The 143,092-nt window shown below is 40.4% G+C and overlaps 1 protein-coding gene and 1 pseudogene across 1 annotated transcript; one reads left to right on the top strand and one right to left on the bottom strand.

The window, feature by feature from the left end:
* The first annotated feature begins 54,926 nt into the window (after positions 1 to 54,926).
* On the top strand, positions 54,927 to 124,415 carry LOC110288221 (murinoglobulin-1-like). The gene is given in 35 exon segments (XM_085839974.1): positions 54,927 to 55,012; positions 56,387 to 56,570; positions 57,354 to 57,513; positions 57,618 to 57,670; positions 66,608 to 66,628; positions 66,886 to 67,054; positions 67,436 to 67,520; positions 81,193 to 81,280; positions 88,628 to 88,745; positions 88,890 to 88,999; positions 89,689 to 89,850; positions 93,035 to 93,262; positions 93,499 to 93,562; positions 95,757 to 95,905; positions 97,756 to 97,905; positions 99,070 to 99,228; positions 99,917 to 99,998; positions 109,398 to 109,575; positions 110,177 to 110,405; positions 111,159 to 111,285; positions 111,536 to 111,657; positions 112,142 to 112,193; positions 114,226 to 114,309; positions 114,574 to 114,747; positions 114,962 to 115,049; positions 116,090 to 116,246; positions 116,573 to 116,647; positions 117,412 to 117,592; positions 118,329 to 118,552; positions 119,938 to 120,156; positions 120,317 to 120,444; positions 121,473 to 121,563; positions 122,215 to 122,283; positions 123,061 to 123,163; positions 124,263 to 124,415. Coding segments are annotated over 35 exon segments (4,449 nt in total). The 3' UTR covers positions 124,343 to 124,415.
* On the bottom strand, positions 87,156 to 87,289 carry LOC147003836 (thymosin beta-10 pseudogene; annotated as a pseudogene).
* Positions 124,416 to 143,092: the final 18,677 nt, after the last annotated feature.

Raw genomic sequence — 143,092 nt, 5'->3', positions numbered from 1 at the left:
GACCACCAGGTACCTGCTACAAATGTGGCCGGCAAGGTCACTGGGCAAAAGCCTGCCCTAACCCCTGCAAACCAAGGGGGGCATAGCCTAGGTGCCATCAAGAGGGCTGTCGATTGCCCTCATGTTATATAGAACAGAGGGACATCACCCCCAGACAACCCTCTAACTGATCTCCTAGGCTTTGCTATGGCCGATTGACGAGGCCTGAGCTCCTGACCCAACCACTGCCATCACTAGGAGGGAGCCCCGAGTAGATACTGTGGTATGTGGGCGGCCCATCTCCTTCCTTTTGAACGCTGGAGCCACTTACTCGGTACTGACCGAGTTTTGGGGACCCACTTCCTATTGTGTCAGGGTAGGAGGACAGGCTTACTTCCCTCACCAGACCGACCCAACCACTTAGTTGCATTTTTAGGGGTGTACCTTTCACCCATTCCTTTTTGGTAGTGCCAACATGTCCTGTCCCATTATTGGGGCAGGATCTTCTACCTCGGCTGGGAGCCTCTATTTCCTTTGCTCCCCCCCCCATTCACCTACACCCAAGCTTGGCAGCATTTCCTTTGCTCTTTCTTCTAGTCAGCCAACCTACTAACACTACCATGTTATTTCCTTTACCAGCTTCTTAGGTAGATCCCCGAGTCTGGGAAGGCTAGAACCGCTCTGTTGCTAAACACCATTCTCCTGTTATCATCCAATTACTGGACTCTACTGCCGCAGACCGGCCCCAGTCAGCCTCCCTCAATCCTCAGAAGAAATTAGGGTTCCAGACAGGCAGGCAAGGTGTTGGCATGGATGACAAACAAATATGGACACAAGGGAGTGTGGTATCTGAATGTAATTTGTCTCAAAGTGAGCACTAGTCTTATTTTTTTTTTAATATTTTTATTACATATTTTCCTCAATTACGTTTCCAATGCTATCCCAAAAGTCCCCCATAGCGCCCCCCCACTTCCCTATCCACCCATTCCCATTCTTTTGGCCCTGGCATTCCCCTATATTGGGGCATATAAAGTTTGCAAGTCCAATGGGCCTCTCTTTCCATTGATGGCTGACTAGGCCATCTTTCGATACATATGCAGCTAGAGACAAGAGCTCCGGGGTTCTAGTTAGTACATCATGTTGTTCCAACAATAGGGTTGCAGATCCCTTTAGCTCCTTGGGTACTTACTCTAGCTTCTCCATTGGGAGCCCTGTGATACATCCAATAGCTGACTGTGGAGCACTAGTCTTATAAGTGAACTTTTCGCCTCAGGATTGCGTCCAGGTTTCTAGGCCTGTCACTCGGGTCAATACTGGAGTGGATGTAGCAGTTGTGGTCTAAGGAGGAACCAGAAGAGATACTTAGAAGTATAGATAATGCTGGGTGTGGTGGTGCACGCCTTTAATCCCAGCACTTGGGAGACAGAGGCAGGCAGATTTCTGAGTTCGAGGCCAGCCTGGTCTACAAAGTGAGTTCCAGGACAGCCAAAGCTACACAGAGAAACCCTGTCTCGAAAAACCAAAAAAACAAAAACAAAAACAAAAACAAACAAACAAACCTATAGATAGCTGAGTTACACCTATACACAGGAATTTACAATGGCTTAGGGGGAAGGTGGACTATACAATAGACGAGAATTGGAACTATGGCAAGGGCAAGATTAAATCGACCTTAGGTGGGGATGCTTTTCATCCCAATTGTTAACATTGATTTTATCCCAGTTGGTTCTTTTTAGCTTTTAAGTACACATTCCTGTTTTGTTGTAAAAGTAATTTTGCATCAGATAACTTCAACGTACCTTGAATGGCCTTAATGTGTCACTTAATTTCTTTGTTTCCTACAATATAAAAGACTGTTGCTCACTTTGACATAAGTACATTCAGATACCATACTCCCTTGTGTCCATATTTGTTTGTCATCCGTGCCAACTCCTTGCCACCTGTCCAGAATCCTAATTTCTTCCACGGATTGAGGGAAGCTGACTGGAGCCAGTCTGCAGCACTCTACCAGGTACATAACCCAAGTTCAATACCCTCTCTCTCTCCAGAGCCTCAGGGAACTTAAGCCTATCATTTCTGACCTCTTGAGAAAAAAAATCTTTGCCCTACCTCTTCCCTCTTTAACACCCCATACTAGCAATTAAGACACCTAATGGTATCTATCTCTTAGTTCAAGATCTCAGGCACATTAATTCTGCAGTGGTGCCTCTCCATCCTGTTGTGGCTAACCCTTACACACTTCTTTCCACTATCCCCTTGGGGACTTCACATTTCTCAGTTCTAGATCTCAAGGATGCATTTTTCTCTATCCCTCTAGATGCTCAGTCACAGAACATATTTGCCTTTACCTGGACAGATCCTGTTACCCACTTTTTTACCCAACTAACCTAGACTGTTCTACCTCAGGGATTCTGGGACAGCCCACACCTTTTGGTCAGGCCCTGGCTTCTGACTTATTATTTCTGTCTCTCCCTAAATCTAAGATCATACTATATGTAGATGATGTCCTTCTATGCAGACCTTCTCTAGAAATTAGCCAAGCTGACACCTCTGCCTGCTCTTCTAAATTTCCTCTCCAGTTGAGGCTACAAGGTCTCACCTTCTAAAGTCCAACTTCCACCCCTCGGGTCACTTATTTGGGATTAACAATTACCCTATCCCACAAGGCTAGAAAGAATCTGATCTGTCCTGTCCAGCAGGACTCAGTTATTTGTGGGTGTGAGGGGGACTGCAAACCTGGGAGAAAATGGGAGGGAGAGAAAGAAGGAGCGAAGACCAAGTAGAGTGTTCCTATCAAGGTCTCCATTTATTAGGCTGAAACTCCGGATTTTAAAGCATACATCGAGGGGAATAGAGAGGGGTTGAGGGGGAATTAACAAAGAACAAAGAAGTGGGCATCAGGGGACATGAGGACTGAAGTCAGGCTCCAGGCGGTGGGCACTCTGCGCCTTATCTCCAGAATTCGGATCCTCCTTAACAGCCTTGGATGTCAGGCTGGGCTCAGCATGTAACTCATGTCCTTGGATGTCATGGGAGTCAGGAAGAGATAAGGAAGAGGGGACTATAATTCAGCTTTTACAGCCTCAGGTGCCAGGAAGGGAACAGGGAGAAGGGAGTGACGACCGCTCCTTAGCACAAAGCCATTTGGCTTGTCAGGGTGGGAGACCGTGAAAGGCTTGCTTTTTCATGGTATGGTCTCCAACATCTCCCCCTTTTCAATTAAATTTAATAAGTCCACACTTAACTGAGGTGATCAAATGATCTTCTCATCCTTGGATGAGTGGGCATTAACCATGGCTGGGAGAGCATTGACCCGATTCCTTCCATGGGTGCTGTCATGACCCACACTCATGGCTCTTGGTATCTTTTAGGGAGAGGAGGCAAGGCCTTAGAAAGATTCTTTGGTTGTAACTGAAACTAGATACCAACCTCCATGCAAACTGGGTGTGTCTCTCAGGGAACTCAGAAACGGTCTAACTGGACCTTCCCCTGCAATGCTTAGCCTCGTACCCATGCTGGTGCCCATACTGAATTCATATTGTCACAAACCAGCATGCACAGTTCTGAGTTCTGTGCAGCTCCTAAAGGAGAATTGTCAACCTCAGATTCAGCAAGGCCTCTACAAGAATTATGTAATTGTAACACCACAATTTGTGGCTCTTAGGCTATCTTAGGACCTGGAGGTCACCCTTCCTCGTCGCTATTGTCTCCAAAGCCTGAGGAACCAAGGGGAACCTGCATTAGAAGCAAGGGTGGAAAACTGGAGACTAGCAGTTGCTCTTTCTGCATCGATGGGAGGAAGATCTTCTTGTCTGAGTCTCAGATATCCAGTTGATGGTAGTGAACTGCAACCGGCTTGCTTAAAGCAGCTTCAATCTGTGACTTAGCAAAACTGGTTAATCTATTAAAGGCCCAAGGGCCAAAAGACAAAAGCAGTAAAATACCCACAAAAGGTCACAAAAAGCTGGGAAGTAGGGTAGTAAGCCAAGGAGAAGTAGAAAACCAATTTTTATACCAATATTCTAGTTTCTCTCTGTTGCGTTTTCTTTCTTCTAAACTAGTTCTAACTTTGTCTATGCTATCTTGAACTAAGCCAGTCTTATCAGAATAAAACCAACATTCTTCTAATATCTGAAATTTCTGTCTTTGTAGCCTTAATATTTGTTATATCCTGCCTTATTGTTGAGACCATTACGTCTAAGACCTTTGCCTCCAATTTTTTATCTACAATAAATTGATAATATTCTTATGCATATCATTAGCAAAATGAGCAGTATGCAGCCGTTGATCTAATGCTGTGGCAGATATTAAAGTTAAAATTGCAATTAAGCAGTAAATCTTAAAATTGCTCATTTGACCTTTTCCAAGTTTGCATTCCTGGATTTTTAAACCAAGGATCATTTACTAACTCTAACAGGCAGCAAAACATAAGTAGGTCTCTTTAACAAAATCATAACAGCATATTCCTTATCTAAATTAGGATCTACACAATTAGTTAATTGGCAACAATTACAATGAATATGAAAAGACTTGTCAAGATTGGTGATCTTAACTCTTAAAATTACCTAACAATATAGCATATAGGCAAGGTACAAAAGCTTTCACAGCTATAGGGGAGTTGGCCTGAATGGCCAAAAACAGTGTCTCTGATGAAATCTTGTTAAATACACTGTAGCAGTCCATCTGCCTCAAGGGTCATCATTTATAGTTGTCCTCAAATTGACACCAGGTCGGCTCTCCTTGCCCATGGCAGAGATAGGAAGTTTCTTCATCTTGTTTGCAAGTGGCTGCTCTCCCTGATTCCTCTTTCTCTGTGCACTCAACACAGTTTTCTTGTCATCACTGCCAGGGCACTCATGAACTCACAGGTCAGTCAGTCACACGAATCATTCTGGAAGCTAGCATTCTTCTGTAGCATTCTGTGGAAAAAACAGAAACACTGCCCCCTTTTCCCCATATTAACTTTCTGTTCAGGATCATGCCATGTGTCAATAAGTGGATTCTTTTCATCTCACCTAGACATAATTATGTCTAGTTGTAAGATACTATAAGGCATTTATTAAGTTCTTTGACATCCAAATTTCAAAATTCTTAAAAATAAAAGTATGGTTTAAATAATGTGCACAGGGGTATAATTTCTCCCTTTTTGTTTTTTAAAAGATAGAGTTTTAAAGTTCCACAATACCTTGTCTTTGAGAATTATTAAATTGTTGACAAAACATCTCAAATAATTGACTGTTATAGTCAGTTTTAATATAACATGGGCAGTGACTAATTACACTTTCAATTATTTCTCTTGAAGAGCAGTTGTAACTAGAATGCTTAAAAAGTTATTATAGTCACATGTGTATTATTTATTTATTAATCAGAAACAAGAGCATTCATTTGCAGCAATTGATTAAGTATAGGTTCTCAACAATTAATACCATTATGTGGAAACAGGTAGGAACTGAGGACACCAGAGCAAAAAAAAAATTTTTTTTACAATTTGACATGCACATTTTATAAAAATACCAAAATATTATCTTAAACCATTACTAATTGAATATATAAAGAATGAGATTATATAGCCAAATTTTTAAAGTACAATGAGCACGTTCAACTATTCTTTGTCCCATGGGATTATAAGGAATTCCAGTTTTATGTCTGATGCCAAATTCTTTACAAAATGAAGTAAAATTCTTGTTAAAATAGGATGCCCCATTATCTGTCTTAATAAATTTAGGCAACCACATGGCATTAAGCGTTTGTAGGCAATGATCAGTTACATTTTTAGAGGCTTCTCCTGTATGCAGAGAAGCAAAAGTAAATCCTGAACACGTGTCAATACAAACATGTTTATACTCTAATTTTCCAGATTCTGCATAATCAGTTACAACCATTTGCCACATATGATTAGGCAAAAGACTTCGTGGATTAACTCCTAAATGTGGCACTGGAGATAATGTAATACATTTAGGACATTGTTTCACAATATCTGGCTCTTTGCCAAAATAAGTTAGTGCCTGCTTCTTTCCAAGGATAACCGTCTGAGCTACTGCTTCATAATATGGCAAGATATTATGTTTAGGAGAAATCCTCAAATGTATCCACATTAGAGGAGACTTTTGCAATAACAACCCTGTAGGCATATGAATATATTAAAAATTAACAGGTGTAAAGGCAAAGAGTAATCTATATAAGTGACAAATTGCTCTTCAATAGCTTTTTCCACTTGTTGTAAGGCCAGCAATCCTTCTGAGAATAAAGATCTAGGGGAGGTTGGATCAGAACTCCCTTTAAGACTATCAAACAAAGGTTTTAGCTCCCTTGTAGTACACTTTAAGTCGGTGCAAAACCAATTAATATCACCTAACAATTTTTGAAAATCATTCAAAGTCCTTAAGTTGTCTCTGCGAATGACTATCTTCTAGGGAAAAACAGCTTGTTTTAGTAAGTCTAAAACCCAAATAATTATAAGGATCCTGAGTTTATATCCTTTCAGGAGCTATATGTAATCCTTACCAGTTAATGCTTTATGTAAACCTCTATAACACAAAAGCAAATCCTGGGGGTCTTTTCCAGGCAAACCAGGACAGTTTCTTGACTGACCAAAAGCAGTCTTCTTAAAGGAACAGTATTTTTTTCTTGTAAGTTGCATAAGCAATTGCAAGCTTGAGAATTAATAGCATCTGAGGGATGAACAATTTTAAGCAATTGTAAGCTTTGAGATATAATATTGACTATTAATATACAACTTAAAGTTTGATTGTTCAATATTTTAAAACACCATCTACAGCACACAATTTAATTATCTGTGCTGAAACAGGAGAAAACTCAAAAGAATAGGTGTGTGATCCAATTCACATATACTTTCTCCCATAGAAAGGCTGTTTTTAAACACAGTAAATGGGATGCATGCATGTATGCATGAATTTATAGAAGATATAGAAGCATGCATAAAAACAATTTTTAACTATCTTAGGATAAGGATTATCAATTTTATTCAAAATGATGGTATGCAGTAGATCAAACATCAATATTCTGTAATAACCAAATCAATGGCTGTTTGGAACAAGGAACAGACATTTAGTCAGGTTCTTAAGACACAATTTTTGTAATAGTTTTTCAAAAATATATGAATTTATCTTACAATTCTTTATTAGCACCACCGTGGCTTTATAGGGTGTTAATACTTTACTTTGAGGTGAAGAAGGATGATTTTTTACAACAATGTTTTCTCTTGCCAAAGATTTGTTGTGAGCACATAAATAAAATGAGCAGGTAATATTTAATTACCATTGATTATAATTGATAACAATTGATCACAGAAGTTTCCTCTGCTTTTTGTGAAACCCTTTTGTTTCTCACCAGTAATTTTGAATCTCACTAAATAACACCTAACAAAGGTTTAAGTTGCTTTAAGGCCTCAAGGTGAGGTCTTAGCCAATTAACATCTCCTGGAAGCTTTTGAAAACAAAATTTTGAAGCAAATCAAATTTTCCTTCTTAGATTTTCTGTACCACGATTTTCTAATATAGCTAAAACCCCTAAGTATTAAAAGATATTGCCTCTGAATCTTATCTGGAGTTATAGCTACTCCCCAGAACTTAAAAGCTCATTGTGTGAGAGCAAGGATTTAAAGTTAATTTCCCCTTAAAAACATTAGTAACTAAAATACTTTTCACTTCGGAAACAATATACATATACATATAAGCAAACTCTGTACACTATAACTTTATATAAAGTAGACAAGTCAAATCACAATGTCTTGATAAATTCCACAGCCTGATTGACCTTTTATAAACTTTGATTTTAAACTTTATTTAGAACAACATCTGGCTAGGTCTGCAACAAGGCTCTTTTAGCTAATAGGATGGGAAGGAGAGTTGAAGTCCCAGGAATTTCCCTAGTCACCCTTTGCAAAACAAAAGAAGAGCCACACAAGCCTTGCTGAGGCTGCTCCCCTCCTCATCGTCAACCCAAAGGCAAACTTTTCTCAATCTGAGCACTCTGCCAGGGTCCTGGCCCTAAGATTATCCCTATTTTGAAGTATCCTTAAAGACCAGTTTTCCTGGGTTCGTTCATGTTGTTTAGAATGACTTCAACCCTGAGTTCCCAATTTTAAGCTAACTTTATGTTACAAGCAAAAGTCTGTCTGCCCCCTTAAGAGCTCTGTTTGCAATTGGCTCTCAGCAGGGCTTTTCCAGCTGTACTTGACTCCCAGTCACAGTGCAGTGTAACTTATGAGTTTCTGCTGTGCAAATTTAGACTGCTTTTTAAACAAGTTAAACTAAATCAAAGGACAGACAGCCAGCAGATAAAGTTTTAACCATTTTTTTCCACATGAAACACAGAACAACAATCATTCAAACAACAAAACAAAAGCAAACATAAATAGACAGACATATGGACAAATGGTGCACCAAGGAGAGACAATAGACAGAGAGGGAATAGAACTTAATGTCTCAAAGGGACCCAGATATCCTAACCAGAACTAAGAATATCTCCATAGGAGCCAGAGAGGAAGCAGGACATCTCCCGTTTTCCTTCTGTCCCTAAGAGAGCTCTGAAGTAGCTTATTTTCATTTTCCCTCTTTTTTGCTAAAAGGTCCCAAGCAGGGGTTAACTGCTTTCCTGAAACTTATTTTCTCTCTCTCATGTTCAGACTCTATTTCTTTATCTCCTTCTTCTGGGTGTTCTGCCAGAGAAGGGAGAGGAGACACAGTGGCAGCTTCTGATAGTTACTCCTGAATAAGAAAAGATGGTTGCAGGGACTGCATCGGGACCCTCATTAGCTAGTTTATCATTTAAATCTCTACCTACCTTTCACCATTTTTTCAGTGTATCTCTGTTCCATCTATAATAAACCATGGCCATGCCTATGGAAATAAAAAAGTTTTCAAATCTTTCTTTTTAACTCTAACTCTTCCTTCCCTGAGAGCTATCTTTAAGCCTTTAATGAAGGCTGCCTCTTAAGAAAGCTTATTTCCCATTTTCTGAGTGGAGATGAATCGCTCACCAAGGACTTCTTTCTCCCATGAGTGGTGGAAGCAGTCCTTCACTGCTTCTAATTTCTTGGGGTCACGACAAACTTCTCTGGGACCTCCACTGAAGGCAATATGATCTGAACCCTGAGCCACACAATAGGCACCACTTGTCCCTTCCAGTAGGACTCAGTTATTCGTGGGTGTGAGAGGGACTGCAAAGAACAAAAAAGTGGACATCAGAGGACACAAAGTCAGGCTCCAGGTGGCGGGCACTCTGTGTCTTATCTCTGGAATTTGGATTCTCCTTAACAGCCTTGGTTGTCAGGCAGGGCTCAGCACATAACTCATGTCCTTGGATGTCATGGGAGTCAGGAAGAGATAAGGAAGAGGGGACTATAATTCAGTTTTTACAGCCTCAGGTGCCAGGAAGGGAACAGGGAGAAGGGAGTGTCAACCTGCTCCTTAGTACAAGGCCATTTGGCTTGTCAGGGTGGGAGACTGTGAAAGGCTCGCTTGCTCATGGTATGGTCTCCAACACTGTTCCAGTTTCTAACTGTTCCTTCTACAAAAGAAGAGATTCTATCATTCTGAGGAATAGCCAGTGTTTTACGTTTGTGGGTTCCTTCTTTTTCCCTCCTTTCTTGTCCTTTACATGAAGGAGCATTAGGCCCCACCCACGAACCTCTTCTTAAACCTATTACCAAGCCTTTTCAAAGGCTCCAACAGGCTCTCCTTATGGCCCCAGCTTTACATCTCCCTGATCTGACTCGTCCTTTTTCTTTATATATAACTCAAAAAGGGGGATTTGCCCTTGGAGTCTTAGGTCACCAACCTTCTTTTGCACCCGAAGTATACTTGTTGAAAAAACTAGATCTAACCATCCAGGGATGGGCACCTTGTATCCGTACCTTAGTAGCCACTGAACTCCTTATTCAAGAGTCAAAAAACCTAACCTTTGGGTTGCCTATAACTGTCTTCTCTTCTTATAACTTGTCACAGCTCCTAATGTAAAAAGGCTTACAGACTCTACCTCCCTCCAGGGTTCCTGCTCTTCAGATAGCTCTAATAGAAGACCCCACACTCACTTTCCAATCATGCCCACCTCTTAATATTTCCAGTCTTCTTCCTCGACCAAACACTAACCACTCCATATCTCACTCCTACACTGAAACTTTAGAGTAACTATTACCCCATCCTTCACACATACTGGAGGGCACATTGCCTCAGTCCATCTATACCTGGTATACAGATGGCAGCTCCTTTATACATGAAGGAGCCAGAAGAGCTGGCTATGCCATAGTACCAGACACCGAGGTGGTGGAGGCACAGGCCCTTCCGGCTAGTACCACCAATCAACAGGCTAAAGTAATAGCTCTTACCCATGCCTTTCAACTGGCACAGGGACAATCTCTCAACATCTACACAGATTCCAAATATGCTTTTCATATCCTCCTGTCCCACACTGCTATTTGGAAGGAGTGTGGGTTACTTACGACAAAAGGAGAATCAGTAACTAATGCAAACCAAATTATGGCCATGCTAATGGCCTCCCATCTCCCCACAGCTATTGGGATTGTCCACTGCAGATCTAACCAGATGGATGACTCTATTGTCTCCAAAGGAAACAATCGAGTTGACAAGGCAGCTAGAGCTGTGGCCTTTAGGGGCTGTCTTAGTTATGGTTTCACTGCTGTGCACAGACACCATGACCAAGGCAAGTCTTATGAAAAACAACATTTAATTGTGGCTGGTTTACAGGTTCAGAGGTTCAGTCCATTATCATCAAGGTGGGAGCATGGCAGTACCCAGGCAGGCATAGCCCAGGTAGAGCTGAGAGTTCTACATCTTCATCCAAAGGCTGCTAGTGGAAGACTGACTTCCAGGCAGCTAGGGTGAGGATCTTATGCTCACACCCACAGTGATACACCTTCTCCAACCAGGTCACACCTATTACAACAAGGCCACACCTCCAAATGGTGCCACTCCCTGGTCCAAGAATATACAAACCATCACACTCCACTCCCTGGCTCCCATAGACTTGTTCAAACACATGAGTCTATGGGGGGGTATACTTAAACATAGCATAATGCAAAATGTATTTAGTCCTACTTTCAAAGTCCTCATAGTCTATAGCAGTCTCAACAGTGTTAAAAGTCCAAAGTTCAAGGTCTCTTCTGAAATTCATCTAATCACTTAACTGTAATCCCCAAAGAAAGACAGGAAACCAGCTGGACAAACTCCAAACTCTACATCTCCGTGGCTGATGTCAAAGCAGTCTTCAGATCTTCAGTCCTTTTTCGTCTTTGTTGACTGCAACAAACTGATTTCTCCTGAGCTGGTTCCACTCCCCGTTGGCAGCTTTCCTCAGCATGTATCCCATGGCTTTGTCATCTTTAACATCTTTGAGTCTCCAAGGCAATTTCAATGTTACAGCTTTTTGTTTCAGTGTCTGGGATTTCACTTATCTTTGGGCTCCTTCTAAGGGCTGGCCTCACTTCTCCAGCTCCCCCCTCTGTAGCACTCTAAGCTCAGGTTGTCCCACTCCACTACAGCTGCTGTCCTTGGTGATCATCCCATGGTACTGACATCTCCAATACACTGGGGTGTTCTACTCCAACTAAGCTTCACCAATAGCCTCTCATAGGCTCTCTTCATGGTGCCAAGCCTCAAATCTGTTGCACTTCAGTCCTGGGCCATCAACTTCAGCTGAGGCTGCACCTGCACCAATGGCCTTCCATGACCTCTCCCAGTGCCAAGCCTCAGCTCTTTTTCATTACACCTTCCAGCCTTCAAAACCAGTACCACCTGAGTAACTCTTGCACATTACCAAGTCCAGCTGCAACATGAGGTACAACCTTGGCTATCTCTGGAACACAGTTTCTTTGTGCTCCCAGAAAATAATTCCCAGAAGATTTCACCTCAGTTATGCTGGTCTCTTCTTAATCATTGCTAATTTCTTAGCTCCAGCTAACAAGCATCAATTATCCCAGTAATTCCTTCCATTCTTAACTCTAGAGCCAGATCCACATGGCTGAAGCTGCTGAATTCTGCTGATTGTCATTGTCATTGGCTTTCTGTTTTCCAACTCCTTCACTTCCTAAGCTTGGCTGTCCTGGATCTTGCTCTGTAGATTGACCTTGAATGCAGAGATCAGCAACCTGTCTCCTGGGATGAATAGTGTGTACCACCATGCCTGGATCTAAATTTAACTGGGTAGGATCTTGCCCCAAGGTCCCCTCTCTTAATCTGTTATCTCCTAGAATGCAGGATTTTGCTCCATTTCACTTCCTGGTACCCCTTTAATACTCAAACCATATATTTTATATTTTTCCTTTCTAAGCTTGCTGTGCTTGTTCAAGCTTCTCCTCATAAGACTTAACCAGAGAACAAAGTCTCTGCTGGGCTTTTTTGAAACTTCCTTTGTCAATGCAATTAATCTGAGTCTCTTCACCTTAGTCTCAGGCAGACTTTTCAGACAAGGGCAAAAAGTAGCCACATTCTTCCCCCCAAATACCACAAAAATAGTTGTTATGCCACATTCTGAAATTCTTCTCCTTTGCAATCTCTTGGGCCAGGTCAACACAGTTCAAATTACTCCTAGCAACAAAGTCTTCCATATCCCTACTATGATGACCCATTAAGCCCCACTTAAAGCATTCCACTGCATTCCAAATCCAAAGTCCCAAAATCCACATTCTTTCAAATAAAAACATGGTCAGGCCTATCACAGCAATACCCCAGTCCCTGGTACCAACTTTTGTCTTAGTCAGGGTTTTACTACTGTGAACTGACACCATGACCAAGGCAAGTCTTATAAAAACCAGCATTTAATTGGGGCAGGTTTACAGGTTCAGAGGTTCAGTCCATTATTATCAAGTTGGAAGCATGGCAGTATCCAGGCAGGCATGGCACAGGAAGAGCTGAAAGTTCTACTGACTTCCAGGTAACTAGGGTGAGGATCTTAAGCCCACACCCACAGTGACACACCTACTCCAACTAGGTGACACCTATTCCAACAAGGCCACTCCTCCAAATGGTGCCACTCCCTGGTCCAAGAATATACAAACCATCACAGGGGCCTAGAATTGTCTTATCCTCCCCAGGACATTTTTACACTACAACCTACATCTCTACCTTCACCCCCTGATACCTGCCAAACTGTCCTATCTTCATCAACTCTTTCATCCTAACAGCCAAGCATTGTCTTCTTTTGTTAAGACTCACCTACAGCCTACTCCTGAAGACTTATGCTTTTTAAGATCTATCACTGCATCTTGAAAATTCTGTCAGATTTCTAACTCCTATTCAAGGTCCTGTAACATCCCTTTTCCCACCCATCACTCTAGAGGTTCCCTTCCTGGAACTGACTGGAAACTTGACTTTACCCACATGCCCACCGTCAGATGTGCTAAGTACCTCTTGGTCTTGGTGGACACCTTCTTGGGGTGAGTAGAGGCATTTCTCACAACTAACAAAAGATCTCAGACAGTCTCTGGTCTCTTCCTCTGAGAGATAATCTCCCAGTTTGGTGTCCTAGCCTCTCTCCAATCATACAATGGTCCCGAATTTACTTCCCAAGTTTCTCAAATCCTATCCAAGGCCTTAGATATCCCCTGGCATTTTCATGTTCCCTACCACCCTCAATCTTCAGGTAAGGTAGAAAGAACTAACCGCTCTTTAAAAACCACTCTGTTAAGCTGTCACAAGAACTTCACCTTGATTGGGTAAAGCTCCTACCTCTTGCTTTTTTCAGGCTATGAGCTCTCCCCAAACGACCTCTCCTCATCTCACCCTTTGAACTCATGTATGGACATCCAGCCCTAACTCCTGGTCTTTCACCTAAGTGCTCTCCCCTCCCAAACAATTTACTTACCCCATTACTTTGCCATCTACCTTGGCCTACCTTGGCCACAATCTATCTCCTGTCCACTGCCTGTTAACATTGGAGACCAAGTCCTTTGATCTCCTCCAGATCATTGGCCCTCACCCCTCTCTTCCAAATGACAGGACCATTTTAAGGTAATCCACATGATTCCTACAGCTGCTAAACTCTAGGGACTCTCTCATTGGGTCCATCTGTCTCACCTTAAAACTTTCATTCCTCCACCTAAAGATGACCCTTCTTCATAAACATCGACTCTAACAGGACAGTGCTCTGTTAAGTTCAGGAAGATGTCGAGACCACCCATCTTGTCCCTATCCCAGAAAATGAGACTCCACTCGGACAGATGAGCTTGACCTCACTGGATTAGGCATAGGTTTCTTGTCTTCCCCTTGCTGTTCATTTCCATCCAGGGCATCCCTTATATCTGGAGATTCAAAGTCCAAGAAACCCCCACAGATAAGGTCAGGAAACTGTTCCATAGCTGGATGCCAGGAATTGATTCAAATTGCTATCATCCCTATATCTGTTATCTCATCTAAATATGATCTCAATACTTGCTTTTTCTTTGACCAGACAAAAGATTATTGTAGAAAATTGCTCCCTAGACTGCAATAAAACCATAACCCTTGATATATCATCTTTGCCACAATGCCCCACAGTCCAGAACACGTCAATTCTCTGTGACACTCAGGCATATCATCGCCTACCGGCCAGCTGGTCAGGAGTTTGCATGTTGGTACTCCTTTCCCTGAACTGGGAGTCATCCAAGGAAATGAACCCCTGCCAATCCCAGTTGTAGATATGATAGCTATTCATCATAAGAAGGCGATTCAAGTTGTGCCACTTCTGGTCACTACAGGAATAGCCATAGGTGCTGGTACTGGAATTGCAAGGATAACAACTTCTATGACTCAATAGAATTCATTCACTTCTCAGTTTAAAAGTGATCTTCAAGAAATGACTGAAACTGTGCTTAGTATGCAGAAACAGATTCTTTGGCAGCCGTGGTGCTTCAAAACTGATGGGGGGTAGATGTCCTGACAGCTAAATAAGGTGGTCTTTGCCTGTTCCTCCAAGAAAAATCTGTTTCTATGCCAGCCAATCCGGGATAGTGAGAAATAAAATCCAGAAGCTACAGTCAGACATCAAGAACTTCAGAGATGGTAAGACCTCCAGTTATGGGATTTTTGAAAATCCTATATGGAATTGGATACTCCCTTTCATAACAGCTTTCCTAGTCATCTTCCTGGCATTATTTGCTCCTTGCCTCATTAATTGTTTCTACATTTCTTCAATGACAAATACAACAAATTTCTAACCAAACTATTTATCAGCTCCTGTTACAGGATTACCATCCACTGTCGACAGAGGAACCTGATATGAACATTTATCAAGTGAGTGCTGATGGTGGAAGACAACTACACCCCCAAATTGACGATGTCCCTAGACAGCAGGAAGCAGCTTAAGAGACACGATGCCCTTGTTTATTTTTCACCATTGGCTTCCCCCTGCCTTTTCCTTCCCTTCACTTTATAATAACAAGAAGAGAGGTATGTTGGCACCAGGATATTCCAAACCTATGACATCACATAGGCAACAGCTTGGCCTGTGACCTGCAGACTGGTTGCCAAGACAATAGGCACCATATTCCCAGCATTCACTTGGCTCACCTCCCACCTTTACTTGTGTTATGTCACTTTCCATATAAAAAGAATAATGTCCCTTCCTTATTCTCTCTCCCCCCTTCTCTCTCTGCCACTACCTTGTTTCTCCCTTCCAATAAATCCTCTTCCACATGGAACTGTTTTCACCTAGTATGCTGCTGAGACGTGACCCACCATTCTAACACATCAGATGCTTTAAGAAAGAGCCAAAGAGTGAAGGTTGATGAGCTAATAAAAGGCTGACTTGACCAGAAACACAAAGTTGGTTATGTTGATATTAGAAAATAGCCTTACCACTTGGGATTTACATGTTTCATTCGAGGATAAAATCTCCCAAGGAGTAGTAAGAGTGACCCACCTACCACCCTTGACTCCCAGGTTTCATAGTGGATGGAAGACTAAAGTTGTAAAAACATGTAAATGCAAGTATTCTCCAAAGGAAGACTACCTAGGACTCAAGCACAAATGGGAGGGCTGACAGATGCCTGCATCTCCGGGGTCATTGAGTTGGGGTGAAAGGATAGCGACAAATTCAAGGGGCATCAGACACAGAAACCAGCCCTTGCTCATGCTCATGAGTCTCATGTGTCCCACCCTTTTCCATCCTTATTTTATTTTTCTTGCATTCAATACTCAAATCATTCATTATAGGAAGTGATACATGGAAGCTTCCAGAGATTTGTAGAGAAAAAGCAGAAAGGAAATGAAGACAGAAGAATTCAGAATTAAGGCTATCTGAAGGCAATCCTGTCTACTTGGCCTTAATTTGCCATGAAAAGAAGACAGTGTTTTCTTTGGCAGAAGACAAGTGGAGGTGGAATAAACCAACGCCATAACCAGACTTTGAGATTTAATCAGCCCTTAAATGCAACCAACCATGTTTTGTGATAGATTATGCTGTAAGCATCTCACAAGTCTAGGCCCTTTATCTTTGTCTGTGTGGGAATCATAACTGAAAATATTTTCAGAAAGCAAATCATTTAGCTGTCATGCCTAGTCCAAAAAGGCTCATTTGTGAAATACCAACTATTTGCCTCTTATCTGGAAAGCACAGGACTATTTGATATAATGTTGAATAAAACAGTGCTGCAGTAAACATGGCTGTAAATGTTTCTCTAAGCCAGACTCAGACAGACTAATATCACACAGTGAAGGAGGGAGGTCTTCTCTATCTTCTATGCCCATGATTTGCTCTGATCTTCTGTCTTCCATTTAAGCCATTTTATTGGTGGCGCTTAATACTAAGATTTCTTTTTGTTTAATTGCACTCCTCTTCATATACTATACTGTCTTCCTTATTTTATTTATCTGTTATTGCACTCAGAAGGCAGAAGTGAGGGAGACCACCAGCCTTAGGCCAATCTGTGCCATAGGACAAGAACTTGGAGAAAGAGAAGGGAGGAGGCAGGAAGGGTGAGTGAGTGAGAAAGCAAATAGCTTGCAGTTAGTCTCAAGGAACAAAAACAGCAAGACAGAAGAGGGCAGAGGCTCATCACCAAGTTGATCTGTATACAAGCAGGGGTTCTGGGGTTCCCCTAGCATACAGCTGTGGTAAAATCCTCCCTTCTCTTGTCTTCCACCAGACTTCTGCAGAAAGCCATTTTGAAGAAGTCACTACTACTTGATAACCCTACATTTCTAGAGTTAAAGGGACTTCTCCTTTCCCTGCACTGCCTGCTCTGGAGAGCTAGTGCAAAGACAGGCTTTGAACTTCTGTGCAAAGATTAACGATCCTCAAAGGTTCTATTATCCCACAATGAACGAGATACACAATCTGTTCAACAGTCCCACCGCTGGTAGAGTTAGTTATAGCCCACGTGGCCTCCTTCTGTGTCTTAAAGTCTGCCTTAGAGAGGACACCAACAAGAAAGGGGACTAGGCCATGATTCACAACTTGCTGTATCTGGTCCTGGAGTCCAGCTGTAATGTTCGACATTGTCCATGTGGCCTCCTTCTGAATATTAGTTTTGGGGTTTGTTAGCAGGCTGGGAAAGACTGCAAGTGCTCCTGCATCTATCACTTTCTGAGTCTGTTCACCTGTTCCAGTGACAATATTCCCTATGGCTCTTAGTGTGGGAGTCACAGTGGGCAGTTCAGTAGCTCCTAGAAGCTTCACAAGTTAGGGAACAACTCCTTTCTTCACATCAGGGCCATGAAAATGAGTCTGTATACAAGGCCTCATTGAACTTAATTGAGAAGTACTTCTCAGTGGAGGAAGAGGAAGATCGACCAGAAGCTACCTCTGAAGGCTTTGCCTTCCAAATTCAGGATGGAGCTCCCGGGACCTTTAACATCTAATGTCCAGCCAAGGCACAAAGTTGTTAGCTATGTGCTGTGATATTCTGTGTTCTCATAGATGTCTTACTGTTTCTCTACTAAAAACTCTTTTTAAACGTGGTTTGTTATTGTAGCACTTTTTACAAAAGAAACCATACTTAAACAGTTATAAATTGTACATACTCTATGAAGCTGTCCTCTGAATTTATTTCTATGTGGAATTTCGTACCCTCTCATGTCCTGTAAATAAAGATTAAAGTTCCATTCTTAAAAAAAAAGAAAAAAAAAGATTAACGATCCTGTCAGATGGAAAACGAGTCCTGTTTTATATTGTTATTTTTTATTAATGTTTTCATTTATCCTTTGACAGAAACATGTATACAATGTTTCTGATTCTATCCACTTACAACTCCCTTTCTCCTGTCTCTTCCTATCTTTCCAAAAAATCTACACCCAATCTTCCTGTTCTTTTCCCTGAGTCTAATTAATGCACATGTGCACTTAGATATGGAATCTTCTGAATGAACAAAGGCAATCTACCTCGGATTTCTACTTGAGCAAAACCTACATTCCCAAAGAAAAATGACTTCTTATCCCCAGTAGCCATCAACCATGAATAGCTCCTCATCTAGAGCAGAGCCTCATAAGCCCCTCCCCCATCCACACTGAAATGTTGCCTAGCTTGACCTTTATGAAGTTCCTGTGTAGATAACCACAGCTACTGTGAGTTCTTGCATGCAGTGTGCATGTCATGCCCAGAAGACAATATTTCTCAGTACTCCTTGGCCCCTGGCTCTCACACACTCTCTCTCCCCTTTTACCATCCTCTTCCATGATGTTTCCAAGCCTTGGAGGTAGGGAGTCCATATTGGTGACCTATTTTGGGGCTAAGCACTCGACTGTCATTTATTCTCTACACATTGCCCACTCATGAGTATCTTGCAATAACCACTGATTACTTCGAAGAAGAATGAGGAGGAGGGGAGGAGGGGGAGAAGAAGAAGAAGGAGAAGAAGGAGAGAAGGAGGAGAAGATTCTCCAGAAAAGGTTGACAGGAGCAATAATATATGGGCGTAAACATTAATTTTTAGAAGAGAGTTTGACAACAATATTCATCAAAAATAAAACAAACAAAAACCAAACAAAACATCAGTATTAGTAGGCTCCCCTCTAGGACCCATGATCTTCCCAGCCACATCAAACATGAGTTTCCTCCTGTGGAGCAGTTCTTAACAACAGCCAGAAAGTATTTGGTAACACCCATAATATGAAAGCATCATTGTACCAGTGGGTACATCTTACCTGGAAGATCAATATTATAGGAAACCTGATCCATAGCTAGGTAATACTACTGATCACTTTCTCCTGCAGGGACCTACATAGCTTTCTGGCACTGACAGATAAGTAACCCTGAGTCATGATGCTGCCCTGTGGGCAGTCAGTCCATTCTGGGAGAGGAGGGAAGCATGACATCCACCCGTACACAAGGAGAGCACATCGTGTTCTGATGATTATTTCCAAACTCACTCTGTGAGACACAATAAGGACGGCAAACCCTGGTAAAGAGGAGAGATTTGTAGGGATGGGGGCCACTTTGGGGTGGAAAGGAATTGAGAGGCCAAAATACAGAGCACACAAATTGTGAAAGAATAAAATTTACTAGTTAAATAAAAAAAGGAAAATGATATGCAAAAAAGGTCACACAACTGAAGTGTCACTCACTATGAACACAGAATAAGAGTAAAAAAGCAATCACCACTTAAATTCTAATCCTAGCAGAAAGTATAAGAACACTGATATGAGGTAGTATGAATTAAGACAATGTGTACATGATTGAAAAGGAAAAGAGATGAATGACAATTATTGGATTGATAAGAAAATATAGGACAGAGAAGTAAATAGAAGATAGGGACACATGAGGTGAGACAATTTGTATAAAGATACAATAAAAGGAGAGATAAGAAATACAATCAAAAACTATAAAAAAGTCCCAGGCCTTAAGAAGCATTAACTCTTAGTGTCCTTCCAACCTCCTACCGTGGTTGGTTAAATCACCTGTGTTCCATTATTTTCTCTTATTATATACATTTTAATTGGGTTGCAAGATTGTGGGTTCTCACATAGCTTTCAAACATTCTTTATTTTGATTAACTCTGACATTTATAACACACTGTTAGAAGTTACAATTTTAACCTGAAATGCCTCTCAGATTCCATGATTCCACACGCTCAAGGTTCGGCCAGCAGCCAGTGATGCAAGTGAGAGGAGGTGGAACTTCTGGGGCGTCAGACCTAATGGAGGGAAGTGATGGATTGAAGCTGTTATGCCCAAGTCAAAGGGACCCAAAGACTACCAAGGAGCCAATTCTGATGCAAACACATAAGGGTCTTTATTATGAGCTCAAGCAGGTTTCTTACTATCCCCCATCACAGCAGGTCAGAGTAAGAGCCCTGAGTCTAGGGTTACAGGGTATTTATTGTAGTTATAGCAAGCTTGGGGAATTCCCGTACGGGTCAGCAATTTAATATTTTTAAAACTGCATTTCTGGAATAATCTGCAGGAACTAAAAACAGGGCCAAAATCACCAGACAAACAGGATGGCTAAGTTGCCTATTCTTTGCAGGATGTCTTCAGTTACCTATATGTACCTTGATCTTGCTATTGTAGCCTGACTCGCTGTTGCCAGGAGAGGTGTGGGTGGCAGGGATGGAGTGGCAACTGTCATAGGATGTTTGCTCAGGTGGACTTTGTGATTTTCTTCCTTGAATTGGAGTTCAACTCAATTCCACAAAATGGAGTTCCTTCAAAAACTGAGTTGGTTAGGCTTTACAAAGCTAGGATATTGAACAGGATATTGGAAACCCTCCCTCAGCCCTCCTACAATCCACAAACTCTCCCATTAAAAGCTGCAATCATGTTTCTAAGCCTCATTACAAAACCCAAAGCAGCCAAACCTTTTCTCCTTTTAAGCTGTTTCATGATGAATTATTTCTCCACAGGTGAAAAGAGCCAACTCAAGCCAGATTAAAATATATAAAGGCAAGTTTATTGCCAGGGGAGGAGAAAGAAAGATGGGAAAAGCATGCACGGGGAGGAGGGGACAGCATGAGGGGGATCAAGGAGAGAAAGAAGACCAAAATGTCTGGATTATATAGGGAGAAGCCTCTGGGGGAAGGGCAGCCCAGCCCCTGGGCTGGAAAGTTCAGGGCTGGAGGCAGGGTATACAAGGTCTACTTTGGTATATAAAATATGCACCTCAACCCCTTGTCCCAGGGTCTGAGACCAAACATCTCTCGGGTATTTTGCTATAGAAACTAAATGCTAACTAGCACAGTAGGCTCTACAGTCACCTCACATCCAAACCTCACCCATAATTTTACACATGATGCACATGCTCATACATTCTTTGCTTTCAGTCAGCAAGCACATCACAATCTACAAAAAAGAAGCAGAGATTTGCTGGGTGATGCACACTTCTCTCCTCCCTTTCCATCTGGGGCATATGATTCACCAGATGGTCGCCGTCATTTTCCTCTAATTATAAAATAGATTCTTTATCTTCTCAGCCTTCCAAACGCTTTATCCATTGAAGTTTTAATACAGCCTATGGATCTTTATCAGGTTCATCTTCACTGCCAATGAAAGAATTAAAAGGTAGGAAAATCCCAGAGCATAACAGATAACAGGGAGCAGCAGAGAAATCTTAAACACCTCAGACAGCAGGAGACAGAACCAGCAGTTGAAGAAAGTCATTCATTGGGTATGGGGAAACACACACATACAGAAGAGACACAGAGAAAAATATGGTGCAAAGGACCTTAAAGTCTCTGAAGAGTCTTCCTCCCCTAACTTAGGATTTGTTGGTTCAAAGAAAAATAGGAAGGTTGACTGGTCCACAATGGTTGTATCACATGACCTGATCTGATCTACCTTGAGCTTTGGATCCAGTCCATTAGCCGGGGGGCTGCTGGTAGGAGACAAAAGCCCACAAGACCTTTGTTTTATGCTGCCAGGCTTATGTCTCAGATCAGGAGGGAAAATGTCTTAGTCACTGTTCTATAGCTAGGAAGAGACACCAGGTCCAGTGTCTTGTTAGGGTGACATTGTTGTGAAGAGGCACCATGACCATAGTAAATCTTATAAAGGACAACATTTATAAAGGGCTTGCTCACAGGTTCAGAGGCTCGGTCCATTGTGAAGGGAAGTATGACAATGCCTAGGCAGGCATGGTGCAGGAGGAGCTGAGAGTTCTACATCTTTATCTGAAGGTGGCTAAGAGAAGACTGGCACCCATGTGGTTGGGAGGAAGGTCTCATTGCCCTTTCTCAGAGTAACACACTTCCTCCAACAAGGTCATACCTACTGCAACAAGGCCACACCTCCAAATAGTGCCACTCTCTGAGCCAAGCATATACAAACCAACACAACAAGGCAACTCTTACAAAAGAAACCACTTAATTGGGGCTTGTTTAAAGTTTCAGATTTAGTTCTCTACAATCCTGGCAAGGACCATGGCCGCTTATAGACAGACATGGTGTCGGAGAGTAGCTGAGAGCTACATCATGATCCACTGGGAAGTGGAGCACACAGAGAGAAGGGAGAGGAGGGAGGGAGGGAGGAAGAAAGAAAGAAGGGGAGGAAAAGAGGTATAGAGGGACAGAGGTAGAGAGGACCCAAGCTGCCTGGATCCAGCCTCTGCCCACAGTTCTGAAGTGCAAACATAGTCCAAATTTCCTGAGTGCATGCAGTACAGCTGCAAATGAAGCCAAGCACACACTGATAACACCTCTCTGGAAGGTTCTGTGTCAAACAAAACACAGTTTATAAGTTTTGGTGATTTGATTGCTTGTGAGGTTTTTCAGATTTTAACAGAGAAACCTCTACTTTTTCTTTGTTCCAGAAACACGTTTTATGCTGAAGGAGACAATCAAATGTTTGTATGATTACATTCCTCCACTTCATTGATTTGCTCATTCATTTGTGACTGGCTGTCAGGCTCCTTAATGCACTATATCCTGTAGGAACATTGTACCATCCCACTATACATGCATATATGCATGTATATATATATGCATATATATATATGTATATATGCAGCTGCCTATCACACTTGTGTAGCTCTCAAGTGAGCAGAAAGAATAAACCTGTGTATTCTATATGAATATTTGAAAGGAAATTGTGGGAAATCATTCCTGGGTATGGAGAAGACACAACGGACATTCACTTTTCGTTTAACCTATTGTCTGCAGGCAGTCAGGCTGTGACTAGTTGAGAAAATCCTAATGTTGTTTCCCTCTGCCTCGAATGTCTAGGGGCTTTGTCCTGTGCTTCTCTTCCTGTTCACTCCAATGAGAGCTTGATTAAATAGAGAGGTAAAATGGTTTATTGAAGAGCCCAGTTATTATGTGGTAGGCATGGCTTCAAACTCTAGATTCCCACTTTTTAAAGTATACCCTAGTCTGAATCATTAGCTTTCAGATGGGTGGAAGAGGAGAGAGAGAGTGGCCATGGAGTCTTGCCAATGTCTCCAAGTGCTCTCTGTGCTCAAAACAGTTCTATCTGACCATGTTCAGAAAGCAGCCTTAGAAGCACACTACAAGCCTGCTGAAATGGCGCTTCCCTTGAGGAGGGAGTATGGAGGGTATACACTGGACTTTCCAGGATCTTGTGGAGTGAATTAGACAGGGACACATGGGTACCTGGGAGAAACAGGAAGATTCTATCAAGAAAGAGGCTTTCAAGCAAAAAGTGGGTCATGGTTGTGAGAAAAGCTTAGAAGTCCAGGGGCTCAGATGTGGCTCAGTTGGCATTGTAGTTACTTTTAAGGGCTGTGTCCAGAGACCATGATGGAGGCAACTTATAGAAGAAAAAGTTTATTGGGACTTACAGTTCCAGAGGGTAAGTCCTCCACCACCATGACAGGGAGCATGGCAGCATGAGGGCACCTTAAGTGACAGATACTAGACTTTTAGATTGTTGCTTATCCTTTGGCAATCCATCTATTTACTAGGTCAGGGTCCAGCCTTCCCTGAGCCCAGAAAGTCATTCTGGGATTGATGTTCAACTTTGGACCTAACTGTAAGATGGGTGCATGCTGGCAAGTCTGATGACCCAAGCTAAATCTCTGGGATCCACATTACTGGGGGCACAAAGATTCTTGCATCCAAAAATCACTAGGGAAACCAGGAAAGCTATTCATGCATCAGTGTTCCCTCAAAGGAAGAAATGTTTGTTTTCTACTCAGAAGCCTAGAAGTGGTCACCTAATGACACGATGACCTTTGCTATCTGCAGAGACAGACCTCAACTAAATGACTAGAATGTCTATCTTCGACTCTACCCCTCTAAACCTTTATCTTTAGTTCTCAGTTAATAGAACCCATCTTTAGGGAGAAGTACTTGATAGCCTCCTGACCTCTTTGCCATTGCAGTGAGAGACCATACAAGACTCTAGGCCTTCAGCTATAGAACCCACCTTCATGGTCACATGTATTTTGTAAAGAAGTTTCTATGTAGTCACATTGTATGCTTTCTTGTGCCCTTGGAATTGGAATAATTATTGTCTGGAATCCTAGGATGGGAATCATTGTTGCCTGGAAACGTGGCTCCAAATGGTACAGTGTTTAAATATGCTGGCAGTAAACCACGTGGCATCAGACTCCTGGAATTTGATCTAGCCTAATGAAGTCAAGCTGAACCAAGTTTTCATTCTAACCTCTTGGCCACAGTTCATTTCCTTGCCTGCCATGACACTTGCAGGGACCATTCTAAATCACAAAGAGAGAAAACTGACTCCTGCAAGCTTTCCTCTGACATATATATATATATATATATATATATATATATATATATATATATATATCTCCATAAATTCATATCATATATGTGTATGTATACATGTATATATATATACATATATATGTATATACATGTACACATATATGTGTGTGTGTGTATGTATGTATACATATACATATACCATAGTGTGATTTCACAAGTAAATGTAAAACACAAACCCAAATCAAAAGGGAAGAAAGCCACATTTGGTCAAGGCTGCATGTTCCACATGAAATAGCTCTTGGCATGCCAACTGTGGCTCAGCTGTAGTCAGGAACATCCTTCCTGCTATGTCTCTCACTAGAATATGCATTAAGTATTGTTCCCTGGTGAGAAGCAAGGGGAGGTGGGAGAAGTGCCCTGTGTAGCCTGTATACATCTCAGGAGTCACATCATTAAGCACAAATCTAGGTGGTATTGTAAAGGGAATTTGCAAAGTAAATTTACTGATCATTTCCCTAAAGAGTGACCCAAAAAGACACAGTGTGGGTGGACCTGACTCTACCACTTGGAAAGCCCATTAATTAAATGAAAGTTTGGATTTTTCTGATTCAAAGCAATGAAGTCTGAAACTGCCCTTTTCTTTTTCATTCTCTTTGAATTTTTGTGTGGCCATGTTAAGTTCATGCCTGTTGCTGACAGTCCCTCCCTAATTTCTTTGCTGCTTAGCTCAACCTCATAGGCACAGAAATTAGTGCCTGTTACAAGTGTGATTATTCAGCACATTTGGTTCCATTTTATCTTGTGTGGGTCCACAAATGAACATATAACATACATTGCTTTTTTATGTAGAGAAGGCATGCATGCATTTACTGTTTCCTGACTATGGATGTCATTTTAACCTATCCTAAATTTCTAAAAGATGAACTCCTGGAAACTCTGATTCCTTGCCGTCCTCCCCAAACTTGTAAAACTGCTGAGATAACTAACCACTTGCTTTGTTTTTTAAACCCACATATTGCTGTGTACCAGGAAGTGAGACAACTGCTCTATCAGTGGTACAAGGGGAGAGAGACAGATCCTTACAGCTGAGAGGAATAAAAGCAGTTTCTCACCCAGCTTCTCATCTCTCATAAATGAGATGCCTGCCTTTAAAAACCTTTCCTCTAACTAGTTCTACATAACACACCTTCTATTTGGCTTTAAGTCTGTTGGCCTGCTAGCAGTAACTAATAAATTCATTTAATGGTGATTTGAGTTAAATCTGTGGTCTTCTTCTCCGTAGATTTGTTCTCTGTAACAGGTGTCTGTAGAAATCCAGGCTTTACCTTCACAGCCTCATGCAATGGTCTCTCTGAGCCTCCTCACAGCACCACCCCTTACACACGCTTAGGAACAGAGGCTTTTCTTAGCTGCAGCAGAAGATTCTACAAACCCTTTCTTGTATCCTAGATTCTAAAGGCAAAGCCATGTACTCAAGCTGCCAAATTATGCTGCTTAATAGGGCTAGAACCTGACCCCCTTTTAAATTACATTTGTATCAGCTTTCTGTTGCTGATGCTTTCCTTCACTGCTTAAGCTTGTCTACATTACCTTTCACAAGTTGGAAGCTTTGCTTGGTGGGGGTCTTGCCCTGAAGCCACTATTCCATTTAGCACTGGGAACTTCTTGACACTTTTTAATCTCTTTGAACACTGGACTTCGCTCCATTGCATTTACTATTTCCTTTTTCCCCTCAAACTCTACATTCTGTATTTCTCTCCACCCTACTTGTCTCTCCTTATCATATATCTACATGAGAGTATCAGCTAAGAACCATGTGGTAGTCAGTATTAGGCTCTCTTGAAATCTCCACAGCCAGGGCCATTCATCCTAAAATCTTCAATTCACCCTCAGGCAGATTTTTAGGACAAGGCCAGAAAGCAGCCACATTCTTCACTAAAGTATCACAGGAACACTCTCTGGGGCTCTTACTAATATTACCATTCTGAAACTTCTTGAGCTGGGACACCATAGGTCAAATCACCCTCAGGACTCTCTCCTTTGTTCTTTTAGGATGGCCCCACTTAAATCATCTGACTGGTTTTCTAGTCCATAGTCCCTAAATCTTCCATATCTGTCCAACAAACAGCATTGTCAGGCTTGTCACAGTGATATCCTCTCTCTGGTACCAATTTCTGTCTTAGTCAGTGTCTATTCACTGTGAGGAGGTACCATGATTAAGACAACTCTTATAAAAGAAGGCTTTTGACTAGGGGCTTGCTTATAGTTTCAGAGGCTTAGCCCTTTATTAATGTGGTAGGATTATGGAAAGACGCAGGCAAGTTCTGGAGCAGTAGTAGAGAGCTACATCCTGATTCACAGGCAACAAGAGGGAAAAATCTTGACCTGGAGAGCTCTTTCCACCTCAAAACCCACCCTTCATGACACACTTGCTCTAACAAGACCACAGCTCTTAATCCTAATCCTTTCAAAAAGTGCCACTCCCTGGTGATGGCGCATTTAAATATATGAGCCTATGGAGAGGGAGGTATTCTTATTCAAACCACCACAAGTAGTAAAAGGCATAAAATGGCCCAAGATGATTTTGGTTCTCCACCACCCATATCTTGTGTGGCAAGAAGACCATGCCACCATACAGAAGAACTGGTAAGGTTGAGACTGCCTAATGGGACAGTTCCCTACCAAACTACCTGATCTGGAACACGTAACCATGACACACCACTGAGAGGACCATGACATTCAGTTACATATCACGAAAGCCTGGAGTTCTCCATGCTAATGAAGTATCTAGATGTCAATGAGCTTCCCTTCCTGGGCATTCCTTCCTGCAAAAGATATTTAATCTCTGGTTCACCCTGAGTAATATGTATGCATTCACACCTGCCATAAAGCAAATAAAGTAGTTTGGACAAGCAAGAACTGTCTTCTTCATCAAGGATCACTGCAGGGGAGGGGCCTTCACAGTAAAGAGCTGTGCCTAAATCTAGAGAAGGCCTTCTCTCTTCTCTCTGTATGCTCGGCACTCACTCAGAATCAAACCAGATTCCACCCAGTCCCAGGCTCAGCCATCCCCTTCCTACCTGGCAAGTAGGCGGGGTACAGACCTTCAGGCCCATTCTCAACTCCCCATGGTATCCCAGTGGTGTCTGGGCACATAGAAGACTGAGAACTGCAGCATCTATCCTAGACCTTGCTGTTTCTCATCTAGTGAGGCACAGGCTGGCACCTCTACCATGGGCTGTGTTCTGCCATCCCTAAACAGCTTGCAGACAACACTCAGGCACCCCAGCAGCAAAGCAGAAATGCAGCCTGACAACATCCTATCTCTCCCAAGACTGCCAACAATCAACAATGAAGCACCTTGACTTCAGACTTGACATCCTTGGAGAACCACAGCCCAGCTATCAGGTCAGTCATGTGAAACTGAGGACAGATGGGAACAAACCATTTCTAAACTTATCCTGAGGTCCTCAGGGCTCTGGGCCATGTTAGTGGCTCATCCTACTGGCCATGCAGGATCGTGTCCCCTTACAATCCCAGGTTTCTGCCCTTCCCAACCTATTTCTCTTCTCAAGGATTGCTTCAAAGAAGCAATCTCAGCTTCTAAGGCTCTTCCTCCACGGTTTCCCTTTGATTAGTTACTCATAATTAAAACTAAATTTATTTGTGTTGTATACACAAGCTACTTGGCTCTCAAGCATCCAGGGATCCTCTTGTCTCAATCTCCTAATTTGATGTAAGAAAGCTGGGATTATAAACAGGTGGAATCATGTGTCTGGCTTTATCTGGGTCTTGGAATTCACAACTCTTGGCCCCATGCTTGCATGAAAAGTGATTTAAAAACTGAGGAATCTCTCCATGTCCTATCAAGACAATAATTAATAATTAATAATCTTTTTAAAAAAGAAAATAAAAAATTCTTTTCAAGACAATTTCAATGGTGAGATCTTCTAAACATTAAAGAGGAAATAACATCAACTTTCTATTATCTCTTTTAGAAAACAGATGTATAGTTAATGCTTTATAATTCATGCCATTATTTTAACATTGATATGATATAAAAATTAGGTAAATAAGTAATATGGAAGAAAAACTAATCCATGGAATGAACACAGATGATGTTTGTATCATCAACAAAATATGAGCAAACCAAATCCAACATAAGGCTCATTCATCAAGATCAGGATGGATATGTTGAGGGTGAGTAAGCTTCTTTTATCTGTTTATAACAAATCCTCTTGTTCAAAAGCCATGGCTTGGCAGTAAAGAGCAGGAGTTGCCTTTTCAGAGGACAGTGGCATATATCTTAGAGTTTTATTGCTGTGAAGAGATACCATGACCAATGCAACTCTTATAAAGGCAAACATTTAATTTGCGCTGACTTAGGGTTTCAGAGGTGTAAGTCCATTATCATCTATGTGGGAAACATGGCAGCATGCAGGAAGACATTGTGCTGGAGGAGCCAGGAGTTCTACATCTTGAACTGGAGGCAGCCAGAAGACTGCCACACTGAGCAGAGTTTGAGCATAGGAGACTTCAAATCCCACTCTACAGTGACTCACTCCAACAAGTTCACACCTACTCCAACAAGACCACACCCACTCCAACATGGCCACATCTAATAGTGCCACTCCCCATGGGCCAAGCATTCAAATACATGAGTCTATGGAGGCTATACCTATTCAAACTACCACACTATGGTTCTCAGCATCTATATACAACCACTCTAACTCCAGGGGATCTGATGACCTCTCCTGAGTTCCATAAGCACTACACACACACACACACACACACACACACACACACACACACACACATCAAAATATGCATAAATATGGACAAAATAAGGGACTCATAATGGTTCAGAGTTAAGAGCACTTATGGCTCTTACAAAGACATGGGTTCAGTCCCAGCACCCATGTGGTCACTCACAATCATCTATAATTCCAATTCCTCAGAGGCCACCAAGCATGCAGGTAGTACAAATTTGTAATTCAGAGCACACACACACAAATAAAAATCAACAAATCTTTGAAAAGATAAAGTGAAACAAAGTAAATCTAAAGTCAATTCATTTAGTCAACTATATAGATGGAATAAAAAGAAGTTGGTTATAAGAACTGGTGCAGAAAATTTTTGAAAAAACCTGAATGTCAGTTTGTTGCACAAACTCTCAACAAGCTAGAACTAGACATTCACAACATGACAAATATCCTAAAGCAAATCATATTTAGTGAGAGAAACTCAGAGCTTTCTCTGAAAGACTGAGAACAGACAAATATCTTTTTTCTGCACTCATACTCAATCTCCCATTAGAAGACTTAGGTAGGAAGCAAGGTAGGAAGAGAAGAGAAGGCATGAACCTTGGGAAGGAGAAGCATTCTCCTCAGATGGCAAGCTCATTTATGTTATCAGTCTCCTGGATTTAACAGAGATGTTTATGGAGTAGTTAAGCGATCTAAAAAGGTTGTGGAATATATGGCCAATATTTTAAAATATTTGTTCATATATACAATGAGTATCTGAAACGAATTTTTATTTAAAAATTATTATATTTTATGGACTTAATTACTATATTCCAAAAATCAGAAAAATATGGTACAGTAGGTGCTACACACACTCCAGTGAAGTTGGCTTGGTAGGCCAAGAGGCCTGGGAGCACTCACAGGGCAAAGAGTTTCACAGAAACTCACCTCCTGGAACTTTGGCATTCTCATAACCCGTATACTCATGCCCTATCCCCAAGTTAGTCTGGCGTATAGATCCACATGCTCTCTTTTAGTATTATTTTATTACAAGTGCCTTTGAAGATTGAATTCTGACATAGCTAAGCCTTCGCCAGTGTTCCAACATCCTAGAAAATGCTTGAAGCCTAGGAGCTTGGAATGGCTCAGGGCTACTCTGCAGAGTGATTACTTAGGGCAGTAGCCAGTCTTATCCAAACACGATGGCCTAGCTAATAGGTGGGTTTACCATGAAAGAGTTAGGAAATCCCACGGAGACAGAGATCTTCACTACAGCCAGGTATAGGAGGCTACATTGCATATTAGAAGCAAGTTGGTGAATTCTTCTGACAAATGGAGATTCTTCACAGATACTTAAAAGTTACACTCATACAAGAATTTATCAGGGCCCAGGAAATATGGGGGTTGTGGTATTGCATTATCCATGAGAAGGTCTGCTAGAGCAGAACCCCCTGGTGCTAGCTTTCACAAGGCTCAAAGACGTAGCACTAATTGTAACTAGGGTGTGAAATCCTTACCTGGCAATAAGCTGACCCTAGGCAGGACTGCTTTATCTTTACTGTAAATATTTACCTGGTTCCTGTAAGTCCTTTTGAAGTCATTCCTTTGTTTTGGGTCAGGTAACTTCAATGTACTTTGCCTGCTGTGACATCATACCCCCTTTATTTTCTGTATTATATAAGACTGGTGTTCACTTTGTGACAATACATTCAGATTCTACACAATCTCCTGTATGCATTTGTCTGTCATTTGCTGACCTCTTGCCCATCTGCACCCAGAGACCCGTCCTATGCAGAAAAGGGACCCAAGAGGGTCTGCGGCAAATAGGTAAGGTGTTATGTACAGCAAATATAAAATTATTGTGACTGAAGTGAAGGAAAGTCTAAATAAATAGAAAGATAATATATAATAAAAGCTAGATTTAACTGAGATATTTAGATCTATCATAAGGGCTGAGCCTCTATGAATGGATCAATGCTGGGGAAAGTTCAGTCTTGGATATAATGCTGTCTAGATGTAATGCTGTCTTAAGCAATTAGTGCAAATCCTGGGCCCCTCTGAAAGACCATTTGGAGATAGAGGGTAGCAAGCAGCTGCCTACCAAGGCTCAGCTCTTGTGTGTGGAAGGTGCTTCTAGGCAGTTACACCTAAAGAGAGGGCATGTTCTGAGAACACTATGTCCTGAACAGAAAAGAGCATTTGTGTCTTTCCACATTATTGAGACTAACTTAACAAATTCACAAGGTGTGGAGGTGTCAAAAGCAGGAAATGGCCAGACATTCTTTCCTTGTCAACCTCTGCTGAGGTGAACAGCTTTGGCTAATCACACAATTTTAGTTAGGAATATAAGCACTCAATCACATATTACACAGTAAATCTGTATCTTCCTTCCATCCTCTCTCTTTCTTTCTTTCTTTCTTTCTTTCTTTCTTTCTTTCTTTCTTTCTTTCTTTCTTTCTTTCTTCCTTCCTTCCTTCCTTCCTTCCTTCCTTCCTTCCTTCCTTCCTTCTTTCTTTCTTCCTTCCTTCCTTCCTTTCTTCCTTTCTTCCTTTCTTCCTTTCTTCCTTTCTTCCTTTCTTCCTTTCTTCCTTTCTTCCTTTCTTCCTTCCTTCCTTCCTTCCTTCCTTCCTTCCTTCCTTCCTTCCTCCCTCCCTCCCTCCCTCCCTCCCTCTCTCTCTCTCTCTCTCTCTCTCTCTCTCTCTCTCCCTCCCTCCCTCCCTCCCTCCCTCCCTCCCTCCCTTCCTTCCTTTCTCCATTCATTTCTTTCCTTCCTTCTTTCTTTCCTTTCTTTCTTTATCTCTCTTTCTTCCTTCCTTTCTTTCCTTCCTCTTTCTTTCTTTCTTTCTTTCTTTCTTTCTTTCTTTCTTTCTTTCTTTCTTTCTTCCTTTCTTTCTTTCTTTCATTTTTTCTTATCACTTCTTCCTTGCTTGCTTGCTAGCTGTCCATAGGTTTTATAATCACTTTAAGGACATAAGAGGCCACAGATGCCTTGAGGTTTCAGAAGCAGGAAAACAGAAATTTGAACAAGTCTACAGTGATAACAGAAGAAACAGAAGACACTCCCCCACCCTCTTTTCTCTGGGTAGGTTGGTCTTGACTTCACAATTGCCAATAAAACAAGAAATTTATTTCCACAGTTTAATAATAACCCAAACTGAGGCATTTGTTGGAGGGCAAGGACAACATGACTCCAACTTCCATGGACAAAGAAATAAAACATTTTTTCTGCATATTATTCTAGAATGATAACTTTCTCAGTAATACTGAACCCATCAACTACTGTCTTTTGAGATCTAGAGTTTCTCATGAGAAATCAGATGAGGGTTGCATAGTGTAGTTGGGATGAAGCTTCTTCTTCTAAGACTCATGGATGTTTCTCACATATCTTGGGCTGCCTTGGAAGCAGGGCATCTTACAGCATCTCCATGTAAGTGAGGGAACACTTTTTAAAACCCATCTGTCTAAGTTTAAAGCAAAGGAATTGAACAGCTGAGTACAGAGATGCTGAGTCTGTAAAAGCCAAGTCACAAAGCATTAAAGAACTCTTCCTAACTTCACAAGTAGTAAAAGCCAGTGTCCATAACCAGGGAAGCACAACGCTTCCTGGGTCTAAAATTATCTGTGTTGTTATTAATCATTATTATTAAGAGCAAAAGGCTTTTTTACATATGATATGTCTTGTGCTATCTGTTGTTGGGACCATTTGTCTTGCGCACACCCAACTCACCAGCAAGAACGATGCTGCAACAGGATCCTTCTGCACACGTTTATTGGGAGAGCTTGATTGCAGAGGCGAAGAGACCCCAAGCCCAGAACTGGTGCTGCTTATATAGGCCTAGGAGAGGCGTGTCTCACACCCGGATTGGTTGTGCTTGGGTTATGCTTATGACCTCATTTGCATGCCTACATCTGATTGGTTAACTTCTCTCTCATCTGATTGGTTAACTTCTCTCTCATCTGATTGGTTAATTTTGGTTAATTCACAAAACCTCATCTTGGCAAAAGAACTTTTACTGCCTATGTATGCATGGTGGCCAGCAGTAGCCAACTGCCACTCTGCAACGGCACATGTGGCTTCCCACATCTCCCCCTTTTTGTTTTAATAAAATGAGGCTGGTCTAGGCCTGTGCAAATATGTCCATCCGCTGTGGCTCCTGTTTTAGGTCGTTCCTCTAATGTCACAGCCTTACCCATCATAGGGTAACCCTATTGCCACTGGGCCCCATGTCTTAGGTTGGTCTGTGCATGAGGAAAGTTGCCCGTCTCTGGATACTGCAGTGCTGTGTGACAGTAACTGATAAATGACCTAGGGCAAACTCTACAAAAGAGGCCAGCCAAGTTTTAAAAATGAATTAGTGGGGAAATCATGATCACCCTATCGCGTGCAATGAGGAAACCTCAGCGATGTGCAAGGGCTGATCAATGATTGTTGAGTCTCTCTCATCCCAGTGCAATGGATCCATAAATCCGTGGGGTGCAAGAGCAGAGAACTCAGATGCTGACTAATTCTTGAACATAGATAACCAAACTTCAGAGGAGGCGCCGTTTTCAATAGCAAAAAGTGCCTGAGTTATAATCACCTTGTCACGTTTTTTGTTGGGTTCTGAATTTGCATACCAACCAGAGCATGAACACCAGTCCACAGCATATGGCAGCACTAAACAAAATCACTCCCATCCATTCCTTAAAGTAAGAAAAAGCAGAGGTAAGCCAAGAGGTAAAGTCTCCAAAGGTCACTAATTCCACTTTGGTTCCATTAAGGTTCGGGATCTGTATCTGAAGCCTCGTCTGCAACCTTTCCAGCTCCTGCGACCAGTTCCCCTTCAGATAATTCGATAGGTCTGTACTTCTAATAAAAGAATCATTAATATACCTAATGGGAGTAATGCACACATTCGGAGTGGATGGCACACAACTCATTTGTATGACATCCATCATCCGTTCCATGTTATTTTGTAAAATATCCACTCTCTGATTCACTAACATTAGTCCTGAGGCGATATGAGAATCCACCCTTTGCAGGGTAAGCAATGCCTCAGACGTTTTTTCTGCTATCTGACTTATAGTGTCAGCAGTGTTAATTTGATCTGCCCAATTAGAGATAATCTTTTTCTTTTAAAAATATACAGGGTGTAAAAGGTTTATCCACATTATGCACAAAGCATAGTGTATAATTTAAATGAAAACTAGTACTCTTATACATCTGTGGCTCTTGAGGAGTTTGTCGTGCATAAGGCACATCCAAAAAACATTCCTTTGCAAAAAACAAAGGCTAGGTAGAAGAATTGGAATGTACCAGTAAAGGTACTGGCCATGATCTTACTGTGGCCCACAAAGGTATACTTATCCCGGTCTCAATCATCAGGAGTAAGAATAGCAGGATCATATTGGGATTCATCTTGATCTTTCATGGTCCTTGTCAGTCACGTCGGAACCCAAAGTGGATTTTCTACAGGGTGAAGACCCTGTAGAAAAACACAAATAGCTCCCTGGGATCTAACTAATATAGGATCCGGGCCATACCATTTATTATCAAGGACATTTTTCCATTTGACCATTTCATTATGCGATTGAGGCCATTGTCCGTGCCTTTCGGCTGGTGATCTTCCAGCATCATCCAATTTTTAAAAATTAAGAGTAAATATTGTAAGGGATAGAGCCATCTTTGGCGTCATAGCCTCTATCCCCCCTTTTTGTTTTTGCATATATTGTTTCAAAGTACGATGGGCTCTCTCAATGATGCCTTGGCCCTGTGGATTATAGGGCAACCCAGTAATATGTTTCACTTGCATTTGTTTGCAAAATTGGCTAAATTTAGAAGAGGTATACACAGGACCATTATCTGTCTTTAGCACTAAGGGCTTGCCCCATGCAGCCCAAGCCTCCAAGCAGTGAGATATGACATGAACTGCTTTTTCCCCTGTCAATGGAGAGGCATGTTGGGCATCAGAACTGGAATTGATGGACACATGTACATATTGTAATTTCCCAAAAGCTGGGATATGCGTGACGTCCATTTGCCAAACATCTAGGGGTCACAATCCGTGAGGATTAATGCCCACGGAAGGTGAATTAATATATTCTACACATTTACCACACTGTAGAACAATATCTCAAGCTTCTGTTCGTGTGAGCTTAAACTTTTGTCATAATGTAGAAGCAGGGACATGATAAAGTTGATGAAAATTCTTTGCACTTTCTATAGAACTTTGTGTTAGGAAAACCATGTCTCTGGTGGCTGAGTCAGCAATTGCATTTCCCTTAACCATAGGTCCAGGTAATGATGTATATGCTCTAGTATGTTGAATATAAAAGGGGTGCTCACGCATCAAAATACAATCTTGTATTTTCATCAAAATTTCAAATACTGGACTAGACTGCTTAAAATTTCCGGCAGTCTCTAATGCTAGTACAGCATTAACCACATAAACAGAATCAGAGATAATATTTATGTGCATAAGAAATCTTTTAAAGACTTCTAAAACCACCAAACATTCTACTAATTGAGGGGCTCCTGGTGTAAATTGCAACCTTACAGCTTTTTCATTTATCACATAACTTCCAATTCCTGTTTTGGATCCATCGGTATAAATATCAATGGCTCCCTTTATAGGAGTATTAGCCATTACCTTTGGAAATATCACTGGATACAATAACAGAAAATGTAATAAAGGATGTTTAGGATAATGATTATCAATTAAACCAGAATAACTGCATCTAAGAATGGCCCATTCATCTATAGTCACACACAATGTTTGCATTTGTGCGGCAGTATAAGGAACAATTATGCTATCAGGCATTTTTCCAAAGAGAGTAATTGAACTTTTTATACCTTTATGGGCCATATTTGCCACCATGGTGGGATAATGCTCTATAGTCTTATTAGGGGATATATGTGGATGTATCCATACTAAAGGACCATCTTGACACAGCACAGCAGTTGGCAAACTTATGGTTCGTAATATGCACAGGCAAAAAGGTTCTTGCTCATTTATACGATTTATCCGTGCTGTTTGGATTGCTTTTTCTACCTTCCTAAGAACATCAGAAGCCTCAGGTGTTAATTGTCTCAATGAGCTAATATGTAATTCTCCTTCTAAAATTTGAAATAAAGGTTTTAATTCCGAAGTAGGGATCCTTAAATAAGGTCTAATCCAATTTATATCTCCTAATAATTTTTGAAAATCATTTAATGTCTTTAGATGATCTTTTCTTATACTAATCTTTTGTGGGGTGACACACCGTAGAGTAATAGTGGCTCCTAAAAAATGACTAACATTAGACTGCTGTACCTTTTCTGGTGCAATAATCAAGCCATTATTCTTTAAATTTTCATTAAGCAAGCCATAAGCCTGCTGTATACTTTCTTCTTCAGGTCCACAAATCACAATATCATCCATGTAATGACAAATTTTAAGGAGGGGAAACTATCTCTAACTGGTTGCAAAGCTTTTCCTATGTATAACTGACATATGGTAGGGCTATTTGCCATTCCTTAGGGCAATACCCACCATTGATACCTTTTATCAGGCTCCATATGATTAATAGAAGGCAGGGTAAATGCAAATCTAGGTTGATCTTTCTTATTCAATGGAATGGAAAAGAAACAATCTTTAATATCTACTACTATAATTCTCCAATCCTTAGGTAGAGCCGAGAGTAGGGGCTCTACCTCTTTGTACAGGACCCATAACTTGCATTTGTGCATTAATGGCTCTTAGGTCATGTAACAATCTCCATTTACCTGATTTCTTCTTTACAACAAAAATAGGGGTATTCCAGGGTGATTGTGTGGGTTCCACATGTCCCAGGTCTAATTGTTCTTGTACTAATTCTTTAGCTGCTTTTAACTTCTCAGAGGGTTAAGGCCACTGAGGAACTTACACCATGTCCTCCATACACCACGGAATGGGCAAAGGCTCCTCAGTGGCCCCTAGAAAAAACCCAGCCCTTTCTTGTCTGCTTTTTCTGTGGCTTTAACTGGTGAAATTCTACCTTGTAAATTTTTTCCAATACCTAGTCCAGATATATATCCCATTCCTTTCATCATTTCCTTGCTTTTCTGAGAATAATTTGCTGGATAGAATGTTTTTATCCACTCCTGTATCCATTATACCTTGAAAGGTTTTTCCTTCTATTTGTAAAGATATGTACTTTCTTTTCAAACCTACTCTTTCTACCCTTTGTACACTGCTTTTGCATATGACCTGTTTTCTTAGGTTCATTCATGTTTTTTAGAATGACTCCAACCTTGAGTTTCCAATTTTAAGCTAACTTTCTGTTACAAGCAAAAGGCTGCCTGCCCCTTTAAGAGCTCCATTTGCAATTGGCCCTCAGCAGGGCTTTTTCAGCTGTACTTGACTCCCAGCCATGGTGCAGCTAACTCATCAGTTTCTGCTGTGCAGACTGAGACTGCTTTTTATATTTTTCAACATGAAACAGAGAACAACAATCATTCAATCATCCAAACAAAAACAAATATGAATTGACAGACATATAGACAATTTGGTGCACCAAAAACAGACAATAGACGGGAATAGACTTGATGTCTCAAAGGGACACAGATATCCTATTCGGAGCTAAAAATATCTCCATAGGAGCCAGAGAGGAAGCAGGACATCTCCCGTTTTCTTTCTGTCCCTAAGAGGGCTCTGAAATAGCTTATTTTCATTTTTTTCTCCTTCTTCTAGGAGTTCTGCACAGTGGCTGCTTCTAATAGTTACTCCTCTTTCCCTGAGAGCTACCTTTAAGCCTTTGATGAAGGCTGCCTCTTTAGTCAAAGTCCTTGAGAGGAGGGTAAATTGACTTAATTTTTTATTCTTCATTTTTTATATTATCCTTTGTATCTTTATATTTTATATTATCCTCTGTATCTTTATATTTTATATTCCTTTCTTTTTCTCTCTTTATATTTCTTAAGTTACTTATTTTTCTGCGCGTGTCTTCTTTTTCATTTCTCTCTGTTTCTGATATGCTTTCTTGGTACTCCTGCAAAAGTCGCTGCCCTTACCAGACCTACTGCGTAGGAAAGCATACCTCTCAGAGACTCACCTTAATTTCTTTATACTTACCGGTACCACCATTCCCCAGCTGAAGAGTTCTGAATCCACTCCGGATCCTTCTCAGCAGTCTGTTTTATGGGAACACTTTATTAACAGTTCCTTCCCCACGATGCAGTTCTGAATCCTCCCTGTAGCAGGGGGTCTTCGCTCGTGCCTGAAGATGTTTCTTTTCTTGGGTTTTCGGCACCACTTCTTGCATGCACCCGACTCGCCAGCAAGAACGATGCTGCAACAGGATCCTTCTGCACACGTTTATTGGGAGAGCTTGATTGCAGAGGCGAAGAGACCCCAAGCCCAGAACTGGTGCTGCTTATATAGGCCTAGGAGAGGCATCACTCACACCCAGATTGGTTGTGCTTGGGTTATGCTTATGACCTCATTTGCATACCTACATCTGATTGGTTAACTTCTCTCTCATCTGATTGGTTAACTTCTCTCTCATCTGATTGGTTAACTTGTCTCTCAACTGATTGGTTAACTTCTCTCTCATCTGATTGGTTAATTTTGGTTAATTCTCAAAACCTCATCTTGGCAAAAGAACCTTTACTGCCTATGTATGCGTGGTGGCCAGCAGTAGCCAACTGCCACTCTGCAACGGCACATGTGGCTTCCCACACATTTGTTGTCTTAGGCAGCATCATTTGGGAAGTTAAGATGTGTGGTCTGGTTGTAGGCAGAATGGGTCCTTTGGAGATCTGGGAGATTGTCAGTGCAGTGACACAATGGAAACAGTTGAGCCCAACCCTCACGCTGTGCCTAGACCTATGAAAGCCTGTACAGGATGGTTTTGTGTGTCAACTTGACACAAGTTGGAGCCAACAGAGAGGAAGGAGATTCTGTTGAGAAAATGACTCTGTGAGATCCAGCCATTGGACATATCCTCAATTAGTGATCAATGTTGGAGGGCCCAGCTCATTGTGGGTGCCACCATCCCTGATCTGGTAGTCTTGGGTTCTACAAGAACGCAAACTGAGCAAGCCATGGGGAGCAAGTCAGTGATCAGCACCCTCCCCACTTCCATGGCCTCTGCATCAACTTCTGCCTCCAGATTGCAGCCCTGCTTGGGTTCCTGCCCTGACTTCCTCCAATGATGGACTATAATCTGGATTGTGTAAGCTAAATAAATCCTTTCCTGTCCAACTTGCTTTTTGGTCATGGTGTTTTGTCACAGGAAGAGAAAACCGTGACTAAGTCAAAGCCTGAGCCAAAATGGTCTCCACCTCTCTTTAAAAGAACTAGAGAATGATAATGGGTTTTGGTGAGCTGCAATTGGCACATGTATCCCATGACCCCAAAGCTGCTATTGTGAGAAATGATAGTAGCCTGCTCACAGAAGGCACCAGCTGGATGTGGATCTTGTGCACATACTGCAGAAAGGCAGTTAATTGGGTACAGAGCAGTTGGACTCAGACTTTTGTTCTCAGAGAATTTTATTTTTTATCGTCTCTTTTAGTGAACATCTGTGATCCCCACTGACCAGAACATAATGAGTATGATTCCTGATGAGTTGGGGTTATTTTTGTTGTTGTTGGTTTTTTTTTTTTTTTTTTTTTTTTTTTTTTTTTTTTTTTTTTTTTTTTTTTTGGTGCCTGAATTTTCAGTTACTGTTTATTGTTTTGAATTTAGTTTGTGCATTTGATTCAGGTGTTTTTAAAATTATTAGTATCACCCATTTTTCCATTGTTATCTATGCATTTATCTTTGACACTTTGTGTGTTGACTTATTCTTTAATGTAAAGCTCTTGTTAGTATATAATAGCTGAAAAGATAAAGACTTCAATTATGCCTTGCACTTGGGTCATAACAACTGTCCCTGTAGTGATTAATCTTCCTATCATGTTAAGAGCCCCCCCCCCATTTTGCTACTCAGGAGAAAAATATACCCTTGGGGGTCTTGAGGGACAGCACATTTCCTTATGGCATCACATTGTCACAAACAGGCTACCATTTTTTTGATGTCTGTAACTAAGAGGTTAAGAAAAAGGAAATAGGTCTCACGCCTATAGGTAGAGAATAGGAGTCTTCAGTAGTTTGTCATTGGAGAATCTGAGGGTTTGAGCCAAAGTGATCTTTGCCTCTATTGAAAAGAACTAGAGAAAAGGGCCTTAAAGGAGCTGTGTTCACTCTTGAACCACATCTCAAATCCAAATCAGCACAGAGCTCACCATTCTTGTTACTGCTGCTTTTATTAAGGTCAAAATGTCCTCCTCAAGGTTTTAATGTGAGAGGTCACACCACCTCCAGTCTCTGAATTGCTTGTCTCTTGCAGGTGTGTGCTTGGAGAAGTTATTAAACACCAGGACAATGGAACCTAACAGGAGGAACTGGGTCATTAGAGGCAATGGGTCTTGTCAAACCCATCTAAGCAGCTGCTTCAGACCCATCTTCCCAAGTATCCAGCTATACCTTCCCTGTTCGCTGAGAGCCTGAGCCAAAATAAAACCTGTGTACTATATGTTGCTTCTTCTCAGGGATTTGGTCATGGTAATAAAAGTAATGAGTTGCTCAGAGACAGAAAGTGAATACATCCCTTTTTGGATGTGAAGAGCCATGATGATTGACCTATTTCTGGCTAGAACCTCATTGGTGACATTGTGAGAAAGTGCAGACCCCTCCCATTGAAGACCAGAAAGGGGTCAGGTGAGGAGATGCTGGATTTTTCCTTATGCTACAGAGAACTTGCTGTTTGGTTAGTTGCAGAGAGCTTGGATTCAGACATTGGTTCTTGTAGACTTTGGTATTATTGAACTCTTGCAAACAGACATTGTTGATCTGACTTATGGTTATCGTTGAGTTTCCTGTTTTCTAGACCCATAAATCTATTCTTTGTGTGTGTTTGTGTGTGTAGAATCTGAATGTATTTTCAAAAAGTGAACACCAGTCGTTTATAATACAGAAAATAAAGGGATAGGATATCACAGCAAGCAAAGTACATTGAAGTTACCGGACACAAAACAAAGGAATGACTTCAAAAGGACTTACAGGAACCAAGTAATATTTACAGAAAATATAAAACAGCTCTGCTTAGGGTCAGCTAATGACAGGTAAGGATTTCATATCCTAGTCCCAATTTTTGCTACTCCTTTGAGCCTTGTGAAATCTATTATTAAATAAGCATGATTCTTTGATATTTTTCAATTTAATTTTTCTGATCTAAAATGCCTCATTAGTGTGAATAAGAAGTAGACAATAAGGTAACTCATTACAGCATGCACTGGGATACACCCCCTGTACTTTTATATCCCCTGAGGCTTGATGACCTTACAGTTTGCCTGTCTTGATAACTATCTAGCCATGACCCCTCCTTGAAAAAAAAAAACAAATAATGCCAGCTGGACCCTAGAATTGGCCCTGATAAACTTTGGCTTTCTTAATAGCTTGTACCTTGATAAGGGAAGGTTTCCTCTTGGTGTGGTTTTTGTGGTCTGTGTTTCATTTTGAGTCACACACTCCATTCTTTTGCTTGAAGCATTGATTTCTGCTTGTGTGTTAAATTTTCTTATTTGTTCCTTTTTCAACAGTTTGAGACTTCCATGTTTCCTTTTGTTTTCATTTTCTTATTTGAAACCTGTAAAGTAAAGAAATTTCCCTATGACTCTTATATACATTTACATAGTGAACTTGGACCATATTCTGCTCTATAACATTACAGAAGGCCCTGGAATGGGCCTGAAAGCCTCTCCTTTTTGTTAAGGTTCCAGCCATATATACAGGGCTTTACTTAGGCTCACCTTATCTCTGGAACTGGTTTGTTGTAGATGAACAACACTAAGTTCATTTTACATTTCAGAAAAGACAAATGTTCATTCTTCATGGCTGAGCATGGGTCTCTTCCCTTGACCTCCTTATATGCTTAATGTTGGCCACTTTGTGTGTGGCATTATCCTAAGATTCCATGCTGAACCCAACATGAGCATGATACACTATCTCTATCATGTGTTGAACTTACCAAGTAATCTCATAACAGATGGACATGTGAATATTCAAGGATATTGGCATGTGCATATGTGTGTGTGTGTGTGTGTGTGTGTGTGTGTGTGTGTGTGTGTGCATGTGTTGTTATGGTTCCTACACGAAAGCAATATTGACTTTGTAGGTTGTTTAGAATTATCTTTCCTTCTTTTTTTTTTCCACTGTTTTTTTTATTACATATTTTCCTCACTTACATTTCCAATGCTATCCCAAAAGTCCCCCATACCGCCCCCCACTTCCCTACCCTCCCATTCCCATTCTTTTGGCCCTGGCATTCCCCTATATTGGGGCATATAAAGTTTGCAAGTCCAATGGGCCTCTCTTTCCAGTGATCGCCGACTAGACCATCTTTCTATACATATGCAGCTAGAGACAAGAGCTCTGGGGTACTGGTTAGTTCATCATGTTGTTCCCCCTATAGGGTTGCAGATCCCTTTAACTCCTTGGGTACTTTCTCTAGCTTCTCCATTGGGAGCCCTGTGATCCATCCAATAGCTGACTGTGAGCATCCACTCCTGTGTTTGCTAGGCCCCGGCATAGTCTCACAAGAGACAGCTATCTTTGGGTCCTTTCAGCAAAATCTTGCTAGTGTATGCAATGGTGTCAGCGTTTAGAAGCTGATTATGGGATGGATCCCTGGATACGGCAGTCTCTAGATGGTCCATCCTTTCATCACAGCTCCGAACTTTGACTCTGTAACTCCTTCCCTGGGTGTTTTGTTCCCAATTCTAAGAAGGGGCACAGTGTCCACATTTTGGTCTTCATTCTTCTTGAGTTTCATGCGTTTAGCAAATTGTATCTTATATCTTGGGTATCCTAAGTTTTGGGCTAATATCCACTTATCAGTGAATACATATTGTGTGAGCTCCTTTGTGATTGTGTTACCTCACTCAAGATGATGCCTTCCAGGTCCATCCATTTGGCTAGGAATTTCATAAATTCATTCTTTTTAATAGCTGAGTAGTACTCCATTGTGTAAATGTACCATAATTTCTTTATCCATTCCTCTGTTGAGGGACATCTGGGTTCTTTCCAGCTTCTGGCTATTATAAATAGGGCTGCTATGAACATAGTGGAGCATGTGTCCTTCTTACCGGTTGGGACATCTTCTGGATATATGCCCAGAAGAGGTATTGCTGGATCCTCCGGTAGTACTATGTCCAATTTTCTGAGGAACCGCCAGACTGATTTCCAGAGTGGTTGTACAAGCTTGCAATCCCACCAACAATGGAGAAGTGTTTCTCTTTCTCCACATCCTCGCCAGCATCTGCTGTCACCTGAATTTTTGATCTTAGCCATTCTGACTGCTGTGAGGTGGAATCTCAGGGTTGTTTTGATTTGCATTTCCCTGATGATTAAGGATGTTGAACATTTTTTCAGGTGCTTCTCTACCATTCGGTATTCCTCAGGTGAGAATTCTTTGTTCAGTTCTGAGCCCCATTTTTTAATGGGGTTATTTGACTTTCTGGAGTCCACCTTCTTGAGTTCTTTATATATATTAGATATTAGTCCCTTGTCTGATTTAGGATAGGTGAAGATCCTTTCCCAATCTGTTGGTGGTTTTTTTGTCTTATTGATGGTGTCTTTAGCCTTGCAGAAGCTTTGTAGTTTCATGAGGTCCCATTTGTCAATTCTCGATCTTACAGCACAAGCCATTACTGTTCTATTCAGGAATTTTTCCCCTGTGCCCATATCTTCAAGGCTTTTCCCCACTTTCTCCTCTATAAGTTTCAGTGTCTCTGGTTTTATGTGAAGTTCCTTGATCCACTTAGACTTGACCTTAGTACAAGGAGATAGGAATGGATCGATTCGCATTCTTCTACATGTTAACAACCAGTTGTACCAGCACCATTTGTTGAAAATGCTGTCTTTCTTCCACTGGATGTTTTTAGCTCCCTTGTCGAAGATCAAGTGACCGTAGGTGTGTGGGTTCATTTCTGGGTCTTCAATTCTATTCCATTGGTCTATTTGTCTGTCACTATACCAGTACCATGCAGTTTTTATCACAATTGCTCTGTAGTAGAGCTTTAGGTCCGGCATGGTGATTCCACCAGAGGTTCTTTTATCCTTGAGAAGAGTTTTTGCTATCCTAGGTTTTTTGTTATTCCAGATGAATTTGCAGATTGCACTTTCTAATTCGTTGAAGAATTGATTTGGAATTTTGATGGGGATTGCATTGAATCTGTAGATTGCTTTTGGCAAGATAGCCATTTTTACAATGTTGATCCTGCCAATCCATGAGCATGGGAGATCTTTCCATCTTCTGAGATCTTCTATAATTTCTTTCTTCAGAGACTTGAAGTTTTTATTATACAGATCTTTCACTTCCTTAGTTAGAGTCACGCCAAGATATTTTATATTATTTGTGACTATTGAGAAGGGTGTTGTTTCCATAATTTCTTTCTCAGCCTGTTTATTCTTTGTGTAGAGAAAGGCCATTGATTTGTTTGAGTTAATTTTATATCCAGCTACTTCACCGAAGCTGTTTATCAGGCTTAGGAGTTCTCTGGTGGAATTTTTAGGGTCACTTATATATACTATCATATCATCTGCAAAGAGTGATATTTTGACTTCATCTTTTCCAATTTGTATCCCTTTGATCTCCTTTTGTTGTCGAATTGCTCTGGCTAGGACTTCAAGTACAATGTTGAATAGGTATGGAGAAAGTGGACAGCCTTGTCTAGTCCCTGATTTTAGAGGGATTGCTTCAAGCTTCTCACCATTTACTTTGATGTTGGCTACTGGTTTGCTGTAGATTGCTTTTATCATGTTTAGGTATGGGCCTTGAATTCCTGATCTTTCCAAGACTTTTATCATGAATGGGTGTTGGATCTTGTCAAATGCTTTTTCTGCATCTAACGAGATGACCATGTGGTTTTTGTCTTTGAGTTTGTTTATATACTGGATTACGTTGATGGATTTCCGTATATTGAACCATCCCTGCATCCCTGGGATGAAACCTACTTGGTCAGGATGGATGATTGTTTTGATGTGTTCTTGGATTCGGTTAGCAAGAACTTTATTGAGGATTTTTGCATCAATATTCATAAGGGATATTGGTCTGAAGTTTTCTATTTTTGTTTGGTCTTTTTGTGGTTTAGGTATCAGAGTAATTGTGGCTTCATAGAATGAGTTGGGTAGAGTACCTTCTGTTTCTATTTTGTGGAATAGTTTGTGAAGAACTGGGATTAGATCTTCTTTGAAGGTCTGATAGAACTCTGCACTAAACCCATCTGGTCCTGGGCTTTTTTTGGTTGGGAGACTATTAATGACTGCTTCTATTTCTTTGGGGGATATAGGGTTGTTTAGATCATTAACCTGATCTTGGTTCAACTTTGGTACCTGGTATCTGTCTAGGAACTTCTCCATTTCATCCAGGTTCTCCAGTTTTGTTGAGTATAGCCTTTGGTAGAAGGATCTGATGGTGTTTTGGATGTCTTCAGGATCTGTTGTTATGTCTCCTTTTTCATTTCTGATTTTGTTAATTAGAATACTTTCCCTGTGCCCTCTAGTTAGTCTGGCTAAGGGTTTATCTATCTTGTTGATTTTCTCAAAGAACCAGCTCCTTGATTGGTTGATTCTTTGAATAGTTCTTCTTGTTTCCACTTGATTGATTTTGCCCCTGAGTTTGATTATTTCCTGCCGTCTACTCCTCTTGGGTGAATTTGCTTCCCTTTGTTCTAGTGCTTTTAGGTGTGTTGTCAAGCTGCTAATGTGTGCTCTTTCTAGTTTCTTTTTGGAGGCACTCAGAGCTATGAGTTTTCCTCTTAGAAATGCTTTCATTGCGTCCCATAAGTTTGGGTATGTTGTGGCTTCATTTTCATTGAACTCTAAAAAGTCCTTGATTTCTTTCTTTATTCCTTCCTTGACCAAGGTATCATTGAGAAGAGTGTTGTTCAGTTTCCACGTGAATGTTGGCTTTCTATTATTTATTTTGTTATTGATGATCAGCCTTAGTCCATGGTGATCTGATAGGATGCATGGGACAATTTCAATGTTTTTGTATCTGTTGAGTCCTGTTTTGTGCCCAATTACGTGGTCAATTTTGGAGAAGGTACCATGAGGTGCTGAGAAGAAGGTGTATCCTTTTGTTTTAGGGTAAAATGTTCTGTAGATATCTGCCAGATCCATTTGATCCATAACTTCTGTTAGTTTCACTGTGTCCCTGTTTAGTTTCTGTTTCCATGATCTGTCCATTGGTGAAAGTGGTGTGTTGAAGTCTCCCACTATTATTGTATGAGGTGCAATGTGTGCTTTGAGATTTACTAAAGTTTCTTTAATGAATGAGGCTGCCTTTGTATTTGGAGCATAGATATTCAGGATTAATAGTTCCTCTTGGAGGATTTTACCTTTGATGAGTATGAAGTGCCCCTCCCTGTCTTTTTTGATGACTTTGGGTTGGAAGTCAATCTTATCTGATATTAGAATGGCTACTCCAGCTTGTTTCTTCATACCATTTGCTTGGAAAATGGTTTTCCAGCCTTTCATTCTGAGGTAGTGTCTATCTTTTTCTCTGAGATGAGTTTCTTGTAAGCAGCAAAATGTTGGGTCTTGATTGTGTAGCCAGTTTGTTAGTCTATGTCTTTTTATCGGGGAGTTGAGTCCATTGATATTAAGAGATATTAAGGAAAAGTAATTGTTGTTTCCTGTTATTTTTGTTGTTAAAGTTGGCATTCTGTTCTTGTGGCTGTCTTCTTTTAGGTTTGTTGAGGGATTACCTTCTTGTTGTTTCTAGGGCGTGGTTCCTGTCCTTGTATTGGTTTTTTTCTGTTATTATCCTTTGAAGGGCTGGATTCGTGGAGAGATAATGTGTGAATTTGGTTTTGTCGTGGAATACTTTGGTTTCTCCATCTATGTTAATTGAGAGTTTGGCTGGGTATAGTAGCCTGGGCTGGAATTTGTGTTCTTTTAATGTCTGTATAACATCTGTCCAGGATCTTCTGGCTTTCATAGTCTCTGGTGAAAAATCTGGTGTAATTCTGATAGGCTTGCCTTTATATGTTACTTGGCCTTTTTCTCTTACTGCTTTTAGTATTCTATCTTTATTTAGTGCATTTGTTGTTCTGATTATTATGTGTCGGGAGGTATTTCTTTTCTGGTCCAGCCTATTTGGAGTTCTGTAGGCTTCTTGTATGTTCATGGGCATCTCTTTCTTTAGATTTGGGAAGTTTTCTTCTATAATTTTGTTGAAGATGTTTGCTGGTCCTTTGAGTTGAAAATCTTCATTCTCATCCACTCCTATTATCCGTAGGTTTGGTCTTCTCATTGTGTCCTGTATTTCTTGGATGTTTTGAGTTAGGATCTTTTTGCATTTTCCATTTTCCTTGATTGTTGTGCCGATGTTCTGTATGGAATCTTCTGCACCTGAGATTCTCTCTTCCATCTCTTGTATTCTGTTGCTGATGCTTGCATCTATGGTTCCAGATTTCTTTTCTAGGGTTTCTATCTCCAGTGTTGCCTCATTTTGGGTTTTCTTTATTGTGTCTACTTCCCTTTTTAGGTCTAGTATGGTTTTGTTCATTTCCATCATCTGATTGGATGTGTTTTCCTGTTTCTCTTTAAGGACTTCTACCAGTTTGGTTGTGTTTTCCTGTTTTTCTTTAAGGACTTGTAACTCTTTAGCCATGTTCTCCTGTAGTTCTTTAAAGTCCTTCTTGATGTCCTCTACCATCATCATGAGATATGCTTTTAAATCCAGGTCTAGTTTTTCAGGTGTGTTGGGGTGCCCTGGACTGGGCGAAGTGGGAGTGCTTGGTCCTGATGATGGTGAGTGGTCTTGGTTTCTGTTAGTAAGATTCTTACCTTTACCTCTCGCCATCTGGTAATCTCTGGAGTTGTTATAGTTGTCTCTGTTCAGAGGTTCTTCTTCTGGTGATTCTGAGTATCCTCTGTCAGCAGACCTGGGAGACAGGCTCTCTCCTCTGAGTTTCAGTGGTTAGAGCACTCCCTGCTAACAAGCTTTCCTCTTAAAGGGAAGGTGTACAGATATCTGGCGTTTGGACCTCCTCCTGGCCGAAGAAGAAGGCGGAAAACAGGACCTTTCCCAACTGCTGTGTTGCTTTGGCAGGTCACAGAAGCTGTAGGCTTCTGTGGTGCACACTCTCAGCTGTGCAGAAAGTTCCTAAGTTCAGTGGAGTCCTGGATCCAAGATGTGCTCCCTGCTCCTGAGGCAGAGGGCTCCTGTGCAGGGCAGACCACTGTCTTCCAGCTAGGAGGGTGCCGGATGTCTGTGGCCCCAAAAGGGTGCTGCCTCAGCGGCTCTGTGGCTCCCGCCTGTCCCAGAAGTTGTCTGCCTCTGTGGTCCTCACTCTAACCTGTACAGACTAAGTTCAGCGGAGTCCCGGAGCCAAGATGGCGCTCCCTGCAGGGCAGGTCACTGTCCTCCGACTGGGAGGGTGCCGGAAGTCTGTGGCCCCAAAAGGGTGCTGCCTCAGCGGCTCTGTGGCTCCCGCCTGTCCCAGAAGCTGTCTGCCTCTGTGGTCCTCACTCTAACCTGTACAGACTAAGTTCGGCGGAGTCCCGGAGCCAAGATGGCGCTCCCTGCAGGGCAGGTCACTGTCCTCCGGCTGGAAGGGTGCCGGATGTCTGCGGCCCCAAAAGGGTGCTGCCTCAGCAGCTCTGTGGCTCCCGCCTGTCCCAGAAGCCGTCTGCCCCCGTGGTCCCCACTCTGACCTGTACAGACTAAGCTCGGCGGAGTCCCGGAGCCAAGATGGCGCTCCCTGCAGGGCAGGTCACTGTCCTCCGACTGGGAGGGTGCTGGATGTCTGCGGCCCCAAAAGGGTGCTGCCTCAGCGGCTCTGTGGCTCCCGCCTGTCCCAGAAGCTGTCTGCCTCTGTGGTCCTCACTCTAACCTGTACAGACTAAGTTCGGCGGAGTCCCGGAGCCAAGATGGTGCTCCCTGCAGGGCAGGTCACTGTCCTCCAGCTGGAAGGGTGCCGGATGTCTGCGGCCCCAAAAGGGTGCTGCCTCAGCTGCTCTGTGGCTCCTGCCTGTCCCAGAAGCCATCTCTATCTTTCCTTCTTCATGACATTTTACTACCAGTAGGTCAGATCCATCAATCTGTTGGTCTAGGCTTTCTTTATTTGAGGAGATTATATCACCTTTTTCCATCTTGTCCCTGTATTAATCTCTTCATATGTTTTGTAGCATCACACCCATGGATTGGAAGTGGGAAGGCAGCAGGTGGTTCATATTAGATAACCTCCTATTAATTTGGTGTCTGTTTTGTGAAGTGAGAAATATCTTTCTCTCAGGATTGTCAACATTCTGGAGTACAAGATTGCCTCATAGTCCTTTGGGTTCCAGTAGATTCTAATTTGTCTCTTCTGTGTCTCTCATTTTAATAATTTGTGTCTTCTGAGTGATTAACACCAAGGGATTGCCAGATTTGTTTGCTAAGCCTCAAGGGACAAGGGTGTAGAGGGCTGAGATTGAGGAGACTTGAAGAATCATCACAATTAGTCACACATGCTTGATGTATTGTAGATCCTGGAAGATACCAACTGCCATGGGATCCCAGAAACAAAGTATGATGCTGACATAACTGATAGCATTCACACAACTAGAGACATGAATGGAATGGACCTACAGTTCAGTAAGAGAACACATACTAATATAGACTTCTTGGAACCTCCCCAGGATGGGAACACTGATTATAAAAATACCAAGTAACAAATATCCTTAAGCATCTAGCAAAGACCAGCCTGAGGAGGCGCCCATAGCCCATACCAATAACAGAAGAAGGGGTTTGAAGGGAGAGGGGAGGTAGCTTATGCTGTTGTCTTCCCACCTGAAAAAAAGGAGACACATCACCTAGTGAAAGGACAACAAGGCATTAAAAATGGAGTCCTAAGGGAAAATGTGTAGGAATGGACACTAACATTCACTTGTGAATTTGATCTTTGCATTTTCAAGGCTCTTTTTCACCAACAGGCTGCACCCATTTATAAAGGACATGAACCATAAGATGTGTGTGACCCTAGAAGATTTCCCACTGAATCCCACTTACAGCATTCTGGTGAAGTTGAGCCAGAAATACATAGCAGAGGATGTGACCAGGGTCTGGGGAAGGAGGGAAGAAGGCTTTGTGAAAGGATCACAGGTTCGGAATGGAGGCCTTGGTAGAGCAGGGCTATTAAACATAAGAGTATCCAGGTGCTAAGTCCTACCTATGTCAAAGCCACTAAGAGGCCTTCGGTTGTGTCTCCATACAGGGGTTGAAGAAGAGGCACAGGTCCGTGGTTCTTAAACCACGGGTCTGTGTTGGACCAGGTATAGTCAAACAGCCACAGCAGTAAGCTAGGTCAGAAATTGAGGAGGCTGTGTACCCCAAAATCCATTTTAACCTGTTAAACATCCCCCAGAAACCAGAGTACAAGCTCTCTACCTCTCCTATCCCTGAAGAAGTTGAGTTACTATCTAATACTGCATAAGTTCATGGTTTCCCCCAGCACTAGTGGGGGATGAGGGGATGGGACGTGTGGAAGAGAGAAGGAAAAGTGTAAGATTAAGAGGAAACCTTAGCTGTCCTGAAGTTGTGGAGAGGGAGTATTTATGGAATTAGCTTTGGCAGACTTCTTGCTTGTGATTGATTATGAATGAGTCTGCAGACATTTATCTTTGTTTTTAATTAAGACTTATGTACATTATACCCTGCCAAGTTCCTTCATTTACACATACATCCTTAAGAGACTACCTTAGCCTGAAGGAAATGGCCTGAGTCAAACACAGATACTGTGAACCATAAACTCACCATGTAAGGAGTTGTGGTCATTGTTTACCTTTCTGCATGCTTGGTCATGCTTTGTGTTGCTTCCCTTTTAAAGACACTGAGAAAATACACTTGCTCTCTAGCATGGTATTGACCAGTGGCATTCCCATACCTGTCTCTTGCATCTTTTTTTCTGCCTTTCCTATAGTCATCCTCACTTGCCCAGTCCCAATTCCCATGTTGACTGGCTGGCTGGCTCTGACAGCTGTGGATATCAGCAAGTAGTACTAATGCAGCCTTGCTGATTAGAAGTCTACTATGTTCATCTTACTAACATCCAGGTAGGGAACAGCTTTCTGAGTCAGCAAAGTTTGCCCAGCTGACATTAAGTACAGGTTGATAATTGGTGGGGATCACATGATGCATTTCTGAAGCCTGGACTTAATGTAACCCTGACATATTTGAGTTTTCTTTGCACACAGCTGGCTGTGCTCAATGGGAACAAGGTTATTTGTAACAGCTTGTCAGTTTTTATGGAATTCACATCCTTGGTCACATCTTACACCTATAGCCAAGACAGAGTTTATAAAACAGTCTGGTCCACCCAGCTGTTAAGACAGTCATATTACAGCAGGTAATTATAATAAGGACCTGAATCTTTGGTCTGTGATGCTCTAGATCATTACCCTTCCACTATCCACTTACTGGTGAGGACCATTCCTTCTGTTGTAATTTATAATCTATGGCCAGGTCAAAAATACCATCATCAGTGTAATTTATAAGGAAAAACATGAAGTTTTGAGGCTCCTGGTCAAGAAAATTAGTCTGATACCATCATTGAGGAGAACATGGCAACAAGCAGAGAGGTCTGATTCTAAAGAGCTGCTGAGAACTCACCTCTGATCCTGAAGTATGAGATAGTAGATAGATAGATAGATAGATAGATAGATAGATAGATAGATAGATAGATAGATAGACAGACAGACAGATAGATTCTATTCACTGGGAATAGCTTTTTCTCTAATTGGCCCATCCCTCACTAACACATCACCTCCAAGCAGGCAATACCTCCCAGTCATTCCCAAAGAGCTTCACCAACTGGGGATCAAAGTATTAAGATCTTATGTGTCCAGGGGGTCATGTACATCCAGCTCCCCCATGTTATCTGCAGACTTGGAAGAGGAGCCCCTTAGGGAAGCATCCTACTAGCTTCTGATGTTGAATTCTTACCCTGTTATGATATGCTTGCATTTCAGAGAGCAGAACTAAGTCCCATATCTCTCTTCTCATGTAGACACTCCAGAAAGTCTCCCCAAGAATTGCAGATTTGTCCCTCTATGAATGCCTTAGGGCTGAGTTCTCAATCTTCCTAATGCTGTGGCCCTGTAGTACAGTTCCTCATGTTGTGGTGACCCTCAACCATAAAATTATTTTTATTTCTACTTCATAACTCTAATGTTGTTATTGTTATAAATCATAATGTATTTTCCAATGGATTTAAGTGACACCTGTGAAAGCTCACGGCACCACTAAGTGGATTCCAACACACAGGTTGAGGAACCCACATTGTCTTAAGAAGGTATGAAAAGAGATTCTTGTGCTCCAGTTAATTCCCCTAAGAAGAGATTTTGTGTATCTGCTCCAGTAGAGAACCCATGGTTGGCTCCCCACACCCAGGATGGTTAATTCATGTCCACCTCACAGGCTCAAAGGAGGATAAACCATGAGTCTAACTATGTCTCAGAAAAAATAAAAGACAAATACCAAGCACACCTCACAATCATTGCTAAGAGATAGAATACACAAAATCAATGGTCTGCCATATGTGATAAAGTCTGACAACGGTAGCTTTCAGTCAATCATCCCATGCCATAGCTCTTTGGCAACTGGCTCAAAGAGGTGCGACTTTCAGTGTCAATGCCTTTCAGTCCCTAACTCTCCCAAATTATGTCAGTGTGAACATGAAGTTATGGCCCAATTCAGTGCACCATGGTGTAGGGAGTGTTCTGTCAATGAGCAACTTGACTTGAGAAGGTCTGCTAAGCAAGCAATGGAAGTTTTTCAGAGCCAGGCTCACAAGGATTGAGGACATGGAAGTGGAATAGATGATGAACTCAGGATGACTATAGTTATCAAATTTCTTTCACAATGGGTAGTATGAGGGAAAAGGTTAGTTCATCTGCATAGCATGTAAGCAGAAAAACTGTCATATACCTGACCATCCTTCCTCAAGACAAAGGTTACCTAATTTATGAAATATGAGAAAAATGACTCCCTGATAGATGAGGTCATAAGAGGAACTATGAATGTCATCCATTTATCCAGGCTACTTCCCTTCAAGTTTCTAGGAACAAAGTCTCCTATTCTATGAGGCCATTGCTTGGCTCTGGACATGTTTATCCCTGCATCTAATTCAGCCAGAATATCCATTATTGATATTAAAGATACAACTTTTAAAGCTAAGTTAAAATACAAAACTCCCTTGTGTATTTTTTCCCACTGTTTTTGTTTCTTGTAAGTATTAGGATCCTCAAACATGACTTGAAGCACTAAAATGTACAATAAAGCTTAATGAATGTGCTGTTTCTCCCACACCTGGGTTTCCCTGACTCTCATGCTCAGTGTCAAAGACCAGATCAACTCCATCTTGGGTTCAGGCTCCATCTTAGAGAACCTACCTAAAATTGAACTCGAGTTAACCAACAAGCTTAAATCTAGAAGTTTCTTATTATTTAATTGGGGTTCAGAAGTTCATCAATGAAATACATAAATTCTGTGCTCTTTTTCCCCAAAGCAGGATTTAAATCTGTGCAAGGTCTGGCTGTCCTGGACTGGCTTTGTAGACCAGGCTGTTCTTGAACTCACAGAGATATGCCTGCCTCTGCCTCCTGAGTTTTGGGATGAAAGGGGTGCATCACCATGCCAGGCATAAGTTTTATTTTCTTTTTCATCTTTTCCATGCTTACATCACACCCCTACTAGCATATCCTTTCTTTTCACTCAATGCGTCTACATTAAAATTGATTCAGTTTATGCTATGCCTCCCTCTCTAGCAATTATCACAGAATCTTTGCAAAATAAAAAGCCCTATGATCTAGACTAGAAATTCTAATGTGGTTCCCAACTCAGACATTAATATCCTTCCAGAGGATCCAAGCTGCATCCCAAATACTGATCCCTCGACATTTGTAGCAATCAGTTTTATTGGCACAGTTATACTGGACCTCCTAGTAAACTGTAGAGATAGAGAAGCATGCTTCTACATGAGACTTGTAAACTGATGTTATAACAAAGAATTAGGCACAGTGACTTGTATTACATGAGTTTTTCTAGCTTACCCAGTATCCACAGTCCCCTTTTTATACACAAGACCCATAAAATCAGATACTTGAATGAACAGAGACAGAACTTAAAATCTCCAACCTAGACTGCTCTGGTGACACTCAAATGAGGAAGGAGAGAAACGGAGATGTCACATTCCCAGAGAGTGTTACTAGATTCTAATTGAGTAAAAGCAGTTAGGTGGCAAATGTCACATAGTTAGAGCATAGCCACCTACTGCAAAGGTTTATTGGTCGTTAAGACTGAGAAAGTCTGCTCTAGTTCAGATGAAGCAAATTCTGTGGCCTTTACTAATGCCATCCACAGCTCCGCTGGCACCTTTCCTGAGACTGTTGTAATTTATTTGACTTGTGTTCAGGCCACCACTGAACACAGTGACATTAACAGAGAACAAATATTCTATTTTGCTATTGAAACACCTTGGGCAGTGCTTTTTGTTTTCAAAGACGACTCATAAATAAGCTGGCTGTAAGAGGACTCTGGAGACAGTGTTAAGAAGGAGACACCATAAGCCCTGTCCTCCTGTCCTTTCTTACCACACCATGTGGAAGAGCAGACAGGCTCAGCTGTGCCTTTTTTCAGTTCTTCTTGCCTTCTTGCCTTCTGCTTCTTCACTTAATGGAGACTCGTGAGTACCTCTAAAGCCTTCTTCATATATTCTCTCCTCCAATCAAAACCAATCCATTTCCTTTTACAGTCCCTTCCCCTGAAGCCCTCCCTAAAATCTTTTTGCTTTATATCTAGGAACTAATTGTATATATGTGCTCCAACTTTAATATTACATTTTACTGGGTAATCATTTTTCAACTCTAAAGCAACCAGCTTTACTAAACTGAGGCTTGGTGTGATTTAGAATCATCAGTACTATCTTATTCCCCTTATTACTGAACCAGTAGTATCTCAAATCCCAATGGTCAGAGACATTCTCTAGTGTTGAAACTATGTAATCACTTTGAAAAGTAAGCATTTAGATTGTTGACATTCTTGGTTGGAAATGTGTAGCCTATGGTGTTACCTTGAAACAGTTAAGACTTCAGGCACATCAGAAACCTGTACATGTTTGTGTCCTAAAACAATACATTTGTGAAGATCAAAGACCTTAAATTAAACTACCAGGAGAACTTATTTGATGTCCAAAATAAGCATAAAATAGGATTGTATTGTTGAGTAACTTTTTTTTGTATCTGTGATCAAAATATATGTTTAAGGTGCTAAAAATAAAAAGTAAGCTATTGATATTTTTGTATACTGTAATATAGCATTGACAGGCTAGATTTTGGGAGACAAAAATCTCTAATCCTAGGAACAAAATGATTCCTACAGATAGCCTTTGACATTTACCCAAGTATAACATAGATGAATTATGCAAGTTTGAATTTCACTGTCACGTTATAATTTTAGGTTGAAGAGTACCAAAAAATAAAAACAGGGTATTGAGTTATTGTTTTAAGAATTAAAAATGGTTGCTGGAGAGATGGCTCAGTGGTTAAGAGCATTGACTACTCTTTCAGAGGTCCTGAATTCAATTCCCAGCAACCATATGGTGGCTCAAAACCATCTGTAATGCGATCTTATGCCCTCTTCTGGAGTGTCTGAAGACAGCTACAGTGTCCTCATATACATAAAATAAATAAATAAATCTAAAAAGGAATTTAAAATGCTAATAAAACACTCATGATAAATTTTTATGAAAAGAATAATTATTCCTCTCATATTTTCATTTATAAAAATAAAAACTTTCTCAAACTTGAACTCTGGCAGTTTAGTAAAGGTAGTATATTGCCATTTGAACGTGCCACAGCAGGTATCACTGCTGAAGGTGATGATTGATGAGCTGATAACTGTCTTGCCACTCTGCTGTGTAGCAACCTGTGACATCTGCCACATTGTCAACCTGCCATCTCAAGCTGTCGAAATATGAGTGGTAATGGTTACTTTGGTGAAACTCCAGTTTTAGACAATGAGCTCTGTCATCAGCTGGCCGGATCTCCTTCCTTTCCAGGAAGTATATGGTGCTGGTCCCTTCTCAGCTCTACACTGAGACCCCTGAGAAAATCTGCCTCCATCTATACCATCTGAATGAGACAGTGACCATCACAGCTTCCTTGGTATCTCAATTGGGAAGAAGAAACCTGTTCAATGAACTTGTAGTTGACAAGGACTTGTTCCAATGTGTTTCCTTCATTGTGAGTACTAGATTCCTGTCCTGAATTGTTTTATATATTTATGAACATGTGTGTGAATTTGTATATAAAGTATCCATATATTTCTAAAAAAGTTAATCTAGAAGCATATCAGTGAACTCAAAACAATAGAAATTTAGAACATTTACCCAATAAACAAATAGTATAGCTCATCCCACCACAAAGTGAGAAGAGACCATACTTCTGTATTCACTGTTTTTTCATTGAATTGCCTCAAAAAAAAAAAAAAAAAAAAAAAAAGGAAAAAAATCCTATGGCCCAGAGGAAGGGTTTGCCAATTCATAGTACTTCCTGCTAGTGAGTTAATAAACTTTCAAACAGCACTCCAGCTAATTAGGACATCTCCTATGCATAGTCCTGATATCCTGAATAGGTGCTGGGTTTCTTCTTTGGGACCTATCCTCAAGACATAATTTGTACACTCAGTAATATATTGTTTTTCTATATATATCTGGTTCAGAGGTAGAGTTAATTTTCTTTCATTTCTTAGAGTCAATTTTCAATCAAGATTCTATTTACTGCATAAAAATCACTGTGGTTTTTTTTTTTTTGCCCACATAAATTCACAATGGCGTACACAAATGTTGTGTTTTCTTTTCATTATTTTTTCCATGACACTGTTTTTTCCTCCATGTAATCCTTAAAGAAAAACTGATGGACCCTCCACCTCTTTCCTGTGAGGTGGAAGGAGAGACGGTTAGTGAGGTAATCTAAGAAGTGCTGAGAGTCAGATGGTGAAGGGTCTCTTGTTCCTGGTGTTCTCAGATCCCTAGACTCTCCTCTTCTGATGAGGAGGATTTTCTCTACGTGGACATCAAAGGGCCAACCCAGGAATTCAGCAAAAAGGAAGCAGTGCTTGTGAGGAACAAAGAAAGTGTTGTCTTTGTCCAGTCAGATAAGCCCGTGTACAAGCCAGGACAGTCAGGTATGAAGCTCCACTGTGGGTAAAGGAATTAAGACACCATCCTGAACATGGCAAGAAGGCCTGGGTCTTTGGACCTCACTAGTAAATTCTCTCTCTTTTTCCAGTTAAATTTCGGGTTGTCTCTATGGATAAAAATCTTCGCCCCCTGAATGAGTTGGTGAGTCTTTCACCTTTGGGGGATTGGTGGGTTCTTCAAGACAAAAGCTTCTTGCGATATTCTAATTTCTAGTCCCTTCTGAGGCATGAGTTGTTTTCTTTTCTACTCTTTTGCCAATTTATACCCCTCATTCAGTTACCATTGGCCATCCAATGGCTTCCTTATATGTGAGTGTCCTTATTTTGTAGCCCATTAGTTAAGTATCTCTGAGTTTTCTTTATACTTTGTGGAGACTAGTACTGGATAGAACCTTTTAGATTGGTTATGTTTTTCAGTCATTTCTTTTGCACATTCTGCTACTTTGTGCCATCATCAAGAAATCCATTTCTAGTGGCGCACGCCTTTAATCCCAGCACTCGGGAGGCAGAGGCAGGCGGATTTATGAGTTTGAGGCCAGCCTGGTCTACAAAATGAGTTCCAGGACAGCCAGGGCTATACAGAGAAACCCTGTCTCAAAAAAAAAATCCATTTCTAGTATAACAGGGGTATTTCTCACTCAGTCTCTATTATTTTTATAACGTTGTATTTAAAACTTGGGTTCTTCCCTAAATAGAGTCTTTTAAGACTAAACTTGCATTTCAGTCTCTTCTCTGTCCTCAGACAAGTTGTGGGGACCTGTGTTAAGTTCCTTCTACTAGGAGAAGAAGCTTCTTGATGAGGGATGAGGGGTGCTTTAATCTCTCTCTCTCTCTCTCTCTCTCTCAAGATAAATCACCAACAGTTGGCTTAAAACTGTGTCCTTCAGCAGCATATTAATAGTGGGTTGGGACCTATGATGCATGAAACCTGAGGTTCTTGTCTCTACCATGATTCAAAGTGTGTGGATTTCATCTTATACAGAGGGACTTAAGGCCAGTCAGAAGTGGTTGGGTACTTCCTTGACATTTGTGCTACTATTGCACCAGTGGGCATGTCTTACCTGGCCAGTGGTTCTCAAAGTTTATTGGCTTCACAGCTGGGTGAGATTTATCACCATCTCCCCACCTCTGATATTATGGATAACACCTTACAGCTGCATACGAGCTAGCCAGTTGGGATGCTGGTTCTCATTTGTACTGACTTGATTATAGAATAGGAAATCCAAAATTGAATATCTGAATCGCATCCTCACTTCCAAAGGCACTGAGATTATTGTGTCATAGAGGAAGGAAAAACTGTAAGAGCCAGAGGTGAATACTGTCAGAGGCAGAATAAATGCAAGGGAACAATCCTCTAAACACAGCATGGCAGCTGCACTTATGAACTTACAGTTGTGTTAGCATGCACAAGCACATGTAATAATAATAATAATAATAATAATAATAATAATAATAATAATGATAAATACCACCCTGGCATGAAGAGGTGAGATGGGCACGAAGTGCCGCCCCTATCTGAGGAGCTATTGTTATGACAGTTACTGGGAGAAAGTCAGTTTTCTTTAAGAGTATAGACCCTTTTCAGCCTACCATACTCACGTAGAAGTCCACATATCCAAGAATATATAGATATACAGCACAAATTGGAATTAATGGATGGGAAAAGAGAACACTAAGTCAGGTGTGTAGGGAAAGGAGATAGATCTGGAAGGGGTGAATATCATCAGAAAATACTGTACAAAATTCTGAAAGAAATATTTATATATTAAACAAAGTATCAATCCACTTTTACTTAATTTGTTCTTTACAAATAACAAATTACAATGGACACCAGGTTTTGGGGAATCCATAAATTTTGTTTATCCCAATAATCTGTTGCATAATTTTATCAAGTATGTATTTACCTTTTCTTCTATGACATATTCTTCTCTCATACAAAACATCCTGACCATAGCCTCCCTGCCCCCTGTTCATTCCAGTCTCCAACAACTTTCTCTTTCCTCCAGATCCATTTCCCTTCAGAAAAGAGTAGCACTCCCAGTGATATCAACTGAACATGGCACAAGATTCAGTAAGACTAGCCACAAACCCTCATATAAAGGCTGGGCAACACAACCCAGTAAGAGGGAAAAGGGTTCCAAGAGCATGTAAAAGAGTCAAAGACATACCTGCTTCCACTGGTAGGACTCCTACACACACCCTGAGCTAAACAAGCACAGCACGCATGCAGAGGACCTAACACAGACCCAGCAGGCTCCGTGATTGTCTCTTTAGTCTCTGAGAATTCCTATGGGTCATGCTTTATTGATTCTGCGGGCTACATTCTACTGATGTCCTTGACCTCGGTGAATCCTACAACCCTTGCTCCCAGTCTTCTTTGAGGTTTCCCAAGCTCTGCCTATTGTTTGGTTGTGGGTCTCTACATCTGCTCCCATAAGCTGTTGGAGAAAGCCTCACTGATGAAGACTGGGCTGAGCACTGATCTTATGAGTATAGCAGGATATCATTAGGAATCACTTCATTGACCTTATCCCCCTCAGTTAGTCATGTTTGGTTCTACACTAGGTCTCTGAGCCATCTAGCTTCTTGTTCCTGGCCATCCAGGCAGTATGAAGGCATAGGCTTCCTCTCATGGCTTGGCTTCAAGTTGGATCAGTCATTGGTTGGCCACTCCCACAAACTCTGAGTCACCATTGCCTCCATACATCTTGCTGGTAGGAAAGGTGTGGGTAAAAGTTTTTGTGGATGGGTTGGTGTTCCAATCCCACCACTGGGAGTGTTGTTTGGTTATAGAGGATGGTTTCATATCCTCCATTACTAGGAGTCCTCACAAAGATCATCCTCATAGATAACAGGAGTTTCCACATCACCCCTACATGTCTCCTTTTCTAGTCATCTTACGCCATACACTCTCCCTCCTTCCCTCCCTCCCTTCCTGATCTGACCCCTCCTGTTTCCATCTCATCCCTCCCTCAGTACACCTGCAAAATCTATTCTGTTTTCTCTTCCCTGGGAGATCCATGCATCCCCTCGGGCCCTCCTTGTTACTTAGCCTGTCTACGTCTGTGGATTAAAGTATGATTACCTGTTATTTTACAGCTAGTGTCTGCTTATAAGTGGCATATCATGTTTGTCTTTCTGGGTCTGGATTGCCTCACTTAGGATAATTGTTTCTAGTTCCACCCTTCATTACATACATATGTATAGGATTGTATGAGACAATCCCTCAATCCCTTTATCCATCTCTGTAGGCTTATGATATGGCAAAATTGACAGTGTAGGTTAGGGGTTTATTGCTATGCTGAAACATAATGACTACAGCAATTCTTATTAAAAAAGACAAAAAAAGAAATGCACACACACACCAAAACAAAAACAAAAACAACCAGAAAAACAACAACAAAACCTTTCATTGGGACTGTCTTATAGTTTCAGAGGTTTAGTCCACTATCATCATGTCATGAAGCAGGTACTAGATGAGCTGAGATTTCTACATCTAATCTGCAGACAGCAAGAAACTGTTTCACACCATGCATAGCTTGAGTATTTGAGACCTCAATGCCCACCCATTCAGTGACACATTTCCACCAAGAAGACCACACCTACTCTATCAAGCCCACATCCCCTAATAGTGCCACTCCCTATGGGCCACTCATTTAAACACATGAGTCTTTGGAAGCCATTCCTATTCAAACCACCAAAGTTGTTGACTTGCTTCCCAGTACTTTATGTGGCTCTGTAGTATCTGTTCATTTGACAATCTCAGTTTTCAGTTTTAGGGTGCCATACAACTTGGATTCTAAGTCACCCTCTCTGACTTGCCTGGGACTTGATGATCAGGTTAGGTTAGGCTGCGTGGCCAGTGACCCCTGAAGAACTGTCTGTTCTGCTTGCTTCTCCAGCTAGGATTACAAGGAATACTTGTACCTGCTTTTTATGTGGATTCTAGGATGAAACCCAAGTCCTTACACACTGGCAGCCAGCACATTGCCAACAGTGTCTCCCTTCCTTTGTTAACCTCCCAGTTTCATAATAGTTACAACTCTTCGTTTTTAATTAATTAGTTAATTTACATCCTAAATACTGTTCCTCCTTCCAGTCCCCCCCCAACATATTCCTTCACTTCCCCTCCAATCTCCTCTCCCCTGCTCCTCTGAGAGGATGGGACTTCCCCTGAGTATTCCCCCCACACACACACACACACCATGGTGCATCAAGTCTCTGCCAGATTAGGCTCACCCTCTCCCACTGAGACCGGACAAGGTAGCCATGATGACTGACCTGCTTGTCTGCTACATACTGGGGGCCAGGAGTGGCTCATTCTAGCGTATGAATGTTCTGTGGTTGGTGATTCAGACTCTGAGAGCTCCCAGGAGTTTGAGTTAGTTGGCTCTGTTGATTTTTCTGTGGGGTTTGTATCCCCTTTGGGGTCTTTAATCCTTCCCCAGCTATTCCATAAGTGTTCCTGACCTCCTTCCAAAGATTGGCTGTGGGTATCTGCATCTGTTTCAGACTGATACTGGGCAGTGCCCCTCAGAGGACAGCACTTCCATTTTTACTTAGGGTAAATTCACTTCCATGAATTAATCTTTTCTTCAGAATTTCATCAACTGCTCCTGGGTGGTTTATATAAATTTTACTATCAGATTGAACTTCTACAGTCAGCCTTGGAAATTTGATTGAAATATTTATAACATGTATATTGATTTGGAAAGAGTATGAATCATTTAATAACAAACATTTCTGTCTAGTGTGTATATCTGTACCCATTATTTTAGATTTCTTTTTATATTTTCCTAATGGTTTACAATGTTCTTCTTAGGCCTACTGGATTTCTTAATTGAAATTAACTTATTCCCCAAATCATAGTTTTCATGAATGAATGGAGTTTATAGAGTTTATAGTTTGTAGCCTGCATTTTCAGTGCAATTAAATATTTTCTAAGTATCCCATTATTTTTTCTCACGTTGATCTTGCTGAATTAACTAGTAAAAATGGGTTACTTGTTAGTTCATATTGTTGTTTCACCTATAGGGTTGAGCAGAAGATAGCCTAGTTGGCCATCACTGGGAAGAGAGGCCCCTTTGTATTGCAAACTTTATATGACCCAGTACAGGGGAATGCCAGGGCCAAGAAGCAAGAGTGGGTGGGTAGGGGAGCAGGGCAGGGAGAGGGTATAGGGAATTTCTTGGATAACATTTGAAATGTACATAAAGAAAATATCTAATAAAAAAAATAAATACATAAAAAAGAAAAAATGGGTTACTTGGATTCCACCAGGTTTTGTGTGCTGGTTATAGAGTGGTCTTGTTCCTACTGTTAATTTCTCTGCCACTTGTAGAATTAAAAGGCAGGAAAAGTCTTGAGCACAGCAGGCACAATTAGCCAGTGAGGAGAGACCGTTATTAGAGGTAAGGAAATATATACACAGCAGACACAATACTGTGAAGACTACAGAAGGGACTTGGGAAGCCGTATCTCTCTAAGACTGGGTTTTTAAAGGATATTTGAGAGGTCTTCTTTCTTTAATTTAGTGTTGATCAGTTTGATCAAAGACAGAAACTTTAGTGTAAACTTGTCCTTGTGTCATACTGGTCTACTGTAGAGGTGCCCTAGAATTAGAAGGCAGAGCTCTTTGATAGGCCTTTGGGTATTTATCTTAGATCAGGAGTGTGAGGAGGAAGCCAGAATTTCACCATGTTTATTATCTGTTTGTGGTTCCTCTATCTGTCACCCTACCAGAAACTAGTCTAAATTTTAGTCCCTCGGTCTGATAGTATGAGTTTTAACTCTTCATTCAGTTTTTATAACTGTTTTCTTTCCTGGCCATATAGGCCACGGCCTCCAGAACTTCTGTGAAAAGATTTTTTTTTACTTCACAAATTTGACTACTTTGCAGTGTCAATGGTTTTGTTTTGTTTTGTTTTGTTTTGTTTTGTTTTGTTTTTTTCAGACATGATTTCACCATGTAATTCTGGTTGGCCTAGAATTCATATTCACCTGCCTCTGCCTCTGCCTCTGCCTCTGCCTCTGCCTCTGCCTCTGCCTCTGCCTCTGCCTCTGCCTCTGCCTCTGCCTCTGCCTCTGCCTCTGCCTCTGCCTCTGCCTCTGCCTCTGCCTCTGCCTCTGCCTCTGCCTCTGCCTCTGCCTCTGCCTCTGCCTCTGCCTCTGCCTCTGCCTCTGCCTCTGCCTCTGCCTCTGCCTCTGCCTCTGCCTCTGCCTCTGCCTCTGCCTCTGCCTCTGCCTCTGCCTCTGCCTCTGCCTCTGCCTCTGCCTCTGCCTCTGCCTCTGCCTCTGCCTCTGCCTCTGCCTCTGCCTCTGCCTCTGCCCCCAAGGTTGCTGATATTAAAGCTTATGCCACTATGCCCGGCTCAAGTAGTGTTCTTAAGGTCTGTTAAGTCAACAAGTACTTTTCTTTTATTCCCTTGGTTCATCCTAATTATATAAAATTCAAATGCAGTTTGCACTTTCCTCCTGTTCCTCCTTATCCTATCCCTCCTCCTCTTCCTCCTCCTTTTCTTCCTCCTCCTCCTCTTCCTAACCCCCTACTCTTCATCTCATCTTTCTCATCCTTCTCCGTCCTCCCCCTCTTTCTCTTCTACCCCTCCTTCTCCTTCTCTTCCCTCCTCCTCTTCCTCCTCTCCTTCCTTCTTCTTCACAGTACTTAAAGATGAGAGTGAGAACAGGAAACAGAAAGTGTCCCATATATCAATTAGTTCAGAGGGTCAGGAAATAAGGTACAGAGAAAATAGAAGCTGCCTAGTGTCCTGAAGCCAGGCTACAGTGCAGATTGAATGCTTTTCTCTTTCAATCTGAGTGTAGTATTTGTGTATGAATATAAGCATAAATTATTAAGAAGACAAATTGGCACCATGACAAATTAGCTATACAAAAGTAGCATCCCTCAGACCCTGATCGCTTGGGCTTAAGACTTCCTCGGTCATGGGCTGTTGACTTTGTTTTCAGTACCTGGTATGAATTCCATCTTGCAAAACAAGATTCAAACCTAATCAGTGATCAGTTGGTTGCCACCATAAAAGTTGTGCCACTATTGCATGTGTACATCTTACCTGGCAGGTTGGGACTATACCTCACAGGTTTCTCAGCTGGATGAGACCATTGATGTCTCCTCTCCGGCAGCCATCTCTACAATACTCTGTAGCATTGAGAAGGCTTGGCAGCAGGGAGGAAGCCACAGTACCAGCTTCATTTCTCTACAACCTTTACCTAAGGTGTGTGGTGTCTTCCACGATAGAATATTATCAACCTAGATATTGCAGGCAGTCGAGAAGAGTGACAAGATACTTTATTGTTTGGAAAGTCTCTAGGCCTCCCTGACAAACAACTCAGGGAGGAAGTATCTCATGCCTAGTACTGAGACCTTTGTTTAGTGACCTTTGACCTTCAGGTACAGTATTATCTAGACATGCAGTGAATCTCCCTTCTAACTCTCCTTTTAACTTCTGTTTCTTAATTCATATATAAATCAGTAAGTTCCAAGTGAGTTTTTAATAGATCCTTCGGTTTGGTTAACCCTCTCACCTCTCCCACCCTCCCCTCTCACTACACCCACCTTCCCATCTCACTTCCCCCACCCTCCCCTCTAACCCTTCCCACCCTTTTCTCACATCTCTCCTCCTCCTCTCTTTTACACTCTCCCTTTCTTCTTCCACCCCACATATCCATTCCAGGTTCAAATATCTGCCCCACACCCCGCAAGTATACTGTCCTTTCATGTCACCTCTGTCATGCCATTTCCCTTACTTGAGGAATATCCCACTCAGAACCCTCTTGTAGTTTCTATGCTCCCACAGGTACTCCAGATTAAATGCATAACTCTAAATATTTGAAGTTTGGAGCCACATTTGAGAAAAGGCACACAGCAGGCATCTTTCTGAGCCTGCCTTATCTGTGTAACTTCTTACCCTGCAAGTTTTGTGACTAGATTTTATAGCTAAATAAAATTCCATTTTGAACCTCTGTACCACATTTCCATGATTCCTTGTCATGGCTTCTTTTCCTATACTTTCAGAAATGAGTTCACTATCACTGTAATTCCCTTATGACTGCCATTGCTTGATCTGTTGTCCACTGCTAAAAGTGACTCTGTCTTCTTTAAGTTTGTGCTTGTCTAAAATAAGCTTGCCTCTTGAGACAGCCTGGTTGCCACAGAACCTTAAATGACTCTGTCCCTGTCTGTCTTTCCTGTGTACACTTCATTGAGTTGATGAGAAACACTTCACTCATAAAAGCTCTGAACATGCAGCCCTTGCCCTGGTCAGCAGCAACTCTTCTTTGAAGCAAAAGCAGCTACTGAGTCCTTCCTTTCTATTTCTTGGACAGAGTTAGGCAGTGATTTAGTCTGTTGAGCTATGTTCAGGAGGTGAGTATTGACTACACAAGCTAATCCCTCTGTAGCTCATCAGACGAGGAATGGAAGGCACTGCCTGTGTGTAGTGTTTGTATATGGCTTGTCCAAGACTCTTGCAAGTTATACGTTTTGATTGGATATATTTAAAACTAGTAACCCCACTTCACACTAAAAATATTCCTGATTGGGACATTAAATTCTGTAATCTCCATACTGTAAAGGCTCAGGGCAGGTCTCCCAGAATATCAGAGAAATCTTACTGATGATGTTCCTCAAAGTACTTTTTGAGTAGAGTAAGTCCCAATCTATTGAGTGATTTGTATGACTCAGATAGTTCTAGAAAATACACATAAAAGTTCTCTATGGTGGTGAATTGGCTTACAATTGACTTTGTTACTGAATGTTAAGTTCCTCACATTTTGGCTGAAACTCCTATCCTACAGCCTATTCTATAAATCCATTGAATTCCCTGTGTGTAGGAAATTTCTAAATCAGTGGTTCTTATTCTTCCAAATACTGAGACCCTTTAATCTAGGTCCTCATGTTGTGGTGACCCCCCAACCACATTTTTTTGGTTATTTTTGTTGCTACTTCATGACTATGATTTTGATAGTTTTGAGTAATCAATGTAAATATCTTTGTACACATGTTTGCAAAAGGGGGTGTGGCCTGATGTTCTAAACTAACACTGTTTTCCTTGTGTTTCAGTTTCCTCTGGCTTACATTGAGGTAAGAAACTTAAGTGTTTTGTAATCAGAGAGAACTCAATCTTATGAAAGTAACCTGACATTGGAATGTCTAACTGCTATGGGTCGGCAGCCCTCCCCCATTCGAGATAACTGGCTTGTTATTTCCTACTTCACCTTTATTCCTTGCTCCACAAAAGAAAATTACCAAGTTTCAAAATGCTTCCATCAACAGCATCCTGTATGCATTGTTGTTCTTAATACTTTATTGACTTAGAAAATTTACAACCTCTTTTACAGGATCCGAAAAAGAACCGAATTATGCAGTGGGAGGATATTAAGACTGAGAATGGGCTTATGCAAATGTCCTTCAGCCTGGCAGCAGAGCCCATTCAGGGCCCCTACAAGATAGTGATGCAAAAACAGTCAGGGGCAAAGGAAGAACGCTTCTTTACTGTGATGGAATTTGGTATGGATTGGGAAGACCAAAAAGAAAAAGCAGGTCTCTTAGGATTCTGGTTATCATAGGATGAATTACTTTGTACAAAATGAGTTCCATCTGACTCTAGCTAAGGCTATCCATCTAGCAACATTGGAGTTTCAGAAAGTTCTGGGATTTTTCAGAAGCAAATTACTTGTTTTGTTTTGTTGTTTGTTCGTTTTTCTTATTTAAGTAGATATCCCTGTGATTTTCAAGAAGTGATATAGTGTATAACCACTCATCATTCCAACTTTATTGGGGTGGGTCATGCCTTAATAATGTGAAATCACCATTTCTGGGCAGAGAGTGGTCACTTAGGCAACTAGACAAGTCAGTCCACTCCAGAGGGTCTCCTCTCTCTCCCAATAGTGCTTCCCAGATTTGATGTCGACCTGAAGGTCCCGAATGCCATCTCTGTGAATGATGCAGTGCTCAGTGTGACTGCATGTGCAAAGTGAGTTGCTGGCTTCTGTACTTCTATCCTTAAGAAAGTACTCAGACACAGAAAATCCCTGGGATGATGTCTCTTTGTAGAATATGTAGAAATGCTACAGTTGTGTCCTTCCCCACTAGAATGTTCCCCCCTGTAGTGTTCATTTTTGTTCCTTCCTACTCTGCATCAATTACATTACAATCATTCATTGCATACATTGCTGATATCAATAGATGAAATCAATCTTATGAGGCAATAAAGAGGTCCTGCCTTTGGAGACAGGAAGGGACTTAATAAGGCCCACAGAAGAAAACAGAGGGACTAAATCAAGGCATCTCACTGGCCCCTTATTGGCTGACAGAAAGAGCAGAGAAACCAGAGCTCCTAATCTGCCTCCAGGTCAAACTCCTGCTCCTCAAGTTTAACCTTTAGACATCTCAGTTTTCTGCTTGTGTTTCTGTACCCAAATAATGAGGACATTTACTACAACAACTAAAATTTCTATTTAAGTCTAGAACCATATGAGAAGTAACTTGCAATATGTACCTAAATCAAATGGAAGACACAGACCTTAGCTCACAGTTGCTTGTACTTACAATGGGCATGCTCAAAAATTAAAATGGTAAAACAAAGGCAAAGTATGGAGGAGGTTTCTTACAGCAGCTCTGAGTGATTTCCACATCCCCAATTGTCTCTGCCCCATCATTTTAGTAGCTGAGGATCCTGGTTTGCTTACTTAATCTTATTCAGATTCACGAAAGGGAGAAAACCATGTTTCATAGGTTTATTTTTTTTTAAGATTTTTTTTAAAAATATTTTTTAATTATGTATTTTTCTCAATTAAATTTTCAATGCTATCCAAAAAGTCTCCCATACCCTCCCCCCCCCCCCCAGTCCCCTGACCTCCCATTCCCACTTTTTGGCCCTGGCGTTCTCCTGTACTGGGAAAGTTTGCGTGTCCAATGGGACACTCTTTCCAGTGATGGCTGACTAGGCCATCTTTTTTTTTTTTTTTTTTGAATGTTGGAATCTTGGATAACCAAAGTTCTTCTTAAAACTATTATACAAGCTCTTAGTTTTACAACTGACTAACACTTCTTTTTTTTTTCTTTTTTTTTTATTACATATTTTCCTCAATTACATTTCCAATGCTATCCCAAAAGTCCCCCATACCGCCCCCCACTTCCCTACCCTCCCATTCCCATTCTTTTGGCCCTGGCATTCCCCTATATTGGGGCATATAAAGTTTGCAAGTCCAATGGGCCTCTCTTTCCAGTGATGGCCGACTAGGCCATCTTTCTATACATATGCAGCTAGAGACAAGAGCTCCGGGGTACTGGTTAGTTCATCATGTTGTTCCAACTATAGGGTTGCAGATCCCTTTAGCTCCTTGGGTACTTTCTCTAGCTTCTCCATTGGGAGCACTGTAATACATCCAATAGCTGACTGTGAGCATCCACTCCTGTGTTTGCTAGGCCCCTGCATAGTCTCACAAGAGACAGCTATCTTTGGGTCCTTTCAGCAAAATCTTGCTAGTGTATGCAATGGTGTCAGCGTTTAGAGGCTGATTATGGGATGGATCCCTGGATACGGCAGTCTCTAGATGGTCCATCCTTTCATCACAGCTCCGAACTTTGTCTCTGTAACTCCTTCCCTGGGTGTTTTGTTCCCCATTCTAAGAAGGGGCACAGTATCCACATTTTGGTCTTCATTCTTCTTGAGTTTCATGCGTTTAGCAAATTGTATCTTATATCTTGGGTATCCTAAGTTTTGGGCTAATATCCACTTATCAGTGAATACATATTGTGTGAGTTCCTTTGTGATTGTGTTACCTCACTCAAGATGATGCCCTCCAGGTCCATCCATTTGGCTAGGAATTTCATAAATTCATTCTTTTTAATAGCTGAGTAGTACTCCATTGTGTAAATGTACCATAATTTCTGTATCCATTCCTCTGTTGAGGGACATCTGGGTTCTTTCCAGCTTCTGGCTATTATAAATAGGGCTGCTATGAACATAGTGAAGCATGTGTCCTTCTTACTGGTTGGGACATCTTCTGGATATATGCCCAGAAGAGGTATTGCTGGATCCTCCGGTAGTACTATGTCCAATTTTCTGAGGAACCGCCAGACTGATTTCCAGAGTGGTTGTACAAGCTTGCAATCCCACCAACAATGGAGGAGTGTTCCTCTTTCTCCACATCCTCGCCAGCATCTGCTGTCACCTGAATTTTTGATCTTAGCCATTCTGACTGGTGTGAGGTGGAATCTCAGGGTTGTTTTGATTTGCATTTCCCTGATGATTAAGGATGTTGAACATTTTTTCAGGTGCTTCTCTGCCATTTGGTATTCTTCAGGTGAGAATTCTTTGTTCAATTCTGAGCCACATTTTTTAATGGGTTTATTTGACTTTCTGGAGTCCAACTTCTTGAGTTCCTTATATATATTGGATATTAGACTCTTATCTGATTTAGGATAGGTAAAGATCCTTTCCCAATCTGTTGGTGGTTTTTTTGTCTTATTGATGGTGTCTTTTGCCTTGCAGAAGCTTTGCAGTTTCATGAGGTCCCACTTGTCAATTCTTGATCTTACAGCACAAGCCATTGCTGTTCTATTCAAGAATTTTTCCCCTGTGCCCATATCTTCAAGGCTTTTCCCCACTTTCTCCTCTATAAGTTTCAGTGTTTCTGGTTTTATGTGAAGTTCCTTGATCCACTTAGACTTGACCTTAGTACAAGGAGATAGGAATGGATCGATTCGCATTCTTCTACATGATAACAACCAGTTGTGCCAGCACCATTTGTTGAAAATGCTGTCTTTCTTCCACTGGATGTTTTTAGCTCCCTTGTCGAAGATCAAGTGACCGTAGGTGTGTGGGTTCATTTCTGGGTCTTCAATTCTATTCCATTGGTCTATTTGTCTGTCACTATACCAGTACCACGCAGTTTTTATCACAATTGCTCTGTAGTAAAGCTTTAGGTCTGGCATGGTGATTCCACCAGAGGTTCTTTTATCCTTGAGAAGAGTTTTTGCTATCCTAGGTTTTTTGTTATTCCAGATGAATTTGCAGATTGCACTTTCTAATTCGTTGAAGAATTGAGTTGGAATTTTGATGGGGATTGCATTGAATCTGTAGATTGCTTTTGGTAAGATAGCCGTTTTTACAATGTTGATCCTGCCAATCCATGAGCATGGAAGATCTTTCCATCTTCTGAGATCTTCTAGAATTTCTTTCTTCAGAGACTTGAAGTTCTTATTATACAGATCTTTCACTTCCTTAGTTAGAGTCACGCCAAGATATTTTATTTTATTTGTGACTATTGAGAAGGGTGTTGTTTCCCTAATTTCTTTCTCAGCCTGTTTATTCTTTGTGTAGAGAAAGGCCATTGATTTGTTTGAGTTAATTTTATATCCAGCTACTTCACCGAAGCTGTTTATCAGGTTTAGGAGTTCTCTGGTGGAATTTTTAGGATCACTTATATATACTATCATATCATCTGCAAAAAGTGATATTTTGACTTCATCTTTTCCAATTTGTATCCCTTTGATCTCCTTTTGTTGTCGAATTGCTCTGGCTAGGACTTCAAGTACTATGTTGAATAGGTATGGAGAAAGTGGACAGCCTTGTCTAGTCCCTGATTTTAGAGGGATTGCTTCAAGCTTCTCACCATTTACTTTGATGTTGGCTACTGGTTTGCTGTAGATTGCTTTTATCATGTTTAGGTATGGGCCTTGAATTCCTGATTTTTCCAAGACTTTTATCATGAATGGGTGTTGGATCTTGTCAAATGCTTTTTCTGCATCTAACGAGATGACCATGTGGTTTTTGTCTTTGAGTTTGTTTATATACTGGATTACGTTGATGGATTTCCGTATATTGAACCATCCCTGCATCCCTGGGATGAAACCTACTTGGTCAGGATGGATGATTGTTTTGATGTGTTCTTGGATTCGGTTAGCAAGAACTTTATTGAGGATTTTTGCATCAATATTCATAAGGGATATTGGTCTGAAGTTTTCTATCTTTGTTGGGTCTTTTTGTGGTTTAGGTATCAGAGTAATTGTGGCTTCATAGAATGAGTTGGGTAGAGTACCTTCTGTTTCTATTTTGTGGAATAGTTTGTGAAGAACTGGGATTAGATCTTCTTTGAAGGTCTGATAGAACTCTGCACTAAACCCATCTGGTCCTGGGCTTTTTTTGGTTGGGAGACTATTAATGACTGCTTCTATTTCTTTGGGGGATATAGGGCTGTTTAGATCATTAACCTGATCTTGGTTCAACTTTGGTACCTGGTATCTGTCTAGGAACTTCTCCATTTCATCCAGGTTCTCCAGTTTTGTTGAGTATAGCCTTTGATAGAAGGATCTGATGGTGTTTTGGATGTCTTCAGGATCTGTTGTTATGTCTCCTTTTTCATTTCTGATTTTGTTAATTAGAATACTTTCCCTGTGCCCTCTAGTGAGTCTGGCTAAGGGTTTATCTATCTTGTTGATTTTCTCAAAGAACCAGCTCCTTGATTGGTTGATTCTTTGAATAGTTCTTCTTGTTTCCACTTGATTGATTTCGCCCCTGAGTTTGATTATTTCTTTCTGTCTACTCCTCTTGGGTGAGTTTGCTTCCTTTAGTTCTAGTGCTTTTAGGTGTGTTGTCAAGCTGCTAATGTGTGCTCTTTCTAGTTTCTTTTTGGAGGCACTCAGAGCTATGAGTTTTCCTCTTCGAAATGCTTTCATTGCGTCCCATAAGTTTGGGTATGTTGTGGCTTCATTTTCATTGAACTCTAAAAAATCCTTGATTTCTTTCTTTATTCCATCCTTGACCAAGGTATCATTGAGAAGAGTGTTGTTCAGTTTCCACGTGAATGTTGGCTTTCTATTATTTATTTTGTTATTGAAGATCAGCCTTAGTCCATGGTGATCTGATAGGATGCATGGGACAATTTCAATATTTTTGTATCTGTTGAGTCCTGTTTTGTGCCCAATTACGTGGTCAATTTTGGAGAAGGTACCATGAGGTGCTGAGAAGAAGGTGTATCCTTTTGTTTTAGGGTAAAATGTTCTGTAGATATCTGCCAGATCCATTTGATCCATAACTTCTGTTAGTTTCACTGTGTCCCTGTTTAGTTTCTGTTTCCATGATCTGTCCATTGGTGAAAGTGGTGTGTTGAAGTCTCCCACTATTATTGTATGAGGTGCAATGTGTGCTTTGAGATTTACTAAAGTTTCTTTAATGAATGAGGCTGCCTTTTTATTTGGAGCATAGATATTCAGGATTGATAGTTCCTCTTGGAGGATTTTACCTTTGATGAGTATGAAGTGCCCCTCCCTGTCTTTTTTGATGACCTTGGGTTGGAAGTCAATCTTATCGGATATTAGAATGGCTACTCCAGCTTGTTTCTTCATACCATTTGCTTGGAAAATTGTTTTCCAGCCTTTCATTCTGAGGTAGTGTCTATCTTTTTCTCTGAGATGAGTTTCCTGCAAGCACCAAAATGTTGGGTCTTGTTTGTGTAGCCAGGTTGTTAGTCTATGTCTTTTTATCGGGGAGTTGAGTCCATTGATATTAAGAGATATTAAGGAAAAGTAATTGTTGTTTCCTGTTATTTTTGTTGTTAAAGTTGGCATTCTGTTCTTGTGGCTGTCTTCTTTTAGGTTTGTTGAGGGATTACCTTCTTGTAGTTTCTAGGGCGTGGTTCCTGTCCTTGTATTGATTTTTTTCTGTTATTATCCTTTGAAGGGCTGGATTCCTGGAGAGATAATGTGTGAATTTGGTTTTGTCGTGGAATACTTTGGTTTCTCCATCTATGTTAATTGAGAGTTTGGCTGGGTATAGTAGCCTGGGCTGGAATTTGTGTTCTTTTAGTGTCTGTATAACATCTGTCCAGGATCTTCTGGCTTTCATAGTCTCTGGTGAAAATTTTGGTGTAATTCTGATAGGCTTGCCTTTATATGTTACTTGGCCTTTTTCTCTTACTGCTTTTAGTATTCTATCTTTATTTAGTGCATTTGTTGTTCTGATTATTATGTGTCGGGAGGTATTTCTTTTCTGGTCCAGCCTATTTGGAGTTCTATAGGCTTCTTGTATGTTCATGGGCATCTCTTTCTTTAGATTTGGGAAGTTTTCTTCTATAATTTTGTTGAAGATGTTTGCTGGTCCTTTGAGTTGAAAATCTTCATTCTCATCCACTCCTATTATCCGTAGGTTTGGTCTTCTCATTGTGTCCTGTATTTCCTGGATGTTTTGAGTTAGGATCTTTTTGCATTTTCCATTTTCCTTGATTGTTGTGCCGATGTTCTCTATGGAATCTTCTGCACCTGAGATTCTCTCTTCCATTTCTTGTATTCTGTTGCTGATGCTTGCATCTATGGTTCCAGATTTCTTTCCTAGGGTTTCTATCTCCAGTGTTGCCTCATTTTGGGTTTTCTTTATTGTGTCTACTTCCCTTTTTAGGTCTAGTATGGTTTTGTTCATTTCCATCATCTGATTGGATGTGTTTTCCTGTTTCTCTTTAAGGACTTCTACCAGTTTGGTTGTGTTTTCCTGTTTTTCTTTAAGGACTTGTAACTCTTTAGCCATGTTCTCCTGTAGTTCTTTAAAGTCCTTCTTGATGTCCTCTACCATCATCATGAGATATGCTTTTAAATCCAGGTCTAGCTTTTCAGGTGTGTTGGGGTGCCTTGGACTGGGCGAAGTGGGAGTGCTGGGTCCTGATGATGGTGAGTGGTCTTGGTTTCTGTTAGTAAGATTCTTACATTTACCTCTCGCCATCTGGTGATCTCTGGAGTTGTTATAGTTGTCTCTGTTCAGAGGTTGTTCTTCTGGTGATTCTGAGTATCCTCTGTCAGCAGACCTGGGAGACAGGCTCTCTCCTCTGAGTTTCAGTGGTTAGAGCACTCCCTGCTGACAAGCTTTCCTCTTAAAGGGAAGGTGTACAGATATCTGGCGTTTGGACCTCCTCCTGGCCGAAGAAGAAGGCGGAAAACAGGACCTTTCCCAGATGCTGTGTTGCTTTGGCAGGTCACAGAAGCTGTAGGCTTCTGTGGTGCACACTCTCAGCTGTGCAGACTAAGTTCCTAAGTTCAGTGGAGTCCTGGATCCAAGATGTGCTCCCTGCTCCTGAGGCAGAGGGCTCCTGTGCAGGGCAGACCACTGTCTTCCAGTTAGGAGGGTGCCAGATGTCTGCGGCCCCAAAAGGGTGCTGCCTCAGCGGCTCTGTGGCTCCCACCTGCCCCAGAAGCTGTCTGCCTCTGTGGTCCTCACTCTGACCTGTACAGACTAAGTTCGGCGGAGTCCCGGAGCCAAGATGGCCCTCCCTGCAGGGCAGGTCACTGTCCTCCGGCTGGGAGGGTGCCGGATGTCTGTAGCCCCAAAAGGGTGCTGCCTCAGTGGCTCTGTGGCTCCTGCCTGTCCCAGAAGCTGTCTGCCTCTGTGGTCCTCACTCTAACCTGTACAGACTAAGTTCGGCGGAGTCCCGGAGCCAAGATGGCGCTCCCTGCAGACTAGGCCATCTTTTGATACATATGCAGCTAGAGTCAAGAGCTCCGGGGTATTGGTTGATTCATAATGTTGTTGCATACAGGGTTGTAGATCTCTTTAGCTCCTTGGATACTTTCTCTAGCTCCTCCATTGGGGGCCCTGTGATCCATCCAATAGCTGACTGTGAGCATCCACTTATGTGTTTGCTAGGCCCTGGCCTAGTCTCACAAGAGACAGCTATATCAGGGTCCTTTAAGCAAACGCTTGCGAGTGTATGCAATGGTGTCATCATTTGGAGGCTAATTATGGGATGGATCCCTGGATATGGCAGTCTCTAGATGGTCCATCCTTTTGTCTCAGCTCCAAACTTTGTCTCTCTAACTCCTTCCATGGGTGTTCTGTTCGCAATTCTAAGGAGGGGCTTAGTGTCCACACTTCAGTCTTCATTCTTCTTGAGTTTCATGTGTTTAGCAAACTGTATCTTATATCTTGGGTATCCTAAGTTTTGGGCTAATATCCACTTATGAGTGAGTACATATTGTGTGAGTTCCTTTGTGACTGTGTTACCTCACTCAGGATGATGCCCACCAGGTCCATCCATTTGGCTAGGAATTTCATAAATTCATTCTTTTTAATAGCTGAGTAGTACTCCATTGTGTAAATGTACCATAATTTCTTTATCCATTCCTCTGTTGAGGGACATCTGGGTTCTTTCCAGCTTCTGGCTATTATAAATAGGGCTGCTGTGAACATAGTGGAGCATGTGTCCTTTTTTACCGGTTGGGACATCTTCTGGATATATGCCCAGGAGAGGTATTGCTGGATCCTCCTGTAGTACTATGTCCAATTTTCTGAGGAACCGCCAGACTGATTTCCAGAGTGGTTGTACAAGCTTGCAATCCCACCAACAATGGAGGAGTGTTCCTCTTTCTCCACATCCTCGCCAGCATCTGCTGTCACCTGAATTTTTGATCTTAGCCATTCTGACTGGTGTGAGATAGAATCTCAGGGTTGTTTTGATTTGCATTTCTCTGATGATTAAGGATGCTGAACATTTTTTCAGGTGCTTCTCAGCCATTCGGTATTCCTCAGGCGATAATTCCTTGTTTAGCTCTGAGCCCCATTTTTTAATGGGGTTCTTTGATTTTCTGGAGTCCACTTTTTGAGTTCTTTATATATATTGGATATTAGTCCCTATCTGATTAAGGATAGGTAAAGATCCTTTCCCAATCTGTTGGTGGTTTTTTTGTCTTATTGATGGTGTCTTGCAGAAGCTTTTCAGTTTCATGAGGTCCCATTTGTCAATTCTTGATCTTACAGCACAAGCCATTGCTGTTCTATTCAGGAATTTTTCCCCTGTGCCCATATCTTCAAGGCTTTTCCCCACTTTTTCCTCTATAAGCTTCAGTGTCTCTGGTTTTATGTGGAGTTTCTTGATCCACTTAGATTTGACCTTAGTGCAAGGAGCTAGGAATGGATCAATTCGCATTCTTCACATGATAACCACCAGTTGTGACAGCACCATTTGTTGAAAATGCTGTCTTTCTTCCACTGGATGGTTTTAGCTCCCTTGTCAAAGATCAAGTGACCATAGGTGTGTGGGTACATTTCTGGGTCTTCAATTCTATTTCATTGGTCTACTTGTCTGTCACTATACCAGTACCATGCAGTTTTTATCACAATTGCTCTGTAGTAAAGCTTTAGGTCAGGTATGGTGATTCCACCAGAGGTTTTTTTATACTTGAGAAGAGGTTTTGCTATCCTAAGGTTTTTGTTATTCCAGATGAATTTGCAGATTGCTCTTTCTAATTCGTTGAAGAATTGATTTGGAATTTTGATGGGGATTGCATTGAATCTGTAGATTGCTTTTGGCAAGATAGCCATTTTTACAATGTTGATCCTGCCAATCCATGAGCATGGGAGATCTTTCCATCTTCTGAGATCTTCTTTAATTTCTTTCTTCAGAGACTTGAAGTTCTTATCATACAGATCTTTCACTTTCTTAGATAGAGTCACACCAAGGTATTTTATATTATTTGTGACTATTGAGAAGGCTGTTGTTTCCCTAATTTCTTTCTCAGCCTGTTTATTCTTTGTGTAGATAAAGGCCATTGACTTGATTGAGTTAATTTTATATCCAGCTACTTCACCGAAGCTGTTTATCAGGTTTAGGAGTTCTGTGGTAGAATTTTTAGGGTCACTTATATATACTATCATATCATCTCCAAAAAATGATATGTTGACTTCATCTTTTCCAAATTGTATCCCCTTGATCTCCTTTTGTTGTCTAATTGCTCTGGCTAGGACTTCAAGCACTATGTGGAATAGGTAAGGAAAAAGTGGCAGCCTTGTCTAGTCCTTGATTTTAGTGGGACTGCTTCCAGCTTCTCACCATTTACTTTGATGTTGGCTACTGGTTTGCTGTAGATTGCTTTTATCATGGTTAGGTATGGGCCTTGAATTCCTGATCTTTCCAAGACGTTTATCATGAATGGGTCTTGGATCTTGTCGAATGCTTTTTCGCATCTAAGGAGATGATCATGTGGTTTTTGTCTTTGAGTTTGTTAATATAATGGATTATGTTGATGGATTTCCATATGTTATACCACCCCTGCATCCATGGAATAAAACCTACTTGGTCAGGATGGATGATTGCTTTAATGTGTTCTTGGATTCTGTTAGCAAGAATTTTATTGAATATTTTTGCATCGATATTGATAAGGGAAATTGGTCTGAAGTTCTCTATCTTTGTTGGATCTTTCTGTGGTTTAGGTATTAGAGTAATTGTGGCTTCATAGAATGAGTTGGGTAGAGTACCTTCTACTTCTGTTTTGTGGAATAGTTTGTGCAGAACTGGAATTAGATCTCCTTTGAAGGTCTGATAGAACTCTGCACTAAACCCATCTGGTTCTGGGCTTTTTTTTTTGGTAGGAAGACTATTAATGACTGCTTCTATTTCTTTACGGGATATGGGACTGTTTAGATTGTTAACTTGATCCTGATTTAACTTTGGTACCTGGTATCTGTCTAGAAATTTGTCCATTTCATCCAGGTTTTCCAGTTTTGTTGAGTATAGCCTTTTGTAGAAGGATCTGATGGTGTTTTGGATTTCTTCAGGATCTGTTGTTATGTCTTTTCATTTCTGATTTTGTTAATTGGGATGCTGTCCCTGTGCCCTCTAGTGAGTCTAGCTAAGGGTTTATCTATCTTGTTGATTTTCTCAACAAACCAACTCCACGTTTGGTTAATTCTTCTAATAGTTCTTCTTGTTTCCACTTGGTTGATTTTGCCCCTGAGTTTGATTATTTCCTGCCGTCTACTCCTCTTGGGTGAATTTTCTTCCTTTTTTTCTAGAGCTTTTAGATGTGTTGTCAAGCTGCTAGTGTGTGCTCTCTCTAGTTTCTTTGTGGAGGCACTCAGAGCTATGAGTTTCCCTCTTAGAAATGCTTTCATTGTGTCCCATAGGTTTGGGTATGTTGTGGCTTCATTTTCATTGAACTCTAAAAAGTCTTTAATTTCTTTCTTTATTACTTCCTTGACCCAGGTATCATTGAGAAGAGTGTTATTCAGTTTCCACGTGAATGTTGGCTTTCCATTATTTATGTTGTTATTGAAGATCAGGCTTAGTCCATGATGGTCTGGTAGGATGCATGGGACAACTTCAATATTTTTGTATCTGTTGAGGCCTGTTTTGTGACCAATTATATGGTCAATTTTGGAGAAGGTCCCGTGAGGTGCTGAGAAGAAGGTATATCCTTCTGTTTTAGGATAAAATGTTCTGTAGATATCTGCTAAGTCCATTTGTTTCATAACTTCTGTTAGTTTCACTGTGTCCCTGTTTAGTTTCCGTTTCCATGATCTGTCCATTGGTGAAAGTGGTGTGTTGAAGTCTCCCACTATTATTGTGTGAGGTGCAATGTGTGCTTCGAGCTTTACTAAAGTGTCTTTAATGAATGTGGCTGTGCTTGCATTTGGAGCATAGATATTCAGAATTGAGAGTTCCTCTTGGTGGATTTTACCTTTGATGAGTATGAAGTGTCCCTCCTTGTCTTTTTTTGATAACTTTGGGTTGGAATTCAATTTTATTCGATATTAGAATGGCTACTCCAGCTTATTTCTTCAGACTATTTGCTTGTAAAATTGTTTTCCAGCCTTTCACTCTGAGGTAGTGTCTGTCTTTTTCCCTGAGATGGGTTTCCTGTAAGCAGCAGAATGTTGGGTCCTGTTTGTGTAACCAGTCTGTTAGTCTATGTCTTTTTATTGGGGAATTGAGTCGATTGATATTAAGAGATATTAAGGAAAAGTAATTGTTGCTTCCTATTATTTTTGTTGTTAGAGTTGGCATTCTGTTCTTGTGGCTGTCTTCTTTTTGGTTTGTTGAGGGATTACTTTCTTGCCTTTTGTAGGGCATGATTTCCGTCCTTGTATTGTTTTTTTTTTTTTTTCTGTTATTATCCTTTGAAGGGCTGGATTTGTGGAATATAATGTGTGAATTTGGTTTTGTCGTGGAATACTTTGGTTTCTCCATCTATGTTAATTGAAAGTTTGGCTGGGTAATGTAGCCTGGGCTGGCATTTGTGTTCTCTTAGTGTCTGTATAACATCTGACCAGGATCTTCTGGCTTTAATAGTCTCTGGTGAAAAGTCTGGTGTAATTCTGATAGGCCTGCCTTTATATGTTATTTGACCTTTCTCCCTTACTGCTTTTAATATTCTCTCTTTATTTAGTGTATTTGTTGTTCTGATTATTATGTGTCGGGAGGTATTTCTTTTCTGGTCTAGTCTATTTGGAGTTCTGTAGGCTTCTTGTATGTTCATGGGCATGTCATTCTTTAGGTTTGGGGAGTTTTCTTCTATAATGTTGTTGAAGTTATTTGCTGGCCCTTTAAGTTGAAAATCTTCATTCTCATCCACTCCTATTATCCGTAGGTTTGGTCTTCTCATTGTGTCCTGGATTTCCTGGATGTTTTGAGTTAGGATCTTTTTGAGTTTTGTACTTTCTTTGGTTGTTGTGCCGATGTTCTCTATGGAATCTTCTGCACCTGAGATTCTCTCTTCCATCTCTTGTATTCTGCTGCTGATGCTTTTATCTATGGTTCCAGATTTCTTTCCTAGGGTTTCTATCTCCAACGTTGCCTCAGTTTGGGTTTTCTTTATTGTGTCTACTTCCAATTTTAGGTCTTGGATGGTTTTATTCAATTCCATCACTTGTTTGGTCGTGTTTTCATGCAATTCTTTAAGGGATTTTTGTGTTTCCTCTTTAAGGTCTTCTACCTGTTTAGCTGTGTTCCCTTGTATTTCTTTAAGTGAGTTATTAAAGTCCTTCTTGATGTCCTCTGCCATCATAATGACATATGCTTTTAAATCCGGGTCTATATTTCGGGTGTGTTGAGGTTTCCAGGACTAAGTGGGGTGGGAGTGCTGCGTTCTGATGATGGTGAGTGGTCTTGATTTCTTTTAGTAGGATTCTTATGTTGGCCTTTCGCCATCTGGTAATCTCTGGAGCTAGTAGTTAGAGTTGTCTCTGGTTAGAGCTTGTTCTTCAGGTGATTATGTTAGCCTCTATCATCAGACATGGGAGACTAGCTCTCTCCTTAGTTTCAGTGGTCAGAGTACTCGCTGCAGGCAACTCTCCTCTTACAGGGAAGGTGCCCAGTTATCTGGTGTTTGAACCTGCTTCCTGGCAGAAGTTGTGTTCCACTCACCAGAGGTCTTAAGATCCCGTGGAGCGTCCTGTGAGGACCTTGGGCGTGTACAGAAACTCTGTGGGCAAGGAAACCCCGTGCTGGAGTGGACCAGAAGGAACTTGTGCCCCTGATCAGGCCGGGTTATCTGCTTCAATAGTTAATGCAGTCTCAGGTCCTGCATGATTGTATTGGAGCAGTAGCTGTGTTCCACTCACCAGAGGTCTTAAGATCCCATGGGGGATCCTGTGTGGGTCCTTGCAGGTGTCTGGAGACTCCTCGGGCAAGGAACCCCGGTGCTGGAGTGGACCAGAAGGCTCATAGGTTCTTAATATGGCTATTTTTTCTATCTATCTGTTAGTTAATTAATTAATTAATTAACATTCCAAGTTCTTAACATATACAGTTAGAAGGTGTCAGGAGGTAATAAAAATGGGACATGTTTGTTGTCGTTATGAAACTAAACAGACTCAGTGAAAGACGGTGCAACTCTGCTATTGAAAGACCCTTTGTTTCTGTGAATTTATCCTGTGACAGATATACCTATGGGAAGCCTGTCCCAGGATATGTGAAGATAAGAGTCTGCCATGAGACTGAGGCTGGATGCAAAATAGTCAATTCCCAGGTGAGTGAATCCATTCTAAGGCCTGTTTTAAATATCCAAGGCTGACTAACAGGAATGCAGACAGCAAAGGGAAGAGGACGCACATACCCACACATTGAAAGAGGATGTTCTGGGACCTCGGGCTGTAGCCCAGGGATGGAACACTAGCCAGGCATGTGTGCAATCCCCAGAAACCCATCTAAGACCCTCACTGACAAAAGTGATAATTCTGGGATCCACTACTATTAAAGGGCTACTTTAACAACTTTACTTGGCCACCAAATTTATTTTGAGTATATATTCATTGTATGAAATAATAGGTTTATTACATTTACATATGTGAGTATTACATATTCTAACCATATCCCTCGTCCCATTGCCACCTCTGCTCTCTCAAAAGTCCTCACTCTTATTTGTCCTTCTCCTCTTCCTATGTAACCTCTACTACTTCCATGCCTTATAGATTATTCTTTTTTTTTCTTAAAAAGCATATTTCAATTAGCATATATAAAATGTATGTGTTAGGCTTCTTTATGATAAATTCATACAAGTGAATCATGTACTTGGTTACCTCCTTCATCACCTACCCCATTCTCTCCATTCCTCCTCACACCAGACCCTTCCTCTTCCCAAATGGAACAACTTCTGTTTTGTTGTCTTCTGGTTCTGTTTTGTTTTACCTCCCATATGGCAAAAAATATTTACTGTTGCATTTCAGAGTCTGGTATATTTTGTAAATTGTGAAAATTCTGCACATGTAACATTCTCTTATTTGGTTTTGATTATCAGTTTATTAGCCGATGGATTCACTTGTCTGTGATGCACATAAATGACAAGCCATGCATAGGACTAGGTTTTGGTATGCTGATATAGATTCATTTTGTAGATTCCAGATGGTATGCCCTCAGTCCACTGGAAACCCAGAAGTCTGCTGCAATTTGCAAAAGTCTTGTTTTATTATTATTTTGAGTCTGAACTCTTACATGCTGTCTTTTTTCCACTGGATGGTTTTAGCTCCCTTGTCAAAGATCAAGTGACCATAGGAGTGTGGGTTCATTTCTGGGTGTTCAATTCTATTCCATTGGTCTACTTTTCTATCGCTATATCAGTACCATGCAGCTTTGTTTTTTTTTTTAATCACAATTGTTCTGTAGTACAGCTTTAGGTCAGGCATGGTGATTCCTCCAGAGGTTCTTTTATCATTGAGAAGAGTTTTTGATATCCTAGTATTTTGTTATTCCAGATGACTTTGCATATTGCCCTTTCAAATTCTTTGAAGAATTGAGCTGGAATTTTGATGGGCATTGCATTGAATCTGTAGATTGCTTTTGGCAAGATAGCCATTTTTACTATATTGATCCTGCCAATCCATGAGCATGGGAGATCTTTTCATCTTCTGAGATCTTCTTTAATTTCCTTTTTTCAGAGATTTGAAGTGCTTATCATATAGATCTTTCACTTCTTTAGAGTCACGCCAAGGTATTTTATATTATTTGTGACTATTGAGAAGGGTGTTGTTTCCCTAATTTCTTTCTCAGCTTGTTTATCCTTTGTGTAGAGAAAGGACACTGACTTGTTTGAGTTAATTTTATATCCAGCTACTTCACTGAAGCTGTTTATCAGGTTTAGGAGCTCTCTGGTGGAATTTTTAGGGTCACTTATATATACTATCATATCACCTACAAGAAGTGATATTTTGACTTTTTCCTTTCCAATTTATATCCACTTGATCTCCTTTTGTTGTCGAATTGCTCTGGCTAGGACTTCAAATACTATATTGAATAAGTAGGGAAAAAGTGGGCAGCCTTGTCTAGTCCCTGATTTTAGTGGATTGCTTCGAGCTTCTCACCATTTACTTTGATGTTGGCTACTGGTTTGCTGTAGATTGCTTTTATCATGTTTAGGTATGTGCCTCGAATTCCTGATCTTTCCAAGACTTTTATCATGAATGGGTGTTGGATTTTTTTCAAATGCTTTCTCTGCATCTAACGAGATGATCATGTGGTTTTTCTCTTTGAGTTTGTTTATATAGTGGATTACATTGATAGATTTCCATATATTAAACCATACCTGCATCCCTGGAATGAAACCTACTTGGTCAGGATGGATGATTGTTTTGATGTGTTCTTGGATTCCGTTAGCAAGAATTTTATTGAGTATTTTTGTATCGATATTCATAAGGGAAATTGGTCTGAGGTTCTCTATCTTTGTTGGGTCTTTCTGTGGTTTAGGTATCAGAATAATAGTGACTTCATAGAATGAATTGGGTAGAGTACCTTCTGCTTCTATTTTGTGGAATAGTTTGTGAAGAACTGGAATTAGATCTTCTTTTAAGGTCTGATAGAACTCTGCACTAAACCCTTCTGGTCCTGGGCTTTTTTTGGTAGGAAGACTATTAATGACTGCTTCTATTTCTTTAGGGGATATAGGACTGTTCAGATCATTAACCTGATACTGATTTAACTTTGGTACCTGGTATCTGTCTAGAAATGTGTCCATTTAATCCAGGTTTTCCAGTTTTGTTGAGTATAACCGTTTGTAGAAGGATCTGATGGTGTTTTGGATTTCTTCAGGATCTGTTATGTCTCCCTTTTCATTTCTGATTTTGTTAATTAGAATGCTGTCCCTGTGCCTTCTAGTGAGTCTGGCTAAGGGTTTATCTATCCTGTTGATTTTCTCCAAGGACTAGCTCCTCCTTTGGTTGATTCTTTGAATAGTTCTTCATGTTTCCACTTGGTTGATTTCGCCCCTGAGTTTGATTATTTCCTGACGTACACTCCTCTTGGGTGAATTTTCTTCCTTTTGTTCTAGAGCTTTTAGGTGTGTTGTCAAGCTGTTAGTGTATGCTCTCTCTATTTTCTTTTTGGAGGCACTCAGAGCTATGAGTTTTAATTTTAGCAATGCTTTCAATGTTTCCCATAGGTTTGGGTATATTATAGCTTCATTTTCATTAAACTTTAAAAAGTCTTTAATTTCTTTCTTTATTTCTTCCTTGACCAAGGTAGAGTCCATGGTGATAGGGTGCATGTGACAATTTGAATATTTTTGTATCTGTTGAGGCCTGTGTTGTGACCAAGTATATGGTCAATTTTGGAGAAGGTACCACGAGGTGCTGAGAAGAAGGTATATCTTTTTGTTTTAGGATAAATTGTTCTGTAGATATCTGTTAAATCCATTTGTTTCATAACTTCTTTTAGTTTCACTGTGTCCCTGTTTAGTTTCTGTTCCCATGATTTGTCCATTGATGAAAGTGATGTGTTGAAGTCTTCCACTATTATTGTGTGAGCTGCAATGTATGCTTTGAGCTTTAGTAAAGTTTCTTTAATGAATGTGGCTGCCCTTGCATTTGGAGCATAGATATTCAGAAGTGAGAGTTCCTCTTGGAAGATTTTACCTTTGTTGAGTATGAAGTGTCCCTCCTTCTTTTTTTTTTTTTTTTGATAACTTTGGGTTGGAAGTCAATTTTATTAGATATTAGAATTGCTACTCCTGTTTGTTTCTTCAGACCATTTCCTTGTAAAATTGTTTTCCAGCCTTTCACTCTGAGGTAGTGTCTGTCTTTTTCCCTGAGATGGGTTTCCTATAAGCAGCAGAATGTTGGGTCCTGTTTGTATTGCCAGTCTGTTAGTCTATGTCTTTTTATTGGGGAATTGAGTCTATTGGTATTAAGAGATATTAAGGAAAAGTAATTGTTGCTTCCTATTATTTTTGTTGTTAGAGTTGGGATTCTGTTCTTGTGGCTGTCTTCTCTTAGGTTTGTTGAAGGATTACTTTTTTCTTGCTTTTTCTAGGGCATGGTTTCAGTCCTTGTATTGTTTTTTTTCTGTTATTATCCTTTGAAGGGCTGGATTAATGGAAAGATAATGGGTGAATTTGGTTTTGTTGTGGAATACTTTGGTTTCTCCATCTATGGTAATTGAAAGTTTGGCTGGGTAATATAGCCTGGGCTGGCATTTGTGTTCTCTTAGTGTCTGTATAACATCTGTCCAGGATCTTCTGGCTTTCATAGTCTCTGGAGAAAAGTCTGGTGTAATTCTTGTAGGCCTGCCTTTATATGTTACTTGACCCTTTTCCCTTACTGCTTTTAATAGTCTATCTTTATTTAGTGCATTTTTTTTTGTTATGTTTATTATGTGTTGGGAGGAAGTTCTTTTCTGGTCTAGTCTATTTGGAGTTCTGTAGGCTTCTTGTATGTTCATAGGCATCTATTTCTTTAGGTTAGGGAAGTTCTCTTCTATAATTTTGTTAAAGATATTTGCTGGCCCTTAAAGTTGAAAATCTTCATTCTCATCTACTCATATTATCCGTAGGTTTGGTCTTCTTATTGTGTCATGGATTTCCTGGATGTTTTGACTTAGAGTCTTTTTGCATTTTGCATTTTCTTTGATTGTTGTGCCCATGTTCTCTATGGAATCTTCTGCACCTGAGTTTCTGTCTTCCATCTCTTGTATTCTGTTGCTGATGCTCACATCTGTGGTTCCAGATTTCTTTCCTAGGGTTTCTATCTCCAGCGTTGCCTCAGTTTGGATTTTCTTTATTGTGTCTACTTCCCTTTTTAGATCTAGTATGTTTTTGTTCATTTCCATCACCTGTTTGGATGTGCTTTTCTGTTTTTCTTTAAGGACTTCTGCCTGTTTGGTTGTGTTTTCCTGTTTTTCTTTAAGGACTTGTAACTCTTTTGCAGTGTTCTCCTGTATTTCTTTAAGTGAGTTATTAAAGTCCTTCTTGATGTCCTCTACCATCATCATGAGATATGCATTTAAATCTGGGTCTAGCTTTTTGTGTGTGTTGGGGTGCCCAGGACTGGATGAGGTGGGAGTGCTGGGTTCTGATGATGGTGACTGATCTTGGTATCTGTTAGTAAGTTTCTTATGTTTGCCTTTCGGCATCTAGTAATCTCTGGAGTTAGTTGTTATAGTTGTCTCTGGTTAGAGCTTGTTCCTCGGGTGATTCTGTTAGCCTCTATCAGCAGACCTGGGAGACTAGCTCTCTCTTCTGAGATTCAGTGGTTAGAGCACTCTCTGCAGGCAAGCTCTCCTCTTACAGGGAAGGTAGACAGATATCTGCTGTTTGGACCTGCCTCCTGGCAGAAGATGAAGGCCCGAAACAGGGCCTGTCCCAGAAGCTATTAGCTTCTGTAGTCCACACTCTCACCTGTGCAGACTAGTCTCAGAGGGATCAGGAAACCAAGATGGCTCTCCCAGGTGGTCAGGCAAAGCCCTCCCGACAGGGAAGGTGCCTGGATATCTTGAGCATGAAATGGGGTCTGCCTCAGAAGCTGTCCTCTAGGGACCTTGGGGGTGTCTGCCGACTCTGCGCACAGGTGACCAGGTGCTGGCGCCAACTGGAAGGGACTTGTGACCCTGGTCAGGCCGAGTTTTCTGCTTCCCCAATGCTGTCTCAAGTCCCACGCAATTGGATTGGAACAGAAGTTGTGTTCCACTCGACAGAAGTCCTAAGATCACATGGAGAATCCTCTAGGCACCTTGGGGGTGTCTCCAAATTCTGCGCCCAATGTGACTCGGTGATGGTGCCGACCTGAAGGGCTGGTTGTATCTTCTTAAATAACTGGCTCTTAGACTCATTGATTCATTGTGTTCTTTATTTCTGCTCTACTCCACTAGTTTCTGCTCTGGTTTTTGTTATTTCTTTCTATCTGCTAATTCCGAGTTTAGATTGATTTATTGTTTGTTTGGTTGGTCTTTTTGAATCTTTGATTTATATCATCAAGTCATTTATTTGAGTTCTAAATTTTCTTTATTTTCAGCAGCACTCAGGACTAGTTATGTCTCTCTCACTTTGAATGTCTTCCAGATGCTTTTCTGCAGTGTTTTATTTTCCTTTTTCTACATCATGAGGGGGTCCCAGTGTTGGGTGGGGAAATCCTCCTAGGCTTCTAGGAAATTTAACTCCTCTTTTCCTGTTTAGTGGTCTCTTTGTTTGGCAGGTTATTCTGTTCATGAGTCTTGGTTTCTTCAGCTTGGCCTGATCGAAGCCTGCAATTTTCCCCAAGGCTGGCTTACCTGTCATTTTCTTCCAACTCATGGAGTGCCCAGCTTGCACTCCAGGTTCTCCCACTTGCATTGCTGCAGCAAGAAGCCTGTCCTATGATCTTAATTAAAGAGTTAAAAATCATTTACACTTAGGGTTATTGTTGATAATTCTTTGTTTATTCCTATGACTATATTGGATGTTCAGGTTGTTTCACATACTATTTATCTTTTAATAACCATCATATCTGTTGCTGGTTTTTTTCAGTCTTGTTCTGAATTGATAGCATTCATATCTTCATCTGCTTGTTTAAATTCTCTTTGAGGTGACTAGACATTTCCAAAATTAGACTACTGGTTTATTTGTCCAGAACTGTGACAATCTGCATATCCTAGGATGCAGTTAGTGAAAAGCTGTCCCCTTTTGTACATGTCATGCTTCCCCACTTGTTGTGCTTCTTGTATTTCTTTTTTTTTAATTAAGTTATTTATTTACTTTATATCATGTTCACATCTTTCCCCCCCCTCCTCCCAGTCCCTCTTTCCCACCTCCTCTCACCCCACCCAACCACTGCTCTTCCCCTTGTCCTCAGAAAAGGGAAGGCCTCCAATGGGTATTAACCTGCCCTGGCATATCAAGTTGCAGTAAGACTACACACCTATTCTATGGAGTTTAGACAGGTGAGGCAGCCCACAAAAGGGAAAGGGATCCAGACAAACTGCTGTACAGCAGAAAAGTGAAGTTGTTTGAGCAATGTAATTTAATTGAAATAAAGTATACTACTAAACCAACAATAATTGTAACAATAAAAATGGCAAAGAAAAGTAAGCTGTGAAGCTAAAATTTAATTAAGAACAAAATGATTCTGGTGAGTCTTTCACAGTTTGGAAAAATATCAATTCTTTCATAGGAAGACTTTCTAAACAACATTTCACTCTGGGAATGGATTTCACTTTACTTACCATGACTAGGTATCAAGGCAAAAGGTCATGCCTGCTAGTAAAATGTACCATTGAGATGCATTCATGCCTGGGATTGCTATTTTAATAATAAAAAGTAATTGTTAAATCTTAATGGCATGCAAGTTAATTGCTTCAGACATTATAATTGTGAGTTTACTTAATACTCCTTAATAGATATCACTTAGTACTTAATAGATAATCACTATTTTTATAGATGACTAAGCCAAGGAAATACTGTGACTGGACATGACCATGGCATACAGCAGCCCGGTGTTTGAGCTGAGTCCCATGCTTATAACCAGAACATCATGAACTAAGCTGTCATTTTTCTAAAAGAAGTCCTTATGAGTATGTTTGAGTAAACCATTGATCTGAGCAGTGTGCCATGTTACCTTGCTTTTATCTTACATGTCAGCTAGACAAGAATGGCTGCAGCACACAAGAAGTGAACATCACTGAGTTCCAACCAAAGAAAAGACATCACAGGGTTCAGCTTTTTCATGTGAATGCAACTGTTACAGAAGAAGGGACAGGTATGTGGATAACCAAAGAATATAGAAGATGAAGCTGTGAAAACTGACACCTTTCACATAGAGATGGTGGTTCAAAGGATGCAGAAAGCAAGCAATTCTCTAACCAACTTAGGTTTTCAAGGTTGTCACTAATTTCTTCTTCAGGATTGTAGTTCAGTCGATCTGGAATGACTAAAATTGAAAGAATCACAAACAAGCTCATATTTTTGAAGGCAGATTCACATTTCAGACACGGGATTCCATTCTTTGTGAAAGTAAGGTGCTTTTTCATTTATAGATAGGTGAGCTGTAGGGTGGTACCTCAAAACCTAGGACATTCTGCTAGATATTAGGCGTTTCTGACATTATTGATTGCAACATAAGAAGTGCAGCTTCTTATGGTGTAGTGTATATTTCCTATGCCCAAGTGCATGAGCTCAATTCCCAGAACTAAACTGAAGACTTAGAAAGGTTATCAGGAGGCTCCAGATCTAAACCATATGCTGCAAAGTTTTCATTTATAACTACTGTCCCTGAAAACCTTACACCACAAAGTGTTACTGTGTTTCAATGGTGAAGCAGCATATGCTACATACTTATAACAGATCCACACTCTCCATCAGTCACTGCACCTCACAGGTTGTTCTTGTGATATTGACAGAGCATCTGCTTCCTGTACTTTACACAAAGGAATCAATGATGGTTTCTTACGAATAATAAGAAAGTAGAAATCATCTATAAAGCATCTGTTATGGCATTAAGAGTATGATAGCTTCAGCCTCTATACTTTCACAGCACAGCTAGTCCTGCTGGTATAGATTTTCAGGAATCAATTTTTGCATGTGCTGCTGAATTAGTTGGTACATTTTTGGTATCATCATATAATACTGAAACATGGTTTTCTCTTACATTCTTTGTCTTATTTCCAGGGCTAAACTACACTTTTCTTCCTTGTTCAACTTAGGTCCGCCTAGTGGATATCAAGGGAGACCCTATCCCAAATGCACAAGTCTTCATCAAAACACAAGAAGTTGGCTATACCTGTGCTACTACCACTGATCAGCATGGCCTGGCAAAGTTCTCCATAGACACTGATGGCTTCTCAGGCTCTTCCCTCCATATCAAAGTAAGTCAGAAATGAGGAGGACAAAAAACACAAGGCAAGGCTTTGCTACAGCTTGAACTCAATAATGTGTAGCCTAATTGAAAAAAAAAAATCCATGCCAAACTCTCTTAGAGAAAAACACAAAAAGGTTCTGATTATTAATAAAAGTATGAGCATACATTGCAAACACATTGTTAACACAATTTTTTATTTCTTTATATCTTTTGCTTTATTTATGTTTTCAATACCTCAAGTTAGGACCTTCAAGTAAAACAATGATTAAAGTTCCATTTTTATCTACATAGACAAGGATAGGTGCTGTGCATCCTCAAATTCTTACTTCTGTGGGACAGCAACATCTTTACACTTTGAATCTTATCAAAGGGTTCCAGAGGCCTTGAAAGTTGTGGCAATTAATTTTTCATTACCACTCACTATGTGTAATAATAATTTTCCATTATATCTAAAACCTGGTATTTTTCTTCCATTGTATCTAATCCATCAGTGAAATCTTCCACTTAACTTTATTTAGCTTACTGATCTGTGTATTTCTCAGATTTCAATTTTTTAAAATTATTTCAGAATTTTTGTTTGTTGATTTTTTGGGTAAAATATAATCTCTTATGTACTCCACTGGATAGTGTGTGTGTGTCCCCAATTTTGTCAATAATTTTTATGATTAGACTTGTAATATTATTTACATAATATTTCATATGCTTCAATAGCTTAGAGTTCAATTATAGGAAAGTTAAGAGATTTAAGGTAAGCTATGTAGTTTCTTTCATATTTCTCCCATTTTGATGTTCTAATTTGTACATTCATAGTGATGGCTATAGAACATATTCTATTATAAGAAAATTTTTATAATAAGTAGCTCTCTTTTAAAGGCAAATCTCAGAAACATAGAGGACGTTTCAGTAAATTCATCAACACCAAAGCAATTCAGATGTATGGATATAATTTTAAAAATTAAAAACAGCCACTATACCCCCAGTTCCAATGAATACAAAGTGGAAAATATGATGTAACTTAAACAATTAAGTTAAAAAATAGAGAGAAGCTTTATTACTAAAGTATCAGAAAAGGAAGTCTGAGAAAAAGAAAAAGAAAAGAATTTGCACAGTCTACAAGGAATGAAATTCTGCACTACGTAATCACATAGATATCAAATTAATAATATACCTTATGCTGTACCTCAATTTGTTAGCACCACTAGAACAGGCCAAATTAAAATTGATGGAAGGAAGGAAATAATAACTATGGCAGAATTAATGATAGAGACCAAAGGGAACAATAAAAAGGTCCAGAGAAACCAACGATGATTCTGAAATCACAAAGAAAAGTAAACTTGATTAGCTCTCATCTAAATCCAAAGAGAGTTAAAAACCAAAATTAGCAAATTAAAAGTTACTATTACAGCACACACTGTGAAATCCATGGGGTTCTTACAAAAGAATCTGAAAACGTTCATTCCAATAAATTAAAAAATCCAGAATAAATAAATGATTTTCTGGATATTTATAGTATACCAAAAGTGAGCCAAAAGGATGTGAAAAACCTGAATGGTTGGCAATTGGAAATAAAATTGAAGAAATAATTAAAGATACCTGGCACAATAAGATCTGAGACTGGGAAGAACTCATTGTTGAATAGAACCAAACATCAAAAAGAAAATATTGTTGTATAAAGATTCAAAAAGAGGAATGCTTCCAAAGCTGTTCTATGAATCTAGAACAACCCTGAGACCAAAGTAGATGAGGATACAGTGATAAGAACTCTTCAGACTAATTTACCAATGAATGATAAGAGAAAGACCACACTCAAATTCTTACATGCCAAATTCAACCTCACATTAAGCAAATCATGTACCATGATAAAACTGATTTTGTACTAAGAATACATGGATGGTTTCACATTTGTAAGCTGACAACTGTAAAACAGCATATAAATAAAATCGAGTTAAAAACCACATGGTCATCTCAGTAGATCCAACAAATAGTGTGTTTTCAAGACACCAATTACAAAAGGTCAAGAAACACACACAAAGATGCTCAACACATATGGATCTCAATAAACTGCAGGTTATGAGAACAAAGGAACCTATATGCACAGGAGTTGTGACATCAAATTAGTATGACGATAAAGCTCAGAGATTCTACAAAACACCAAAGTGAAATCATTATACAGTACAGGTATGCTATACCCATATACAAGCCCATATGAATAAAAGCTAACGTATAAGAGAGACATCTCCATCCCTGTGGCAGTCTCAGCAGATCTTAACAGTGTTGGGAAAGGGAGCCAACTTTAATGCCTATTGGTGGATTACAGGAAACCTCTTGGGCAATTTATGGAAGCATCACCTGTCAATAAAATGCCATTGGCCTATTAACTTCCGCAGGAAACCAGGAGGTGGAAGTGAAGGTATGGAGAGAATTTCTGGGGTAGACTTAGGTGTGAGAAATTTGCCCCAAACTGAGAGGTAACCAACAGAAAAGAATAAACAGGATAATTGAATAATTCATTCTTGCAGTCATACTTTTATGAACTTGGGCACATCAGGAAAAGCCCACTGTTACATGAGTGGATAGAGAAAATTGTAAATATGTTCACATTGGACTTTTACTCAGATATTTATAAGAGAGTCATCTTGTCTATAGGTAAATGAATGGATTTGTATGTTGTCATTATAAGAAAGGAGTATGAGACTAGGAGAAATTATCTCTATAAGTCCCCCATATGTGGAACCTAGGGAAACAGGAATGAAAGCAGAGAGGGTCAATTAAGGAAGAAGGGAGCCAGCAGGAGATATAGGATGTCATTGTAAGGTGGATGAAGATGCTCAGAGTACACTACATTAATATATGAAAATATTTGTGTTAAACCAGTATTTTTTACATTCATAATCAGTAAAATTTATATATGTAAATTTTTCATTATATATTAGATGCGCAATAAATGGTTCCTTTGTCACATAAAAATAATACACTTTCCTTTTCCCTCTTCCCTGGTATAAATATTTGCTTCCATTCTGAAAATTCAGGGTGTTAGACATCAATCCATTTAATGAAATTCCCCTCCATTTTTAATAAGATGTAGAAACTATTCAATCATTAAATGAAATGGAAAAATTCACGGATTAATCACAGAAGAGATATTCTGTCTGCTAGGCAATATACGGGATAGTATTTTGTTGTTTCTCCAGGTCAACCACAAAGAGGAAGATTCATGTTCCTATTTCTATTGCATGGAGGAAAGACATGCAAGTGCAGAGCATGTTGCCTATGCTGTTTACTCCCTCAGCAAGAGCTACATATACCTTGACACAGAGACCAGCAGCATCTTGCCCTGCAACCAGATTCACACAGTTCAGGCACATTTTATTCTGAAGGGGGACTTGGGAGTGCTGAAAGAGCTCGTTTTCTACTACCTGGTGAGTACTGGCTCCAAATTGAAACAACAAACAAACAAACAAACAGCAAACAAACAACAACAAAAACAAAACAAAACAAAAGAATTCTTTTCTCTTTTGACCATGTCTCTCCTTACAGATTGGGTTCTAGACTATTTCTTCCTGAAATACAATAGATTCATCTATTTCTTCTAGCACAGTTAAAACCAAGCCTTGCAAAATATAGATGTAAGCTTGGAAAATATTTTCCATTTTAGGTCATGGCCCAGGGCAGCATCATCCAGACTGGAAACCACACTCACCAGGTGGAGCCAGGAGAAGGTAAGTGTTTCCCCACAAAGTAACATTTCCCCAACTCAGTGTCCACATTCTCACCAATGGAATCTTACCACTGAGCAACTAACTGTGCCATCATAGTGTGTGTCTCCATAGACACTCTCCACAGTAGGAACTCATGGCTTTGCTTTCCAATGTAAGTTCTCAATCATACCATGACCTTCAGGAAAGTCTTAGGGTCCCAACATGAGTATCATTCAACATGGTGAAATATCTATTCTGAATATGTAACACCTGAATACACAAAATACTCCAAGATACAATCTACATGAGGAACTTATGCACTCACATACAGATAATCCCCAACAAGGCAAATGAGTTATCTTAGTGTTGGTTAAAAAAAAATATCTGGAGGGGATCAGATTGGTCCTTAAAATTGTAGCTACACTGATTTTCATGTACTTGTTCCATTTTTATTATTTTTAAATTGTGTGTGAGTTGCTTATGGGTAACTATGTACAAGTCAATAGAAATACTCTGAAATCCAGAGCCATAAGATCCCCTGGATATTTTGGATCCAGAATTACAGTTCTGAGCACCCTGGTGTGGGTGCTGGGAATCAAACTTGGGTTTTCTAGTAGAGCATCAAGTGATCTTAACTATCTTTATTTTACTTTTAAAGACTTTTTTATTCTTTGAAAGTCACATATATTTATGTGTATTATAACCAAACCCTCTCCCCACTAATCTCCCAACTCCTCCCTGATTCACCAGGCCCCTTCCCTATTCTATATCTCTTCTATAACGTATTGAGTTCAATTAGTGCTACCCATACATAAAAACGTATTGGGAAAGCCCCTGAAACATAGACAGTCTACCAGGGGCCACATTGCTGAAGAGATCTGACTATTCCTCCCCTCAGTAGCCCTCAACTGTCAATAGCTCCTCAACTAATTGTGGGTCTTCACAAACTCCTCCCCTTCCATGCTGGAATATTGACTGGCTTGCTGTTGTGAAGGTCAAGGGCAGGGAATCATAGCTGCTGTGACTTTATGAGTGAAGTCACCTTGTCATCTTCTGGTGATATTTGCTCAATTCTACCAAAATGTGACTCCCTTTCCACTCCCTTATTTGGGCCTCTTGCACCCACTCCTATTAAAATCCAAGTACTCACTGAATCCCGGTAATCTAAATCCTATGCTCTTGCCATCCTTTCCTTCCAAAAGAACACTTACCACGTGCAAACACATGTTCTACAATATGCCTTTTCTTATTCATTTCTCTCCATGGTCATAATGACTGCGTGGAGCACAATTGAAACCATACACTACTTATAGGAGTCTCACGCAAGCCAATGACAGTAAAACTATTTGTACTTGAATTAAAAACAGGACTTACTGGGAATAATTATATAATCACTCTAATAGCTTAAAAGTTATATGGGCAGTTGCTAATAGCAAGTTTTAGATGTAATAAGCTTTCTCTATGCAGTCATAGATATCTTTCAAGTCATTTCTAGAAGTTAAGATACTCGGTGAATGCTCAACAAATTTACTGAAAAGAGGCTTCCTTGCCATCAATTATGAAAACTTTTAGCTATTTAATAAATTATGCAATTGGTTCTTCAACAAACATTAAGTGGGAGTCATAGCACCCATCATGAGAAGGTTTATGGATCCCCTCAGGTTCACCAGAAACAATAAGAGAGACTTCAAAGTGCAGCATTTTTTCAACAGATGTGTAAATACTGTGAACATTGCATTGAGTAAAAGTTTTATTCCAAAGATATGCTTATTATTGCCAAGTGTGGCTTGCTCCTCTGAGATGATTATTAATTTTCAACTCCCTGACTACCAGGCTTTCTTCTCTGTTATTCTTCTTTATATCTGAATAATAAATAGGACACCAGTCAAGGTTGTCTCAATCCTTTTTATAAAATGTAACAAGTCATTTTTAGAAGTGGTAGATAATCAGTGCTGTTTGGGTTGCTCAGGTGTAAAACAGATAAGAGGTCATTATATGATTAGCTATAAATAACCAATATAACTTTTGACAGTGAACATCTTGCTGGAAGATATCTTTGTGATACTCTCCTGAGATCATTAGTGTGCCAGCAACTAACCACAGGACAGGTAGACTGTCTTCCACATATAGACTGACCTCCAAATCCCTGTGTTCAGTTACTTGGGGTTTCCTGTCAGTAGTCTGACCCATAACCATCTCTTTCCATTCCCCCCAGCTCCAGTAAAAGGCAACTTTGCCTTGGAGATCCCTGTGGACTTCAGCATGGTCCCCGTGGCTAAAATGCTCATCTACACCATCTTGCCTGATGGAGAAGTGATTGCAGATTCTGTAAACTTTGAAGTTGAAAAGTGTCTTCGCAACAAAGTGAGGGATTTATTACCTATAACTTCTATTTTTAAAAGGGGGGAGTCTGAAGGACAGAGATTTCAGATAAATATGCTAAATCCATTCATTGGTGTGTGCCTCCATGGCAAAGATGTGGACAGTACCAGAGTGCCAGATTTCAATTTATAAACCCCACATGTGGTTGGAGGGCTAAGAGAGGGGAAGCAAGGTTGTGTAGAGGGAGAGAGGAGAACCGAATCCTTCATAACTACATTAAAGTTGTGTGAGTGACATTTTATTGTATTTATCTGCGTGTGTGCATGTGCATGTGAATGCACACATGTAGAGGAAAGAGAACAAGTTTTACAAGTCTGTGCTCTTCTTCCTCATGGGTCTGAGAGGTCAAGCTCAGGTCAAGAGGCTTGGCTGGGGGCTCCTTTACCCACTGATCCATCTCATACATCCTTAATGTCATATAATCTTATGCGAGACCAGTCATAGGATCCAGGCCTATCAATTGTTAGGATATTTATTTTCCCTCCAGTTTTTCATTATGATTTTTTCTTAGGTGTGATAAGAACATAAGACCCTTGCTAGTATTAATTTTTATGACACAGCATATTGAGTGTGTGCTGTATCACACATCTTCAGTTCCTAGTCACATTAGGTGGCTGAAACTATGTCCGTTGGTGAGCATCTGCACTTTTCTTACTCTAGAGCAGCTAAGGCCACCTCTGATCTGCTTTCATCAGCCCCTTTCAATACATCCCAGTATTCAGCAGTTTGATTCTGTCCCTGAATTGAAATAGGAAGGATTGAGAGATGAAGGTGAATGGCAGATAATCCTATAGCCAGACAGAGAGGCAAATGTAGACATATTTCCAATTACAATACTGATCTGATTTTTCTACCCTATGTATAAGATTCATCATGAAAAAATCCTTTAAATTAAGTAACTATGTTGACTGGTTGTGGCTTGATCCTTTAATCCATGCACAGGGGTGGCAGGCATATCTGAGTTCAAGGCCAGCCTGGTTTATAGAGTGAGTTCCAGGACAGCCAGGATTACACACACACACACACACACACACACAGAGAGAGAGAGAGAGAGAGAGAGAGAGAGAGAGAGAGAGAGAGAGAGAGAGAGAGAGAGAGAGAGGAAACAGAGACAGACAGACAGAGACAAGACAGAGAGACACAAAGCACAAAGATAGAGATAAAGGGACAGAGATGGAAAGAGAGAGGGAGGGGGAAATGGGGAGGAGGGGTAGGAAAAGAAGGAGAGATGATGGAGAGGGAGTGTACCTTCCCTGTTGCAGAGATGGCTCAGTAGGTAATAGCACTTGCTGCACTGAATTCTGATTTCAGCATTCATGTAAATGCCAGGCATGACCAGAGGGTCTTACAACCCCAGTGTTGTGGAGGCTATAGGCAGGAGAATTGCTCGGATTTCCTTCTGCCAGTTTAGCTCCAAGATTATGAGGGACATTCTAAAGAGAATGAAGTAGAAAGTGGGAGCAGGGCACCCACACCCTCCTATGGCCTCTGATCGGTGCATGGGTGTATGCACCTGCACACGTGTGTCCATTACACCACAGTCACATACATGTGCACATGCACCAAAAATGGTGTTAGTTGAAGAATTTCAGAAAGCCTAATCGTCCTTTTGTTGCTTTGGAGTTTGACTGACACATTTCCTGTCTTCCTAAACCAATCCCAGGGGAGAAAGGGGAAGCAAGGAACTTCAGTTGTGCTTCTGACAGTATTCATAATCTGGAAAAACAGATGTGTGTACAGAGATCCAGGGTGACTTCACGTGGCAGGTTTCAGGGATGCAAAAGCAGGAACACCCCGCCCTCCGCCGCTAAGCTTGATTTTCCTTCTCACAGGTGGACCTGAGCTTCAGCTCATCTCAAAGTCTTCCCACCTCACAAACCCGTCTGCAGGTCACAGCTTCTCCTCAGTCCCTCTGTGGCCTGAGAACTGTGGAACAGAGTGTGCTGCTCCTGAAGCCCGAGGCTGAGCTCTCCCCATCCTGGGTGAGTCCCTTTCTGCCTCTGTCCAAAACCCATCCAAAGAGACCAGAAGTGACTCTGGCTCTGATGAAACAGTGATTGTTCAGACACTAGGGATTTTGAATGTAAAAATACTGCATTTAATGCTGACAGCTTCTGTAAGGGAGCTCTTCATTGTAAAATCCCGAAGAACGGATCAGAAAACTTTAGCCAATAAACTGAAGACATGGAAGGAAATAAGGCGCTCTGTGTGTTGCAGAGCCTTCTGTGCTCTTACTGCACCTGTCGTGCCCCAGGAGTGGCTTGTCCCCTTCAGATGCTCTTGGTGGAGCTTTTCAGAGTCACACTGCATGTGGGAGCCAAATGAAACTGTTTACACAAATAGAATCTTACAGTCTCAAGAGTTACCCAAATTAGAGAAAAAAATAGAATTATTTAAATTTTTAAATGCAAGATTCTCAACTTGTTTTGAAAATTCTCAGAAGCACAAATGAAACCATACACTATTTATAGGTGTCTCGCCCAAGATAATAACAGTAAAGCTCCTCATTTTATTGAACTGAAAACAGGAATTATTAGGAATAATTATATGTGCACTTTAATAGTGGAAAAATATTATTGACACTCGCTAATAGCATGTTTCAGAATGTGTGGTAGACATGTAAATTTAAAAACATAAAATTTTAGTCTAGATAATGCTGGGAAATTACCAGTCTTAAACTAACATGTAAATTAAACCAATATTTAATTTAAGTTTAATGATGAGATTTTATGAAGCTCATACAGAAAATTGTTTGGAAAGTATAATGCTAAAATGTTTTTCTTTTTGATTCTTACTTTCCCCAAATCTATTCAACAGAGATTTCTTGAGCAGTTGCTTCTAGCTGACAAATACAGACAATTCCTTTTTAAAATGCAAGGGTTAAATAAAGGGGGATGGAGTTCCCTTGCTCACACCCACCCTGTCATCTCTGTGCACTGAGTACCTTGTACTATTCATGAGAACAGCGATTTCTTGAACATTCAGGTATTTGTAGTGGTCACATTAATTTTGGGGGAGGTGAGTATATTCCAATAAAGCAGGTCCTGCCAGAACCAACAAGTCAGTCAACTCGGGAACCACAATGTTAGACAAAGCTAACTCGGAAATTGCCCCCCATATCCCCTCTCATCTCCTGTCTTTTACAGATATACAATCTGCCAGGTATGCAGCACAACAAATTCATTCCAAGTTCCCACCTGTCTGAAGATCGAGAAGACTGTATACTGTACGGATCATGGGTGGCTGAGAAGCACACATACTCAGTACCACATGGAAGAGAGAAGAATGTCTACAGATATGTAGGGGTAAGCCCTATTATCTACCGACATGCTGCTCTGTGAACTATTTAGGTTTAGTGAAACTCTATATTAGTAAAGAAGTTTAGGCTCAGGCCACGGATATGAGTCACTGGCAAACCACTCAACTTGCATGTGGTGGTTCATGGGCTCAAATCCTAAGCATGCCAAAAATCTACATCTTACAAAGTGCCCAGTCCAGACTATTTTTTCCTCTCTATTGAAGAAACTGGCATAGAGTGGTGGACTGACTTAGTAGTAGTAGTAGTAGTAGTAGTAGCAGTAGTAGTAGTAGCAGTAGTAGTAGTAGTAGTAGTAGTAGTAGTAGTAGTAGTATTTTATTAATGATTTTGCAGACAGTCTCTCATTGTGTAGCTCTGTAGACCAGGCTGGCCTCAAAGTCCCAGAGATCTGTCTGCCTGTGCCTCTCAAGTGCTGGGATTAAAGCATGCACCATCATGCATGGCTGTGAATGCCTTGTAAAAATAACAGCATTGTATCAGAAAGATGACCTGCATATGCCTCGCTATAAATTATATGGCCTTCACTGTGCTCCCTAACAAGTAGGAGACAAACAATTTGAATAGGAATCCTACTTGAACATGCAGAATTATATGTGAAATATTTATTGCAATATTTATACACACTTATTTCAGGAGTTTGAGCTATTTTAATTGATTAATATTTTTCTTTCTAGGACATGGGTTTAATGCCATTCACCAACTTGAAGATTAAACATTCTACATTTTGTTCTGATTATGACATTGTTCCAATATTAGGTAAAAATAACAAATCAGTATTTTCAGAACAAAGTACATGTGAATTATTTATCAAAGCTTATAAAATAAAATTACAGTTCATGTATGGCATCCCAGTAAGAGAAAAAGTACTCAAGCTTACTAACGCAAAATGTGTCCAGATGTATGCTATTACAAGGATGTTAAAGGCTGGAGGTCCTTCCTTCATTGTTAAGATGAGACAAAATGCAATCAATTTTATGATATAGGATCATTGCATGAAGTATGGAACGGTGCATGCACACACACAGAGGAACCATTTAATCTTCCTCCTCCTCTCATCTGAGTCCCTTTCAGAGTGACTGCACCATTTGCATCCCCACAACAGTGAATGAGGGCTCCCTTTCCCCTTGTCTTCTCTAGCACTTGCTGTCAGTCCTTTTGCTGTCCTTGGCCATCCTGACTGGGGTGAGATGGAATCTGGGTTGTTTTAATCTACATGTGGCAATTGCTAGCATACCAATCACCGATAAAAGATGTGTTTTAACCTTTTAAAATTTCTTTTGAAACCACTGTTCAGATACACACCTCATTCTTTAAGTCAGGGTGTTCGTTTTCTTGACTCTTTGTTTTTAGGGTCCTTTATATAGTCGGAGTATCTATTCTCTATCAGATGTATAGCTAGCAAAGGTTTTCTCCACTCTCTGGGCTTCCACTTCACACAATTGATTGCTCCCTAGTGGTGCAAAAAACATTTCAGTTTTGTGAGGTCCCCGTTTGCTACGTATTTACCTTAATTTCTAAGTGAATGGGTCTCATTCAGAGTCCTTTCCTACTCGTGTGTTTTGTAGGGTTGCTGCCTATGGTTCGTCCCCCAGCAGTTTCAATTTTCATGTTCAGGTCTTAGATGTATTTGGAGTTGATTATTGTGCAGGGTAATACATATAGGTCTACTTTCATTCTTCTGTATGTGAGCATCCAGTTTTCGCAGAACACTTTGTTGAAGATGCTGTCTTTCCCATGGGTTATGTTTTAATATCTATGCTAGCTATCAGATGCCTGTGATTGCATGAGTGTGTTTGGGTCTTCTGTTATGTTCCACTGATCTTCATGTCCATTTTTTTCCATTACCATGCAGGTTTTATTCCTATACCTCTGCAATTTAACTTAAATCATGAAACCCTATCTTTATCATTATTTATATTCTAAACACTAAACTTATTTCTATATCTGTGCTAACATAAAATAAAACCTTATTCTAACTAGACTATATTAATTTTCCTCATAATGAATTGCAAGGAAATTGGAATATCTTCACACTTTTCTAAAAGCAAGAGGACCTAAGGCACTGTGACTACTCTAGACAATGGAATAAATGGGGAACTATCCCTGCAGCTATTAAAGTAATGAGTGAAGAACTTAAAACACTAGAAAATACTTAGTTCTTGAAGGCGAATATAAAGACCACAGTCAGGTTACAGGTTGTGACTATCACAGGGAATGACCTATAGAAATGAAGCTCTGTATATGCGTATGAATTTAAAAATTGGGGCTCTTCCGGTCGGACCAGCACCGGGGTAGCTAGGGCGCAGGGTCGGCTGACACTCGCCAGCTACCCACAACACCTACCACAGGATCTTAAGACTTCAGGTGAGTGGAACACAGCTTCTGCTCCAATCCAACTGCTCGCGGGACCTGAGACTGCATTAGTTAGGGAAGCAGAAATCCGGCCTGAGTAGGGCCTCAAGCCTCTTCCAGTCGGACCAGCACCGGGGTAGCTAGGGCGCAGGGTCGGCTGACACCTGCCAGCTACCCACAACACCCGCCACAGGATCTTAAGACTTCTGGTAAGTAGAACACAGTGTCTGCTCCAATCTTTAAACAGAGACAACGATAACAACTAACCCCAGAGATTACCAGATGGCGAAAGATAAACGTAATAATCTTACTAACAGAAACCAAGACCACTCACCATCATCAGAACCCAGCACTCCCACTTCGCCCAGTCCAGAGCACGCCAACACACCGGAGAAGCTAGACCCGGATCTAAAAGCATATCTCATGATGATGGTAGAGGACATCAAGAAGGACTTTAATAACACACTTAAAGAAATACAGGAGAACACTGCTAAACAGGTAGAAGACATTAAAGAGGAAGCACAAAAATCCCTTAAAGAATTGCAGGAAAACCAGACCAAACAGGTGATGGAATTGAATAAAACCATCCAAGACCTAAAAAGGGAAGTAGAGACAATGAAGAAAACCCAAATTGAGGCAACACTGGAGATAGAAACCCTAGGAAAGAAATCTGGAACCATAGATGCGAGCATCAGCAACAGAATACAAGAGATGGAAGAGAGAATCTCAGGTGCAGAAGACTCCATAGAGAACATCGGCAGGACAATCAAAGAAAATACAAAATCCAAAAAGATCCTAACTCAAAACATCCAGGAAATCCAGGACAAAATGAGAAGACCAAACATACGGATAATAGGAGTAGATGAGAATGAAGATTTTCAACTCAAAGGACAAGCAAATATATTCAACAAAATTATAGAAGAAAACTTCCCAAACCTAAAGAAAGAGATGCCCATGAACATACAAGAAGCTTACAGAACTCCAAATAGACTGGACCAGAAAAGAAATTCCTTCCGACACATAATAATCAGAACAACAAATGCACTAAATAAAGATAGAATACTAAAAGCAGTAAGGGAAAAAGGTCAAGTAACATATAAAGGCAAGCCTATCAGAATTACACCGGATTTTTCACCAGAGACTATGAAAGCCAGAAGGGTCTGGACAGATGTTATACAGAAACTAAGAGAACACAATTTCCAGTCCAGGCTACTATACCCAGCCAAACTCTCAATTACCATAGATGGAGAAACCAAAGTATTCCACGACAAAACCAAATTCACACATTATCTCTCCACGAATCCAGCCCTTCAAAGGATAATAACAGAAAAAAAAAACCAATACAAGGATGGAAACCACGTCCTAGAAAAAGCAAAAAGGTAATCCCTCAACAAACCTAAAAGAAGACAGCCACAAAAACAGAACACCAACTCTAACAAAAAAATAAAAGGAAGCAACAATTACTTCTCCCTAATATCTCTTAATATCAATGGACTCAACTCCCCAATAAAAAGACATAGACTAACAGACTGGCTACAGAAACAGGACCCAACATTTTGCTGCTTACAGGAAACTCATCTAAGAGAAAAAGATAGACACTACCTCAGAATGAAAGGCTGGAAAACAATTTTCCAAGCAAATAGTATGAAGAAACAAGCTGGAGTAGCCATTATAATACCTGATAAGATTGACTTCCAACCCAAAGTCATCAAAAAAGACAAGGAAGGGCACTTCATTCTCATCAAATGTAAAATCCTCCAAGAGGAACTATCAATTCTGAATATCTATGCTCCAAATACAAGCGCAGCCACATTCATTAAAGATACTTTAGTAAAGCTCAAAGCACACATTGCACCTCACACAATAATAGTGGGAGACTTCAACACACCACTTTCACCAATGGACAGATCATGGAAGCAGAAACTAAACAGGGACACAGTGAAACTAACAGAGGTTATGAAACAAATGGATCTGACAGATATCTACAGAACATTTTATCCTAAAACAAAAGGATATACCTTCTTCTCAGCACCTCACGGTACCTTCTCCAAAACTGACCACATAATTGGTCACAAAACAAGCCTCAATATATACAAAAATATTGAAATTGTCCCATGCATCCTATCAGATCACCATGGACTAAGACTGATCTTCAATAACAAAATAAATAATAGAAAGCCAACACACACGTGGAAACTAAACAACACTCTTCTCAATGATACCTTGGTCAAGGAAGGAATAAAGAAAGAAATTAAGGACTTTCTGGAGTTTAATGAAAATGAAGCCACAACATACCCAAACTTATGGGACACATTGAAAGCATTTCTAAGGAAAACTCATAGCTCTGAGTGCCTCCAAAAAGAAACTAGACAGAGCACACATTAGCAGCTTGACAACACACCTAAAAGCTCGAGAACGAAAGGAAGCAAATTCACCCAAGAGGAGTAGATGGCAAGAAATAATCAAACTCAAGGGTGAAATCAACCAAGTGGAAACAAGAAGAACAGTTCAAAGAATCAACCAATCGAGGAGCTGGTTCTTTGAGAAAATCAACAAGATAGATAAACCCTTAACCAGACTCACTAGATGGCATAGGGAAAGTATTCTAATTAACAAAATCAGAAATGAAAAGGGAGACATAACAACAGACCCTGAAGAAATCCAAAACACCATCAGATCCTTCTACAAAAGGCTATACTCAACAAAACTGGAGAACCTGGATGAAATGGACAAGTTTCTAGACAGATACCAGGTATCAAAGTTAAATCAAGATCAGGTTAATGATCTAAACAGTCCCATATCCCCTAAAGAAATAGAAGCAGTCATTAATAGTCTCCCAACCAAAAAAAGCCCAGGAACAGATGGGTTTAGTGCAGAGTTCAATCAAACCTTCAAAGAAGATCTAATCCCAGTTCTTCGCAAACTATTCCACAAAATAGAATCAGAAGGTACTCTACCCAACTCATTCTGTGAAGCCACAATTACCCTGATACCTAAACCACATAAAGACCCAACAAAGATAGAGAACTCCAGACCAATTTCCCTTATGAATATTGATGCAAAAATCCTCAATAAAGTTCTCACTAACCGAATTCAAGAACACATCAAAACAATCATCCATCCTGACCAAGTAGGTTTCATCCCAGGGATGCAAGGATGGTTCAATATACGAAAATCCATCAATGTAATCCATTATATAAACAAACTCAAAGACAAAAACCACATGATCATCTCATTAGATGCAAAAAAGCATTCGACAAGATCCAACACCGATTCATGATAAAAGTCTTGGAAAGATCAGGAATTCAAAGCCCATCCTAACCATGATAAAAGCAATATACAGCAAACCAGTAGCCAACATCAAAGTAAATGGTGAGAAGCTGGAAGAAATCCCACTAAAATCAGGGACTAGACAAGGCTGCCCACTCTCTCCCTACCTATTCAACATTGTACTTGAAGTCCTAGCCAGAGCAATTAGACAAAAAAAGGAGATCAAGGGGATACAAATTGGAAAAGAAGAAGTCAAAATATCACTTTTTACAGATGATATGATAGTATACATAAGTGACCCTAAAAATTCCACCAGAGAACTCCTAAGCCTGATAAATAGCTTCGGTGTAATAGCTGGATATAAAATTAAATCAAGCAAGTCAATGGCCTTTCTGTACACAAAGGATAAACAGGCAGAGAAGGAAATTATGGAAACAACACCCTTCTCAATAGTCACAAACAATATAAAATACCTTCGCGTGACTCTAACTAAGGAAGTGAAAGATCTGTATGACAAGAACTTCAAGTCCCTGAAGAAAGAAATTAAAGAAGATCTCAGAAGATGGAAAGACCTCCCATGCTCATGGATTGGCAGGATCAACATTGTAAAAATGGCTATCTTACCAAAAGTAATCTACAGATTCGATGCAATCCCCATCAAAATTCCAACTCAATTCTTCAACGAATTAGAAAGGGCAATCTGCAAATTCACCTGGAACAACAAAAAACCTAGAATAGCAAAAACTCTTCTCAAGGATAAAAGAACCTCTGGTGGAATCACCATGCCTGACCTAAAGCTGTACTACAGAGCAATTGTGATAAAAACTGCATGGTACTGGTATAACGACAGACAAGTAGACCAATGGAACAGAATTGAAGACCCTGAGATCTACCCACATACCTATGGTCACTTGATCTTTGACAAGGGAGCAAAAACCATCCAGTAGAAAAAAGACAGCATTTTCAACAAATGGTGCTGGCACAACTGGCGGTTATCATGTAGAAGAATGCGAATTAATTCATTCCTATCTCTTTGTACTAAGGTCAAATCTAAGTGGATTAAGGAACTCCACATAAAACCAGAGACACTGAAACTTATAGAGGAGAAAGTAGGGAAAAGCCTCGAATATATGGGTACAGGGGGAAAATTCCTGAATAGAACAGCAAAGGCTTGTGCTCTAAGATCGAGAATTGATAAATGGGACCTCATAAAGTTGCAAAGCTTCTGCAAGGCAAAAGACACCGTCAATGAGACAAAAAGACTACCAACAGATTGGGAAAGGATCTTTACCTATCCTAAATCAGATAGGGGACTAATATCCAATATATATAAAGAACTCAAGAAGGTGGACTCCAGAAAATCAAATAACCCCGTTAAAAAATGGGGCTCAGAACTGAACAAAGAATTCGCACCTAAGGAATACCGAATGGCAGAGAAGCACCTGAAAAAATGTTCAACATCCTTAATCATCATGGAAATGCAAATCAAAACAACCCTGAGATTCCACCTCACACCAGTCAGAATGGCTAAGATCAAAAATTCAGGTGACAGCAGATGCTGGCGAGGATGTGGAGAAAGAGGAACACTCCTCCATTGTTGGTGGGATTGCAAGCTTGTACAACCACTCTGGAAATCAGTCTGGCGGTTCCTCAGAAAATTGGACATAGTACTACAGGAGGATCCAGCAATACCTCTCCTGGGCATATATCCAGAAGATGTCCCAACCGGTAAAAAAGGACACATGCTCCACTATGTTCATAGCAGCCCTATTTATAATAGCCAGAAGCTGGAAAGAACCCAGATGTCCCTCAACAGAGGAATGGATACAGAAATTATGGTACATTTACACAATGGAGTACTACTCAGCTATTAAAAAGAATGAATTTATGAAATTCCTAGCCAAATGGATGGACCTGGAGGGCATCATCTTGAGTGAAGTAACACAATCACAAAAGAACTCACACAATATGTATTCACTGATAAGTGGATATTAGCCCAAAACTTAGGATACCCAAGATATAAGATACAATGTGCTAAATGCATGAAACTCAAGAAGAATGAAGACCAAAGTGTGGACACTGTGCACCTTCTTAGAATTGGGAACAAAACACCCAGGGAAGGAGTTACAGAGACAAAGTTCGTAGCTGTGATGAAAGGATGGACCATTTAGAGACTGCCGTATCCAGGGATCCATCCCATAATCAGCTTCTAAACGCTGACACCATTGCATATACTAGCAAGATTTTGCTGAAAGGACCCAAATATAGCTGTCTCTTGTGAGACGATGCAGGGGCCTAGCAAACACAGGAGTGGATGTTCACAGTCAGCTATTGGATGTATCACAGGGCTCCCAATGGAGAAGCTAGAGAAAGTACCCGAGGAGCTAAAGGGATCTGCAACCCTATTGTTGGAACAACATGATGTACTAACCAGAACCCCGGAGCTCTTGTCTCTAGCTGCATATGTATCGAAAGATGGCCTAGTCGGCCATCAATGGAAAGAGAGGCCCATTGGACTTGCAAACTTTATATGCCCCAATATAGGGGAATGCCAGGGCCAAAAAAATGGGAATGGGTGGGTAGGGAAGTGGGGGCGCTATGGGGGACTTTTGGGATAGCATTGGAAATGTAATTGAGGAAAATATGTAATAAAAATATTAAAAATTAAAAAAAAATTAAAAAAAAAAGAAATATCCAAAAGGAAAAAAAAAATTCAGGTGACAGCAGATGCTGGCGAGGATGTGGAGAAAGAGGAACACTCCTTCATTTTTGGTGGGATTGCAAGCTGGTACAACCACTCTGGAAATCAGTTTGGCGGTTCCTCAGAAAATTGGACATAATACTACCAGAGGATCCAGCAATACCGCTCCTGGACATATATCCAGAAGATGTTCCAACCGGTAAGAAGGACACATGCTCCACTATGTTCATAGCAGCCTTATTTATAATAGCCAGAAGCTGGAACGAACCCAGATGCCCCTCAACAGAGGAATGGATACAGAAAATGTGGTACATTTACACAATGGAGTACTACTCAGCTATTAAAAGGAATGAATTTATGAAATTCCTAGGCAAATGGATGGACCTGGAGGGCATCATCCTGAGTGAGGTAACATATTCACAAAGGAACTCACACAATATGTACTCACTGATAAGTGGATATTAGCCCAAAAACTTAGGATACCCAAGATATAAGATACAATTTATTAAACGCATGAAACTCAAGAAGAACGAAGACCAAAGTGTGGACATTGTACCCCTTCTTGGAATTGGGAACAAAACACCCATGGAAAGAGTTACAGAGATAAAGTTTGGAGCTGTGAAGAAAGGATGGACCATCTAAAGACTGCCATATCCAGGGATCCATCCCATAATCAGCTTCCAAACGCTGACACCATTGCATACACTAGCAAGATTTTGCTGAAAGGACCCAGATATAGCTGTCTCTTGTGAGAGAATGCCGGGGCCTAGCAAACACAGAAGTGGATGCTCACAGTCAGCTATTGGACGGATCACAGGGCCCCCAATGGAGGAGCTACAGAAAGTACCCAAGGAGCTAAAGGGAACTGCAACCCCATAGGTGGAACTTATTATGAACTAACCAGTACCCCAGAGCTCTTGACTCTTGCTGCATTTGTATCAAAAGATGGCCTAGTCGGCTATCACTGGAAAGAGAGGCCCATTGGACTTGCCAACTTTATATGCCCCAGTACAGGGGAATGCCAGGGCCAAAAAGTGGGAGTGGGTGGGTAGGGGACTGGGGGGGGGAGTGTATTGGGGACTTTTTGAATAGCATTGGAAATGTAATTGAGGAAAATACCTAATAAAAAATAAAAATAAAATAAAATAAAAATTGGGAAAGATTTTCTAGGCTTAGAAATCAGCTGGGAAATACTTAGGTGAAGCCCTGACTAAATCAGTATGTATACTTGTCCTTGAAAAAATGGAGATTGCAGACCCTACATCTCCAACTTTAAATCCTACATATCTTGCCAGTACAAACCCAAGCCAATGCTATAATTCCTGGGGCAGAAACTTCCTTCTTCTAACCCCAGAGTTTGTACTTATACCTCTTTCAGTTTTTATACAAATTGAAAACTTATTAAAATACTGGGTGAATCCTACAGATCTTAATACAGAAAAAACATTGCAAGAATATCTTCACAAATAATGTAGACATTATTCAGCTCTTGTCTGGAGTGATTCATTGTCACAAGATCTGTTGCCTAGGATTATATTATGCAACTTCATTCCTTCTAGGGGGCACATTTTATCTGTAGGCATTCACTAACTATCCAATATCCAACCCAAGAAAATATGCATTGTGGTTCCTTCCAACTTGAACTACTCTAGGTAAGGCTTCGCCTATGATAAAGATGTTACCCAGTCTCCTTCAAAATGAGTGATTCAATGCATCACTGTTATAGTGTTAACAGTCAAGAAGAAACTGAAAGTTAGGCTAAATTTACACTACACCACTGTGTTCCATTGAATTCAAGTACTATGTTCATCTCTTCCATTGTAACTTCTTAGCGCCTCCTGTGGAATTTGATGTTGCATTTAGCCATGAAAATACTGGGAGTTTGTGCACAGTATTGAGTAAGAGACCTGAAGAGACACCACGTAAAGATCCACCATCTAACGATCCATTTACCGAGACCATTCGAAAATATTTTCCTGAAACCTGGGTCTGGGATATAGTCACAGTAAAGTAAGTGATTTCCATTTGTATTATTTGAGCTGGGTATAATTTTTCTGTGTTTTCTTATATTTCTCTAATTAATTTTATCATAAACAAAGGAAATTGGTCATTTAGAAAACCATAGCATATCAACCCATCAAGTATAAAATACATTTATTTCCATCCCTTTCAGAAAATGCATAGAAAAAAATTCATGTACCTGCCTGATAGTTAAAACTATTCAGGATCACCATATTGAGTAGTAGGTGAGGCAGTCTTATATGGAGCAGACTATGGGATGGCTACATGGAGAAGACCATAGAAGTCATACAACTCTTATATGATATTTTGAAGAGGGGAATTCAGAGAAAACTTCACATCGATGTTTAGATTTCCATGAACATATGAAGTTTGGGATGTTGTGGGTCTATTACTTGAGTTGAAAAAACTTGAGATTGCTGAAAGACCTTTCATTTTGCCATCTGGAGTCCCTGTTACTCAGTTTCCTCCCTATCACTCCCTTGAAGGACTAAAGGAAAGGGGTCTTGTCACACTCAGACTCACCATCTCAGAGATAACTAATTCATGGGCTCACTTTCTGTGCTTTACACACACACACTCTCTCTCCCAGCTCCACAGGAGTGGCTGAAGTGGAAATGACAGTCCCTGACACCATCACTGAATGGAAGGCTGGAGCCCTCTACCTGTCCAAAGACACTGGCCTTGGCCTCTCTTTTCTGGCACCTCTCCAAGTCTTCCAGCCCTTCTTTGTGGAGAACTCATTGCCCTACTCTGTGGCCCATGGAGAAGCCTTCATGCTCAAAGCCACTGTGATGAACTACCTCCCTACAAGCATGCAGGTGAACACCTTTCTTAATTAAGCATGACCAGAGGGTAAGAGAGCAAGTAGTGTGTGTAGATTATAACTAAGACTTAAATGAAAAGAATAAACAAAGTGGGGAAGAGATTGTACTGGACTAGAAAGCAAGTGGTACCAAATGTTTAAACAATTCCCATACTCCAGCTTCATATACACAGCAAAGAGTTGTTTAACAGTGTGAACTTGACATAAAATTAGGTGGTTTTGCCAGTATGTAGACAGCACATACTGTGATAACAGAGAGAGGATATTGCATGTAACTTCTGTATATAATCAAAAGGAATGGTCCATATATAATGTATGAAGTTGTTGTCAGGATAAAATGATATATTGTTTTACAATGAACTTTTCTTTCATTAGAGTGAGGTGTATACTTAAAAATCTTAGTTAAAAATCTAGTACATTAATGTGCTTCTGCCATTACAATATAACAAATATAAGTAGACAGATATATAATTATCACCTTAATGGTTTGTGTAGATAATACATAGATGATAGCTAAATAACACTCTAGAAATGCTTGTGCAAATGACATCTTTGCAAGCCTTCTATGTCAACTTACATGACATTTTAAGCATGTTTTCCAAATACATCCCCTCTCTTCTCTTTCCAACACAAATCCCCATAAGACTTTTGCCTACCTACTACCATGCATAACATGCTGTCCTTCCATGGCAACAACTTTCTTTACATTTATTTATTTTTCTATTTCTTTTTCTCTGTTGGGTCACAGATAGATGTGCAGCTACAAGACTCTCCTGATTTCACAGCTGTCCCAGTGGGAGACTACCAAGATTCTTACTGCCTCAGTGCCAATGGGAGGCACACCTCATCCTGGCTGGTAACTCCCAAGTCTTTAGGTAAGTGAAAATTTTGTAAGGGGGGCTGTACCCAGAAAAGGTAAGTATAGGGAAGTTTCTTCAGTTACTTTCTACTCATTGGGTCTCCAAGAGGAAGCTCCCAGTCATTATAACTCTTATCACCTTCTTCAATACAAGATAAGCTCTAGGACTACTCCTAGAACGAAGGAGGCTCTGCGGATCTAGGGGCTTTGGTAGGTGCCAGGTTCCTGGCAGATCTGAGCTCAGCTCTCTGGACTGTTTGTTTCAGGGAATGTGAATTTCTCTGTGTCTGCGGAAGCACAACAGTCCCCAGAGCCCTGTGGTTCTGAGGTGGCCACAGTTCCTGAAACTGGAAGAAAGGACACAGTAGTCAAAGTTCTGATAGTTGAGGTGAGTAAATCTACCCAGACAGCAGTGCTCTGAGTCCAGAAAATGGAGCAGTGTTGACTATATTTAGATGAAAAATAAAAGATAATATCATATGACCTTGAGCTAGTTCATAGCTGGCAAGCCCATGCTTCTAAACAAATATGTATTGTGCTTTCTTTTCCATTCCTAGGCTTTTAACTGAAGCTTAGGGAGCAAGGAGGATAATCTAAGCCAGTTTATCTTCTTAAGGTTATACTGCTTTCTTATGATCATGCCCCACCCCTTTGTCTTTATTATCTTTCCCTATTGCCTTCTTTTTGACCTGGCATGCCCAAATTCTCACATGCTGAAGCAATTCCAGCCCATGGCCTCACAAGTAAAGCTGTCTCTCAAAAGACAAAACAAAACCAAAAACTGCCTCCAGCAATTCTGTGCTTGCACATTTGGTGGTTGCATACTCAGTTTTTGATTTCTCATGTCTGAATTTTCTATCTTTTTGTCCAAGCCTGAAGGAATCAAGCAAGAGCATACCTTCAGCTCACTGTTCTGGGCATCAGGTGAGAACCTTTCAAAATGGCAATGAGACAGTAACTTAAGACACCTACCTAGATATCTTGCAATATTCCTATAAGAAAATCAGAATACTGTCTACCTTATAAACCCTAAAACACTAGCAAAACTAAGTCTTGTAAATGAAGATCATCACTTACCTCAAGCAGCTCTAAAGAGTATACTTCCCCTGGGACTACACGGTTGACTGTAGCCTTTTCTTCTTTAAGTGTACAGGAGCCTCTCCATCCATTTCAATACTTAGAAAGTGTAGATAAGGAATGACTGAGATGAGCTCACAGTTGAAATTTTCTTTAATATAGGGGAGGTTGGGAATATATCTTGGGAAGAAACATATGTGTTTTGTGTTAGAGCATAAATAAAAACAAAGATTTATATGGTTGTAAAATTTCATACATGAGCCAATCTAAATCATGGTGTGAACTTAGCATGACATTTTTCTCCAGTGGTTGTTTGATGACTTGCTCATTTATCCCTGCTGTTCACTGGAAGCTAACTATTACAGAGAAGATATTGCAACTTATCGCACAAGAGGAAGTTCACTGTTGCATATGAGGGACAAGCAGAAGGTCAGGGACTGTCCACTCACAATAATGACTCCAAAGCTGGCACCTCTGTTAGCAAGTAGTGTCTACTCAAATCATATTTGTCAAAAGAATAAAGAATTCACATTTAATTTAATGTAAAATCCATTATTATATGAAAAGACATGAAATAATGCAAACTTTTTTGTAAATCAGGTAAACTACTGTAGCAACTCCTAACAGGGGGTGGAAAAAAATCACCGTATAATACCAAAATCCTTTTAATGTTTTCCATGAAAGAAAGAGCAGGAAGGGGGTCGCTGAAGATAATTTTTCATAAAGCCAAAGAATGGATAACAAAAGCTGTATTCTTTCCACCGGTCAGCAATGCTTCCCCTCATAGCTACTGATTACAAGGCAATCCACCCACCATCCCTGCCATAAGAAAGCCATCTGGGGGGGCTGGTGAGATGGCTCAGTGGGTAAGAGCACCCGACTGCTCTTCCAAAGGTCCAGAGTTCAAATCCCAGCAACCACATGGTGGCTAACAACCATCCGTAATGAGATCTGGCGCCCTCTTCTGGGGTGTCTGAAGACAGCTACAGTGTACTTACATATAATAAAAAAAAAAAAAAAAAAAAAAAAAAAAAAAGAAAGCCATCTGGGACAGCTGCATGGGATCAGAGAGCTTCCCAAGCAACTCAGGGAACCAGGACGAGCAAAAGCTGGCTCAGGATTTCTCCATTCACTTATCCGGACACACTGGATGTTTACACACACATTGCTTGGTTCTAGATTTTCATCCTTGAGCTAAAACACCGTGACTAAAGCAACTTAGAGAGCTGACCATTTTACATGCTCACAGTCTATCATGAGGCGAAGGCAGGGCAGGAATCTGGAAACAGGAACTGAAGCAGAAGCTGTGGGGAGGGGTGCAGCTTCCTAGCTTGCTCTGCCCTTGCTCCATTTGCTTTCTTATACTCCACAGAATTCATACACTGGGCCACGACCTACCACATCTATTGTTAAAAAAGAAAAGCTTCAAGACTGGCTAACAGCGCTATGTTAGGGAGGCATTTTCTCAATAAAGGTTCCCAACTCTCAAAAAACTCTAACTTATGTAAAAGTTCATACACACACTCACACACTCACACACACACACACACAGAGGATTTTTGTACGCCAAAATTCAACCAATAACACATTTTTGTGTGTTTATTAAAAGTAGGGTATTGATAAAAGTAGAAGAACACAGATCCCAGAGGCTCAGACATTCCATTTTGGACAGATGCTTCATTCCAAAGCAATGGGTGATAAGAGATCATGCCCTGAACTTGACATACCTGTGGTACCAGGAAACATGAATTTCTGACATTTACCTCAAAATCACGTTTCTAGGGAAGCAAGAATGTAGCTCTGAAGACACTGAACTTAAGACTCTTTAGGGATGCAGAGAACAGAGATGATCGTCTACCCCTTTATTTGCTTATCAAAGATGCTGAGATATCTGAAAAAATGTCCCTGGTCCTCCCACCAACAGTAGTGAAAGATTCAGCAAGAGCCCATTTCTCTGTGATGGGTGAGTCAATTCATCCCTGGGGGACTTGGAACAATGTTCACTATCACTGCCCTGCCCCCCGCCATGATTCCAAATGTAGCTTCCAAACTACTACACTTGATCGCGTTAACATCCTTCTTCTGTCTTTATCCCCTCAATTCCCACTGGCTTCCAGCACACATCACCCATAAAATTCCTTCTTATCACTGAGAAGGGATTCTATTAAAGACATTATTTTGTTCTTGAAGATATTGGCTATACTGATGTCATGCCTCTCACTTCCAGGTGATATCTTGAGTTCAGCCATAAAAAACACACAAAATCTCCACATGCCCTATGGCTATGGGGAGCAGAACATGATCCATTTTACTCCCAACATCTACGTACTGAAATATCTGAATGAAACCCAACAGCTGACCCAGACGATCAAGACTAAAGCCCTTGGCTTCCTCAGAGCTGGTCAGTGAGGCTCAGAAACTCCACCTTGTTCCTGTAAATGTCCTCTCTAGAAATGTCTAGAAATGGGCCTAACATTGGAGGGGAGAGCAGAGCACTGTTCTTGGTCAGTCCTATAAGCCATGGTATGTGAGGGCCTCTCTGACTTCAGATTTATAGCCTGCCATTCTCTGATGTATCCATTTCTTCAGAACACACCCAAAGCATTCCATTCCAGGTTATCAGAGAGAGCTGAAGTACAAACACAAGGATGGCTCCTACAGTGCCTTCGGGGATCAAAATGGCAAGAGAGAAGAAAACACTTGGTAAGAAGAGTCCACTGTGTGCCAGGCCTTGTTCAACTCTTGTTCCTCACAGCAGCTATATATGCATCTTATTTCATGGAAGTCTAGTGGGTGCCTGGGCCTCAGACGGACATGTCTGAGATAGCGCAAACCATAAACTGCAGAACTAAGATTCCTACGAGGCTCATCTGCTTTGACTCTGAACCATGTGCTTTCCTGATGTCAGGAAGCTGGCTTTCTCATTTCTCTCCAGGATCATTCATCAGCAAATGCCTGGCTACATTTTGCTGAGCATCCAGAGATGCTCATAACAGAGACTCAAAAAGCTCTTGTCATTCTTCATGTGACCTTGCATTACATAAGAAAGAATTACTGAGGGCTGGAAAGAAGGCTCAGGCGCTAAGAGCACTGATTGTTGTTTCAGAGGTCCCAAGTTCAAATCCCAGCAACAACATTGTGGCTCATAACCATCTAATGGGATCCGATGTCCTATTCTGGTGTGTCTGAAAACAGCAACAGTGTCTTCATATACATAAAATAAATAAATACATATTTTTTTAAAAATTGCTCACTTACTTAAAAACCCAAAACAAAACAAACTGACTGTGTTATTGAGATAAATCACACAGACAAATGACCAGAATTTGACAAAGAAAAAAGAGACTATCATTAATCAGAGATAAACCAAGAAGAGGGCCCTAAATTTTGAAGCAGAAAACATATGGTTGGGGTTTTTAGGAAAGGAGATTATTGTTATCTACAAAACCAAGTCATGGGAAGTAGGTGAAAGTCTAGGATAAGCATGCAGGTGTTTTAGATAAGATTGAAGCCATGAGAAAGAAAATGAGGAAACAGCTGAAGCCACACCTAGTGCTTGCTCATCCAAGTGGACCAAAGAATGGAGGAATACTTTGGAGTAGCCAGAGACACTGCCCAGCTGTTCTGCTCAGAGACCCTTAGACTCATTGCTCATGAGACTCGACCGGGCCCCTGGAAACCCATGTGTGGAGGTGCTGCCTCAGAACAAAGGATTCATCTCCCCACTCTATCTCCCCTATCAGGCTCACAGCCTTTGTGCTCAAGTCTTTTGCCCAAGCTCGAGCCTTCATCTTCATCGATGAATCACACATCACCCATGCCCTCACTTGGCTCTCCCAGCAGCAGAAGGACAATGGCTGCTTCCGCAGCTCTGGATCATTGTTCAACAATGCCATGAAGGTAATCTTTTCTGAACTGCTTATAAGAATGGTGACCTCGGGAAGTGGGGGGAGGGTATGGGGGACTTTTGGGATAGCATTGGAAATGTAACTGAGGAAAATACGTAATTTAAAAAAAAAAGAATGGTGACCTAATAACCCCTTAAAGTCAGGCCATGCTACTTACCATGGGGAGGAATAAGCCTCTAGGCTGGGAATGTACTTTTTCATAATGGGGATATGAATGGGAACTTCCACTGAACACGTGGATTGGCCATGAGCAGGAAAGGCATCTTTGATGGTTTGCTTGATGTATGTTCTGCTGGTCTCACTCCTTCTTGTTTGCAGGGGGGAGTAGATGATGAAATGACCCTCTCTGCCTACATAACCATGGCCCTTCTGGAAAGTTCACTCCCAGCCATGGTAGGTGCCAGCATCCCAAACTGGTAAAAAGCCTGTGGCTTTCTATCCTCTCTAAAGCCAAGTGGCAGCTTTCTTTTTTACAATGCTATGCATTTGTCAGAGTGCATCCATGAGCATCCACCTGCTCAATGAAATCCTGTATGTGTTCTAAAAATCAACCCAAAAACACAGCCCTATTAGTCTGTATCTTAAATGGAAAGTAGTTTATAAAAAGAAATTGCTCTCAACAGATAGAGGAGAGGGAAGACAGGTAATCAGTGACAGGAAGAAAATAGGAAAGAAAGAAGGGAAGGAGGGAAGGAGGGTAAGGAGGGAGAAAGGAAGGGATGAGAGAGGGGAAGGGATAAAGGGAAGAAGGGAAGAGAGTAAGAGGGAGAGAGGGAGAGGGAAAGAAGGAGAAGGAGTGAGAGGATGGAAGAAAGGGAGCAGGAAGGAAAGAGAAAGAAAGAATGTGGAAGAGGAAGGGAGGGAGGAGGAAGGGAGTGAGAAGTGTGGAATGGGGAGAGAGGATGGGAGAGAAGAGGAAATAAGGGAAGGAAGGAGAAAGGAAGGAACAGAGGGGGAGGGAAGGAGGGAGAGAGAGGTAGGGGAAGGGAGGGAGGGACTGAGAAAGAATGGGAATGAGGTAGGGAGGGAAGAGAAGGAAGGGGGGAGGGAGGGAGGATTGATTTGAAAAGCATAACCTCCTATAGATTCCATATTTGTCCTGGAACCTGCTAGGAACCTTTTTCCATAGAACTCATTTTCCTTTGTTCTGCCAACAGCATCCTGTTGTCTCCAAAGCCCTGAGCTGCCTAGAATCATCCTGGAAGATCCTAGAGCAAGGAGGAAATGACAGTTTTGTGTACACCAAGGCACTGATGGCCTATGCTTTTGCTCTGGCGGGGAACCAGAACAAGAGAAATGAAATCTTGAAGTCACTTGATGTGGAAGCTATAAAAGAAGGTAAGAATGTGTGCTCTCAAGTAACTCTCTGTTTAGCTCCTGTGAAGAAAAGCAGGTGAGGGTATGGAGCATTGAAAGAGCTGTTAGTTCTGACTCTGTGGCATGCTGAGGTTTCTCCTTGGACTGCCCCATGAAGAAATTAGTCTTCCTTCTATACAACAGCCTTCTGTTTGGTATTTTCTGGTAGTGTTAGCAAAATCAGTGAATATACTATTACAGTAGAATGCACACAGGTCAAACTAGGTTACAAAGTTGAATGTAGTTAAAGCTTAGCTTTTCTCTCTGCTAAGGATATACCTACCAGGAGCAGTAAAGACTATGAAGAACAAAAAGAGGAAAGAAGCACTGAGGTTTTGCTATTTCAATTGCAAGTCTAAACCCTTGGAGAAACTTTACTAAGTCATTTGGTTTGAATACTGAACAAGCAAAGATTTGTTGCGTGTGAGAGAGCTAAGTAGTAAAAGAATCATGTCTGCCATTGTCTCCTCAGCAGCTCTGCTAGAGCACCATTGAGGAGTAGTTTAGTTAATAACTTACACATTTCTGTCCATGGTCTTTCTCAATCACAACATATCACACCAACTGCAAATTTTTCATGAGAATTAGCAAATCTGGGCATACTGTGAGTGAAATTTTAAAAACCTTCTACAACCTTTTATAGTTCCTTCCTTCTACATATGGACATGCAGTCATTGACCACTCAGACTTTAAATTATTTCTCTATTTTTACTCTAAGACAACTCCATCCATTGGGAAAGACATCAGAATCCCAGGAAAACTGAACACCATTTGTACAAACCCCAGGCTTCCTCTGCTGAGGTAGAGATGAATGCCTATGTGGTCCTGGCGCGCCTCACTGCCCAACCTGCCCCATCCCCTGAGGATCTGACTTTGTCAATGAGCACCATCATGTGGCTCACAAAGCAGCATAATTCTAATGGTGGCTTCTCCTCCACACAGGTTGGTGGTTTTCCTTCAGAGTCCCCATGGGGTCATGAGATTTGAACAAGAGACACAAAACAGTAAAATGGTGAAGAGGAGAGAAGAACAAGGAAATGTTAGTCTTGGATATTTTCTGTCTGTAGGAAGTGAGGGATGATATATCCTGTAACAAATTGCCATAGATCCTGTGCCCATCCACAGGAGTTCTCTTCATACCATGGTTAGTGAAACAGGCCAATGGTACTGAGAGCTTCTAACCCAAATCCAGTTCTTAATATAAAACAATGGCAAATATCCTGGGCTATCCAAACTCCTAGACGTATCTCCCTCGCCCTAGAGCAGTATGTGAAGACCTAAGGACAAACCGACATGTTTATTGCCCTACTGAGCTTAGGTACAGCTGTTTCCCTTCTCCTGGCAGACTCTCCTAATCTTATGTAGAGATAGATCACCCTCAGACTTTCTCCAAGCCAGCAGGAGGTCCTGCTGCCCAGCTTTACCTCTTCATACTTGGAAACAACCAGGACTGTAAACTATTCTCTTTATCATCTAGTCAGTAGAACTCTCAAGAGGTAATATATCCCATCCCCTAAAATACACATCTACCATAATAACTATAATTTATGCTACAGGTATTCTCGGCATATATGGCAGAATTAATCTCCAAAGAAGTATATGGAGACGGTATTGTCCTCAAAAGGTTAAATACAATGAATGTTCTAAAAAACTTCCATGATACAAGTCACTCTTGTTTGCAGTTCAGTTCTTTCCCTCTTTCATTTGAATAGACAGTCCTTGTTGTGACAGTAAAACCCTTGCTGCATGTTTCTCCTCTCTTGTTGGGCTCTGTTCTCAGGGTAGAATCTGGATCTCTCAGGATAAGGAAGGCTCATGTGACAGAGATCTTTTCTGGGGCATGAAGTACACTTCCCCAGAGTATGCCACTGAAGAGCAAAGCAGTGAAACACAACACTAGATCATAGTTTTTTTCTGTTTAATAAGACTGAATCAGTGCAGGCACCTGGACATGCTGTTTGTGTGTCCTGATGGCTCAGCAAGGACAGAAGCAAGTTTATCGAGGAGAGCCGGGTTGTGATTTTGTAGGAAGATGGAGGGCTTAACCAAGGGACCATGGACAAAGGAAGAAAAACAATAAATGCTGGGAGCAAAATCTAATTTGTATTTATATTTTCTGCTGGCTAGGGTACTCCAAGGAGGAAAACCATGTGAATGTTTTTTGACTTTCAAATGTATTCTATATTAAAGCCTGAAATAAAGTCTAGAGCTCAAGTAACTTGAGAAAAGATCTCATGACAGCTTGTGACAGCTAGAACAAACTTTGGGAAGAGCTCAAGACCTTCCAAATGGATGCTACCCTTAATGTATTTATTCATTCCCATCAGGACACTGTGGTGGCCCTTGATTCTCTGTCCAAATATGGAGCAGTGACTTTTTCCAGAAGCCAGAAAACTACTTTGGTGACCATCCAATCTTCAGGGTCATTTTCCCAAAAGTTCCACATAGAGAATAGTAATCGCCTGTTACTACAGCAGGTCCCATTACCAGACATTCCTGGGAACTATACCATCAGTGTGTCAGGGGAAGGATGTGTGTATGTTCAGGTAAGATGCTGGGAAGTTGTGGGTATGCAGCTGTGAGCCTCCTTCCTCAAAATGGAAAGTCTGACTTTACCTACCTGCACACATTATGCTCAAATTGTGAAAAATTGATCCAAGGACACAGTGCAATGGAGGTGAAATATTTCTGTTCACTACTTGTCAGACTACGCTGAGATACAATATATACTTGGAGAAGCAGCAGTCTGCATTTGCTCTACAGGTACAGACAGTACCTCTAACTTGTAATGACCCCAAAGGCCACAACAGCTTCCAGATCTCACTAGAAATCAGGTATGAGATAGGCATGTGTATCTGTCTCTTTGTGAACCTCTGTCTCTTTCTCTGTATGAGCATCTGTCTCTGTCTCTCAGCTACTATAAGGCTGTCTTCCTAGAACTCCTTGTGTAACAGTTTCAAGGATATCTAAAATGAGTCTCTTTCTTATCATTTTGTTTTATCTATAAAAAATTAAATAAATAAGAATACTGGACTTCAACAAAGTTAACAATGAAGAATTGTAGATTTATAATTTCTAACTAGTATACTTTTAGGGTTCCTTTCTTGCCCACTATCATAATAAAATAATAGGTTATTTTTTCCAAGAGACCTTAATATACATTATTCTTCTTCACCAACGAAGAATAGCCTTCCTGGTCTTTTAAGATTCCATTTTTTTTCTAGAAGAAAAAAGATATTCAGTTATTCTGACACTTGTCAAAAGCTTTGTGCAAAATATAACCAGCAACGGTGTCTGACTGCAGAAACCAAAGGGATCTTGGATGGAAAGAATACATCCACAGCACGACTTATCATCATACATACACAAGTGTGTGTGTGTGTGTGTGTGTGTGTGTGTATGTGTGTATGTGTGTTTGTGTATGTGTGAGTGTGTGTGAGTGTGTATGTGTGTGCATTTGTGTGTACGTTTGTGTGTGTGTGAGAGAGAGAGACAGACAGAGACAGACAGAGACAGAGACAGAGAGATAGAGAGACAGAGAGAGAGTGCCAGCACATCTTTTTTATGACAAAGGTCAATGTCAGCCATCAGCCCTCAGGCTGATACATACATACTTGTTTTTGATATTAGGTCTCTTATTGGCTAAGCAGACTCTTGTGGCTCACCAGCATGCTTGGCAGACCCAGCCAATGCACTCCCCAGATGATATTGTTATTCAGTCTATTTATATTGACAATAAAGACCATATATTTTAAGATATGGAAATATCACACAGGCTATTCAGTAATTACTGCTGGGCCTTAAAAAAGACAAGATTCAAACTATTAAGATGACTCCTTCTGTCCATTTCTTTGGTCTGTAGTTACACAGGCAGCCGGCCAGCCTCCAACATGGTGATTGCTGATGTGAAGATGCTATCTGGTTTCATCCCATTGAAACCAACAGTGAAAAAGGTAAACAGAGATGAGATGTTTTGATTCTCTGTATCCTCAGACTAACAGCCTACCAATACCATCAGAATTATGTCAACCCATGTCAGAGCAATGTTAGCACTAATTTAACACACTTGGATGTTGTTAAGATGCTGATATAGGTATGGATGGTGATAGCAGCCAGCACAAGAAACATAAGGAAGGTCACTGAGTTCACTAAGTCTACAATCTAGCTAACAATAACTTTTAAAGTGTAATGAACCTGGTCAATAGTGATTCAGGTGAAAATATTATTAAATGTCAGAATTGCAGGTGTAGTTTTAGATGTTTTAAGAACTATGAAAATTAAGAAAAGCTAAGGTCGATTGCAGAGCACAGAGAATATTGTGTAAGTACTACAAAATGGGTGACTATTTTTGTGTTCAAATGAAGTATAAAATATCTATTAGTACATCAGATTATATTTAGTTGGGCCTTTAGTAGAGTAGCAGTCACAATTTTCAAAATATACTTCCATTCTTATTGGAAATGTTACTTACTGTTCATTTAAATGAATTCAATAACATCACCTTTCTATCACCTTCAAACCCACAGTTCATTTTTCTCTCCTACCACCCTCACCCCCAAGGCCTTTGCTTTTTCAGTAACATGGGGGTTTTCTCTCATTTTCAGCTTGAAAGATTAGAGCACGTGAACAGAACAGAAGTCAGCAACAACAATGTCTTATTATATTTGGATCAGGTACGATTCCTTCCTACCTCCCTAGACATGTTGAGGTTGACAGTCCTTGATCTATGTGGGTCAGGTGAGGGTCCTTCCCACCATCCTATACATGCCAAGGTGAGGTGTCTCTCTTGGTGAGTCTATGTGGGAAGCACATAGCACAAGGGAAGCAATTCTAAAGGAAGCCTTTAGAATTAGAGGCTTGATACCTCACACTACATGATATTTTGAGTTCCTTTTCTCTGGTCTGGAGACATGACTCAGCAGTTATGCAGAAGACCACAATTCAGTTCCCAGAATCCATACCAACTCACAACTGCCTGTTACTCCAATTCCAGATGATCTGATTCCCACTTCTCCATCAGTATACAAACACACATACACACACATACACACATATACACACACACACGTAATAATAACAGCAATAACAATACAAATCTTTAAATCTTCTTTCCTCATTACTGGCTTTCCTGGGACCTCACATAAGGTCTCAAGTCAGCAAGTCAATGGGTTTAACTCCTCTTAAAATGGACAAAGTCAAATCTCATACATTTAGGACGAATATGGACTTTTGGAATGGTTTATTAGACTGGAAAAGCTTCTTATACACCCAGGAGCCTCTACTTCAGGTTCCTCAGTTCCCCATCTGAAATCCATATCACCATATCACCATCCACATAGGTCGGCAGTTAACGAAGACCTTGACTGTGAGGTTAACTGCTATCCGATACAAAACTGAAGAAACACACTGGTGCCTCTCATGAGTCTGGATCATTTTTCCCTTTGTCCTAGGTGAACAGTCATACACTGGCCTTCTCCTTCATCATTCAACAAGACTTCCCAGTAAGGAACCTGCAGCCTGCCGTGGTGAAAGTCTATGACTACTATGAGACAGGTGACCAAGAGATGGTGATGGACCCTTGTTGGGTTTTTTTGTTTTGTTTTTGTTTTTTGTTTTTGTTTTTCTTTTTGTTTTTACAGTTCCACACTATGTTACCCAGGCTGGTCCAAATTCTCAGTCTTCTTGACTCAGCCTCCCAAATGCTGACATTACAGGAATATGCCATCATACCCACTATTAAAAACAATTGTTTTTCAACCACTGACCCATTATGTAAGTCAGACAACCATTTATAAAATTTGAGTTTATTCATCTACTGATGCCTTGTTCCTGTTTGCCCAAGCAATCATATGGGATCAAACATGTTCACATAACCCAAGGGACCAAACATTTTACAAAATAGGGCCTCTAGGTTGAAAGACACACAAATCTTCTTATGAACACAGAAATGGGAAGATGAGGAATTGTACAAATAATTACAGAAAGAATAAAAACATGAGAGAAAACTGTAGTCAAACTGAAGTCTGTGTGCACAGCGGTGAAAAGGAAATGGAGCAAAGTCAGAACTGGGGAATTAAATGGGGGGTTTCCTATCAAGTGAAGAGATATACCCAATGTTTCAGACTAAAATAATACAAGAAATATTGAAGAAAAAACAGAAACATAGCACAGAATCTGAAAGGATGTATGTGTAAAATGACCCCAGCTGTGACTCTACCCAAATACTGTAGAAGAAGCACTCTTGGATTTTCTCCACAGGGTAAATGATTCCAGTATTGGTATATGTTTGATTCTTTATTCTGTGAGAGGCTGGCACAATACTGTGCCTGTGGAGGTCTGAGGGCCATTGAGGTAAATGTGTTCTCTCCTTCTGCCATGTGGATCCTGAAGACTGAACTCACTAAGGTCATAAGGCATGTCAGCAAGCACTCTTGCTCACTGAGCCATCTTGCTGGCCCAGGGTAAAAGTATCAACCAGTAGCTTGAAGGGAAGAAATTCCCTTGTTTGGTTTGTCTGATGTCCCCAGAGAGATGACTTTTAAGCAATCATCCAGGTCTGGATTGAGGAAAGTGGTCAGTCCTAACACATCACCCTCCACAACCTCCTCTCTCAAAAACTCCCATTCTCAAGGTTGAATCCCATGTCTTTCAGATGAAGTGGCTTTTGCTGAATACAGCAGTCCCTGCAGCTCAGGTGAGCACCCAGCATGCCTACCCCAAGCCTTACTCTGAACTCCTTCCCCTCAACACTACCCCGAACTTTTCTTAGATGACCACAGACAATTCTCACTGGCTGGAAATGCAGAAAGGTGTGCATTTGTATTGGCATTCCACACCGGGAGAATCCTCCAACTTCCTTACCAAAGTGTATGGTAGCTTATAGCAGAAAATCTGAAGGAAACCATTCTCCATCACTGCCAGTTTGCTTTCCTGCTATCTGTGCCCAGTTAGATTATACTCATCATATGTGTTGTTTTCTTCTCTCCCCATACATAGACAAACAAAATGTTTGAAGCTCCTATCTGTGGAGAAGTCTTTGCTGGAATCCCCAGATCCAGAAACCTTTGAGATGGTGATTTGTGTTTGTCTTTGAAATACAAATACTGAGCAAGCTTCGTAAATAAATGCCTAGTTCTCAAGAGTCTCTATCTGTCATTATTTCTTCACTTAATCCAAATTTATTCCATGTTCAGTTAGTGATTTGCCTGATAGACCCACATTTGTGATGACAGAAATGACATTTAAACAGAAGAGCATGCATTGTGAACATGGGGACAACTGCTTCAAGAAGACAGAGCTCCAAACATGAAGATTAACACCATGGCAACATTACTTCCATAAGAAAGTCATGATGGGTATAATAATGTAGCAAGACTAGACTGCAAGCAAGAAATGGTGATTCAGGCATGCATTCAAAGTATTTCAGGAGGATGAGACAGGAAAGTCACAAATTCAAAAGTGAGCCAGGCTTCTTTGCACGTGCCAAGTGAACCTAGGTTTCATAACAAGACCATCTCACAAAAAATCAAAAGTCAGGGGTTATGGCTTGATGGTAAAATACTTGACCATTTTCAAGTCTGGGGTTTCAATTTCTAACACAAGGGGGCAGGGGTGTATATAATACATCCAAATAAAAACACTTTTTACACAGAAAAAAAGAGAGTCCTTTAGTGACAGGAAAATGGGTAATCTGACTTACTGGTGCAGTGCCATGTTAAAGACCTCAATGATAAATCTATTAACTTATCTAATGGAGGGTGTAGTGATTGAAGGCAAAATGTCTCGAGTGGGCTCAGGTGTTTGAACAGTTGGTTGGTCCCAAGCTGGTACTGTTCTGCAAGGATGTAACATTTTTGGAATTTGGGTCCTAGCTGGCACTAGGGGTGAAGTTTAAGAATTCTATCCCAGCCAAGTTCTGTTTGCTTCTTGACCTATGAAGTGTGAGGAATACATTTCCCAAGCTTTTGCATCCTTGAACATAAACATTCCTAGCCACTATGCTTCCCCCACCATGACAGGCTGTGTTACCTGGACTTGGGAACCATCAGCTGATGACCAGGTGCTTACACACATGATCCTATGAAGATATTTGAGATTCAAACCCTATCAGTTAGTTAGCCTGTTATTCTGGAGCCTGTGGCACAGCAGCATGTCACGGGGGAATGCACTCACTTAAGGACAAGAATTCAAGAGAGAGAAAGGAGAGGACAGAGTCCCATAATCCCCTCTGTGACCTATCTGTTGCCCTTTGGCCAGCCCCTTTTAAAAGTTCCACCACCTACCAATAGCACAACAGGCTGAGGGACAAACCTTGAACACAAGTACCTAGTTGTAAAGTCTGATGTGTACTTTTTAGAGGTGATGGGGATTTCAAGAGCTGAATGTTATCCTCAGGGTAGTGGGACCTGGCTCCTCCTCACTGGTTTACTGTTTTTCTATGGTGACTATGAGGAAAGAGAGTGACTTATGTTGCTTTGGTTTACTGTATGTATCCTGTGGCCTCCGTGCTCCCTCAACCCAGAACCTAAAGGAGCAAGAACAATCAATGGATCAAAATTAAACCTTCCCTTTCTAAGTAGGTTGTGGCAAACACATGCTTTCATAAATAAAAAGCTGTTCTAGGAGAAGCAAGATGGTATTGTTTATTCATTCCACTGTGAGACTGGGGAAATGAGTTGAGGCTCATTCATTGAGGGTCTTTATCATAATTGTGTAATCACATGTGGTTTTTGACTGCAACAAATGGTAAAAAGAGGTGTGGTGGGAAGGTTACAACAGATTTGTCTCATGGAAACTTTGGGAGACTGATTATAAATATATTCGACTTCTTTAGAACAGTTGTTACTTAAGTTTTAGGGAAGGCCAAAATTGTTTCCACTAATACAATAAGTTCTAGGACAAAATGAAAGTCTCCTAAGAGATTTTAACAGTGGAATATTTCTGAAGACTGGGTCCAGCTTCCTATGCAAATTTTTAGACTCTGTTTAGGTAAGAAAACATTATGGAAAATGAGTTTCCAGAGTCATTGTTCATCATTTTATATTATTATTCATTTTATTCATTTACATTTCAAATGATATTCCCCTTTCCCAGTTACCCAACCACAAACCCCCTCTCCTATCTCCCCTATACCCCCTTCCCTTTGCCTCTATTAGGGTGTTCCTCCACCCACTCACACACTCATGCCTTATGCCTCTATCATTCCCCTATGCTGGGGAAACAAGCCTCCTTCCCATCCCACTGATGTCAGATAAGATCATCCTCTGCTACATACATATGTGGAATCCTGGCTCCCTCCATGTATACTCTTTGGTTGATGGTTTAATCTCTGGAAGCTCTTGGTGTTCCAGTTAATTGATATTGTTTTTACTATGGGATTGCAATCCCCTTCAGCTCCTTCAATCCTTCTAACTCTTCTACTGGGATACCCTGGCTCAGTCCAATGCAGATGGGATAGGTCCCTAGGTGGGGCATATCTTATTTTAAAATGGAATTAAGAATGGGAGACTACTCAAATTAAGTGAAGTGAAGATTAGTGGGATGTGAAAGCATACATACTATTATGAGAGACAAAGGACAGTGCTGGATGCATTTCTCATATTCTGTGTGCATGTTTGTTATTTAATGTGTGCATGTTTGCTCCTGTTATGCTCAGAAGAAGCTGAAACCTTCTGCCCCTGCTTCCCCAGTACAGCAAGGAGCCAAGTTTTACAGTGAATTTTCCTTTTGTTAGAGGTAGGTGTATACTTCAAAATAGTAGTTAAAAGTCTAGTACAGTAAATGTATTTCTGCCATCAAAGTACAACAAATAATATATATAATATATAATGCATAATACATAATATGGTATATAATATATGAATATATAATATATAATAAATATATATGTAATTATCTCCTTAATGGTTTCTGTAAATGATAATTAGATGATAGCTAAACAAAGTTCTAGACATGTATGTGTCTAGATTACCAGATGGTGGCAGCAAAATCTAAAAATACAAGTACTGACATTTTATTAAAACCGTGCAAAAAATACGAAATTGGAAACATACTCTAGTGGGGGGGGGGGTCCTTAACCACATGCAGACAGACAGCTCTAATTGGACTAAGTGCACAACAAAGGAGGAAGAAGAGAAAGATGAAGTTGGGGAGGAACATGATGGGGGCAAGATGATCAAAGAATGAATAATAATTTTAAAAAACAGCCAAGAGGAAGAGATATGGGTGAAAGGAAAATAACTGTAGAAAGCTGAGATGGTAAAATAAAAAACTTACATATACAATGTGATATTCCATTCCCTTTAACCCAGCAAAGCCACAGTCCCAACTCCAGAGCAGATCCATGTGGCTGTAGAACTAAATTCCATGATGGAGCAGTGATTCAGCCCTCAGCATTGCTGGACAGGAGTCAGGCTCCACAACTTCAAGAAACAATCCTCTCCTCTCTGTGACTTTTGGTGACGAGCAGATCTGCTGAAATAGAAAAATGATCTTTAAATTAAGTCTCTTAGCTTCTCCTAGAAGGACACTAGTTATGTGGGTGGAAGATCCACCCTCATAGTCTAATAATTTCCCAAAGACCCCCATCTCTGAATAGCATCATATTGGGAATGAGAACTTGCAAATGTTGAAGGGTCAGAACCATTGAGTCCATGGTGACTTGGTTATCAGAATCAACAGCAGGGTCAATGTGACAGAATGAACTATGTGACTCCAATGGACCCACAACAGTGAATGGGCTAATTAATGACCACAGCCACAAATAAAACAAATAACCCTACTGACTCCTATCATTTGATCTTTATAAAGAGAAAACCTTCAAGTCAAATACATAAACTCTGGACTGAATTACAAAACTGTCAAAGCCAATTCCCAGACATGAGCCAATTTACAGAGAAGGGGGGTTTGAATTCTGAGAAGAAAGAACCCTATGGCACCAAACATGCACAATCAATGCTTTCTTTCCTAAAAGGACTTTAGACCTGTATCAGGGTAAGTGTATACTGAAAAGAAAGCAGTAAATAGATTATTAGAGAACAAGTGGACACAGACTTTAGCATGGCATTAATTCCACTGTAGCCCCCGAGAGAGAGAGAGAGAGAGAGAGAGAGAGAGAGGTTAATAGGGGGTAGGAGATAATGGGAATTATTTTAAAAGTTTAAACTCCAGTAACCAGAAAGTCTAGAGTAAATAATAAATTTCAAATCAAGTATGTGACTGATAAAGTATGTACCGTTCTTGACATACATATAACTAGATCATATACATTTCTTGACATATGTATGATATAGATCAAGGAACATCAACAGTGTAAACAGAACTAATGATGTACAGAAGATAGTTATTGACAGCATGCTAATTAAGCCAAAACTATGTGAATCCTTTATTAACAAGTGACCAAGAGTGGACTCACATTTCAAAGTCTCTTGGCTACAGCTTACATTTAAAAACAAACAACAAAAACCAGAAAACCACAATTACATTGGTGTTTGAAGGGATCAGAGCAGCATAGGTCTTTTTGCAGAGCTTAGTGATACTTTCCAGGCACCACAGGAGAATAATTTTTGACTTACACTTCCTCTTAGTTATATTGGTTTTATGTTTTAGCCAGCACAAACATTAATAATTTAGGTTAACAGGTCTGGACCATAGTCATAGACAGTCTCAAAAGTATTGACAAGGAGGCAGTGGATACTTGACAGTAGGGGGAGAAGTCTGAGAACTGTGTAGTCAGGAACAAAACAGAGCCAGGGCAAGATGGTATCACCCTAGTGATTTTGGTACAATGAGCAATGAAACCAAACCAAGGCAGTAGTAATCTCCCCAGAAGAAGAAATAAAGACTTAATAGATCCACTTCTAAATTCTATAGAACCTTCAGAAAAGGACTAACATAAATATCCCTCATATTGTTCCATAAACTAAAGAGGAAAGGAATAAATGTTTCCTAAACTCCCATGAATGGGAGGAAATGCTCAAATAAAACACTTCTAAAGTTGGTATTACCCTGATACCAAAACTAGATAAGGACACTCACACAAAGTAACACTGAAAAGCACTTTCTTGAGGAACTCGGACAAGCCTATGAGTGCAGATAGGACCACTGCTGTTGCTCAGAAGAACCCGATCAGAAACCTCAGGATGCAGTTACCAAGGGGCTGCCTGGGATGGGAGACTTCAGTCTCCCTCTGCATCCAACAGAGCTGATCCTGTGCCACAGAGCTACATACAAAAATACCAGCAGGATAGAGCTGGGCTCCAAGGAGTGCCTACACACTTGCAAGTACAAGTAAGGACACCACTTCTCTTCAATTTCCTGGCCCTAAACGGGTCTCACAGAGCCATCAGAACACAAAAACCAAGGATCAACTAGGGACTGAATCCTTCTGGCCTCTCTCTGTACCCCAGAGCTAAACTTGTAACACAACTCTCCATACCCAAGTTACTCTATACCAGAGATAACTGGTCTCCCAGGAACACTGAGGCACAGGATTGCATAAAGGAGAAGCCAAAGTCAGAGGCAGCAAGACCATTAACACCAGAGATACCCAGATGGCAAATAGCAAGCTGAAGAACATAAGCAACAGAAACCAAGACTACTTGGCATCTTCAGAACCCAGTTCTGCCACCACAGCAAACCCCAACATACCAGAAAAGCAAGACTCTGATTTAAAATCACATCTCATGATGATGATAGAGGAATTTAAGAAGGACATAAATAATCCCTTAAAGAAATACAAGAGAACACAGGCGAACACGTTGAAGACCTTAAAGAAGAAACACAAAAATCCCTTGAAGAATTACAGGAAAACAAAACAAACAGATGAAGGAACTGAACAAAACCATCCAGCATCTAAAAACGGAAATAGAAAAAAAAAAAAGAAATTATAAAGGGAGACAACACGGGGGGTAGAAAACCAGGAGTCATAGATGCAAGCATCACCAACAGAATACAAGCGATAGAAGACAAAATCTTGGGTGCAGAAGATACCAGAGAAAACATTCAAACAACAGTCAAAGAAAATGCAAAAAGCTCCTAACCTGAAACATCCAGGAAATCCAGGACACAATGAGAAGGCCAAACCTAAGGATAATAGGTATAGAAGATAATGAAGACTCCCAACTTAAAGGGCCAGTAAATACCTTCAACAAAACTATGGAAGAAACCTTCCCTAAGCTAAAGAAAAAGATGCCCATGGACGTACAAGAAGCCTACAAAACTCCAAATATATTGAATCAGAAAAGAAATTCCTGATCTTGTGTCCCGGGTCCCTCAGAGACCAGTCTGCACAGGTCTGCTCACAGACTATAGAGGGTGAGCAAGCGGTCTGCAGAAGCAACACAGCTTCTGGGACAGACCCCATTTCGGGCTCCAGATATCCGAGCACCTTACCCACCAGAGGAGAGGTGTCTGCCTGGTAGGGCTCTGACTGCCAGAGCAGATGGAGCAGGTGAGGGAGCCATCTTCTGTCCTGGGTCCCTTGGAGACCAGTCTGTGCAGGTCAGCTCACAGATTGCACAGGGTGAGTGAGCAGACTGCAGAAGCAACACAGCTTCTGGGACAGTCCCCCCACCCAAATTCGGGCTCCAGACATCCAGGCAACTTTCCCGGCCAGAGAGAGGTGCCCTCCTGGGAGGGCTCTGACTGCCAGAGCAGGTGAGAGAGCTGCTCCACCTGCTTGTGTTCCAGGTCCCTCAGAGACCAGTCTGTGCAGGTGAGCGTGCAGACTGCAGAGGCAACACATCTTCTGGGTCAGGCCCTGTTTCGGGCCTTCATCTTCAGCCAGGAGGAAGGTCTGAATGCAGACCTCTGTGCACCTTCCCTGCAAGAGAAGAGCTTGCCTGCAGAGAGTACTATGACCACTGAGACTCAGGAGAGAGCTGGACTCCCAGGACTTCTGACAGAGGCTAACAGAATCACAAGAGGAACAAGCTCCAACCAGATACAACTATAGCAACTAATGCCAGAAATTACCAGATGATGAAAGGCAATTGTAAGAATCTTACTAACAGAAACCAAGACCATTCACCATCATCAGAACCCAGCACTCCCACCTCAGCCAGTCCTGGATACCCCAACACACCTGAAAAACAAGACTTGGATTTAAAATCATATCTCATGATGCTGGTAGAGGACTTTAAGAAGAGCATTAACTCACTTAAAGAAATACAGGAGAACACTGCTAAAGAGGTAGAAGTCCTTAAAGAGGAAACACAAAAATCCCTTAAAGAATTACAGGAAAAGACAACGAAACAGGTGATGAAAGTGAAAAAAGCCATCCAAAACCTAAAAAAGGAAGTAGAAACAATAAAGAAAACCCAAAGTAAGGAAACGCTGGAGATAGAAACACTAGGAAAGAAATCAGGAACCATAGAGGCAAACATCAGCAACAGAATACAAGAGATGGAAGAGAGAAACTCAGGTGCAGAAGATTCCATAGAGAACATGGGCACAACAATCAAAGAAAATGCAAAATGCAAAAAGATCCTAACACAAAACATCTAGGAATTCCAGGACACAAGGAGAAGACCAAGCCTACAGATAATAGGAGTAGATGAAAATGAAGATTTTCAACTTAAAGGGCCAGCAAATATCTTCAACAAAATTATAGAAGACTTCCCAAACCTAAAGAAAGAGATGCCCGTGAACATACAAGAAGCCTACAGAACTCCAAATAGAGTGGACCAGAAAAGAAATTCCTCCCGACACGTAATAATCAGAACAACAAATGCACTAAATAAAGAGAGAATATTAAAAGCAGTAAGGGAAAAAGGTCAAGCAACATATAAAGGCAGGCCTACTGGAATTATAACAGACTTCTCACCAGAGACTATGAAAGCCAGAAGATCCTGGACAGATGTTATGCAGACCTTAAGAGACCACAAATCCCAGCCCACGCTACTATACCCAGGAAAACTCTCAATTATCATAGATGGAGAAACCAACGTTTTCCATGATAAAACCAAATTCACACAATATCTTCCCATGAATCCAGCTCTTCAAAGGCTAATAAAGGGAAAACTCCAACACAAAGAGGGAAATTAAGCCCTAGAAAAAGCAAGAAAATAATCCTTTAAGAAAGCTAAAAGAAGATACCCTCAAGAACAGAACGCAACTCTAACAACAAAAATAACAGGAAGCAACAATTACTTTTCCTTAATATCTCTTAATATCAGTGGACCCAATTCCCTAATAAAAAGACAGACTAATAGCCTGGCTACACAAACAGGACCCAACATTTTACTGCATACAGGAAACTCAGCTTAGGGAATAAGGCAGATACTACCTCAGAGTGAAAGGCTGGAAGACAATTTTCCAAGCAAATGGTCTGAAGAAACAAGCTGGAGTAGCCATTCTAATATGGAATAAAATTGACTTCCAACCCAAAATTATCAAAAAAAGACGTGGAAGGGCACTTCATACCCATCATCATAAAATCTACCAAGATCAACTTTGAATTCTGAATATGTATGCCCCAAATACAAGGGCAACCACATTCATTAAAGAAACTTTAGTAAAGCTCAAAGCAAACATTGCACCTCACACAGTAACACTTGTAACACTTCAACAACCCACTGTAACCAATGGACAGATCCTGGAAACAGAGACATATGGACACTAACAGAAGTTATGAAACAAATGGATTTAACAAATATCTACAGCACATTTTGTCATAAAACAAAAGGATATAGCTTCTTCTCAGTGCCACATGATACCTTGTCCAAAATTGACCATATAATTGGTCACAATACAGGCCTCCACAGATTAAAAAAAATTATTGAAATTATCCCATGCATCCTATCTGATCACCAAGGACTAAGGCTGATCTTCAATAAGAGCATAAATAATAGAAAGCCAACATTCACGTGGAAACTGAACAGCACTCTACTCAATGATTCCTTGGTCAAGGATGAAATAAAGAAAGAAATTAAAGACTTTTTAGAGTTTAATGAAAATGAAGCCACAACATACACAAACTTATGGGACACAATGAAGGCAGTCCTAAAAGGAAAACTCATCGCACTGAGTGCCTCCAAAAAGAAACTACAGAGAGCATACACTAACAGCCTGACAGCACACCTAAAGCTCTGGAACAAAAGGAAGCAAATTCACACAAGAGGAGTAAATGGCAGGAAGTAATCAAACTCAGGGCTGAATCAACTGAGGGGAAACAAAAAGAACTATTCAAAGAATCAACCAAACTAAGAGGTGGTTCTTGGAGAAAATCAACAAGATAGATAAACCCTTAGCCAGACTAACTAGAGGGCACAGGGACAGTATTTTAATTAAGAAAATCAGAAATGCAAAGGGAGACATAACAACAGAACCTGAGGAAATTCAAAACATTGTCAGATCCTACTACAAAAGACTATATTCAACAAAACTAGAAAACCTGGATTAAATGGACAATTTCCTAGACAGATACCAGGTACCAAAGTTAAATCAGAATCAGATTAACGATCTAAAGAGTCCCATTTCCCCTAAAGAAATAGAAGCAGTCATCAATAGTCTCGGAACCAAAAAAAAAGCCCAGGACCAGATGAGTTTAGTGAAGAGTTCTATCATACCTTCAAAGAAGACCTAATTCCAGCTCTCCTCAAACTATTCCACAAAATAGAAACAGAAGGTACTCTACCCAATTCATTCTATGAAACCACAATTACTCTGATACCTGGACCACACAAAGATCCAACAAAGAAAGAAAACTTCAGACCATTTTCCCTTATGAATATCGATGCAAAAATACTCAATAAAATTCTCACTAACCGAATCCAAGAACACATCAAAATGATCATCGATCATGACCATGTAGGCTTAATTCCAGGGATGCAGGGAAGATTTAATATACAAAAATCCATCAATGTAATTCACTATATATACAAACTCAAAGACAAAAACCACATGATCATCTTGTTAGATGCTGAGAAACATTTGACAAAATCCAACACCCCTTCATGATAAAAGTCTTGGAAAGATCAGGATTCAAGGCCCATACCTAAACATAATAAAAGCAATATGCAGTAAACAAGTAGCCAACATCAAACTAAATGGAGAGAAACTTGAAGCAATCCCACTAAAATCAGGGACTAGACAATACTACTCACTTTCTCCCTACCTATTCAATATAGTCCTAGGCAGAGCGATTCAACAACAAAAGGAGATCAAGAGGATACAAATTGGAAAGGAAGAAGTCAAAATATCACTATTTGAAGATGATATGATAGTATGTATAAGTGTCACTAAAAATTCCACCAGAGAACTCCTAAATGTGATAAACACCTTCAGTGCAGTAGCTGCATATAAAATTAACTCAAACAAATCAATGGCCTTTCTCTACAAAAAGGATAAACGGGCTGAGAAATTAATTAGGGAAACAACAGAATTCACAATATTCACAAATAATATAAGATATCTTGGTGTGACTCTAACTAAGAAAGTGAAAGATCTGTAAGATAAAAACTTCAAGTCTCTGAAGAAAGATTGAAGATCTCAGAAGATAGAATGATTTCACATGCTCATGGAATGACAGGATAAATATAGCCAAAATGGCTATCCTGCTGAAAGTAATCTACAAATTCAATGCAATCCCCATCAAAATTCCAACTCAATTCTTCACTGCGTTAGACAGGGCAACTTGCAAATTCATCTGGAATAATAAAAAACCTAGGATAGCAAAAACTATTCTCAACAATAAAAGAACCTCTGGTTGAATCACCATGCCTGACCTTAAGCTGTACTACATAGCAATTGTGATAAAAACTGCATGGCACTGGTACAAAGACAGACAGGTAGAACAATGACATAGAATTGAAGACCCAGAAATGAATCCACACACCTATGGTCACTTACTCTTTGAAAAGGGAGCTAAAACCATCCAGTAGAAAAATGACAGTATTTTCAACAAATGGTGCTGGCACAAATGGCTGTTATCTTATAGAAGAATGAGAATTGATCCATTCTTATCTCCTTGGACAAAGCTCAAGTCTAAGTGGATCAAAGACCTCCACATAAAACTAGAGACACTGAAATTTATAGAGGAGAAAGTGGGGGAAAACCTCAAAGACAGGGGAAAAATTCCTGAACAAAACAGCAATGGCTTGTGCTGTAAGATCAAAAATTGACAAATGGGACCTTTATATACACCAGTACAGGGGAATGCCAGGGCCAAGAATTGGGAGTTGGTGGGTAGGGGAGCAGGGTGGGGAGAGGGTATAGGGAACTTTCGGGATGGCATTTGAAATGTAAATAAGAAAATATCTAATAAAAAATGAAATCCCTCCATCACATAATAATCAAAACACCAAACGCATTAAACAAAGAAAGAATATTAAAAAGCACTAAGGGAAAAAGATCAAGTAACATGTAAAGGCAAACCTTTCAGAATTTTACTAGACTTCTCACCAAAGATGATGAAAGCTAGAAGATCCTGGATAGATCTCATTCAGAAAACAAAAACCAACCCAGACTACTATACCCAGCAAAACTCTCAACCACCACAGAGAAACCAAAGTAATCCATGACAAAACCAAATTTACACAATATCATTCCACAAATCCAACCCTACAAAGGATAATAGATGGAAAACGCCAACACAAAAGAGAAATTAAACCCTAGAAGAAGCAAGACAGAAATTTTCTTTCAACAAAACCAAAAAGAAGATAACCAGACAAACATAAAAATAACATCAATAATAACAGGAAGCAACAATTACTATTCCTTATTATGTTAACATCAGTGAACTCAATTCCTCAATAAAGAGACATAGACTAACAGACTGGGTATGTAAACAGGACCCAGTATTTTGCTGCATACAGGAAAAGCACCTCAGTGTCAAAGACAAACACTACCTCAGAGTAAAGTGCTGGAAAAAAAATTTCCAAGCAAATGATCCCAAGGGACAAATGGTAGTAGCCATTCTGATATTGGATAAAATTGAATTGCAACCAAAAGTCATCAATAAAGTGATGGGAGGACACTTCAAACTCATCAAAGGAAAAAAAAATCTACCAAGAAGAACTCTCAATTCTGAACACATATGCTCCAATTTCAAGTGTGCACAAATTCAGAAAAGAAACTTTACTAAAGCTAAAAGCACACGTTGCATCTCACAGAATAACTGTGGGGGACTTCAGCACCTCACTCTTGTCAATGGACAGATTGAGGGAAAAAAACTAAGCAGAGACAGGTGAAAGTTTTCGATTAAATTGATTTAAAAGATATCTATTGAACATTACACCCTAAATCAAATGAATATACCTTCTCAGCACCTCATGATACTTACTCCAAAACTGACCATATAATCAGTCACAAATCAGATCTCAGCAGATAAAAGAAGTTTGAAATAATACCATGACTCCTATCATATCACTGTGGATTAAGGCTGGTCTTCAATAGCAAGAAAAATGACAGTACGCCCTCATACAAATGGAAGTTAAACAATGCTCTACTCAATGATAACTTTGAAAAGGAAGAAATAAAGAAAAAAATTCAACTTGTTAGAATTTAATGAAAGTGAGAATACAACATATCCAAATTTATGGGACACAATGAAAGCAGAGCTAAGAGCAAAAGTCATAGCTCTGAGTGCCTCCGAAGAGAACCTGGAGAGAGCATACACTAGCAGCTTAACAGCACACCTGAAAGCTCTAGAACAAAATGAAGGAAATACAACCTAGAGTAGTTGATGGCAGGAAATAATCAAACTCAGAGCTGAAATTACCAAGTAGAAAGAAAAAGAACTATACAAAGAATCAACAAAACCAGGAGCTGTTCTAGGAAAAGAATCAGCAAGATATATAAGCCATTAGCCAGACTAAGCAGAGGGCACAGAGACTGTACCCAAAATAACAAAACCAGAAGTGAAAAGGGAGATATAACAAAAGAAACCAAGGAAATCAAAAAAATCATCAGATCTTACTACTAAAACTTATACTCAACAAAATTGCAAAATCTTGATGAAATGGACAATTTTCTAGACAGATACCAGATGCCAAAGTTAAATCAGAATTAGATAAATGATCTAAACAATCCCATATCCCTAAAGAAATAGAAACAGTCATTAATGGTCTCCCAAACAAAAAAAGCCAAGGACCATATGGGTTTAGTGCAGAGTTCTGTCATACCTTCAAAGAAGACCGAATTTCAATTCTCCTCAAACTATTCTACAAAATAGAAACAGGAGGAACTCTACCCAATTCATCCTATGAAGCCACAATTACTCTGATACCTAAACTACACAAAAAACCAACAACAACAACAAAAAAGAACTTCAGACATTATTAATGATTATCGATGAAAAATACTCAATAAAATTCTTGCAAACGGAATCCAAGAACACATTAAAATGATAATCCATCATGATCAAGTAGGCTTCATCCCAGGGATGCAGAGATGGTTCGATATATGGAAATCCATCAATGTAATACACTATATAAACAAACACAAGTTAACACACATGCTCATATCATTAAATGCTAAGAAAGCATTTGTCAAAATTCAACATTCTTTCATGGTAAAAGTCTTGGAAAGAACAGGAATTAAAGGTCCATACGTAAACATAGTAAAAGCAATATACAGCAAACCAGTAGCCAACATCAAACTAAATGGAGAGAAATTTGAAGCAATCCCTCTTAAATCAGGGACTAGAGAAGGCTATCCACTCTCTCCCTACTTGTTCAATCTCTTACTCAAATTCTTAGCCAGAGCCATTAGACAACAAAAGGAGGTTAAAGGAATACGAATTGGAAAGCAAGAGGTCAAAATATCACTATTTGCAGATGATATGATAGTATACTTAAGTGACCCAAAAAATTCCACTAGAGAACTCCTAAACCTGATAAACAACTTCAGAAAAGTGGCTGATCATAAAATTAACTCAAAAAAATCAGTGGCCTTGCTCTACTCAAAGGATAAACAGGCTGAGAAAAAAATTAGGGAAACAACACCTTTTACAATAGTCACAAATAATATAAAATATCTTTGTGTGAGTCTAACTAAGCAAGTGAAAGATCTGTATGACAAGAACATCAATTCTCTGAAGAAAGAAATCAAAGAAAATCTCAGAAGATGGAAAGATCTCCCATGCGCATGGATTGGCAGGATTAATATAGTAAAAATGGCCATCTTGCCAAAAGCAATCTACAGATTCAATTCATGCCCCATCAAAATTCTAACTCAATTCTTCACAGAATTAGAAAGGGCAATTACCAAATTCATCTGGAATAACAAGAAACACAGGATAGCAAAAATATTCTCAACAATAAAAGAATGTCTGGGAGAATCACCATCACAGACCTAAAGCTGTACTACAGAGCAACCATGATTAAAACCTACGTGTTATTGGTACAGTGACAGGCAGGTAGATCAGTAGAAAAGAATTGAAGACCCAGAAATGAACCCAAACACCTATGGTCACTTCATCTTTGACAAAATAACTAAAAGCATCCAGGGGGTAAAAGAGAGCCATTTTTAACAGATGTTGGTGGTTCAACTGGTGTTCAGCAGGTAGAAGAATGCAAATCAATCCACTCTTATCTCATTGTACAAAGTTCAAGTCCAAGTGGAACAAGGACCTTCACATAAAAACAGATACACTGAAACTAATAAAAAAGAGCCTCAAGCACATGGGCACAGGGAAAAATATCCTGAACAGAACACCAATAGCTTATGCTGTAAGATCAAGAATTGACAAATGGGACCTCATAATATTGCAAAACTTTTGTAAGGCAAAGGACACTGCCAATAGGACAAAACAGCAACCAATAGATTGGGAAAAGATCTTTACCAATCCTCCATGCTATAGAGGACTAATAATCAAAATATACAAAGAACTCAAGAAATTAGACTCCACAGAACCAAATACCCTTTTAAAAAATGGGGTTCAGAGCTAAACAAAAACTTCTCAAGTGAGGAATACTGAATGGCTGAGAAGCATCTAAAGAAATATTCAACATCCTCACTCATCAGGGAAATGCAAATCAAAACATGGCTAAGATTCCAAACAACCTATGGTCACTTCATCTTTGACAAAATAATTAAATGCATCCAGGGGGTAAAAGAGAGCCATTTTTAACAGATGTTAGTGGTTCAACTGGTGTTCAGCAGGTAGAAAAATGCAAATCAATCCACTCTTATCTCATTGTACAAAGTTCAAGTCCAAGTGGAACAAGGACCTTCACATAAAAACAGATACACTGAAACTAATAAAAAAGAGCCTCAAGCACATGGGCACAGGGAAAAATATCCTGAACAGAACACCAATAGCTTATGCTGTAAGATCAAGAATTGACAAATGGGACCTCATAATATTGCAAAACTTTTGTAAGGCAAAGAACACTGCCAATAGGACAAAACAGCAACCAATAGATTGGGGAAAGATCTTTACCAATCTTCCATGCTATAAAGGACTAATGATCAAAATATACAAAGAACTCAAGAAATTAGACTCCACAGAACCAAATACCCTTTTAAAAAATGGGGTTCAGAGCTAAACAAAGACTTCTCAAGTGAGGAATACTGAATGGCTGAGAAGCATCTAAAGAAATATTCAACATCCTCACTCATCAAGGAAATGCAAATCAAAACATGGCTAAGATTCCAAATCACACCAGTCAGAATGGCTATGATCAAAAACTCCGTTGACAGCACATGCTGGAAGGATGTGGATAAAGAGGAACACTCCTCCATTGCTGGTTGGGATTGTAAACTGTTACAACCACTTTGGAAATCAGTTTGACTGTTCCTCAGAAAATTGAACATAATACTACATGAGGACCCAGCTATACAATTCCTGGGCATATACCCAGAAGATGCTCCAAAATGTAACACGTATACATGCTCCACTCTATTCATAGCAGCCTTATTTATAATAGCCAGAAGCTGGAAAGAACTCAAATGACCCTCAACAGACATTAAAGGTGGTCCATTTACACAATGGAATACTACTCAGCTGGTAAAAACAATGAATTTATGAAATTCCTAGGAAAATGGATGGAACTAGAAAATATTATCCTGAGTGAAGTAACTCAATCACAAACACACACACACACACACACACACACACACACACACACACATAGTATTCATTCACTGATAAGTGGATATTAGGCCAGAAGCTCAGAATATCCAAGATACAATTCATAGGCCACATGAAGCTCAAGAAGAAGGAAGACCAAAGTATGGATCCTTTGGTCCTCCTTAGAAAGGGGAATAAAAGATACATGGAGGGAGTTACAGACAAAAAGTGTAGAGCAGAGACTAGAGGAAAGGCCATCCAGAGACTGTCCCACCTGGGGATCCAGCCCATATACAGTCACCAAACCCAAACACTAATATGGATGCCAGTAGGTGCTTGCTGACAGGAGCTTGATAGAGCTATCTCCTGAAGGGCTCTACCAGTGCCTGACAAATACAGAGGTGGATGCTCTCAGCCAATCATTGGACTGAACACATGGTCTAAAATAGAAGAACTAGAGAAAGGACCAAAGGAGTTGAAGGGGTTTGCAATTCCATAGGACAAACAACAATATGAACCAACCAATACCCCTGGAGCTCCCAGGAACTAAGCCACCAACCAAAGAGCACACATGGAGGGACCCATGGCCCCAGCTACATATGTAGTAGAGGATGGCCTTGTCAGTCATCAGTGGTAAGAGAGGCCTTTGGTCTGGTGAAGGGTCTGTGCCCAAGTGTAGGTTAATGCCAGGGCCAGGAAGCAGGAGTGGGTGATTTGGTGAGCAGAGGGAAGAGGAGATGGGGTAGGGGAAATTAAGAAAGGGGATAACATTTTAAATGTAAATATAAAAAGAAAACATCTAATAAATAAAAATTTTAAAAAATGTATTGGTGCATCAAAATTTTACAAAAACACCTGAATGTCAATTTATTGGAAAAACTCTCAACAAACTAGGACTAAACATTCACAAATGACAAATATCCTAAAGCAACAAAATATTTAATGAAAGAACCTAGGTGCTTTTCCAAAAGACTGGGAACAGACAAACATCATTTTTTCCACTCATACTCAATCTCCTGTTAGAAGACTTAGGTAAGAAGCAAGGTAGGAAGAGAAAAGGCATGTACCTTGGGGAGGAGAAGTGTTCTCCTCAGATGGCAAGTTCATGTGTGTTGACAGTCTAGTGGATTTAACAGAGATGATTATGGAACAGTTAAGCGATTGAATAAGGTTATGGAATATATGGTCAATATTTTAAAACCCATATTTGTTCATATATACAAACAATGAAGATCTGAAACTAATTTTTATTTAAAATTTATTATATTTTATGGACTATATTACTATATTCCAAAAATTAGATAAATATGGTAACAGAAAGTTAGCTTAAAACTGGTAATTCTGGGTTGGAGTAATTCAGAACTACAACATGTGGCATGAGCCAACCCAAGGAAACATGTCTCTAAAGATACTCTTAAATTGGATAACATTGTGTATACTTCTTATCCTAGAAACCAGACTTATAAGAGATAGGATATAGTGAAGTGTCTCTTTCAGGTATTAGAGACCGCACCATCTTGTGTTTTTGTTCAGGAATGGGCAGCCAAACTTTTTAACATGGAGGCTATTCACTTGGTGATTTTGGAGAGACAGTATTATTAGATGTTTAGATTTGTTTTCCAAAGTTCTGGCATGTGGGGTCACCATCTCAGAATGTCTGAGGCTCACTAACTGCAGCTCAAAAGTAGGGAGACAATTAACTTTGTATGGTGAATATAATGCTTTTGGTGTTGATTTTAAAGAGAATAGATTTTTAAAACTGTTTAAATTTGGTTTTGCTTCCCAAAATTATAATTGTACTCTGGTATTGCAAGAGAAATTTAAAAATTATAGTTAAACTGCTAGTGTTCCATTGGCTGCAGGTTACAGTTTGATCACAGGCTCATAATGTTTAAATTGAAATGATCAGTTCAAGAAGTTTGAAAAGGTCATGAAACACTTGCCCCTCCAGAAGGAAAAGGATAATTAACATTCCTAACTACAGAATGGTGTCACAGTCTGCAGGACAGACCATTGCCCACCTTCAGACAAGGAAAGTCCTTGTCACCTCATTCCCTAAAGATCAAACAAGTTCCTGATGAACTGTTTCAGAAAATGGTGACTAGACTAAAGAAAGAAAGAAAAGAAAAGAAAAGAAAAGAAAAGGAAAGGAAAGGAAAGGAAAGGAAAGGAAAGGAAAGGAAAGGAAAGGAAAGGAAAGGAAAGAAAAGAAAAGAAAAGAAAAGAAAAGAAAAGAAAAGAAAAGAAAAGAAAAGAAAAGAAAAGAAAAGAAAAGAAAAGAAAGAGCAGCTAGTAGAATTTTTGGAGACCCTCAAGCAGGAATTCCTTTTGTTACACACTGTCTTAATGAGAATGCCTTAATCTGCCTTTTGGACATCTGGCTATACAAAGCAAAGACAGACTTATCTAGATACAGTCCTATTTGTGCAGAAATTGAACCCTCACACAATCAGATTCTGGCTATGGCT

This window comes from Mus caroli, unplaced genomic scaffold, assembly GCF_978045245.1.
Source record: "Mus caroli unplaced genomic scaffold, Mus_caroli_1 scaffold_7, whole genome shotgun sequence".
In the NCBI taxonomy this organism is placed as follows: Eukaryota; Metazoa; Chordata; class Mammalia; order Rodentia; family Muridae; genus Mus; species Mus caroli.
Note: the sequence above shows the minus strand (reverse complement) of the source record. Positions and strands in the feature narration are given on the sequence as shown.